This window comes from Bos javanicus, chromosome 9 (assembly GCF_032452875.1).
Source record: "Bos javanicus breed banteng chromosome 9, ARS-OSU_banteng_1.0, whole genome shotgun sequence".
Classification (NCBI taxonomy): domain Eukaryota; kingdom Metazoa; phylum Chordata; class Mammalia; order Artiodactyla; family Bovidae; genus Bos; species Bos javanicus.
The window spans coordinates 29348431-29492609 of NC_083876.1; positions in this window are offsets into that span (position 1 = coordinate 29348431).

Sequence of the window (144179 nt, forward strand, 5' to 3'; positions counted from 1 at the left end):
AGCAGAAAGGGCAGCCTGTAAATACTAAAAGCTACAAGAAGCACGCTAGTTTCTTTTCCCTCTGTTTCTATTCTTACTCTTTCCAATCAAATCTGCACTATAATCTGAGTTAGTTATTTAAAACACAAATCTAAATAACTAGTTCACCAATTAAAACCTTTTAATAATGTTTTCCTTTTGGCCTTGGAATAAAGTCCAAAATCATTGAAAAGACTTAACAAGAACCTGCATGATTTGACATCCTAAATGGCCTCACCACATTCATTCCATTGCATTCAAGCAAACTTAAATTATGTCACCACTCTGCTAAAAAAAAAAAAAAAAAAAAAAAAGCTATGGTGGTTTCCTGTTACCTGTAGAATTTAAAGTTCAGCTTTACTGTTTTTCAGTTCAGTTCAGTTGCTGTTTTAACCTTAACTCAATTTTTCCCACATTATTTCCTTTTATATACTTTTCCTTGGTAATCCACACTGCCCTTGCCTACTTTGTCTCTTTTTTCCTCACATTCTTTCACCCCTCAAACTCTGCAAGTCTAAATTCTTTCTAGTAGACCTTAAATCCCACCTTATTCTTGTGTCTTCCTCCTGTCAAGAAATAATCTCTTCTCTGTCTGCATTGTTGTAATATTTACCTCTTTGGATTGTAGATAGCTGTGTTCCAGTCTCATCTTCCCTTCTTGCTTGAGCATTCCTTGCCTGAACATGTAAACAAGAAGCAACGTTTGATTCATCAGATGTTTCAAAACATCCAGCAGTGTCAGGAACCTTAGTTGGTTCTCACTTAATAAATATTTGTGCAGTGCATGACTGTCTTCAACAATCAGAAGTCAATCTTGCTGAGAATCTACACAAACCAAACTACTACTGACTTCTTTTGTTTGCTGTTGCCTGAGTAGAGAGTGCCAAACAGTCCTAGAATAAACGAATTAAGTTCCAAAAGATGAAAAAGCACAAAGCAAAGAGAATAAGAGGGAGATGATCACACCATGTGCTGATTGTTTTACCCAGAAGGCTTCTAGGCCTTTAATTAAACAGTTTAACCATGGGAGGCAAAAGATGGAATGTGTTCCTAATTAATGCTTTAAACTCATTATGCTCCCAGGCCAGGAAATAGAATAACTGCATAAGAATTTGAAGATTATTTCTGCAGAGATCATGGTAGGTTTCTTTGATAAATCTCAGTCACTGAGCTTCAAAGAAGTCTGTACTATTAGCTTAGCTGATATCATGAACCAAAATAATTCAGGATTTGAAGATGTAAGCTTGATTTATAAATATTTAGATGAAAAACACCACCACACTCACGTCTCTTTTTTTTCCTTTCTGTCTTACAATTTCATAAAATTAGTGCGTGGTGTTGCTGCCGCATTATTCAGTGATTAGATTCTAAAGATTCTTATAGGGAAAGAATTGTATATGTCAAAGTTAACTTTGAAAATCCTTTAAATTGTACATGAGGTAGAGTAAACATGTTTTGGGTATCATTCCATCTCTCAAGAAGTTCCCTGCAGTAAATCATGTTTCCTAGAGTGGGGATAGGTTACTGTTTCTTTGTGCATCAGAGGAAGTGATTTGTTTACAGCTAGTGGCCTTGTTTTATGAAAGCCACTTTTCCCCTCCTTAACTTACAAAGTTGAATTTACAAATTTAAATGTACCCCAAATGGAATATGATTGCATGTCTCTAACTTAATCCAAATTTATTTGCTCTTAGGGATTTTAGTACATGTCCATAAAAATACAGTTGAATTCTATAATTACAACTGGAAGCAATCTAAGGATTAATCCAAATTATTTTCCCCAGTTAAATGATTAATTCTGTAATTTTTAAAATGATTTTAAATTAAAAAATGATTTAAAGGAAAGTCTTTAATTTTCTGATTATTCTCCAACTTAAGTTACTCAAATGAATTAGAGTGCTTTTGTCCTTTTTGTCCATTCTCCTTATTTCACTCTTGAAAAATTTGTATGGGTGGAGTGTTTGAGCTTCGGCCACACATTCTACAAATCTTATTTTCTTGATGTTATTCTATAACATTCAGAAGATTTTGATGCAGCAGAAAATATTAGGCAATCAAATTAGCCAGTTATATCTCTTATCTTGGATCTTTACAAGGCTAGTTAGTAAACCATTTCTGATTCAGTGCTGAGATTTCTTCTGTTTAATAGATAATAAAAGGTACACTGATAAATATTTTATATTTTTTATGGACTTACTCATCATATTTCATATGGAAATTTTGTTCCCTATACCATATGTAATATATTTAGAGAAGCTGCAATTCAATAAACAGTATTTTGAGTAGATATATGTGAAAGACACTAGTTTGAGTTCTGCAGGAAACACAAAGATAATCAATTCATTATTTCTGAGCTCAAGTTTTTGCAATCTTTATAATGTTTAGAAGAGCTGTGATAACCATATGTCAGAATAACTCTTAATGGTTCTCACTTCCTGGTATTTCCCACCTTTGTCTAGTCCCTTCTCACACAGAATCAAGGCTGGCCAGTAGAACCCTATGGAAATAATGAGATGTGGCTTTCTCAGCTATTTCAAAAATCACCTCAGCTTCTGTCTTTGTCTGTTGGATCATTCACTCTGGGGTTAGCCAGCTCCCTGTCAAGAACTGTGAAAGAACTCAGATTTTATCCAACTTGCAAACTAACAACTTGACCAGCCAGTTTCATGGATGGCAGTACCAACAGAAGACATGAGACACTGGGTCATACTCAAAGGACAGTTTATTATTGAAAACAGTGGAAGTAATTGAAGTATCTGCATTGTGCCAGTTCCTTGAGCCCCACTTCCATAGGTCATTGCAAGGTGGGCCAAAGTGTTAGCTATCCATGCAATGGGTTACTTTAAAGGAGATAAATCCCAAGTTTAGGGAAACTGCTTTTTTAATAATGGACAATAAACCTCTCCAATCTTTACCTTAAGGAGATGTTACCTTTATTATATGGGAGAAGAAAAATAATCTGCCCTGTGCTCTAGAGGAAGATTATCAATCTGCCAAGGCTGTTTGCTATGCAAATACTTTGGGAAGATAGTTCTAAACATGGCAAGTCATTTCTTCTGCTCACAAGATGTGAGACACCCATAGAAAATTGTCCCCCAATATGGCCTCTATATGGCCTCTCACTATGTCTCTCTATATGAGACTCTCACACCACCCTAGCAAGAGACACATGTGGTTTTGATCTGAAGTCTCTTCCAAAAATAAATACAGTATATGTATAACTGAATCATTTTGCTGCACACTTGAAATGAACACAACATTGTAAATCAACTATTATCCCAATATAAAATAAAAATTAAATTAAAAAAACATAATGTAAGAAAAAATAAAGTAACCAATAAAAAAAATAGAGTCAAACTTAAAAAACCATGATGAGAAATAAACCTTTCAGTGTTAGTGTCTTCAAGGGTTAAATTACCCTGTTCTGTAGTACTGGAAGTCAACTATTATGAACCAAAGTAAGATGAGGGAAGTTTCCAGGAACACAAGTGTTAAGGCATAGCTGCATATTCACTGGCATACAAGAGAAATATGATGTTTCCATATAGAATACAATTCTTACAGGAACAGTGTTAAAACTTATTTTCATGGGCAAGTGCTTTTCCATCTTTGATAATTATTCTTTCTTTGCAAAATTTTAAACAACTGCAAAGCACTTGGTCAAAAAGATTCAATAAGCTTTCAAGATGCCAGCTTTAATTTGGCAGTGATACTAAGCTGGTTTGTGAAAACTGAACACGTTGGACTGATTCAAATGATGAATAATTTGGAGGGCCATGCAAAACAGTTTCTGAACCCTTTCTTAATCACCTGCTGCTACAGTAAACAATTATGAACCTTTCAAAGTCTGCTGAATATGCTCTGCTTTAAATCTTGTAACTTTATTTTAAACAAATAAAATCAAACCATCATAGAATGAATCTATTTTAGAACATAAAAGTTACCTTTGGAATATTTAATTTTTCTTTTTTAAATTTGTGATCCAAATACTTAAAAATGCTTTCCCTTAGTTTGTATGCACACACACATACACAATGACTAAACTGAAAAACAGGTCACTGAAAAAAATATAACAGCAGTTCTCTTTTTTATTTTGCTTTTGCAGGAATATTGTCTTCAGAAAGATATTGCCACCTTCTAACAGAAATTTCACCAATGCAGGAGACCTAAGAGATGCAAGTTCTATTCCTGGGACAGGAAGATGCCCCAGAGGAGGGCTTGGTAACCCACTCAAGCATTCTTGCCTGGAAAATCCCATGGACAGAGGAGGCTGGTGGGCTACAGTCCATAGAGTCACAAAGAGTCAGACATGACGAGGTGACATAGCATGCACACACAGCAGAAATTCATCAAAATGATAAAATCATTGGGGAAAATATTTGTTTCTTGGGAACTGAGCTTCTGGTTCTGTTCAAAAGACAATAAAATATTCCTTTCACTCTACTCTATTTAGAGTGAGCAGTTGTATGATTTTGAGCTCAGGAGAGACACTGCCACTATTTCCAAAGGACAGTTAGTGTGCCATCCATTCTCATATCCTCACCTCCAACCCAGGTACTTCTCTCTTAATGCCAGAGGCCAGAGACATTGGTATGAAATGAAGACAAGTAAATCACCCCAGAAACTACCTAAAATGCTGTAAATGTAATGAACATAGGGCTAGGAGTCGGGAGTCTTGATCAAGCTTTGCTCATAACTTGCTGGGTAGTCATTTGCTATAATTAAGTGTCTTCATTCATTAAGTAACATAGTTATGCTGAGTGACCTAAGTTCCCATACAACTCAGCCAGTCTCTGATTCTAAAATTCTTGCCTTTCAGATGGCTCTAACCTGATATCAGATTATGAAGTCTGGCCTTACTGAGCAGTATCATTTATAGGGGACTTATTCCCCTCATGATATATTTTCCTTGAAGTTAATGTCCAATTATTTTGAAAGTTAAACACTGTTTGAAATGCACCATTAGTCATTATAATTTAGTGATATGGAGAGTAATGAAAACCCCATGACTTTGGTATTGTTGAAAAGGTCTTGGTTGTGAGTTATTTTACATATCCGATGAGTTGTTTGACATCCTTGTCACCAAAATATAAGCTTGTGCGACTTTGCCTGAAGCTCTTCTTCAGGAAAGTTGATCTCTGTCACTGAACATATGTTCTTTCCCTCGATACCTGCTTTGATTAATTGATTCCACCACAAGTCATGATGGAGTTGCCATGGCAAATGGTGTCTGTTTTGTATTCAGAGGATAATTTCTTCAAATGAAATAAGTTGTGTCGGATGGTTTTATGCTTCCAAGGAAGAGAGCAAGGAACAAGACAGCCATGAGTCTCGCTTCCAGCTTTTTATGGGGACCGGACACATTTGGTCAGTGGATAACCTCACAGCACAAGAGATCAATAAACAGTTCTAAGTTCCCTAGAATAAAATGGGGCCTTGATTTCAAATAGCTTAAGTCCATGCAGCATATTTGGGGGGTACTATTGTGAATGAAAAAAAGTGTTTTGATATTGAAAAAAGGTTTATGTGTTTTCTTAAAAAGACATGCTTTCATTTGAAAATACCAGATTAGCCATCTTCTCCCAAGACCAGAACTCTACAGATACTTTTATTGGTTTTCTGGCTTTTTAACTAATTTTTTAAAATGTTTTCCCCAAAGAAAACAAAAGTTAGGAAGCTTTTTGAAGTGGAATATTTGAACAGTTGTTCACCCATACTACTTTTATGGTCCTCTCCTTTTTTATTCTTAACTTACAGAAAAAAAAATTTACTTAAAAAAATTTTAAAAACCCTCCCAAGTAAGCAAGATTGACTCAGAAACCTAAGACATCTGAACAGGAGCCAGATGTGTAGGTAAAATTCATCTTAAACCATTTGATTCACACGTGTCCTTTCTCTGACAAGACAAGACAAGGCAAACAGCATCCAACAGCATTCCTCCGTTTTTCCTTTTGTTGTTTGCCAGTTAATTTTTATTCATGGGAAATGCCAATTTTCTACATGCTATTCAGTGTGGTGTATTTGTTTGAAAAGAAGCAAAGCAAAAGAACTAAAGATGCTTAGGACTTAACTCATTCCTTCCTTCTTTGCCCTCCTCCTCCCCAACAAGCCCTCTTTCTTCCCAACTGAGTGAGAAACAAAAGCAAACTCATTCAGCTTCAGAACTTGAATCCCTGCCAGGTGAAATATTTGAGTGAGGCTTATCCTGTACCGGGTCACACTGTATAGGTGGGCCTCGTTAAGTGGTTTTTGTTGGCTACTCTGTTTATTATGACTTCGGAGTCACACCCTTGGTGCCAAAGTACAGCTCTGCAAAGTGTGTGTGTGGGTGGGGAATGTGTGTGCTTTGTTTCAGAATGTAGAGCTAAAGAAAATCTGTAGTTTTAGGAATTTGGGAAATGTATTATTGCCGAATACATTTAATCTAAAATGAACCCTTACTCACATTGGGTCTTCACCTTGTATGCCTAAGAGTCAGCAGCTTTTGCACTCCTTTCATTTTTTACTAAGAGATAAGCTGGGGATGGGGGGCAGTGTGCAGGGGAGCTTGACCCCTTGACTCAGTACAGGTTACAAAGTCAAGATAACAAGCAAGAGTACAAAACAAAACTTTCATCTTGAATTCTTTTGCCTGAGCCACCAGACAAGTTTCTGCCTGGGGAAACATGGCAAGGTAATGTGAATACTGCAATCCAAAAATTCTTACAGGAGGTAAAACATCTCTCTAGAGTGACTTAATCTACCAGGAAGGATTCCTTTACCCAGTCTTGGCACAGAGTAGGAGCAGTGATCAGAACACATTAAACCAATACAATTCAGCACATTTAAAACTAATGAAAAGAGCCTAAATAAAACTGTGGAATCCAAACCATTTTGTAGGTTTTAGATGATTTTAGCACATGAAATCCAAATATATTGGGATGTAAACATGCTCATTAGATTTCTAGCAGTTATGTTAATAGGGAAGACCAATGCTTTGTTATTGAGATCATATACTCTGCAGCATTTTAGAACTGGAATATGTGACTTCAGAATTACCTGGTTCAACTCCTTCATTTTACTGATAAAGAAACTGAGGCACAACCAGCTTAAAAGTGATTTACTAAATATCAGTCACATGGCTAGCTAATAATAAGAGTGGGTTTTATGTGGTTCTCCTGACAGTCAACTCAACTCGTCAAATTTTGGGGTCTGCCTTTTAGATGAAAATAACTTTTCTTAACAATGTAAGAAATGAGAAAATTGCACCAAATTATGTTGGTGTGAAAGTGATCGCCATTTTGCATTGTTGAACTTTGCTGTTTGATATAGAAATACATTCTTAAACAAATGTGGTCATGTTATATATCATTTTATGGGTGTTTCTCACTTTATTTTTTTGCTAATGACTTATCACTTCCTGCATATTTTATATTTATTTTAGACTAGAGAAATGATGTTAGACAAAAAGCAAATTTGAGCAATTTTTTTTATTCAAGTTCAAAATGGGTCATAAAGTAGCACAGACAACCTGCAACATCAAGAATGCATTTGGCCCAGGAACTGCTAATGAACATATAGTGCATTGGTGGTTCAAGAAGTTTTGCAAAGGAGACGAGAGTCTTGAAGATGAGGAATGCAGTGGCTGGCCATTGGAAGTTGACAAAGACCAACTTAGAACCGTCATTGAAGCTGATCCTCTAACAACTACCAGAGATGTTGTCAAAGAACTCAATGTCGACCATTCTATGGTCATTCAGCATTTGAAGCAAATTGGAAAGGTGAAAAAGCTCAGTAAGTGGGTGTCTCATGAGCTGACCAAAAAAAAAAAAAAAGACCCCACATCTTTTTGAAGTATCCTCTTCTCTTATTCTATGCAACAACAATGAACCATATCTAGATTGGATTGTGACATGCAATGGAAAGTGGATTTCATACAACAGCCAGTGATGACCACCTCAGTGGTTGGACCAAGAAAAAGCTCCAAAGCACTTCCTAAAGCCAAACTTGCACCCAAAAAATTTCACAGTCACTGTTTGGTAGTCTGCTGCCCATTGGATCCACTACAGCTTTCTGAATCCTGGTGAAACCATTACATCTGAGAATCACTGGAAACTGCAAGGTCTGCAGCCATCATTGGTCAACAGAAGGGCCCAAATCTTCTCCATGACAATGCAAGTCATACAACCAACACTTCAAAAGTTGAATGCACTGGGGTACAAAGTTTTGCCTCATCTGTCGTTTTCATCTGACCTCTTGCCAACAGACTACCACTTCTTCAAGCATCTTGACAATTTCTTACAGGAATCATGCCTCCACAACCAGCAGCAGGCAGAAAATGCTCTCCAAGTGTTTGTTGAACCCTGAAGCACAGATTTTTATTCTATAGGAGTAAACAAACATCTCTTATAGGCAAAAATGTGTTGATTGTAATGGTTCATATATTGATTAATAAAGATGTGTTTTCAGTTCAGTTCAGTTCAGTCACTCAATCGTGTCTGACTCTTTCCGACCCTGACAGCACGCCAGGTCTCCCTGTCCATCACCAATTCCCGGAGTTCACTCAGACTCACATCCATCGAGTCAGTGATGCCATCCAGCCATCCCATCCTCTGTCGTCCCCTTCTCCTCCTGCCCCCAATCCCTCCCAGCATCAGAGTCTTTTCCAATGAGTCAACTCTTCACATGAGGTGGCCAAAGTACTGGAGTTTCAGCTTTAGCATCAGTCCTTCCAAAAAAATCCCAGGGCTGATCTCCTTTAGAATGGACTGGCTGGATCTCCTTGCAGTCCAAGGGACTCTCAAGAGTCTTCTCCAACACCACAGTTCAAAAGCATCAATTCTTTGGCACTCAGCTTTCTTCACAGTCCAGCTCTCACATCCATACATGATCACTGGAAAAACCATAGCCTTGACTAGACAGACCTTAGTTGGCAAAGTAATGTCTGTGCTTTTGAATATGCTGTCTAGGTTGGTCATAACTTTTCTTCCAAGGAGTAAGCGTCTTTTGAGTTCATGGCTGCAGTCACCATCTAGAGTGATTCTGGAGCCCAAAAAATAACACATTTTAATGATTTAAAATTCATGGTCCAAAATTGCAATTATGTTTGCAACAAACTAATACATAAGTCACAATCCTTACCTTTAAAAACAGAATAATGAAGGAGTTAGACAAGTATAAATAAAGCTATCTGTAATGCAAAATAAATGAAGCATAAACTTCAATAGGGTTCAAAGGATGAGGAGGAGAAATTATCAAGAGTTTCTTGCTATTCTATACTATAATCATTCTTCCCTCACAATTACAATAGGACAATGACCTCAAAAGGATCTCAGAAAATCCATTGAGCTCATCAGTTAGCTATCCAAATAAAGGGTGACCAATTTATATCTTAGGATGTACAACTCTTCTGAGTATGGATATACTCCTTGAAGCAAGAGGGATAAAACTGATATTACAATAAAAGAGCACTCTATTTTAAAGTGTTCTGTTGAAAATCTGAAATGAGAACAATATGAATAAATATCACCACTTTCAAAGCACCAAATAATTTTTTTTTCTCTTAGCAATAAAAATACTCCATGATACATTTCTTTGAAAATTTTACACTCTGTTATTATTTATTACATTGGCTACATTTGGACAAAGTCTAATGACTTATGACCTTAATAATATCTTACATATTCTAACATAATATAATTCATTAGACTTTTATAGGGTCGTTTTTGCAAAGTATTATGACCAGTTTATATCTACCTGATTTTGTTACCCCTGTAAATTCAGAATTTTCTGCAGGTTTCATAAGCAAAGTCCAAACTCTGTAATGGAAGACATCAACAGATGGTGAATGCAAGCCATCTTTATACAAAAGTATCCTTTCCTAAGAAGAACATCATTAGAGAATCCAATTTAATTTAAACAAAAAATAACCCATTGTGATCACACGGACCACAGCCTTGTCTAACTCAATGAAACTACGAGTCATGCTGTATCAGTTCAGTTCAGTCGCCCAGTCATGTCCGACTCTTTGCGATTCCATGAATTGCAGCATGCCAGGCCCCCCTGTCCATCACCAATTACTGGACTTCGCCCAAACTCATGTGCATTGAGTTGGTGATGCCATCCAGCCATCTCATCCTCTGTCGTCCCCTTCTCCTCCTGCCCCCAATCCCTCCCAGCATCAGAGTCTTTTCCAATGAGTCTACTCTTCACATGACGTGGCCAAAGTATTGGAGTTTCAGCCTCAGCATCAGTCCTTCCAGTGAACACCCAGGACTGGTCTCCTTTAGGATGGACTGATTGGATCTCCTTGCAGTCCAAGGGACTCTCAAGAGTCTTCTCCAACACCACAGTTCAAAAGCATCAATTCTTTGGCACTCAGCTTTCTTCATAGCCCAACTCTCAAATCCATACATGACTACTGGAAAAACCATAGCCTTGACTAGATGGACCTTTGTTGGCAAAGTAATGTCTCTGCTTTTTAATATGCTATCTAGTTAGGTCATAACTTTCCTTCCAGGGAGTAAGCATCTTTTAATTTCATGGCTGCAGTCACCATCTGCAGTGATTTTGGAGCCCCCCAAAAATAAAGTCTGACACTGTTTCCACTGTTTCTCCATCTATTTCCCATGAAGTGATGGGACCAGATGCCATGATCTTTGTTTTCTGAATGTTGAGCTTTAAGCCAACTTTTTTACTCTCCTCTTTCACTTTCATCAAGAGGTTTTTGAGATCCTCTTCACTTTCTGCCATAAGGGTGGTGTCATCTGCATATCTGAGGTTATTGATATTTCTCCTGGCAGTCTTATGTCATGCTGTATAGTGCCACCCAAGATGGACAGGTCCTGGTGGAGAGTTCTGGCAAAATGTGGGCCACTGGAGAAGGGAATGGCAAACCACTTAGTATTCTTGCCTTGAGAACCCCATGAACAGTATGGAAAGGACAGTGAAAGATGAATTCTTCAGGTCAGTAGGTGCCCAATATGCTACTGAAGATGAGTGGAGAAATAAATCCAGAAAGAATGAAGAAAAGGAGCCAAAGCAAAAACAACACCCAGTTGTGGATGTGACTGTGATAGAAATAAAGTCTGATGGTGTAAAGAGCAATATTACATAAGAACCTGGAATGTTAGGTCCATGAATCAAGGCAAATTAGAAGTGGTCAAATAAGAGATGGCAAGAGTGAACATTGACATTTTAGGAATCAGTGAACTAAAATGGACTGGAATGGGTGAATTGAACTCAGATGACCATTCTATCTTCTACTGTGGGCAAGAATCCTTTAGAAGAAATGGAGTAGCCATCATAGTCAATAAAAGAGTCCAAACTGCAGTACTTGGATGCAGTCTCAAAAACGACAGAATGATCTGTTTGTTTCCAAGGCAAACCATTCAGTATCACAGTAATCCAAGTCCATGCCCCAACCAGTAATGCTGAAGAAGCTGAAGTTGAACAGTTCAATGAAGACCTACATGGACTTCTCTGGTGGCTCAGACGATAAAGTGTCCGTCTGCCTAAAGTGCAGGAGACCTGGGTTTGATCCCTGGGTCAGGAAGATCCTCTGGGGAAGGAAATGGCAACCCACTCCAGTATTCTTGCCTGGAAAATCCCGTGGACAGAGGAGCATAGTAGGCTACAGTCCATGGGGTCTCAAAGAGTCAGACACAACTGAGCGACTTGAAGACCTACAAGACCTTCTAGAACTAATATCCAAAAAATATGTCCTTTTCATTATTGGGGACTGAAATGCAGAAGTAGCAAGTGAAAAAATACCTGTAGCAACAGGTATATTTGGCCTTGGACTACAGAATGAAGCAGGGCAAAGGCTAATAGAGTTTTGCCAAGAGAATGCACTGGTCATAGCAAACATCCTCTTCCAACAACTCAAAGGAAGACTCTACGTATGGACATCACCAGATGGTCAATACCAAAATCAGATTGATTATGTTCTTTGCAGCCAAAGATGGAGAAGCTGTATACAGTCAGCAAGAACAAGACTGGGAGCTGACTGTGGTTCAGATCATGAACTCCTTATTGCCAATTTCAGACTTAAATTGAAGAAAGTAGGGAAAACCACTAGACCATTCAGGTATGACCTAAATCAAATCCCTTATGATTATACAATGGAAGTGAGAAATAGATTCAAGGGATGAGATCTGATAGACAGAGTGCCTGAAGAACTATGGACAGAGGTTCATGACATTTTACAGGAGGCAGTGATCAAGACCATCCCCAAGAAAAAGAAATTCAAAAAAGCAAAATGGCTGCCTGATGAGGCCTTACAAATAGCTGTGAAAAGAAGAGAAGCCAAAAGCAAGGGAGAAAAGGAAAGATATAAGCATCTGAATACAGAGTTCCAAAGAATAGCAAGGAGAGATAAGAAAGCCTTCCTCAGTGATCAGTGCAAAGAAAAAGAGGAAAACAATAGATTGGGAAAGACTAGAGATCTCTTCAAGAAAATCAGAGATACCAAGGGACCATTTCATGCAAAGTTGGCTCAATAAAGGACTGAAATGGTATGGACCTAACAGAAGCAGAATATATTAAGAAGAGGTAGCAAGAATACACAGAAGAACTATGCAAAAATGACTTTCACAACTCAGATAATCACGATGGTGTGATCACTCACCTAGAGCCAGACATCCTGGAATGTGAAGCCAAGTGGGCCTTAGGAAGCATCACTACAAACAAAGCTAGTAGAGGTGATGGAATTCCAGTTGAGCTATTTCAAATCCTAAAAATGATGCAGTGAAAGTCCTGCTCTCAATATGCAGGCAAGTTTGGAAAACTCAGCAGTGGCCATAGGACTGGAAAAGGTCAGTTTTCATTCCAATCCCAAAGAAAGGCAATGCCAAAGAATGCTTAAACTACCGCACAATTGCACTCATCTCACATGCTAGTAAAGTAATGCTCAAAATTCTCCAAGCCAGGCTTCAGCAGTACAGAAACCATGAACTTCCAGATATTCAAGCTGGACTTAGAAAAGGCAGAGGAAACAGAAATCAACTTGCCAACATCCATTGGATCATTGAAAAAGCACAAGAGTTCCAGAAAAACATCTACTTCTGCCTTATTGACTACATCAAAGCCTTTGACTATGTGAATCACAACAAATTGTGGAAAATTCTTAGATGGAAATACCAGACCACCTGACCTGCTTCTTGAGAAATCTATATGCATGTCAAGAAGCAACAGTTAGAACTGGACATGGAATAAGAGACTGGTGTCAAATCGGAAAAGGAGTATGTCAAGGCTATATATTGTCACTCTGCTTATTTAACTTATTACAGAGTACATCATGAGAAACGCTGGGCTGGATGGACCAGCTGGAATTGAGATTGCCAGGGGAAATATCAATAACCTCAGATATGCAGATGACACCACCCTTATGGCAGAAAGTGGAGACGAACTAAAGAGCCTCTTGATGAAAGTGAAAGAGGAGAGTGAAAAAGTTAGCTTAAAACTCCACATTCAGAAAGCTAATATTATGTCATGTGGTCCCATTACTTCATGGCAAATAGATGGGGAAACAGTGGAGACAGTTGCTGACTTTATTTTCTTGGGCTCCAAAATCACTGCAGATGGTGTCTTCAGCCAGGAAATTAAAAGATGCTTGCTCCTTGAAAGAAAAGCTATAAACAATCTAGCTGCTGCACCCCACAGATGGCAGCCCACCAGGCTTCCCCGTCCTTGGGATTCTCCAGGCAAGAACACTGGAGTGGTTTGCCATTTCCTTCTCCAATGCATGAAAGTGAAAAATGAAAGTGAACTCGCTCAGTCATGTCTGACTCTAGCGACCCCATGGACTGCAGCCTACCAGGCTCCTCCATCCATGGGATTTTCCAGGCAAAAGTACTGGAGTGGATTGCCATTGCCTTCTCCGATAAACAACCTAGACAGCAAATTAAAAAAGCATAGACGTTACTTTGCCAACAAAGGTCCATCTAGTCCATCAAAGCTATGGTTTTCCAGTAGTCATGTGTCAATGTGAGAATTGGAGTATAAAAAAAACTGAATGCAGAAGAATTGATGCTTTTGAACTGTGGTGTTGGAGAAGACTCTTAAGAGTCCCTTGGACTGCAAGGAGATCCAACCAGTCCATTGTAAAGGAAATCAGTCCTGAATATTCATTGGAAGAACAGATGCTGAAGCTGAAACTCCAATACTTTGGCCACCTGATGTGAAGAACTGATCATTTGAAAAGACCCTGATGCTGGGAAATGTTGAAGGTGGGAAGAGAAGGGGATGACAGAGGATGAGATGGTTGGATGACATCACCGACTTGATGCACTAGAGTTTGAGGATACTCCAGGAGTTGGTGATGGACAGGGAGGCCTGATGTGCTGCAGTCCATGGGGTCACAAAGAGTAAGACATGACTGAGCAACTGAACTGAACTGAACTGAGTTCATCTTTAGATAAAATACTTGATTTCAACATTTATCAAAAAAAAAAAAAAAAAGGACTATGGTTATAGCACTTTTCCCAACTTGGTTTTCAAGTTATGTCTGATCAATTATTTATTGAATACTCACTGACAATCTGGCCCTCTAAGCACTAGAAAGTATATAGAATAGTTCAGAAGAAAAATACTAAAGTCACCTTAAGAAATTTATTTCCTGAAGAAGATATTGCAATGAATGTATAATCAGTATCAAACACATTTAAGAGTTAACCCAAACATTGTTAGAAGTTGAACAATACCTGGGAAGAGGTTAATCAGTCCTATCCAATACAGATCAACATTAAGAAACAATGAAAACCAAAGTAGTCAGTTTTTAAAAGGAAGAAAATAATCTCTTATTAATACAAATGTGAAATGAACTTCAACAAGCATTAATTTAGACATTCACAAAGTTAGTAGAGATATATTCTATACAATCTTATACAATAAGTGATGGTCAAGAGTAACTCATCTTTTTTGTGTTTAGCTTTCTTTTTCCTCACACATCAAAGTACTGTAAACAATGCAAACAAAAAATAAGTTCTCAAAAAACGGGCTTAAAATGAGTCTACCATTTCACACCAGGAGGAATGCAACCACCAAAGCGAATGTGTGGAAAGGGCACTGGCCCCATTGCACAAAGCAGGTTAGAGGGAAGCAAGCTCTTCAAGAAATCAGATGGCAAAGATGACATCCTCAAAGACTATAGGTTGAAGAAAACCTAGGAAAAAATAGGAAATCAGTAATAAATGCCAGAAGTAAAATTTGGACATCTCATCATGAACTAGCCAATACAGAATAATGCACAACCCACACTCAAAGGATGCATAATAGATTCTGTGACAATGTTTCTGGTCACATTGATTCTGGGTAAAAGTTCTCAACCAATTTCTTAGAAAAGAACAGGGATTGGAATTTTGGTGCCCACTGTGCCTAATTAACATAAATAACATGATGAAATTCTGGTTGGTTTATAATGTGCCACTCTCTTCTCCAGGATTTAGGATCATTTGACTATCTGACTTACTATAGTGGAAAAATGTAAAGTCTCTCTAAGACAGCGCTAGTTGAGCTTTTTAGTAAAATGTAGTGTTAAAAAGAAGGTAATCACGTTACTCGTGAAATAATTATGTTTGGAGAAATTGACATACATGCCTCACTGGAAATTTTCCCACTCCCAGGGTTGAACCCTGTTTGGTTTAAGGTGGGTTGTGACCTGAAAAGTTTCAATCTGGATGAATCTCAGAACTGTTGCTTCAAATGCTAGGATAGAAACCTCTCATCTTCCTCAGTACCTTGTGGTGTACAAAGGAGTCTAAGGGCAGTGACATTTATTGTGCCCCCATGGGGCATTTTTTAACTTTTTATTTTGTATTAGGGTATAGTTGGTGATGCACAGGGAGGCCTGGCGTGCTGCGATTCATGGGGTCGCAAAGAGTCGGACACGACTGAGCGACTGATCTGATGTGATCTGATAGCTGCTTAACACTATTGTGGTAGTTTCAGGTGAACAGGGAAGGCACTCAGCCTCACAAACACATGTATCTAGTGTCTCACATGGGGCACTTTTATGGTCCATGGTTGGACCCAACACAGGAAAGAAAACCTCAGGAAACCTTGGGAGTTCTGGATTTACTAACCTTGAAGCCAACCCTATCATAAATTTACAGTTAAACAAGCCATCCATTTCCTTCTTTGTAAGCCATTTACTACACTCACAACCACTGGTATTCTAAGTAATACAGCCCTACAACTTTCTGTATGAACGGCAAAGTTTGTAGCCTTGTTCCAGATTTTGTGACCTTATTCCTTTCTGTTTCTCTTGTTTCATGACTAGTCACCTTCCCATACTCATCCTTTTCTCCAACTTTAAAGTAGGGCTGGCAGTTCCCTGAACGCATCATGCTATTTCAGGTCTTTGCCCCTTTGTCTGTGTTTGTCCTGGGAATATCCTTTTCCCCTTTCTTAGTCTATCTAAATCTATTTCTTCTCCAAAACATTTCTCTTATGTAATGCCTCTAAGAAGACTCTCTGGACCATCTCCCACCTGACTTATAAGGTTGCCCCTCCTATGTGTGCATATGGCTTACCCTTACTATGTTACTTATAATTGCTTCCTCCCAACTGGACTAGAAAGAAGAAGGCAATGGCACCCGACTCAAGTACTCTTGCCTGGAGAATCCCATGGACAGAGGAGCCTGGCGGGCTACGGTCCCGTGGGGTTGCCAAGAGTCAGACACCACTGAGCAACTAAGCACTAAGCACAACTGAACTAGAAACTCCCCCCAAAAGAAGATTCATGAATAATTTTTTCTTTTATTTCTTCATCACCTTGTTGATATTCAAATGTTAGCTGAATTAATGAATCTGTCAGACAACAAATGAAAAACAACAAACCTGATTCCAGCTTAGGACAATGTTATCGTCCTTTATTTTTGCCTGCTGTTTTGTTTTAGACTTTTAGGTAAGAGCAAGCAAACCTAATGGATTTTAATTACTTGGAATGTGTTTCTAGTCTTTGCTATGGTTGGTTAGCCCACTAGTAGATAGGTAATGAGATAAGAAACCTAATTGCAGGTGAGTTACCTTCTCAGATTACTCACCATTAGTCAACAGAGAGAAATAAACAAGAGGGATCATGGATCAGTAAAAATCCACCATCACTACTTGAAAATTCTCATGAGTTACATGATGATGTCATGCTTATTTAGACTCAGTACTCCAGAGTAAAATGAGAATAGAAATTTTAAGGGTAATTATGGTAAATATTTTGTATGAATTGGTACAGTACATGGTTCTGTATTAGTAGATTTTTAAGGTTTCTAGAAGAGATTACCTTCACTAAAACCTTCCAAAGCATTATTCTAAATTCCAGGCATTCCATGACCTGGGCATTTGGCAGCCCTCGTAGAGAACATTGGTATTTCAGAAATGATTAGACCTCAAAACCTATATACTCTTAGATGACTCAGTGATATCTTTTCAAAAAAAAAGATACAAAGTAGAGGAAAATTCTTAGTGAACTTTTTTTTTGACAGGGAAGTTTGCCAAATTCGCCTCTGCATATTCTAAAGTTGGTTTTGGCATGTTTGTTATCAGACATCTGAGTGTCAGTCAGGGTCCTTCCTCACAGGAAACAGATGGCCTACTCACATAGAGTAACTTAAGAAAGGTTTATTTACAAAGGGACTAATGACCAAGGTGTGAATGGAGTTTAGGAAACAACTGGGGGTTCTGGGACCACCCACAATGGAACTCTCACTTCCCTCTCCTACCCCATGCAGGTGCTGAGAGCTAAGAGGAAGACTCAGCAGGAAAAGTGATGAGAAGAGAAGACCACCTGGGGAGGAGCAGGGTTGTTTTTTTTTTCCCCATTGAGAGTATAGCCAGCCCTACCTAACTCCACCAGAAAGGAGCCAACAGAGGAAGTTCCCTTCCATCACTCTCTTTCCTACCTACTTCCTACCGCATGCTACGCTCCCCATTGACCGAAAGTCAGAGGGTATGGGAAACTTTGTATTGGAATACCAAAGAAGTCAGTCCTTTTTGCCCCTCAGCACCCAATGTTGTCTTTGTCTAGTTGGAAAGCCTTTGTCCGCAACAAGTAAGAACAAAGTCTCACCAGCTATTGTATCATTATGGGATAATGTCAATCATCATATTCCTTCTCAAAGTCTGAAAATGTTAACCACTTCTGCTATTTTTCATATAAGGAACTAATGGGGAAAAGAGTTTAAAAAAATACCATGAAATGCTGCATCTGAATTTTCCTTTTGTAGCCAGCCACTGCATAAACTGATTATCACAAAGGTCTATTTCCACCATCCAATTCCATGTTCCCTTGGCTTCTGCAAGCACTTCTGCTGGATGAGGATTTTTCTACCTGGCAGGATGACTTGAAACTTCATTCTTCCTTTTTATAAATAGGCTCTTGTGTTCCTCAGAACAGGCTATGCTGGGCTGTAACTTATTATAAACCCAGTGGAAGGGGTGAATGTGAGGAAAGTCAATATTTGCTTCTGAATCAAGGGTTCAAGAAAATCTAGAGATTTACTTCATACAGATGAAATTCTTAACTTCATCTATATTTTCCAAAATGTCCCATCCAATGGGGCATAGTTCTGTTGTTTTTCCAAAACTGCGTTTCATGGTTCTGTTGTTCGATGATTGACTTTCTCCTAGCATAGAGACTCTGGCCAGTCTGATTCATAATTAGTACTAAGACTCTACAACCTTTATAGTCATGCTATGAGCTTAATTATCTATATCTTCTGAGTGACTATAGGAGAGAACAGTTCCTTCAAAGTGACTCAGGAAAACTTCTGACTTCTCGTGGGCATTTGTAATTACTTGTTCATAGTTTTCATTCTCTTTTCCCCTGTTGATATTGGCAATGAAAAATTTTTGCCTGCCATCTCCATAAACAAAGGATATTGCAGCCATCAAGCCATCACACTGCAGCCATCCCTAACGATTCACCCTGAGGAAACTCAGGATGAGAAAGCACAGGATACTGGCCCTAGATAGCTGAGGTGCATATCAAAGAAATGATTTCAGTGAGTCCAGACTCTTTCATCTTCCCATCCATAGAAAAGTGCCAGATTCCTTTACTTGAGATTTCTGGTTTTCTTTAATTAACAGTAAGCTTTTGATGTTCTGCCTACCTGATCTTTGTTGTAAAAACTCTGATATATCCTGACTCCTCCTTTACTTCTTTGGAGCAGTCCCTCAGAGCTATCTGAAAGGCTTTAGTCCTCAGTTCTGTCTGCCTAATAAAACATAACTCTCAACTTTTAGGTTGTGTTTTCTTTTTTTTTCAGTTGACAATATTCTCTAGGACTGTAGAAAGAAGCTAAATGACTTTAAAATCTTAATTGTCACTTGGTCTCTGCTAGCTCTTCATCTCATGCAACCACAGTGGTAACCTGAAAATTTACAAGGCTACAATATGCCAACCATTATCCTTACCTCACCTGGTAGCTCAGTTGGCAAAGAATACGCCTGCAATGCAGGAGACCACGGTTTGATTGCTGGGTTGGGAAGATCCGCTGGAGAAGGGATAGACTACCCACTCCAGTATTCTTGGGCTTCTCTTGTGGCTCACCTGGTAAAAAATCTTCCTGCAATGTGGGAGACCTGGGTTCGATCCCTGGGTTGGGAAGATCCCCTGGAGAAGGGAACAGCTATCCACCCCAGTATTCTGGTCTGGAGAATTCCATGGACTGTATAGCTCCATGGAGTCACAAAGAGTTGGACACGACTGAGCAACTTTCACTTCACTTCATCCCTACCTTATACCCCCAGCAAAGAGTTTTATCCTAGTACTCCTCCAATATATGATGTGTTAATCCCAGAGTTTCAGTTCAAGGAGTGTATTTCCTGGAGCCACTTCTGGTACCAACTAATGTATCAGTCAAGTTCCCAGCAGAGAAAAGATCTTTGGATGAGCATTTATTTACAAAGTGACAAATAATAAAAGTTTGTCTGGAGTAAAAGTGGATCACCACAAATAGGGCAGGAATGGGGACCAGCAACAGTGAGATGTTACCACTCTTAATGCCAAAGTGCTGAGGAATGGAGACCAGAAGAAATAAACTCAAACTTATCCAGAAGCCAGAATACACCAAGGCCCTCTGATGGAGTCAAAGCAGCCCCTTTTTTGAGGCAGATAGAAATAAAAAGAGAATGCCCTGATGGGTCACACAGAGATATGTAACACATGGTATTTCTTTACTTCCTTTCTGCTAAGTCACTTTCCTACTCTCAAGAACCATGAAATATCACTTTTTCTGTGAACTATCTGGTTTGAAAAATGTTTGTCTCCAGTTTCCCATATGATTACATATCTGGACAGTATATTAAAACTCTCTCTTACTCTTGTGTTTCCTAAAATGTATTCTGATATTTACATGCCCATCCTCATACTATTGCACATATACAGGCAAATACACACATTCACTTATTTCTCCCATTTGGCTATAAGCAGTGACAATATCTTGTGTCATTGGATAGCACCATAGACATATGCAGAACTGATATTATATACGTATTAATGACATGTATAAAGGATTAGGATTAACTGTAGTTGTAATTAAGAATAGTTCTGAGGACTAATATGCTTCCCCTCCTTCTCCCTCTCTACCACAAGCATTTTTTCTTTGATTTAAAACATTCAGTTTTCATTTTGCTTCATCATCTGGGAGAAGTGCTGGCTTTGAAAATGTAATTTATAAAACTATAACTTTCAAAAAGTGGCAAGAGATAGTTTTAGGTTTTTAATCATCTCATTTCAGTAATGAATTCTGATTTTCTTAGTAGGAATGTGTTGTTTTATATATTAAAAAATCCCTTTTAATTACCTCAAATCTTTGTTTGAGAAGGAATGGGCTTGTGTAAATAATTCTCCAAAGAGAGAGAGCTCATGACAGACCACAATCAAACTATAGAAAAATCAGGGACATATATTGAACACCTTGATGTCTAGTTCCATATGATTTTTACCTCTGGATGTTTTAAGTGTTACAATAATAAACTAGAAAGTAAACATCCTAGAATATCTTGAAACATCACTTTATATTTGTAAAATGTTACTGATGAACAGGCATAGGAAACAATTTCATAGTAATGATGTTCTAAGTCTGTTCTTATTTTATAACAATTGTAAAACTCAGATGGTAATCATATTATCAAGGTTTCCAGACTCATAAATCACCATCATGCATTTCTACCATTGTTTAGTGTTTATTTCCCGAGGACTTCAAACTGATCCCTAGATAGACCATTCTCATTTGGGACATAGAGTGTTTATATCATTTTATAATGTGAAAAGTAAAATACAAACACATTCTTGAAGGTGAGACAACTTACTTCAAGTTACATCCATTTCTATGAGAAAGAATAAATAGAAACTTAGAAACTGTGATCCTCATTTCTTTACGGTGGCCATTTTAGGCTCCTCATATTTCTACTTCAGTGGGATGGATACCTTGTTAATAACTTTATTGACTCTCCTCAGACTTCTTTACTGGCTTAGTAGTTATTGCAGACTTGCCTTTTGTCTACCAGATAGGTTTTATGCAGCATGGTTTAAATAATGCTCATTCCAAATCTATACTTGTCAGGTTTCTGCCATTCTCAGGAAACTGAGATAAAAATTAAAGTATATGTGAAAACTCAAGTTCACTCCTATTCCCAGTTTTGAGAAAATGAGGGCAAATGTGTAGAATGATTTTATTTTTCCTAATAAAAAAGAAAGAAAAGGAAAGAAAAATCTTACTGCTAGCATGTCAGCACCTAAATAATCAATATGGGACCCACAAATAGCTTTAGAACCAAATATTTTTCTTTCTGGCCAAGTGCAATGGACATAAGCCACAGTAGATACAAAAATAATTTTCCAACTCTCTACACAAAGTGAAGGACAGGGAGGTCTGGCGTGCTGCAGTCCATGGGGTTGCAAAGAATCGGACACAACTGAGCGACTGAACTGAGATGAACTGAACACAAAGTCGACTGAGGATAATTTTAAGTATTAAGACTATATCTGATGTTAAAACAGCTTTAATATGAGTTGGAATTTGTTAGCAACAAAGGGCATTTTAATGATGAACCTGGACAGGAAACGGTCATTTAAATGCCATCATATGTTTCTAATTGTGATGTAGAAACACACTCCATGCTGAGAGGCAACATGACGAACTAAAGACGATTGGGCAATAAAGGAATGGAAAAAGAATTAATAGCAGACAGGACAGTTTGGAACCTTTTTGAAGACTTTCAGGAGAAAATATCTTTTAACCTGTTTCTGTGCTCTTAACCTAGAGGAATGCTGATAGAAATTCAATGAAATAAAGATGTGGCCAATCTGTTCCAGAAGCAATGGGAAAGAGCCAGGCTATAAGATGGCTTTGCTGGCCCTGCTGGCCGAAGGTAGGTCCAGAAAAGAGGCCTCATCCCTCAGGCCCGCCTTGACTCCCAGAATCATACTTTTTCCATTTCACTATGCATGTCCAGTAAGTGTTGCCTAAGGAAATATTGGCTAATAGGTCAGTTTGGACTAGAAACTGGTGAGTCTGAAGCTAGAGTTCACAGTTTTTACCACATGGTTCTCCTGCTCAGAACCCTTTCAGTGGCTTTGCCTTTAAATGTGCTGGGTTAACAAAGTGCATCATTCCTCTGGCATTCCATTTAGACCAGCTCAGTCTTGCCAGTTTCATCTCCCACTGCTTCCTACAGGAAACCTCCTCTGCACTGCTGCCAGTCCATCGTTCAGCCTTTGTGCTCTTCTACTTCTATATATGTTCACTCAAGTTGTTCCTCCATCTGGAACCCCAACTTCGGTTCTTTGTTTATTTCAACCTACCAACATCCCATGCTGGAGTCAAAAACCCACCTCTCTATATATGTTCCCTGAAAAGCCCAGTCAGTCTCTGGTTCTCATCTCCTTCTCTGGACACCTCCAGTACATAACTTCCAAGACTGCATACCGGGCCTTTATCAGATTCTACTTGGTGTTATAGACTGTCTTTCATGGAAAGCCTGTACAATGTTGTAAAGTGCCAAATCACACCACAGTGCCTCCATCTTGAAGGATTAAATAAAAAGCTCTCATACAGAGTCATGTGTAACATATGTGCTACACCGCTTATAGAGAACTTTCACTTAATCTCTCTTTGTGAAGTTTTAAATAAACAAGCTTCCAAACCCTCAGATTATAGAATTTACAAGGGACTTCCACATATAATATTTTATTTCACAATACCTTGGAGGGAGGCCTGACAGATGTTATGATCTTTATTTTACAGATGGAGAAGCTAGATGAGGGAATCACAAGTGATTCACACAGTGTCTCACTGACTAATTGGGCAGCTCTGGGATTTAGAACCATCTTTTCTAATTTGCTAATGCTCATTTGGCTTAATAGCTTTCTTTTTTCCATACTTGATTATTTCAGCTTTATAGTTTTAAACTTGTGATTTGGAGTTTGGATAAATTATTAAAATGATAGAGGAAAAAAATGACTTCATACTGAGAGATCATAGAGACACAAGGCTGATAAACATAATAAAAGCATAGGATTAGTACTTCAAGTGACTTGGCAATTGATGTAAAACAAGAAAAAACATGAGAGACCCCTTAATGTGGAATGAAATCATGAAGACTAAGCAAGTGTGCCATAAAGGACAGCAAGATCAAAGTCTAGGAGCAATGGTTTTGAATTAAGTATGTTTTAAGTTTTTCTTGAATTTTCAATCATGTACTGCAAGATGAAAAAGAAACACTGTACAAAATCCATTAAAATTAGAAAAGAATATATTCACAAGTTATGGATTCTGTTGACTCTTCCAGTGTTGAATTGCTAATGTTTCTTAAATGCAAACTCTGAGCAGGCATAGTTCCAGACATTTCATGGTTCATTTACTCCTGTTCACAACAGAGCTCTGAAGTATCATTAGGGAAACTTTTTGGAGAAACTGAGGCAAAGAACAACTGTTGGTACAGATGAGATTTTCAACATCTGCTGCCTAAAGCCTAAGCCCAAGCTAAACTATGTATCAATACGCCTGTGATCAGGAAAATCTGAACTCAGTGACACTAGTCCACCTTTAATTAAACATATCTGGACTGCCTTCTGTTTCTCGATAATCGTCCATTAGTTTAAAAACTATTAAAGTGTTCTTGTGTTCTTAGAACTGTGTATAACTTCAATGACTTAATATTTCCCCAGAGAATGTAAATGTCAAGTGTGGGACAAACAATCTCCAGCACAAGCTTCTCTGCGCTCTGCAATGTCTGCACATCTGTTTGCTGCTACATATGTTACAAATGAGCACATGTGGCTTGGGGAGGATTGCCAAACGTCTCTGATTCTGAAAGGCGACATTTACTTTAGGAGGACATCTTGGTCTCAGTGGTCTCCAGCCTTGTTAAATTTAACCATAAATGCATAGATTAACAAATTTCAGAGAATGTAAGTTTTTTTCCCCTTCTTAAAAAAAGTGGTGGTTACCCTCGTGGATCATCCATCCTCAAGTATGTCTGTGTTTGTGACCTCCCTTGCAGTATTGGCAGTAAACAGTAAAGGTTAACAAGTGATGGTTGGAATCAGATCTGGGTTTGAATCTCAATCTTTTCTTTACTGTGTGGTATGAAGTTTTTCCTGAACTTTTCTGAACTTCAGTTTCCTCATTTGTAAAATAGAGTATCTAATTTGTAGGATTGGGGTGAGGATAAAATAAAGTTATATGTAGACAATGTAGAGGTATCATGTCTAACACATGCTCCATAAATATTAACAGATAACTGCTGAGAAAACACAAAGTACAAACACAGAAAATAGATTTTTCCAGACAAATACATCAATATAGTTATTGGAAACTCTAAAATCATGGATGCTTTTTTCCTTTTTAATTCTAATTTTCTGTATCTTCCAGAATTTTCATTAAAAAACAAAACAGGAGACTTCCCTGGTGGTTCAGTGGTTAATACTCCACCTTGTAATGCAGAGTACATGGGTCTGATCCTTGGTCCAGGAACTAAGATCCACACACTCCAGAGCAACTAAGCCCAGAGTGCTGTGTGCTGCAATCGGAGATCCTCGTAACACAATAAATATTCCTTTCATAACACAATAAATATTCCTGATGCTGCAACTATAATCCAACTCAGTCAAAGGATTGAGAAGATGCAAGAAAGTTTTAACAAGGACCTAGAAGAAATAAAAAAGTCAATATATAATGAATAATGCAATAAATGAAATTAAAAACACTCTGGAGGGAACAAATAGTAGAATAACAGAGGCAGAAGATAGGATTAGTGAATTAGAAGATAGAATGGTAGAAATAAATGAATCAGAGAGGATAAAAGAAAAACGAATTAAAAGAAATGAGGACAATCTCAGAGACCTCCAAGACAATATTAAACGCTACAACATTCGAATCATAGGGGTCCCAGAAGAAGAAGACAAAAAGAAAGACCATGAGAAAATACTTGAGGAGATAATAGTTGAAAACTTCCCTAAAATGGGGAAGGAAATAACCACCCAAGTCCAAGAAACCCAGAGAGTCCCAAACAGGATAAACCCAAGGTGAAACACCCCAAGACACATATTAATCAAATTAACAAAGATCAAACACAAAGAACAAATATTAAAAGCAGCAAGGGAAAAACAACAAATAACACACAAGCGAATTCCCATAAGGATAACAGCTGATCTTTCAATAGAAACTCTTCAAGCCAGGAGGGAATGGCAAGACATACTTAAAATGATGAAAGAAAATAACCTACAGCCCAGATTATTGTACCCAGCAAGGATCTCATTCAAGTATGAAGGAGAAATCAAAAGCTTTTCAGACAAGCAAAAGCTGAGAGAATTCTGCACCACCAAACCAGCTCTCCAACAAATACTAAAGGATATTCTCTAGACAGGAAACACAAAAACGGGGTATAAATTCGAACCCAAAACAATAAAATAAATGGCAACGGGATCATACTTATCAGTAATTACCTTAAACGTAAATGGGTTGAATGCCCCAACCAAAAGACAAAGACTGGCTGAATGGATACAAAAACAAGACCCCTACATATGTTGTCTACAAGAGACCCACCTCAAAACAGGGGACACATACAGACTGAAAGTGAAGGGCTGGAAAAAGATTTTCCATGCAAATAAGGACCAAAAGAAAGCAGGAGTAGCGATACTCATATCAGATAAAATAGACTTTAAAACAAAGGCTGTGAAAAGAGACAAAGAAGGTCACTACATAATGATCAAAGGATCAATCCAAGAAGAAGATATAACAATTATAAATATATATGCACCCAACACGGGAGCACTGCAGTATGTAAGACAAATGCTAACAAGTATGAAAGGAGAAATTAACAATAACACAATAATAGTGGGAGACTTTAATACCCCACTCACACCTATGGATAGATCAACTAAACAGAAAATTAACAAGGAAACACAAACTTTAAATGATACAATAGACCAGTTAGACCTAATTGATATCTATAGGACATTTCATCCCAAAACAATGAATTTCACCTTTTTCTCAAGCGCACATGGAACCTTCTCCAGGATAGATCACATCCTGGGCCATAAAGCTAGCCTTGGTAAATTCAAAAAAATAGAAATCATTCCAAGCATCTTTTCTGACCACAATGCAGTAAGATTAGATCTCAATTACAGGAGAAAAACTATTAAAAATTCCAACATATGGAGGCTGAACAACACGCTGCTGAATAACCAACAAATCACAGAAGAAATCAAAAAAGAAATCAAAATTTGCATAGAAACGAATGAAAATGAAAACACAACAACCCCAAACCTGTGGGACACAGTAAAAGCAGTCCTAAGGGGAAAGTTCATAGCAATACAGGCACACCTCAAGAAACAAGAAAAAAGTCAAATAAATAACCTAACTCTACACCTAAAGCAACTAGAAAAGGAAGAAATGAAGAACCCCAGGGTTAGTAGAAGGAAAGAAATCTTAAAAATTAGAGCAGAAATAAATGCAAAAGAAACAAAAGAGACCATAGCAAAAATCAACAAAACCAAAATCTGGTTCTTTGAAAGGATAAATAAAATTGACAAACCATTAGCCAGACTCATCAAGAAACAAAGGGAGAAAAATCAAATCAATAAAATTAGAAACAAAAATGGAGAGATCACAACAGACAACACAGAAATACAAAGGATCATAAGAGACTACTATCAACAATTACATGCCAATAAAGTGGAAAACATGGAAGAAATGGACAAATTCTTAGAAAAGTACAACTTTCCAAAACTCGGCCAGGAAGAAATAGAAAATCTTAACAGACCCATCACAAGCACGGAAATTGAAACTGTAATCAAAAATCTTCCAGCAAACAAAAGCCCAGGTCCAGACGGCTTCACAGCTGAATTCTACCAAAAATTTAGAGAAGAGCTAACACCTATCCTGCTCAAACTCTTCCAGAAAATTGCAGAGGAAGGTAAACTTCCAAACTCATTCTATGAGGCCACCATCACCCTAATACCAAAACCTGACAAAGATCCCACAAAAAAAGAAAACTACAGGCCAATATCACTGATGAACATAAATGCAAAAATCCTTAACAAAATTCTAGCAATCAGAATCCAACAACACATTAAAAAGATCATACACCATGACCAAGTGGGCTTTATCCCAGGGATGCAAGGATTCTTCAATATCCACAAATCAATCAATGTAATACACCACATTAACAAACTGAAAAATAAAAACCATATGATTATCTCAATAGATGCAGAGAAAACCTTTGACAAAATTCAACATCCATTTATGATAAGAACTCTCCAGAAAGCAGGAATAGAAGGAACATACCTCAACATAATAAAAGCTATATATGACAAACACACAGCAAACATTATCCTCAATGGTGAAAAATTGAAAGCATTTTCTCTAAAGACAGGAACAAGACAAGGGTGCCCACTTTCACCATTACTATTCAACATAGTTTTGGAAGTTTTGGCCACAGCAATCAGAGCAGAAAAAGAAATAAAAGGAATCCAAATTGGAAAAGAACTAAAACTCTCACTATTTACAGATGACATGATCCTCTACATAGAAAACCCTAAATACTCCACCAGAAAATTACTAGAACTAATCAATGACTATAGTAAAGTTGCAGGATATAAAATCAACACACAGAAATCCCTTGCATTCCTATACACTAATAATGAGAAAACAGAAAGAGAAATTAAGGAAACAATTCCATTCACCATTGCAACGGAAAGAATAAAATACTTAGGAATATATCTACCTAAAGAAACTAAAGACCTATACATAGAAAATTATAAAACACTAGTGAAAGAAATCAAAGAGGACACTAATAGATGGAGAAATATACCATGTTCATAGATTGGAAGAATCAATATAGTGAAAATGAGTATACTACCCAAAGCAATTTATAGATTCAATGCACTCCCTATCAAGCTACCAACTGTATTCTTCACAGAGCTTGAACAAATAATTTCACAATTTGTATGGAAATACAAAAAACCTCAAATAGCCAAAGCGATCTTGAGAAAGAAGAATGGAACTGGAGGAATCAACCTACCTGACTTCAGGCTCTACTACAAAGCCACAGTTATCAAGACAGTATGGTACTGGCACAAAGACAGAAATATAGATCAATGGAACAAAATAGAAAGCCCAGAGATAAATCCACGCACCTATGGACACCTTATCTTTGACAAAGGAGGCAAGAATATACAATGGATTAAAGACAATCTCTTTAACAAGTGGTGCTGGGAAATCTGGTCAACCACTTGTAAAACAATGAAACTAGAACACTTTCTAACACCATATACAAAAATAAACTCAAAATGGATTAAAGATCTAAACGTAAGACCAGAAACTATAAAACTCCTAGAGGAGAACATAGGCAAAAACTCTCTGACATACATCACAGCAGGATCCTCTATGACCCACCTCCCAGAATATTGGAAATAAAAGCAAAAATAAACAAATGGGACCTAATTAACCTTAAAAGCTTCTGCACATCAAAGAAAACTATTAGCAAGGTGAAAAGACAGCCTTCAGAATGGGAGAAAATAATAGCAAATGAAGCAACTGACAAACAACTAATCTCAAAAATATACAAGCAACTCCTACAGCTCAACTCCAGAAAAATAAATGACCCAATCAAAAAATGGGCCAAAGAACTAAATAGACATTTCTCCAAAGAAGACATACAGAGGGCTAACAAACACATGAAAAGATGCTCAACATCACTCATTATCAGAGAAATGCAAATCAAAACCACTTTGAGGTACCATTTCACACCAGTCAGAATGGCTGCGATCCAAAAGTTTACAAATAATAAATGCTGGAGAGGGTGTGGAGAAAAGGGAACCCTCTTACACTGTTGGTGGGAATGCAAACTAGTACAGCCACTATGGAGAACAGTGTGGAGATTCCTTAAAAAACTGGAAATAGAACTGCCTTATGATCCAGCAATCCCACTGCTGGGCATACACACTGAGGAAACCAGAAGGGAAAGAGACACGTGTACCCCAATGTTCATTGCAGCACTGTTTATAATAGCCAGGACATGGAAGCAACCTAGATGCCCATCAGCAGATGAATGGATAAAGAAAGCAGTGGTACATATACACAATGGAGTATTACTCAGCCCTTAAAAAGAATACATTTGAATCTGTTCTAATGAGGTGGATGAAACTGGAGCCTATTATACAGAGTGAAGTAAGCCAGAAGGACAAACACCAATACAGTATACTAACGCATATATATGGAATTTAGAAAGATGGTAACAATAACCCTGTGTACGAGACAGCAAAAGAGACACTGATGTATAGATCAGTCTTATGGACTCTGTGGGAGAGGGAGAGGGTGGGAAGATTTGGGAGAATGGTATTGATACATATAAAATATCATGTATGAAACGAGTTGCCAGTCCAGGTTCGATGCAGGATACTGGATGCTTGGGGCTAGTGCACTGGGATGACTCAGAGGGATGGTATGGGGAGGGAGGAGGGAGGAGGGTTCAGGATGGGGAACACATGTATACCGGTGGCAGATTCATTTTGATATTTGGCAAAACTAATACAATTATGTAAAGTTTAAAAATAAAATTTAAAAAAAAGAAATATTAAAAAAAAAAAAACAGGATCATGTCACCGTCAGTGGCTGAAAAAAAGATAACATGTTACTGTTAGTAGCAAGAAATTTCAGCACACAGAGTTTGACATTGGTATCCAGCTCTTTTGGAAGAAATCAGACATTGTTGTGTAAGATTTGATAATAAATTTATTTTATAAATTATTTTCTTCAATTGATTCTGTGAATGTATTTCCAGTGGTCCAGCCACTCACAATCTCCTAGATGCATTTTTATGTATAAACATGTTGTATTTCAGTGAAAAAGAGTAACTACTGCAAGGAGATCCAACCAGTCCATTCTGAAGGAGATCAGCCCTGGGATTTCTTTGGAAGGAATGATGCTAAAGCTGAAACTCCAGTACTTTGGCCACCTCATGGGAAGAGTTGACTCATTGGAAAAGACTCTGATGCTGGGAGGGATTGGGGGCAGGAGGAAAATGGGACGACAGAAGATGAGATGGCTGGATGGCATCACTGACTCGATGGACGTGAGTCTGGGTGAACTCTGGGAGTTGGTGATGCACAGGGAGGCCTGGCGTGCTGCGATTCATGGGGTCGCAAAGAGTCGGACACGACTGAGTGAACTGAACTGAACTGAAGGATAAAGGACAGAAAAGGTTTAAACTGGTGCACTGAAAACACTGATCTTGGGAAAGATGCTTCTGGCACAGTCCAAGGAAACTCTGAGGCTGTAATTTTCAGTAGGCAGTCCAAGCCCTTTGGTTAACAATGGTCTTGGATAAACATGACTTTGCCTGGCAACACCTGTGTGCAAGCATTGTCATTCTATTAATAGCTGGCAACACTTCCTTTTCTTGTACTTGGTAACCTTCTTTCAGGGGAATCTGGCTCTTCAGCAGGAAATCCACTCAGCACCTGCTGTAGGAGCCCATGAATCCTGGCTATTCCTGGCATGAATTTCACTGTAATACAATTAAAACAACCCTTAAATAGATGGGTCTTTTCTCAACAGAGGTACCCAGCCTGAGGTAGCGAGCTGGGAAAAAATGAAGACAAGTACATTTCCCTGCCAGGTGAGCCTTCCCAGGGAAAACAAAATTATAAAATGGGACACTCTGAACCATAGTTAGACATTCCCTTCTATAATTAGTTCAATGCAATCTACTGAACACTCAGTTCAGTTGCTCAGTCATGTCTGAGTCTCTGCGACTCCATGAACTGCAGCATGCCAGGCCTCACTGTCTATCACCAACTCCTGGAGTTTACACAAACTCATGCCTATTGAGTTGGTGATGCCATTCAACCATCTCATCCTCTGTTGTCCCCTTCTCCTCCTGCCTTCAATCTTTCCCATCATCAGAGTCTTTTCAAATGAGTCAGCTCTTCACATCAGGTGGCCAAAGTATTGGAGTTTCAGCTTCAGCATCAGTCCTTCCAATGAACACCCAGGACTGATCTCCTTTATGATGGACTGGTTGGATCTCCTTGTTGTCCACGGGACTCTCAAGAGTCTTCTCCAACACCACAGTTCAAAAGCATCAATTCTTTGGCATTCAGCTTTCTTTATAGTCCAACTCTCACATCCATACATGACTACTGGAAAAACCATAGCTTTGACTAGACGGACCTTTGTTGGTAAAGTAATGTCTCTGATTTTGAATATGCTGTCTAGGTTGGTCATAACTTTCCTTCCAAGGAGTAAACATTTTAAAATTTCGTGGCTGCAGTCACCATCTGAAGTGATTTTGGAGCCCCTCAAAATAAAGTCAGCTACTGTTTCCACTGTTTCCCCATCTATTGCCATGAAGTAAGGGAACCGGATGCCATGATCTTCATTTTCTGAATGTTGAGCTTTAAGCCAACTTTTTCACTCTCTTCTTTCACTTTCATCAAGAGGCTCTTTAGTTCTTCTCGCAATCTGCCAGGAGGGTGGTGTCATCTGCATATCTGAGGTGACTGATATTTCTTTCGGCAATCTTGATTCTAGCTTGTGCTTCCTCCAGCCCAGCGTTTCTCATGATGTACTCTGCATATAAGTTAAATAAGCAGGGTGACAATATACAGCCTTGACGTACTCCTTTTCCTATTTGGAACCAGTCTGTTGTTCCATGTCCAGTTCTAACTGTTGCTTCTTGACCTGCATACAAATTTCTCAAGAGGCAGGTCAGGTGGTCTGGTATGCCCATCTCTTTCAGAATTTTCCACAGTTTATTGTGATCCACACAGTCAAAGATTTTGCCATAGTCAATAAAGCAGAAATAGATGTTTTTCTGGAAGTCTCTTGCTTTTTCCATGATCCAGTGGAGGTTGGCAATTTGATCTCTGGTTCCTCTGCCTTTTCTAAAACCAGCTTGAACATCTGGAAGTTCACCGTTCACGTATTGCTGAAACCTGACTTGGAGAATTTTGAGCATTACTTTACTAGCGTGTGAGATGAGTGCAATTGTGCGGTAGTTTGAGCATTCTTTGGCATTGCCTTTCTTTGGGATTGGAATGAAAACTGACCTTTTCCAGTCCTGTGGCCACTGCTGAGTTTTCAAAACTTGCTGGCGTATTGAGTGAAGCACGTTCATAGCATCATCTTTCAGGATTTGAAATAGATCAACTGGAATTCCATCACCTCCACTAGCTTTGTTCATAGTGATGCTTCCTAAGGCCTACTTGACTTCACATTCCAGGATGTCTGGCTCTAGGTGAGTAATGACAGCATTGTGATTATCTTTGTTGTGAAGCTCTTTTTTGTACAGTTCTTATGTGTATTCTTGCCCCCTCTTCTTAATATATTTTGCTTCTGTTAGGTTCATACCATTTCTGTCCTTTATTGTGCCCATCTTTGCATGAAATGTTCCTTTGATATCTCTAATTTTCTTGAAGAGATCATTAGTCTTTCCCGTTCTATTGTTTTCCTCTATTTCTTTGCACTGATTGCTAAGGAAGGCTTTCTTATCTGTCCTTGCTATTCTTTGGAACTGAGCACTCAAATGGGTATATCTTTCCTTTTCTCCTTTGCTTTTGCTTCACTTCTTTTCACAGTTATTTGTATTGAACATTAGTAGATACTTAAAAGGGCTTCCTAGGTGGCACTAGTGGTAAAGGATCTGCTTGCCAGTGCAGGAGATATAAGAGATGTGAGTCCAGTTCCTGGGTCAGGACGATCCCCTAGAGGAGGGCATGGCAACCCACTCCAGTATTCTTGTCTGGAGAATCCCATGGACAGAAGAGCCTAGCAGGCTATAGGGTCACAAAGAATCTGGCACAACTGAAGCAACTTAGCATGAAACCACTTAAAAAATCTTCAGTGGTGGAATCATTGATTTTGGTATAACCCAGGCTTATATAGGTTGAACTCATGTGAGTTGGTTCTTCCCCTAAAACCCTAAAGAGCTGACAATGAAGTTATAGATGTTTAAAACTAAGGCTCAGAGGGGTAAGAGGCTTAGCAAATGTGTTAAGCCTAAAGTGAATCCACAAAAATGCACGTGCCAGATAACACTAAATTAAATGACAAATCATGAGCCACCCCTACTTTCTTAACCTTTGACTCTTGTTCCTTCAATTCTAAATCTTCCAATTAGAGTTTTTGTTACCTAGAAGAGACCTGGGTGCGGCATTTTTTGGACTGGTGCTTTCCATGGCAATTCTAGTTAGCAAAAGGTGCACCTCGACATGGTCTTCTCCTGCTTCTCGTCCTTCCCTCTGCTCTCCACGATTGTTCTGTTACTGGTAGTTTCTCTCCAGGCAGCCGCTCCTGTGACAGCTGTTTCCTGGGACAAACCTCTATACATCTAATGCTACATCTTACGCCCTCTAAAATCTTTAGTTTGGTACTGAGTCCCTTAGAGGCTAGATGCTAGTGTGATCATCCCTATAGGGCGATTTAGTACATGTATTTCCTTCTTTAACATTCATCAAGCACCTGAAATGTTGTAAACATTGCAGATTCAGTAGTGAATATTCCAGATGGGATTTCTATGACAGGAACATACAGCGGGGTAAGGAGAGGCACTTGCTCTGCAAAGTTCTATAGACAATCGTGTTCAGCACTCCCCCGAGTAGCATCAGGAAGTTGACCTGTGCATCATATTCTTTTCAGATTACACTGCCCTGGACTCTACATTCTCTTAGAGTGGCTCCTCCCACTAGTAACAATGCCAGGATGCTCAGTCCTCAGGAGTTTCAGTGTAAAGTCACTCACTCTCTCCTTGCAGTTGTTTAGTCACTAAATCTCGTCAGACTCCTTGCAGCCCCATGGACTTTAGCCTGCCAGTCCCCTCTGTCCTTGGAATTTCCCAGGCAAGAATACTGGAGTGCTTTGCCATTTCTTTCTCCAGGGGATCTTACCAAGCCAGGGAACACATCTCCGGCATTGGTAGGTGGGTTCTTTACTACTGAGCCACCAGAGAAGCCCTGAACAAAGAGAAGGTAGGTCTTCACAAATGAGATGCAGCCATAAATCTGCCGCATCGCTGAACCACTGGGCACAAGTAGCCACAGTAACTGCACCTGGTTTCTGTTCATCCTTATATTAATCATCCAATAAAGAAGCAGATTTCTCAGGGTTTCTTTCTTGCAACTTTATTATAAAAGTGATAATTGCATGTAGTAAAATGCAATTTAAAAATATTAACATGAAAGTTTTAAAGGATATATAAATTGAAAAGTAAAATTTTCCCTTCTCACTAGTATCTCATCCTCCACTCTTCCTCTTGGTAAGCTCAGTGGAAATTCTGGCCTTTTTCTTCTTGAATTTGTTTTTTTCTTTAAAACTTTAAATGTCAGCCTAAGAGAGAAATTACTGTAATAGGGGATGTCAGGATTTTACAAGATAATGGAGGCAACAATAATATTTCAAAAAGATAAGCCAGGTCCAAACTCAGGTCACCAGAGGGTGCATGGCATATGCAGAAAAGAAATGCTGATGTATCTTTGACTTTCCTGTAGTTTCCAAGATATGCAAAATGAACTAATGGCTTTTCAAAAATGATGAGCACTTAACCTGTGTTTCAATCTTCTTCATGAGACTCTTCTTCATGATCTGTACCCAACGTAACCAAAAATAAAAAACTATAAAAGAGGTAACTCAATAATGTTTCTCTTTGTTACTTGACAATTTACATTTTGAGTAGAGAGAGGCAAGACGGAAAAGGAATATATGAAATCCATTTGACTCAATTACATCTCAATGGGTTTCATGTAGATTCTAGGGTTTAACCCTGAGTTACTTAGGTCAAAGTAGTGCTATTGTCAACTCCATATAAACAAAATCAGCACATTAATTGTGTTGTCATATTCCTTGTCTTCTTCTAAAATTTTAATAGTTTATAAAAACATAATGTGTGCATTCAAGAGCAAGCACATAAATTCAAATAAATTATATATTAGAACAATTCTTCATGGGATACCAAAAGGATTTCCTTTGTGTTACATTACACATCACTGCTTATCATTCTAGATTTGTTTGCAATACATAGCTCTATTGTTTCATATGCATTGCTTATTTCACAGAAGATGATAGATAGGTAGAACTGTGGGCACACACATCAGGCTACATTCTGCAGAACATTTTATATGTATCATTTTCTAAAGAATAATTCCAACTAAGACATCCAGACTAAGTACGAAAGCCTACATTATGCTAACACAAAAAAGCAATAAAATAAAAATTGCCAAAGCTTTTAGTTTTGGAACTCTTAATGTGGTCAACTAAAAATGATTTCCTGTTTCCAAAAAGTTTTTTTTCCCCCCTACAAGAAAATCCTCTCTCTGGAAATATCAGATGTCTTCATAGTTATTTGATATTTCTGCCCAGAAGAATCTGGGGAGAGAAAGAAAAGAAAGAAAGTGGGAAAGGCCAAGAGAGCACAGGAAACCCCTCTTGGAATTTCAAAGGCAAAGAAATGTGGAATAAGTTAGCTATGCCAAGGCAGTTAATATAGAAAGCCTGAAGAACTGAGTAAAGAAAAGAAATATTCATATGAAGAACCATGTATCCATTATACATGCAGGTTCATATAAAATAAATGAAGCTGAAAGAAAACAATTAAAAACCGCTTATAAGAGACATTTAGGAAATATTTAGTACATATAATTAGAAGACATAAAAATTAGAAGGCTGGGATCAATGAAGTAGCCACTCAAATACACTCCTGAAATGTAAATAGGCTCTTGCTATTGCTGCTTTCTTAGTTTTTTATAGGTTAGTGTAAACTAATTGCAATTTTGCATTGTTGAAACTTGAAATTTGATATTGGAATACATTCTTAAATAAATGTGGTTATGTTATTTTGTTGTTGTTGTTGTTCAGTCACTAAGTCGTGTCTGACTCTGCAACTCTGTGGGCTACAGCATACCAGCCTTCCCGGTCCTTCATTATCTCCTGGAGTTTGCTCAGACTCATGTCCCCTGAGTTGGTGATGATATCCAACCATCTCATCCTCTGCCACCCCCTTCTCCTTTTGCCTTCAATCTTTCCCAGCATCAGGGTCTTTTCCATTGAGTCAGCACTTCACATCAGGTGGCCAAAGTATTGGAGCTTCAGCTTCAGCATCAGTCCTTCAAATAAATATTCAGGGTTGATTTCCTTTAGAATTGACTGGTTTGATCTTGCCACACAAGGGACTCTCTAGTTCCTCTCTAGCACCACAATTCAAAAGAATTAATTCTCTGGTGCTCAAACTTCTTTATGGCTCAACTCTCACATCCATACAGGACTACTGGAAAAATCATAGCTTTGACTATATGGATTTCTGTTGGCACAGTGACGTCTCTGCTTTTTAATATGCTGTCTAGGTTTTTCCTTCCAAGAAGCAAGCGTCTTTTAATTTCCTGGCTGCAGTCACCATCTGCAGTGATTTTAGGGCCCCCAAAAGAAAATCTGTCACTGCTTCTACTTTTATCCCTTCTATTTGCCATGAAGTGATGAGATCAGATGTCATTATCTTCACTTTTTGAATGTTGAGTTTTAAAAGCCAGTTTGTTTTTTTTTTCACTATCTTCTTTCACCCTCATCAAGAGGCTTTTTAGTTCCTCATCACTTTCTGCCATTAGAGTGGTAATATCAGCATATCTGAAGTTGCTGATATTTCTCCCAGCAATCTTTATTCCAGCTTGTGATTCATCCAGTCTGGCATTTTGCATGATTTATTCTGCATATAAGTTGAATAAGCAGGGTGACAATATACAGATTTATAGTACTCTTTCCCCAATTTTGAACCAGTCCATTGTTCCATGTTCAGTTCTAACTGTTGCTTCTTGTCCTGCATATAGTTTTCTCAGGAGACAGGAAAGGTGGTCTGGCATTCCCATCTCTTCAAGAATTTTCCAGTTTGTTATGATTTATACAGTCAAAAGCTTTACATAGTCAATGAAGCAGAAGTAGATGTTTTCTGAAATTCCCTCACTTTCTCTATTATCCCGTGAATGTTGGCAATTTGATTGCTGGTTCCTCTGCTATTTCTCAACCCAGCTTGTCTGTCTAGAAATTCTCAGTTCACATACTGCTGAAGTGTAGCTTGAAGGATTTTGAGCATAACCTTACTAGCATGTGAAATGAGCTCAATTGTGTGGTAATTTGAACTTTCTTTGGCATTGCCTTCTTTGGGATTGGAATAAAAACTGACCTTTTCCAGATCTGTGGTTATGTTTCACATCATTTTAATGCACATTTCTCTTTTTATGTTATTTTGCTAATAACTTATCACTTGCGGTTTATTTTATATTTATTTTAGACTAAGGAATTGATGTTAGACAAAAAGCACATTCAAGCGATTCTCTTATTCAAATTCAAAATGGGCAGTAAAGCAGTGAAGACAACTCACAACATTAACAGCACATTTAGCCCAGGAACTGCTAATGAACATACAGTGCGGTGGTGGTTCAAGAAGTTTTGCAAAGGAGATAAGAACCTTGAAGATGAGGAGAACAGTGGCTGGCCATCAGAAGTTGACAACGGCCAGTTGAGAGGATCATCAAAGCTGATCCTCTTACAACTACCAGAGAAGTTGCAGAATAACTCAATGTTGACCATTCTATGGTTATCTTGCATTTGAAGCAAATTGGAACGGTGAAAAAGCTCGATAAGTGGGTGCCTTGTGAGCTGACAGCAAATGAAAAAAGACATCATTTTGAAGTGTCATCTTCTCTTATTCTACACAAGGAACCATTTATCAATTGAATTGTTACGTGTGATGGAAAGTGGCATTTCTACAAGCAAACAGTGATGACCAGCTGAGTGGTTGGGCTGAGAAGAAGCTCAAAGCACTTCCTAAAGTCAAACTTGCACCAAAAAAAATCATTGTCACTATTTGGTGGTCTGTTGCCTGTCAGATCTACTACAGCTTTATGAATCCCAGCAAAACCATTACATCTGAGAAATGTGCTCAGCAAATCAATGAGATGCACCAAAAACTACAATTCCTGAAGCCAGCATTGGTCAACAGAAAGAGCCCAATTCTTCTCCATGACAATTCCTGACTCCACATCTCACTACTAATGCTTCAAAAGTTGAATGAAATGGTCTACAAAGTTTTGCCTCATCCACCATATTCACCTGACATCTTGCCAAATGATTGCCACTGCTTCAAGCATCCTGACAACTTTATGCAGGAAAAATGCTTCCACAACCAGCAGGAGGGAGAAAATGTTTTCCAAGAATTCACTGAATCCTAAAGCACAGATTTTTACTCTACAGAAACAAATTAACATTTCTCATTGGCAAAAATGTGTTGATTGTAATGGTCCTTATTTTGATTAATAAAGATGTATTTGAGCCTAATTAAAATGATTTAAAATTCAAGGTCAGAAACCACAATTACTTTTTCACCAACCTAATATTTAATGTAGTTGTAGTAGAGTTCTCTTGCGGCCATCAAATTAAAAGACGCTTACTCCTTGGAAGAAAAGGTATGAGCAATCTAGATAGCATATTGAAAAGCAGAGACATTACTTTGGCAACAAAGGTCTGTCTAGTCAAGGCTATGGTTTTTCCTGTGGTCATGTATGGATGTGAGAGTTGGACTGTGAAGAAAGCTGAGCACCGAAGAATTGATGCTTTTGAACTGTGGTGTGGGAGAAAACTCTTCAGAGTCCCTTGGACTGTGAGGAGATCCAACCAGTCCATTTTAAAGGAGACCAGCCCTGGGTGTTCTTTGGAAGGAATGATGCTAGAGCTGAAACTCCAGTACTTTGGCCACCTCATGTGAAGAGTTGACTCATTGGAAAAGACTCTGATGCTGGGAGGGATTGGGGGCAGGAGGAAAAGGGGACGACAGAGGATGAGATGGCTCGATGGCATCAGCGACTCGATGGACATGAGTTTGAGTGAACTCCAGGAGTTGGTGATGGACAGGGAGGCCTGGCGTGCTGCAATTCATGGGGTTGCAAAGAGTCAGACATGACTGAAGAACTTAACTGAACTGAACTGAACTGAGAGGAGACCTGGGTTGGATTCCTAGGTTGGGAAGATCCCGTGGAAAAGGAAATGGCAACCCACTCCAGTGTTCTTACCTGGGAAATATCCTGGACAAAGAAGCCTGGAAGGTTACAGTCCATGGCATCACAGCTGAGTGACTAAGCCACCAACATCAGAGAAACAGAACCAATATTGTAAAGTTTAAAAATAAAATAAAATTAAAAAAATAATAATAATAAAGAAAATATATGTTTATATATATAACACATTTTAATAATTTAAAATTAGCATATTATATTTAAATTTTAATAATTTAAAAATTCTATAACATACTAGAAAGAAAGAAATAATATAATAATCAGAAGATCAAGAAACAATCATGTATATATTAAAATTTAATATATGACAGAGGTACCATATCAAATGATTAATAAAGAAATTTTTATTTAATAAAAAAGCTAGACAACTACTTGAGGAAAAAATCCCTAACTCATACCACACAGCAAAATAAATTACAAATTTACTAAAATTAAATATTAAAAGCTGAAATTTTGAGATGCAAGAAGAAATGTGACAGCTATTCAATTTTGAGGTGAGAGATAGTATTTTAAATCATAAGTAATATATTTATAAAAATTTGTCATGCTTTCCAAAACACACTCAAATTAGTGAGAAAAGTAGCGTTGTTTCACATTTTTGCAAATCCCTTTAACTTCTGGCTTAACAGAAGACATCTGGATTCTCATATCTGCTTCTGCATTCATCTGTAGTGATATCATATGTCATGTAGCTTCTGGAAATCTCCACTGTAAACTTGTGAAAGAGTAAAAGTGGAAAAGGCAGATATATTTTAGTATTATAATGAAAATAGCTTTGACCTTTTAGGACTCCAGAAAAGGTCTCGGAGACTCTGAGGGGACTCTGAATCATACTTTGGAAACTCCTGTTATAGATTGATGTGAATCTTTAAATTAATAACACATCTCTGAGGGACAATTTCATCTGCATCGCTCTGGAAAAGATTTATCTGCATTACCTGTAGTTTCCTATAAATTATCAGTTTCCTTCCCCTCTGGAGTTGCAAAATAGCCCTAAGTGATCAAAGATCAAAGATGTACACTCTTAAGGAATTGGATAATCTCTTAAAAAGTACAGAAGGGCAACCGTAGACCTATAATCCCTTCTGCCCATTTCTCAATCTATCCTTCCCCTGCCACCTTGCATCACTAGCTTCTACCACATTAAACACACTGATACGTTAAAATTAGTTGAGGACCTTGTTGGATGGTAATAAAATCAGAAGAAAGGAAAATTGGAATTCCTCCCAATGTAGTTAATGCAGTCGCTTCTTTATACTTCTACACATAGATTCTCATAGAATTCCTTCCTTTCCAATTCTCTTCAAAAAAAAATTAATTTTCCTAAAGCAATACTTCTTTACCTTCCTATTTCAGTCCTTTGTTCATGTTTGGGGAATCTTACCACTTTCTTCCGTGGTAGAAATTTCTCTTTTTGATCTCTTTTATATTTGGCAACTTGAATGGCACCTCAAACTTTGGTCAAATGTTTATAGGAATTTCTGGTTCAAGAAGTTGGGATGTATTCCTGTTACATGATTAAATACAACTGTTTCAATTCTAGTTCAGCAAGTACGCAAGAGGAAAATGTGTTTTCTTTTCTCACTAGATCATCTAGTAGATAATGCTTATCATGGTGGGCACCAAGATTATAAAACCAAATCTCAAATCCAAAATATATTCATGCACATCTGCATACATGCATGTATGTATGTCTGTGTCTGTGTGAAGAATAAAAGGCTATTGTTAAAACTTTTATCTTTACCTTTACTTCCTCAGAAAAATGGGCTCCGCCATTATTATTCTAAGAAGTATTTGACCCTTTCATGCCCCAGCTTACTGTTATATTATTACAGAAGACATAACACTAAGTATTAAAAAGTGGCTTAGCCTTTGTTCCCTTTCCTGAGAAGTGCTTGCCTGGGTATGTGCTCAGTTGCTCAGTCATGTCTGACTCTTTTTGACCCCACAGACTGTAGTCTTCCAGGCTCCTCTGTCCATTGAGTTTTCCAGCTTCAATTAAAATTTTTATGATTTACCCTTCTAAAAAAGTGTGTGTTTGAAAAGGGAGTAATTTCAGGTAGGGAGTACTCCATTTTGTATATAAGGTCTGTTGGTGTTTAGTTGCTAAGTTGTGTCCGACTCTTGTGACCCCGTGGACTATAGCCCTCCAGGCTCCTCTGTCCTTGGAGTTTTCCAGGCAAGAATACTGGAGTGGGTTGCCATTTCCTTCTCCAGGGGATCTTCCTAAACCAGGGATTGAACTCGCATCATGTATTGGCAGGTGGATTGTTTACTGTTGAGCCACCAGGGAAGCCCCTTGTATATAATACATGAACAAAACAATACATGTGAACATGAGTAAGATGGAGAGGACATTTGGAAATGCACCAACATTGCACTGTCTTACCTTGTGATTTACACTAAGACAGGGAGGACAAATCAATGCTTACTCTCATTATCAACAATCTTAAAAGCTCATTAATAATAAATCTGACCTTAGGACGATGGGAGCTACTTCTTCCTTTCCATTGTCAGTATGAAACAAGAGTAACGAGAAGGTCTAGTGTCATTCTAGAGATTGAAAATTGGCTAACTTTGACCACAAAGAGCAGACTTCAGTGAATTATGCTATAAAAATCCCTTCTCCTTTCCCCCCTCTCTCTCCTTCTCCTTCTTCTTCAGGAACAGAGGCAGAAATTGCAGCAATATGAAGCTTTTAGTTTGAATGAGGATTGGCAAAGTCTGATCCATGGATCAAATCTGACCCTCTGCCTATTTTGGTATAGTCTGTGACCTAAGAATGTTTTTGATGTTTTTAAATAGTTGTGATTAATCCAAAAGAATAATGACATTTCATGATACATAAAATTCAAATTTCAATATTTATGAATATAATATTGGAACAGCACACTCGTTTGTTTATATATCATTGCTTTCATGCTATATTGGCAAAGTTAAATAGCCGCAACAGAGACCTTATGTGATACTCTCATCACTTCACATTTTTATTTTTGTACATTACAAATCACAGTGATGTAATTATAACTCAACAGCACTTCAAATGGCATGCATATTGCTGTACCATGACATGATTTTTAAAAATTGCCAGTGTGTATCTATCATGTCAACACAAGAAAAATGGAGAAAACTGGACTTTGAAAGTTATACTTTTAAGGCACAGTGTAGTATGGATTATTTTATCATTGAATTAGATGCTGAAAGATGGTATTTACTGTTATGTGACACTATAGCTGTACTAAAATAATACAACATGCATCAACATTACCAAGCCAAGCATTCTATATAGAAAGAGTGTGTAGCTGGACAAATTTACCAAGCCTTTTAAAGTTTCTTGAACAAGAAGAATTGCCTCGATCAGTATTATTGAATACTGAATAGCTTTGCAAGGTTGTTTTTGCTGTAGCCCTGATAATGTCTCTTAATGAATTAAATCTAAAGCCATGAGACAATACAGACTTTATATGTGAAACTTACACAGCAGCGATGACATTTGGACAACTGTTTTTGTGAGTGACAAATAATTTTAAGCTGCTTTATACACATCACATGCTGGCAAAAGTTAAAACAAGAATCAAGGTTTTTATCCCCATCCAAACTTACAGTGAGTATATTTTTGGAGCTTCAACTCTAGTTCCAGCAGCATTTTTCAGACCTTGAGGCAAGTGGAAAAGAAGTTTCATTATTTCAAATCCATTTAATTATACAATTGAGAAACTTTCACCTAACCTTAATTGGAAGTGATTAATCTGAAGTATAAGGACATGCTAAAAGGCAAATATCAAAAGAGGAATCTAACAGAATCTTGTTAATGTATTTCAGTCTTTAAATATGATTAAAATCATATGCTGATGGATTGATAACAGTAGTTGGCAATATTGTATCTATGAAAAGACATTTTGGAAGATGAAATACTCTATAAAATCTCATTAGAGATAACATTAACAGATTATTATTTATAATTGATTTTGATGTTAGGGGACACAACTTTGAACTCCAGTGAAGCAAAATGTTACACCCCTTTCTCAAAAAAAGCTAACTCCATTTTTTCTATTTGCAATCCTGTATTATAAAACATTATTTTGTAATTCTCAAAATAATTTGACTGCTGGAGTACTCAATGATCATTATTAGATTTAAAAGCAAATAGAAATGTGTTTTCTCTGTTATTATATAGGTACCTACATACTTAAATCCTTAATGTTTTCACTTAGTTCACATACTTTAAAATATTTATTATCTGGGCCCTTACAGAAAAAAATTTTCTGATCTCTGATCTAAATGAAGTAAATTTGAGTTCTGGTTTCATCATCATAACACAGAAGAAACTGATGGCAGGAAGAAGATGCTGAAGGCCACAGACCACTGGGCTTGGGATGGGTTCTGTCTTGAGGACTGCAGGGAAAGAGATTGGCTGCAAGGGTCATATCTGAGGCTTTTTTCTCTTAAAGAGAGCAGAGGTTAGCATGGGATTAATTCTTCTATTGTCATAATTAACCAGGAGTCTTTGGAAATATTTGATCTCAAGACCTTTAAGAAAGACTAGACCGAAGGGTTTTTTTTTTTTTTTAATTTGCACAAATTAATAAAGCATTATTATTTCCCAATATTGTTAAAACCAGAAATTACTTATACATACACTAAAATAAATTCTGAAAGGTGCCCACCAACTTGTTAATATGGATTCTCTTTGGGTCACAGACTTATACATTATTTTACTATATTCTTTTCTTTAACCTAAGAAAGCCTTCCTCAGCAATCAATGCAAAAAAATAGAGGAAAATAACATAATGGAAAGACTAGAGATCTCTTCAAAAAAATTGGGAACAGAAGGAAAAACATAAATACAGTATACTAACGCATATATATGGAATTTAGAAAGATGGTAACAATAACCCGGTGTACGAGACAGCAAAAGAGACACTGATGTATAGAACAGGCTTATGGACTCTGTGGGAGAGGGAGAGGGTGGGAAGATGTGGGAGAATGGCAATGAAACATGTAAAATATCATGTAAGAAACGAGTTGCCAGTCCAGGTTCGATGCATGATGCTGGATGCTTGGGGCTGGTGCACTGGGACGGCCCAGACGGATGGTATGGGAGGAGGAGGGAGGAGGGTTCGGGATGGGGAACACATGTATACCTGTGATTCATTTTGATATTTGGCAAAACTAATACAATTATGTAAAGTTTAAAAATAAAATAAAATTGGAAGAATAAAAAAATAAATAAATAAATAAATCAAAAAAAAAAAAATTGGGAACATTTCATGCAAAGATGGGCTCGAAAAAGGAGAGAGATGGTATGGACCTAACAGAAGAAGAAGATATTAAGAAGAGGTGGCATGAATACACAGAAGAATTGTACAAAAAAGAGCTTCACAACCCAGATAATCACAGTGTGATCACTCACCTAGAGCCAGACATCCTGGAATGTGAAGTTAAGTGGGCCTTAGAAAGCATCACTATGAACAAAGCTAGGGGAGGTGATGGAATTCCAGTTGAGCTATTTCAAATCCTGAAAGATGATGCTGTGAAAGTGCTGCACTCAATATGCCAGCAAGTTTGGAAAACTCAGCAGTGGCCACAGGACTGGAAAAGGTCAGTTTTCATTCCAATCCCAAAGAAAGGCAATGCCAAAGAATGCTCAAACTACCACACAATTGCACTCATCTCACACACTAGTAAAGTAATGCTCAAAATTCTCCAAGCCAGGCTTCAGCAATACGTCAACTGTGAACTTCCAGATGTTCAAGCTGGTTTTAGAAAAGGCAGAGGAATCAGAGATCAAATTGCCAACATCCGCTGGATCATCAAAAGAGCAAGAGAGTGCCAAAAAAACATCTATTTCTGCTTTATTGACTATGCCAAAGCCTTTGACTGTGTGGATCACAATAAACTGTGGAACATTCTGAAAGAGATGGGAATACCAGACCACCTGACCTGCCTCTTGAGAAACCTGTATGCAGGTCAGGAAGCAACAGTTAAAACTGGACATGGAACAACAGACTGGTTCCAAATAGGAAAAGGAGTACATCAAGGCTGTAGATTGTCACCCTGCTTATTGAACTTATATACAGAGTACATCATGAGAAACGCTGGGCTGGAAGAAGCTGGAATCAAGATTGCTGGGAGAAATATCAATAACCTCAGATATGCAGATGACACCACCCTTATGGCAGAAAGTGAAAAGGAACTAAAAACCCTCTTGATGAAAGTAAAAGAGGAGAGTGAAAAAGTTGGCTTAAAGCTCAACATTCAGAAAACTAAGATCATGGCATCTGGTCCCATCACTTCATGGAAAGTAGATGGGGAAACAGTGGAAACAGTGTCAGACTTTATTTTTTTGGGGGGCTCCAAAACCACTGCAGATGCTGATTGCAGCCATGAAATTAAAAGACGCTTACTCCTTGGGAGAAAAGTCATGACCAACCTAGATAGCATATTCAAAAATAGAGACGTTACTTTGCCAAAAAAGGTCCATCTAGTCAAGGCTATGGTTTCTCCAGTGGTCATGTATGGATGTGACAGTTGGACTGTGAAGAAAGCTGAGCACCGAAGAATTGATGCTTTTGAACTGTGGTGTTGGAGAAGACTCTTGAGAGTCCCTTGGACTACCAGGAAGCCCAGCCAGTCCATCCTAAAGGAGATCAGTCCTGGGTGTTCATTGGAAGGACTGATGCTGAAGCTGAAACTCCAATACTTTGGCCACCTCATGCGAAGAGTTGACTCCTTGGAAAAGACCCCAATGCTGGGAGGGATTGGGGGCAGGAGGAGAAGGGGACGACAGAGGATGAGATGGCTGGATGGCATCATCGACTCAATGGACATGAGTCTGAGTGAAGTCCGGGAGTTAGTGATGGACAGGGAGGCATGGCGTGCTGCGATTCATGGGGTCGCAAAGAGGACACGACTGAGCGAATGAACTGAACCTTTTTCCCTCTGATCTTTCTACAGCGGGTATTTGTTATTTTACTCTTTCTCTTGTCTTGAATCTTTTTTCCTTGATGTTTCCACAGTGATTATATTTCATTTTAAAATTTAAACTAAAAAAAATTATCCTGACAAATTTTTACAATTTCTTTTCAGAAACCTTATAAGGATCTTTCTTTCTTATAATTGAAAGAAAGATCAGTAAGCTAGCTATCTTGTGTCCCCTGTAAACTCTTTCAATTTATTTAAGAAAACCAAATTTTAAAAAAATTAAAGGAATGCCCACACACAGAGTAGGAAATAATGTTCTTAAGTAACTGAATATACTCATATCATTAACAAACACAGAAGGCACCATTGTTGCTAAAGGAAATATGAGCATTTTTTCCCTTAAAAAATAAAAGATATGTAAAAGAGTCTAAAGAAAAGGAATTAATAGGTTTCTTGTCATGACATTTTTAATAAAAAACAAACAAACAAACTTTATTTTCTTCTTTTTTCTTTTTTAGTTTATTTGGCCACATGGGGGTCTTGGTTGTGTCAGGCTGCATCTAGGTCCCTAACCAGGGATCAAACCTGGGCTCCTTACGTTGGGTGCACAGAGTCTTAGCCACTGGACTACCAGGCAAGTTCCCCCAAGAACAACTTTTTTAGTAGAATGAAAAATTACTTTTATGTGCATCAGTAAGCATTGTCTATTTTAAAAATATTTTCATTATCTTTTTAAATATCTTCAAATTATATTTTAAAAAATCGAATCCATTTATATTATTTAAAGTTATACACAGTCCTGACCATGATACATTCTTCTCATATTATGACTTATAATATGTCATTATTATGACATAATATGTGCTAAATGTCTATCACATGCTAACACAGTCATGTGTACATAACTGTGAATCTGAGAAAGCATCAGGTTTTATAAGTTATTTGTCTGAGATGCACAGCAGCAGGGCCAGGTTAATTACATCGTCACATCCCAGAATACTGAGATACTATCACTGTTCCTGCCGATGATGTTTTCTTGGTTTCCATAGAGTTATATATTTACAGCAAAACTGTATATTTTTCTAAACAGATGTTTGTGTTTGTTTACTCCATTGATGTAGAGAACACTTAATATTTTTTGATAATTTTAATGCTAAGAGATGGCATTGACTAATGTGAGTATCTTCAAAGCTCACCACAGCTGTCTAATAAATTGCATGTATAAAATCACAAGTTTACTTTTTCTGAAACTAAGGTCAATTCTTCATATCTTCTTACTAACCTTCAATATTTTCAGGAACAAATATGGAAGATCTAGAAAAAATCAGAACAGGGACTATTAAAATAGTTTTTCACTTCATTTCCCAACATCTTAGGGAAAAAATAAAAATCAGACTTTGTACAGACCAGCATGAAAAGATTATGTCTTGTCTGAACATAATCAGGCCAGGAAAATAACCACTTTTCATGTAGCTCTTGTTTGCAAGTTTATAATCAAAAAGATGATATTTACCATTCCTAAGTTCTTCAAAGACTTAGAGGATAAAGGAGGACTTTTTATAATAATGTCTTTAGAACAGATTTTCATGTGAAGGCAGAATAGAATCGCCAGTATTCTTTTTGTCAACATACCTCTGGGAGGTACATTAGGATTAAGTCTACTCTAATTACCATCTGTTAGCTGACAAAGGTGGGTTTTAAACTAATGAGTTCGAACATGAAGTTTGCATGTGTATGAAAAAAAGAAAGAAACAAGATCAAGTCAAGCTAGTCTTTATCACTTGTCTGGCAATCAATCACATGCCTTCCATAGAAAGCTGTTAGTTTTCTATCTGAAGTATTCGCTTTGATATACTTAGAGAAAAACAAGATGTGCATTGAAAATAATCTGTCTTCCTTCATCTTCTTGGCTTTGTAACTTTTAAAAGTAGCTCACTTTTTTAAAGATAGTAATTTCTTTATTACATTTATGTCATTATTCTACAAGTTAAGTCTTACTTTTCTAAGATTCAATAACAAAATAGTAATAGTCATAAGAAAGGAGGTTCCCTTGAGGATAAGATATATATACCATATTCGATTTGCTTATTAAATATTTTACTATGCTTATCCAATTATTACTTCTTTTAAAGGGTACCTTTTGGAATATGGAGTTTAAATAGTCATTTACTCCAAGTAGTAAAAAGAAGGCAGCACATCTTAAGTGGGTTTAGCTGATAATTTAAAACAATCACTCTTTAAAGAACTGGCCAAATTTTCCATCATGGAAGCAGCATCCCCAGGCAACATGAAAAGCAAGGCTGTAAAAGAATTGAGAGGGAAGGACAGAGGACAGTAGGCCCAAGACAGAGGATTCCCTTACTTGGGGCACGTTTTGTTCAGTGGCGTCAAAGGGGAGAGGGCTACAAAGTTAATGATCTGGCTCTCTGGTAGTAAAGATTTGCTTGGCAAAATTTTTACTAAAATCAGAACTGGTAAAGAGTTCCACTTTACTTTTCCCAATGTCCAATCAGTTACTAAACCCTGGAGTTCTTATCTAAAAATTTATGTTGGACACATTAACAGAATGTATAAATGTATTATTTAATACCTGGATAAATGAATAAGCAAACAGATGAATGAATGAGGCACAGTGATGAAGGCTCTTTTCACTTACTATCTCTCAGGTAAGACGCTGCATCCTGATTCTAAGAACACCTTTCCAAACACAACAAAGTTAGTGGATGAGCCCAAAAATCAGCTTGCAGTTCTATGAACGGGAGATGAAATCAAGTTCAGTATCAAGACCTTCATTAAAGGACAGAAAAGCATTTTGAAAAATCAGAATAGAAGAGAATGTTGAAACTAAAAACCTAGTTAGTAAATACAGCTTATCTCTGGTACACAAGACATCATGTCTTGCTGGTGACGTGACTCCGTTGTAAGGGCCACCCCCTGGGGGTGCTGAGATTCCTAAAAAACTTCCTAGTCATCCAAGAAAAACTTCCTAGGCAACCAGGATTATGTCTTTGGATCACATGCGGCCAACAGGTGGGTAGAGTGGCAGGAGGCTGGAGGAAAAAAGGCAGGAGATACAAGGCAGAAACCAACCAAATTCATTTAACTTCAACTACTCTTCTCATTTTTTAGTGTAGCTCAGGCTATATTTTAAAATTATTATACCTAGGCTTCTGTGGCAGCTCAGTGGTAAAGAATCTGCCTGCCAATGCAGGAGACACGGGTTTGATCCCTGATCCTGGAGGATCCCTCATGCCTCAGAGTAACTAAGCCCAGGTGCACACCTACTGAGCCCCTGTGCCGCAGCTACTAAAGCCCTCAAGCTCTAGAGCCCAAGGTCTGCAACAGGAGACACCTCTGCAATGAGAAGCCCTTGCAATGCAACCGGAGTAGCCTCCACTTGTTGCAACTAGAGCAAAGCCCACACAGCAATGGAGATCCAGCACAAACAAAAGTAAATAAATAATTATTTTAAAAATTACTATGCCATTATTTTACTATATTTTATCATTTAAATGCCTACAGAATTTATGTTGGCGTGTAAGTTTTGTTTTTCCTTTGAAACACAACTGATTTGTTGACCATTTGACCACACACAAACTGTAAAGTCGCAATCTGTTTTCAAAGATCTTGAGCTATCTTCTACTAAGCTGAAAGCAAGAAATAAGAGAATCTTGCAAAAACTTCACAATACTTTGACATGAGTGGAGACCTAAGGGGTTTAGATAATTCAGATAAATGCACAAACATGTAAGTGCTTGTCAAATTCAAGCCTTTTCCATTTTTCTCTTTAGTTTTTATGGTATCAGTTGCAGAAGACTGTTTAGCCTCTAGGCAAGACTTGGATATTTCATATTTCTCTTAGCTGGAAATTAGAAAAAGGAACACATTCCATATGAAAGACATTTTTGAAAGACAAGTATGCAGAAATATTTGCTCTAATAGTATCTATCTTACATAGAAAATAACCCTAAGAAAAGAAAAACAAGTTTTGTTGGGATGCCTCGTATGACATGCATGATAATGTTCTTTCTGGTTTATGTCACAATGAGTACTTTGCTAAAACAATGTTTACCTTGATTTGGGGTTCCTCATCTTGTCTTCCTCTTCCTGGCTTGGCTTTAGCTTTTAAACTAAACATAAAAATAAATGAAGGCAGATAAAAATTTTTACAAGCAAGTGTCTTATAAGAAATAACAGCAGACTCATTAAGTTTTATCTTTTTTGATTTATTCCAACTTGAGATGTACTAAAAACTGTAAGGCAAGTTTTAACATCATGTCCTTTAATCTAAATGCAGTACTTTCTTACCTACTTTCATTAGTGAAATTTACAAATTTTAAAGTTTAAGTACATGAAAAATATTTAAATCTTAGTACTGCCAGTCTTTGCTAGGATTCCCCTTATAAATTTTTCAGGGAGACAGAGACGACTTGTAGGAAACTTGGCATCACTTCTAATGTTACCAAGTTAGATTGTGTGTGACAGAATGTCCGATTTTCAATAAATACCATTTCAACAAGTAGTAAACTTGAAGATAATCTCACTGAGATCTGAAGTACAATATTCCATATCAGATTGGAAGTTGTAGACAGAGTTTTGATATTCAGAAAAAGGTAACATTTCAGTTGCAGATATATTTTACAGGCTAAGACTTAAGCATACTCCGAATACTTAATATCAAGTTATGGAAAACAGCATGCAAAGTTTTCATTTTTCCTAGCAAACAGGCACTCTGGAAACTCTAAACAAGAATAAGATTCTTTGAAATGTATTATGCTTTTAAATCAAAGACTTGTTTGAAAAAAAAAATGATGCTCTTCTTTTCACAGTAGAGTTGGAGAATGTTTACTAGTCACTCTTGTGGGCAATATTAGACAAAAATATTAGAAATCTTTTAACATGCCAAGCTAACATTGAATAGTCTTCTGAAAGGTCTGTAAAGCATCTACAAACATTTCTGTAAACAGACTAATTTTTAAATTGAAAAAAAAATTCTTGCTTCTATATTAGTGAAAAGTTAAATGGTCTATGAAACTTGTTATGTCTTTGGAAATAAGCTGTTTCTTGGCAAAAAAAAAAAAAAAAAGACACTAGGCCACTCGAGGTCATTCCTTCTGAGTCACTAACTCAAGGGCAAAGCATGGTGTTTTAAATGCCAGTAAAGACATAGCCCTCTTGACTGTGCTCCTCGTTTTCATGATACAGTCTCATGTTTTGGATATTTCTGGTTTAACGAAATTCAAATCATGTTGACAGGACATTCTGGGAGCTTGTGTGCAAGCAGCTAAGTCTCATTTCATCCTGGTATCTCCTTAAGAATGGCCATATAGCAGAGGCTAATCCAATCTTTATCGAGCTGAATTCATCTCAGATGGGCTTTCTTCTTTCCTAATAATTTCACACTGTGACTTCTACCTGTTTTCTTTGTTGTGTGTCTACATTAGAGCACATCTTACTGATTTCTGCACCATGTAACAGGAACAAGATGTACATGATCGCCTACTCAATTCTGAGCCTGAAGTGAATAAACAGTAAAATTTTGGGAGTTCCAGGAAGGAGTAGTAGGCAGAAGGAATGTGCTGCCAGGCATTTTCCTGTCTACTGGGGAATTTGGTGCGGTAGAAGTAAACACAGGTTTAGAAGTAAAATGGGCACATTTTCAAACCGCCACCCTTCCCTCAAAGTGTAACTGTTCACTGAACTTTGGTTTTTCATCAGTAAAATGGGAAGAGCAAGAGTTACCTGTTGGGATGTTAGGAAGATAAAATGTTACACGTAAGGCATTCAAAATAATGCCAAACACACAAACAGTAGCTATTACAATTTGAACTATAAAGATTGCATGCATGAGTGCTCAGTCATCTCAGTTGTGTCTGACTCTTTGAGGCCCCGTGGACTATAGTCCGCCAGGCTTCTCTGTCCATGGAATTTTCCAGGCAAGAATACTGGAGTGGGTTGCCATGCCCTCCTCCAGGGGATCTTCCCAACCTAAGGGAGAACCTGTGTCTCCTGCATTGCAGGTGGGTTCTTTACTGTTGAGCCCCTGGGGAAAGATTATGGTGTTACAAGATAAGAAATTTTCTTTTATTAGGTCACATTTTTAACGAGAAATGCCTCAGCCTGTCAAAAGAGGTCTCAAATTGCTCCCTCTCATTTCATCAATATGTTCTTAAGGCTGACCTCATCCGAGAATTCAGTTGCCATTGAGAAGACAGCTGAGAGCTCAGTCACTACATATAGCATCTTCCCTCCCAGGGTTGGTGAGCCATTCAGAGGCTACATTTATGCTTAAAATGTGAGAAACAAGCAACATCCCCTAGAATCAATCAATAAAGTCCTTGGGCATCTCTCTGACAAAAGACAAAGAGTCACACATTGGCTTATAAGATAAAGTCCAATAATAAAAGCTAGTGTACTTCCTTGGGTACAACTCCTTGAATATAGTTCCTTTCAATTGAAGATCTAGAAAGTAAGGACACAAATTATATCCCCTCTGCATTAGTCAGGGTTTTCCTGAGAAACAGAACCAATAGGATCTTATGTATATATAGGTAATAGGCTGGTACAAATGTAATTGCAGTTTCAGATCATGGATTTTAAATCATTATAACTAGGCTCAAACAAATCAAAATAGGAGCCATTACAATCAACACATTTTTCCAACCAGAGATAAGTTTGTTTATTCCTGTAGCATACATATCCATGCTTTGGATTTCAATGAACTCTTGGAAAGCATTTTCTGCCTCCTGCTGGTTATGGAGGCATTTTCTCTGCTAAAAGTTGTCAAGATGCTTGAAGAAGTGGTAGTTGAATGGTAAGAGATCAGGTGAATACGGTGGATGAGGCAAAACTTCGTAGACCAATTCATTCAACTTTTGAAGTGTTGGTTGTGCGACTTGCAGTCAGGTGTTGTCATGGAGAAGAACTGGGCCCACTCTGTTGAACAATGCTGGCTGCAGGTGTTGCAGTTTTTGGTGTATCACATTGATTTGCTGAGCACGCTTCTCAGATTTAATGGTTTTGCCTGGATTCAGAAAGCTGCAGTGGATCAGACTGGCAGCAGACCACCAAACAGTGGCCATGAACTTTTCTGGTGCAGGTTTGGGTTTGGAAAACAGTTTGGAGCTTCTCAGTCCAACCACTGAGCTAGTCATCACCAGTAGTCGTATGTATAAATTCCACTTTCAATTGCATGTAACAATCAGATTGAGAAATGGTTTACTGTTGTTGTATACAATGAGAAGATGACACCTCAAAAATGATTTTGATTTTAGGTCAGCTCATGAGGCACCCACTTATAGAGCTTTATCACCTTTCCAATTTTCTTCAGATGCCAAATGACCATAGAACAGTTGCATTGCCCAATTCTTGTGCAGTTGTAACAGGATCAGTTTCGATGATGGCTCCCATTGGTTGTTGTCAACTTCCAATGGATGGCCACTGTTTTGTACATCTTCAAGTCTCTCGTTTCAGTTGCAAAACTTCTTGAATCACCACTGCACTGTATGTTTGTTAGCAGTTCCTGGGCCAAATGTGTGGTTGAATTGTCTCTGCTTATTTAAGACTCATTTTGAACTCAAATAAGAAAATCGCTTGAATTTGCTTTTTGTCTAACACTATTTCCATGGTCTAAAATACACATAAATTATGCAGTAAGATACTGGAGTGGGTAGCCTATCCCTTCTCCAGGCGATCTTCCTGACCCAGGAATCAAACTGGGGTCTTCTGCATTGAAGGCAGATTCTTCACCAGCTGAGCTATCAGGGAAGACAATAAGTTATTAGCAAAGAAACATAAAGTGAGAAAAGCACATCAAAATGATGTTTAACATAACTGCATTTAAGAATGTATTCCAGTGTCAAATGGCAAATTTCAACAATGCAATAGCCCTAATTACTCTTGCACCAACCTAATATATGCTCTGGAGTTCCAGAGGCCTGTCTTAATTTTGTGCTGTCTTTATCTTTCAGTTCAAGCTGATATAATGACTTCTAAAACCTATGGGCTTCCTTCTGATTAATTTACTTTCCACTCTGTTAGCTAAAAGTCAAACCAATAGATTTCTCTGAGCCAGTCCCTCTCAATTTTGGGCTCCCTGGGCTGGAGATGTAAGCTTGTGAATCATTAATGTAATATATAATAATTGAAGCTATGGATGTGGATGAAACTTCTTGGAGTGACAGAATAAGCAGAGACTAGAAGAATTCTTATGATCAAACTTAGGCTGTTTAAAAAAAAAAGAAAAGTTTAGCAAAAGTAAAAGAGAAAGAGAAACTAGGTTTTTATTTTTTTCCTGGTAGCACAGCCTATGGGATCTTTATTCCCTGACCAGGGATCGAACCCAGCTCTCAACAGTGAAAGCACAGAGACTTAACCACTAGACCAATAGGATATTCCTGAGATCATTTGTTTTTGCAAAGACTATGATAGGCTAAGATCTGATAATTTTAATACATAAAATGTTTTTATAAATAAAATTAAGGTTATTTGAACTTTGCCAGGGGAAGGAGATAGTTAGGGACTTTGGGAAGGTCATAGACACACTGTTTTATTTAAAATGGATAACCAACAAAGACTTATTGTATAGCACATGGAACTCTACTCAGTGTTATGTGCCAGGCTGGATGGGAGGGAGGTTTAGGGGACAATATTTTCATCTGAACCTACTACAGCATTGTTAATCAGCTATACCTCAATACAAAATGTTTTTGGTGTTAAAAAAAGTAAAAATTTAAAAATAAATAAATAAAACTAAAGTTATTAACATATCAGAAGAAAAATGGTCAAAAGGAAACATAGATTAGACAATGAAGTACAAGTCCCTTAACAAGCTGTCAATGACCTGCAAATAATTTTTTAAAACCTTTAAAAATATCAAATTGAAAAGATTCTTTTGAAGTATTGAACTCAAACTCAGGAAGGGTGAGAATAGATTAGCACTTACATATACTACTGGTGGGGCTTCCCTGATAGCTCAGTTGGTAAAGAATCTGCCTGCAATACAGGATTCTCCAGTTTGATTACTGGGTTGGGAAGATCTGCTGGAGAAGGGATAGGCTACCCATTACAGAATTCTTGGGCTTCCCTTGTGGCTCAACTGGTAAAGAATCCACCTGCGGGAGACCTGGGTTCTACCCCTGAAGATCCCTTGGAGAAGGGAAAGGCTACCCACTTCGGTATTCTGGCCTGGAGAATTCCATGGACTGTATGGTCAGTGGGGTGGCAGAGTTGGACACGAATGGGTGACTTCCACTTTCATACTGGTGGGGCTGTAGCTTGATACAAGAGGGCAATATTTGAGCAACATGAAAGAAGACATTTAGAAAGTTTATTTAGTAATTTCTAGAAAATGAATTTTAAAAAGTAGTTAAATATTTATGTGTGAGAATGTTCATTGAAAACACCATTTTTTACAAGAATGATAATTGAAGCATCAATTTTAACAAAAAAAAATCTGGAACTATCAATATTTTCAATAGAAGAATGATGAACTATATTATGAGGCACACATAGAATTAAGAATTTCAAAACTAATAACAATTATGCTTTAATGAAATAGAAGCATGATCATAATATGATGTTAACTGAGGAAAGCAAGACATAAAACTGTGTAAAATATGATTCCAATTTAGTTTAAAATATATATGTATTATAATCCAGAAAAAATATATCAAAATGTTAATACCATTTACCTTTGTGTGATGCAATTATGAGAGATTTATATTTTCTTCTTTGTTCTATCTAGCTTTCTCTTTCATTTTCCCACACTAAGCATGAATTACTTAAAAAAAAAAAATGAGCCTAAAATATGTGGTACTTAAAGGCTTTTCTTTGCACAATTGCACCAGTGAAAACTAAGTGCTCAGTCGTAAAGACCCTGTGGGAAAAGTGGCCATCCCAGGGCAGATGGCAGGATAAAAATGCTGTATGGGGAGCGCAGAGAAATTCAGACTGAATCAAAACAGAGACAATTCCCTTAGGTGGGGTGTTTTCTGAAAATCTGGCACAGAAACCACTTATCCGTACTAGATCTTGCCCAGAAACCTTAAAAGAAAAACAAACAGAGCTGCTCTGGCTGAAGGCTGTACCCCTGATCCCTACTCTCTGCCTTCCTCACTCAAGGGACACTGCAGCAGGCTCTGCTGACACATGAGGTCTAAGAAACACTTTGAAAATCAAGAAAATCATCTTATGCTAAAGTTTCTCATCAACCACTCCCTAATCAAGATGACCTGGAAACTATCAGACTCTTTTGTGTAATTGTCATGTTCGACTATGTATTACAGCCTAAGAACACTTAAACAATTCTCATGTCAGGATAGATTGGTTCCCTAATTCTTCATCAATTCATTAGCCCTCTCTATTTAAGTCTTCCTTAAAAAATATTATACTAGGCATTATAGGGCTTCCTATGTAGTGCAGTGGTAAAGAATCTGCCTGCCAATGCAGGAGACACGAGAGATGTGAGCTCAATCCCTTCATCGGCAAGATCCCCTGGAGGAGGAAATGGCAAACCACTTCAGTATTGTTGCCTGGAAAATTCCATGGACAGAGGACCCTGGAGGGCCACAGTCCACGGGGTCACAAAGCATCTGAGGCGACTGAGGGACTGAGCACACACACACATAAATTGCATAAGTACTTGGCCCAGAAGGATTCTACATGATCTTCAGAGTTAAAAATGTGAGCGCATCTGCAAATGCCTGTGGCACTGAGACACTGGGTCAGTTTTGGCTTGATCATCCTTGGCTGTGCTTAACACCAAAGGAGAAAGAATCCTCCCTGTTCCCAGGCAGGGCTGCAGCCTGGACAGGGACAGAATGCTGGCTTGCACAAGAATGGCTTCAATTGGGCGATGCTGGAACAAAGCTGCACTTAAACTATCAACTCCAATTGTGGTGAGCAGGACCTGCTGACCCCTGAAGCATTATGACAGGTCTTATTTACTGAATCTACTTAAAACTTTTCAGAGGTTTCAACAGGTAACTTTTCCTCACTTGGATGCCAGTGGCTGCAGTGAAAATGAATGGGATGTCTCTTCCGGCTGTGTGGAAAACTATGGCACAAAAGCACATTCTAGATCTATATCAACCAGCATGTCACCATCAGCCACACATGGCTTTAAGCTCTTAAAATATGGCTAGTCTGAACTGACACATACGGTAATTGTAAAGGACACACCAGATTTCAAAGTAGGAAAAAGAATGTAAAATATCTCACTAATAAATTTTCCTATTGATTACATGTTAAAATGATATATTTTTGGTATGTTAAGTAAAATAAAATACATTACTAAAATTATTTGCACCTTACTTTTAAATTTAAATACTAGAAAATTTTAAATTACTTCTGTGGCTCACATTTATGATGGGTATTAAATTTCCGCTGGACAGCACTGTTGCAAAACAAACAGAATTGGGGCTGAAGTTGTTAGTCCCCCTGGTCTTATTTGGGATTTTTTTGTGTGGAGAGGAGAAGATTCTTTGTTCTACAGATGAAGAGAGAGAAAACAGCCGTGTCCTTTTGAGTCACTGATGCATCAATTGGGGTTTGAGTTTCTTTGTGGAAGCAGGAAATACCAGTGACATTCCATAATAAATGAAGGAGATGTGGACTAACCCAAAAATGCACTCAGAATGAGCCTTCTGTTGGCCTGGACCATGGTTAAGAACTGTGTTGAGTCCTTTGGTGACTCTGATTCTGCTTTGTTGCCAACATGAAAAGGAGAATATTATCTAAACATATTTTTTAAAAGGAATGTGGGTACTAACCATCAAAATGAGCTCAGAAGTGCCATACACGATGAGGACTTGTCTTAACTTTTACTCAGGGATATATCTTCTTATACGGGCTTCCCAAGTGGCACAGTGGTAAAGAATTAATCTATCAATCCAGGAGACAGAGGGGAATTGGGTTCCATTCCTGAGTTGGGAAGATCCTCTGGAGGAGGCAAGGGCAATCCACTCCAGTATTCTTGCTTAGAAAATTCCATGGACAGAGTCTGATTGGCTGCAGTCCATGTGGTCACAGAGAGTCAGACATGACTGAAGATGCACACACAAGGTTTCTTATATTTAGATCTAAACCTTTATGCAGAGTACTTTCCTCTAAAACTGAACACGAATCTTAGGGCTGAAGTCCATGAATTCGGACATGACATAGAGTTATTTATCCCTCCAAGCATCTTCATTCATCATTCAATATATTTTGAGAGTCTGAGTAACATAATGAAAGCGAAAGTGAAAGTCACTCAGTTGTGTTATGAGTAATATTGTGGTAGATTCTAAGATGGAGTTTACATTACACAGTCTCATACTTTCAATGGCCTTAGTTTCTTCATTTGTTTACTTAATATTTATTGAGCACTTACTATGTGCCAGACAGTCAGCCAGGCATCGGATGCAATGGGTATAAAAAATAGAATAAGATCACTGATCTCCTAGAAATCACAATCCAGTGTGGGAAGTAGACACTTATTAAATAATTATGTGTGAGAGTTCTGAGGAGCAGAAAGCAGAAAGAATTCAAAGCCCGAGTGGAAGGATAGATAGAAAGGGTACAGCTCCTCCAAATATAATGCAGTGGGTGGGTGGGGGGAGAGATGCCCTAAATCCAAATAGCTACCCAAAAAAAGCCAGTGTATTTGATATAAACTCTATGAGGAGAACAAATGTAGCTGGGATGCCTAACACATCTCCATCTATATTGTCTAGACATAAAAACCATTCTTTGGCCACCTGATACGAACAGTCAACTCATTGGAAAAGACTGATGCTAGGAGAGGTTGAAGGCAAAAGGAAAAGAGAGCAGCAGAGGATGAGATGGCTAGATGGCATCACTGACTCAATGGACGTGAATTTGATCAAACTGGGCATGTAGCATGGAGGGGAAGGGTTGGGAATGGGGTGTTGAAGGGGAGAGAGATGATGAGACCTGAAAACCCAGCCACAGGAGCTTTGCTACCGGAAATATTCAGTAACAGTTTTGACTTGGAGAAGATTGTAGAAGCCCAGTGGCAAGTACCAGCAGTGACCTTGATTGTATTAGTGAATGTTAGCAATGCTAGAACACCATGACCAAGGTCAGTCTGTCAAGGAATATTGCTCAGTGCCAAGGTCCCCAGTTTAGAAGAGGGGGTAAGGACAGGCAGTTCCTAGTTTTTTTCTGCTTTAGGTCAGTGTTGCCCCAAGTGATTCTGATACACTTCCAGAAAAATTTCTCATTAGATTCAGATATCTGCTAGACAGAGATATTTTTTGTGTGTGCAGCTGGGTGAGGGTCTGGATTAGGAACAAACACTTCAGAGGAGACTTTGCAGTGATTCTGATATGGACCCATCCCTAGAAAAGTACGACTGCTTTAGGAACGGAGGGGGAGAATTTTAGTGATCTTACCACCACAAAATTAGAAAGACAACAACAGGGGGCAGGCAATGACAGACAGAAGAGATACATGTCATGATCATGACCAAGTTTGCAAAAAGAAGACAATGCTTTAAACAGACCTTGAAAGAAAATCACATTTTAGAAAGTTGGAGGTAACAAGAATACAATATGTAAAAACTGCTTAGTCATTTAAATTTATAAACAATTTTAATATCTGATATATGAATATATGTGTATTATAAAATATACAATACAGAAGTTTATATTTTAATATATAGATCAAGGCTGTAAGGTCTCCAAATAAACACAGTTTACCTTTGAAACACCACAGGAGTTAGGGGTGCCAACTTCAAAAGTCCACATATAACTTATAGTAGGCCTTCTGTATCCTTGGTTCCTCTGCATTCGTGCTTCCTCATTATTCCATGTTCCCAGATTCAATCAACCATGGATCTTGTAGTACTATGGAATATACCATTGAAAAAATGTACATTTAAGTGGACCCACATAATCCAAAACTGTACTGTTCAAGAGCCAATTGTATTCTCTATACTTTGTATATCTTGCTTACCAAATATTCAAATACATAATAAAATTCATTCGTCAAGTCATTCTAATGATTTTAAAATCATTGGTGTGATTTTTGGTGATAGAGCTAAATGATTCCCCTTTCTTAGCCGAGATTTTCATATAAAGTTCTTACAAAGACTTCTCCATTAAAGTGAATCTCTTTCCAACAACCATCCAATAGCAAAAGACAGTGGCCCTTTGTCATAACCTTATTGATAGAGGTTGGAAAGCCAGAGGAAGAGAAAAAAAAAAGATAAGAGAAAGAGAGAATGTATCTATCACATTTCTAGTTTCTGTAAACTTGATGGTTTAAAATCTGCCCTACGTGCTTGTACTAGAGACACCTGATCCAAACAACCTGATAATTTTGCTGAGTCACCTTACTTTGGCCTCCTTTGCTTTCCTCCCCGTCAGGAGGAATCATCCTCCCAGGGCCACTCTTTTCAAAACAAACCAACCAATTCAGCGTCCACACCTCTCTCCACCTCCCACATCAGACTTTCACACTCCTGGCCATCATCCAGTAGCCCTAGTCACTGCAGGGCCAGATGTGAGACAGCTGGGGACAGCCCCAGTGCTCCAAAGTCCCGGAATGATTCAGCTTAGTCAATCCCAAACCTGTCTTCCCTGCCTCACCTATTTCTTCTCACGGAAAACATGAGAAAGGCCCTTGCCCACAGGTTTTTCCCCTCTGACTCCTGACTTCCCGCAGCTCCCCTGTGGCCCTCAGTGGCATGCTGTATATTCTCCCACTTGGAACCTGCCTGTATAATAAATTATTTTTCCAGCATCCATTGTCTCCTTACCTGTAGGCCTTATCATCCTGCTGCTGCTGCTGCTGCTGCTAAGTCGCTTCAGTCATGTCCGACTCTGTGCGACCCCATAGACGGCAGCCCACCAGGCTCCGCCGTCCCTGGGATTCTCCAGGCAAGAACACTGGAGTGGGTTGCCATTTCCTTCTCCAATGCATGAAAGTGAAAAGTGAAAGTGAAGTTGTTCAGTCGTGTCCGACTCCTAGCGACCCCATGGACTGCAGCCCACCAGGCCCCTCCATCCATGGGATTTTCCAGGGAAGAGTACTGGAGTGGGTTGCCATTGCCTTCTCCTTATCATCCTAAATAATAATAAATCTTATTAAAACAAAAGTGAGGTAGGAAGAGGGGTCAAGGGAAGTGGTTATCAGCCAATTCTAGTTACCTGAGCTAAGCATGTGCACGGTTTGTCTGCTTTGTTCCATGAAAAAAGAGCAAGATGGTTGCCTCTTTGATGTCCAGTCAGGGAATAACTGGTGCTGGGATGGAAACGACTGGTTGAAGCCTAGCTAATAAGCAGAACAAATGAAGAAAGGGAAAGAAGAGGGAAAGAGAAACAAGGGTAATTGCTACCAGGCTCAACCAGTGCCAGTGCCTGGAAGAGGTGCAGGACCAGACAGCGGCAGAGATGGGAGGGCCCGGGAATCTTGAGGTTCCTCCATGGGGAGAACTGGCCAGAGGCCGTGGGAAGGAGACAGAGAGGAGGTTCCCACAGTCCCTTCTTGCATCTCACTTTCTTTGATCTTTGAAAAGAATCCCAAGAAGATCTCCTCCTCATAAACCTTTACACATGGTTCAGGAGTGGTCAGTCAGGTCAGTCCCTCCAGGGAAAAGCTTTCCAGTAAAGCAATTGTCCTGATGCTACCTGAGTGGTTTAAGCCTCATTTGTGCTCTCTGTGCCCCAGGATTCTCCCAGATTCTTTAGCTGTCACCAAGTTCCTCCATAATGTGATGTGTGATCTCCCTTCTCCCGGCCAAGGACATTTGAACCCCAAAGAAATCCCTCAACACCTGAAACAAATAATAGGATCTCTTCAGCAGGCCTTCCAGTTCTGGGCCTTAGCGCCCACACCTAAACAGTTTTTCAAAAATCTTGGAATCAAAGCAGTGTGTGGTTTCTGAGGAAAAACCACATGTGCTGAAATTCATTAACTAATTTTAGTACTTATCACATGTATTATTATACTATTTCCCAACTCGTGGAAAAATATTTCAATGCTTAATAAGTAGTGTGCCTGTATTGACATGTGCCTCCTGAGTATAAGCCCTGGTTTATTCTATTTAAGAGCAATAAATTCAGCACTCTAAAGAAAGAAAACTTTCATAAACCTAACTGAAGAGATTTTAAGCAAAAGATTTGTATATATAGAGACAAATTGTGTGTCTATACACACATACACATGTACACGTATGTACACACACACACACACACACACACTAAACTGACACCACTTTAAAAGTATCCGGTTTTCCTGAATATAGAAATCCCTTTCTTTTCACAGATTCTCAGTTTCACAGTCCCAGTGGTAGAGGTTCTCCATGCCAACAGAAGTACTCTTCCTTGCGGCATGAAAGGCTCTTTGTTGTTATGTTCTTGCGCTGGTTTCCCATTCAGTATTTTGCAGAATCCCACAGTTATTCTCCACTCTATCATAAACAAAAGGAAAGCAAATGGTACTTCAGAAAACTGGTACAATTGGTAGAAAAGGAGAGGGGAATCTGTAATAATTTTACATTATAACATTATAAATTCTCTTATTTAAAGAGAATTCAAGGTCGTGTCTTTTAAAATAATGAAAGTTTCTATGAAAGTTAACAGTGCTCTCTGAGATCCTCTACCTATAACTGAATGTGTCCCGTGATTCCTTGGGGACCTCCAGATCACTCTAGAAAGGCTCAGAATGCATGAGTATCCGGGCCTGCAGAAGGGTAGAAGGCATCATTTTCCCACTCCCTCTCACCGTTAGTTTGGTAACAGTACCACCATGTACCTTTAGGGAATCTCCTCACTCTTGCTCTCCTGTCTGTTGGTATAGTTGTGGCTCACAGCCCCTGGGGCTGGAAGTGAGTTCCTGACCCCAAGCCAAACTCATAACATTCAATCTCAGGATATTAACTAGAACTTTTGCAAAAGAAATTCTTTCTCTAAAGCTGCCCAGCTGGTAAAATGTAAGTCTGAAGCTTTGGTGAACACTTTCACCATACTTCTGAGAAAGCTTCTGAGTGAAGCCAGTATATAGGAAAGAAAGCAGAGCCAAAGATGGTAAGGTAGATACGGAGATGTACCTCTTAGGTTTCTCATCAGGGAATGACAAAATACCCAGTTACAGGGAGCGTGGTCAGCAGATGGTCCAAAGTTGTCAGCTTCTTCAGAGTCTGCCTCGGCTCTGGCGACCTGCCTCACCTGGGGCCATGCCCTTATGGCTCTCAGTCCACGTTAGTGACAGAGCAAGGTCGCATACAAAGCCTGACTATTGTGACTAATCTTCAGAAAGACTTCATAGTCAACTCTGGGTTCTTCAAGGTTTTGCAGAACCTGTCTCATGGTTTCACTTCTCCCCCTGCCTTTCCCTCATGGGTAACAGCTTTCACTCTGAGCTCCATCTCAGGATCTGCTTCTAGAATACTCTATCTGGGGTAGGTAGAAGAAAGCAAATGATTGATTAATTACTTGGAAAATCAGTTATGGCTGAAATAAATTTTCCCTCCATATAGATTGAATCAATAAAGTAGCAACTGAAAGGTTCTTAACAAAACGAGCTCTATAGATCATAGCACAGAATTTTCATGGGAAATTCTGATAGCTGGTTGTACCTGAATGTATCCTGTTTTTAGAATTTCTAGCCACCAGCTCTCTCACTTTCCTCAAACTAATCTGATAATCCATCTTAATCTTCTCAGGTTTCTGAGGAATGAAATCTTGACACCCAAATTACTGACGACTACATAAATCATTAATGAAAGAAGGAGGACTTGAGTCCAGAAATGTCTTATTTCAAAGCCTGTTGCAGGTATCAAGGGAAAGAAGGCCTGTGAGTTTGTTTCTAAGGTAAGGAACCACTGAGTCCAGGTATAGGGAGCTTAGAAAGGCAGAGACAGAGAAATGAGATTATGACCTCATATTCAGCCCAAATTTATATTTACTTCCATCCATAGCTTTTGTCTATCTCTTTCGACTCTGTTCTATAAAGCTGACTATAATTTGACTGTACCCTTGCTACTAACTGGAACACTTATAGCACTCCTGTCTCCTAATGGAGCTCAACAGAATGACTGTTGAGTACCACCTACATTACTGACATAAAGAATTCAAATGATTAGGATGTAGTTTCTGCTCCTGAGGGGTTCTATCTAGCGTGTGTAACATGGGTTTATAATGTAGTGTTTGTATATGTGTGACAGTGTCTGCAAAACAATGGTTATAATAAAATGTAACTATGAATGACTGATGATTAATTAACCATAATTTATAATAATTTGGGAATGGTAGGTAGGGAGGCAGAATGGGCCTTGGATGGTTTCAGAGCAAAGGTAGCAGTGTTTAAAGCAACATGCTATGCTCAAAGAATACCAAATAGCTCTATTTCACTAGGTTGTCAAATTCAAGGGGTTGAGAAAGGCATGACAAGAACTATCCAGAAAAGGCAGGAGTCAAGTCATGGAGGATCTTGGATGCCCTTGTCTAATAAGACATTAAATGTTTACCCTTTAGATACAGTCTATATCTAAAGATATAGACTTGAAGAAGTTTATACAAAGAGGGACATGATCATAGTTAAACTTTAGAAAGATTATTTTAGGGCAGAGGTGGATTCAGGGCAAGACTGATTCACAATCCTGAGTGAATCACAAGTGACCACATCATGGTTGCCAAACGGGCACACTTTGAAACTGAAAAAGGAGCACTGTAATCCTTCCACTCAGAAAATCAGCATAAACTGGGATCCTTTCTGGAAAACTAGATGTATGTTTATACCATCTGAAGGGATTTAAGGACACTGGGATCATTTACAAAGTTTCTGAAATGATCTAATTTGGAGACAAACACCATGGAAGCAGTAGCAGTGGGGATAAAAAGGAAAGATGGATTTAGAGATAGAAGATAAAATTGGGGATCTTTGATTAATGATTGTAAAGGATGAAGAAGAAGAGAGACCCTCTGCTTTTGGCTGTGACATGTTTCAGGTTTGGAAGATGTCCCATCTGTCCATACAAGAAAAAAGTAAACAAACCGAAAATCCGTGACTTTCCTTGGACCTGTCAGAGAACTAAAGTCACAAGGCAAACCTACACTCCCCAATTCTAGCAAGACAGAAGAATCCGGAGTCATAGCTGAGATATATTTACTGGGGAGGAAGCCTCTAGAACTATAAACTAGTAGGAACACAAACTGTAATTTTGTGAATTACTGGAGACTGTGTGGGCTAGCATGTGAGTGAGAAATTCCTTAAGGGCACTGGCTTAGGGGGACCACCCACTCATTCATGGGTTCTGCTTCCAAAAATCCTACCAGGTTCTTTTTGTGAAAAACCAAGAAAATCCCCTTATGGCTTTGGCAGGGGGAGGGAAAAGCTTCAATTTGCACAAGGTGCAGAAATCCACTGTGTTTTCTATAATAAAGCTCTATGTTCAGAGGAGGAAAAAAAAAACCAAAAAACTGCCCATGAAGGTCACAGCCCAAGAACTCAAACCTACTATAAGACAGATTTGTTCATAGGATTAGAGAATGTTTTCCCTTCCCATATCTTACCACCAAACCAACAAGGATCTAGAGTAATAACAATGGATTATTGGTTAAAAGACTGAAAGGTGCTTCTACTCAAGGAAGAGTTCTTATGGAAGCCCAAAATGAATGAAAGACAAAATCAAGGGCGCTAGAGGAAGTTGAAGCCTACAGCCAAAACAAACAACACAGCCCAATCCAGCTCCTAGCAGATGAACGTAAAACTTCACATAAAAGCCTATTTACTTCAATTCTTAATATACACTATATCATAGCTTTCAAAACTAAACTATAAAAATGCATGCGAAAAGGCAAGAAAAAAATAGTTTGAAGAGACAAGACTCAGAATGACACTCAGATATGGCATAAACTTGGAATTATCAGTCAAGAAATTTAAAATAACTGTGGTTAATACATTAAAAAGCTCTAATGGAAAAAGTAGAGAGTGCCCAAGAACAGCTTGATGATGTGAACAGAGGAGAAAAAAAAAAAAAAAGGAAAGTATATTGTACCCATGTATATACTGGATATGATCAAGGAAAGAATCAATGAACTTAAAGGTAAAACAGGAAAAACAATCAGTGTGATTACTCAGGAACAGATAAGCCTCCCCATGTTCCTTCTAAATAGCAACATTGCATAAGACAAAAAGAAGGAAAAAAAATTATTTTATTTTGAAGTAAGCATCAAAAGAACTTGCTTTCATGGGATTACAAAAAGTCCAATTTGGGCTGAGAGTTACTTACGCTGAAAGCACCACTGCAAGGGAGGGAACAGAAAAGAAGGCAGTCCTTTTATGCCTTTCTCAAGATTTGGAGGGCAGTGCTGTGAGCGTCAGAGGCTACAGTCAGCTCCTTGGCTGGGACACAGGCGGGGTCAGATCCACAATCTCAAGTGGCTCCAGAAGGAATAAAGAAAATGCCTGGTATTCAAGAGCCAACTCTCAACTGGACTTCAGCATTGCCTTTTCTGTTTTTCAGGGGTAGAGAAATCCAACTATGTTTGAGAAAATATGTATATTTCTGTTGTGAGGGGAATGTGGCTTGATTCATCTTTGTTTATAAGGTCTCCATTTTCCATTTTTCCAAGTGGAAAGGAGGAAAAGCAGATAGAGAAAGATTACTGTGAGGCAAGTTTTTTTTTTTCCTCTCTCTCTCTCTTTTTTAAAAAACTGAATTGTAGTAGAGGCCAAAGCTGACCTTGGACATTAAAAAAGTATTGGGATGACAGAAAAAGTCTCTGTTGAAGAAGTCGTGATAGATATGCTTCTGATTTCATTCACTCTGTTGCCCACAGACAATCTCTGGTTCAAAGTCCTCCCCAAATTTAGCTCTGCTATAAGTCTTCTCCATACAATCTCAGCCCAAAGTCACCTTCTAGATTCATAGTGCTTATCACTGACAATGCTTATTTCTCATTAAATACTTATGACCTTGAGTTATCAACTTGGGTATGTTGGTTTGAAGTGACTTTGAAACTTTCTTATGGAGAATTTCAGCAGAAAAGTTAAAGAAAGTATGAACCTGTCACTCAAAGAGAAGTTCCGAGCAGAGATATAAAGATGAAAATCTTGAGGAAACAGGTGGTTATTAGAACCAAAATAATGAATGGGAGTATATAAATAAAGGAATGTAAAGAAAAGAAGAGAATTTGAAGAGAGTTCTGAAGAACACCATTACTTAAGAAGTTACTAGGAGAAAAATTAGTGAAAAATGTCAGGAAAGGAGAAAGAATGTTGCCTTTTTTTTTTTTTTTTTTTTTTTGGTTTCCAGCAGTTTTATACCTTGTCAGAATGTCGCTTTTTTATACGCGTTTAGTTTTCCGAGAGGAAGGAAATATGTTATTGGTGATTTCACTATTTTCCAGAACATCTATGACAATTCTTTGCGTATAGTATATGCTCTAAATATTTATTTGGTGCAGAGGGAATTAGGAATAAATTCACATAAACATTTCTCTTATTTTCCGTTTGATTGTTACGTTCTTAGCAATCATCCCAGTGTCAATCCTCTTCCAGTGTGTTTATCCCATCTTTTCTCAGAAGACAGTTTGAGTGGCCACAGTGGTTGTTAGTGGCAGACTCTCACCTCTAGGGGGAGCTCAAGGAGAAGAGCACTGAGTAAGGGTCACATGTAAGTCCATATAACAGTGAGAGACTTTATTTTCTTGGGCTCTAAAATCACTGCAGATGGTAACTGCAGCCATGAAATTAAAAGACACTTACTCCTTGGAAGAAAAGCTATGACCAACCTAGACAGCATATTAAAAAAAAGAGACATTACTTGGCTGACAAAGGTCCCTCTAGTCAAGGCTATGATTTTTCCAGTAGTCATGTATGGATGTGAGAGCTGGACTATAAAGAAGACTAAGCGCCGAAGAATTGATGCTTTTGAACTGTGGTGTTGGAGAAGACTCTGGAGATGCCCTCGGACTGCAAGGAGATCCAACTAGTCAATCCGAACGAAATCAGTCCTGAACGTTCATTGGAAGGATTGTGCTGAATCTGAAACTCCAATCCTTTGGCCACCTGATGCGAAGAACTGACTCCTTGGAAAAGACCCTGATGCTGGGAAAGATTGAAGGCAGGAGGAGAAGGGGACGACAGAGGATGAGATGGTTCGATGGCATCACTGATGCAATGGACATGCGTTTGAGGAAGCTCTGGGAGTTGGTGATGGACAGGGAAGCCTGGAGTGCTGCAGTCTGTGGGGTCACAAACAGTTGGACAGGACTGAGCAACTAAACTGAACTAAGTCCATATTGGGTCAAGGTAGTAGGTAGTAGTGGACGGAGTTTTTGGTAAATTAGAAAGGGATTAGATGGAATTAACCTCCACGGGGCTGAATCTTTAGAACTTTTGAAATCACACCTTCTAAAAAATTTCACATGACAGGGAGCAGATCCACGCTTGACTCTCACTTGGAAAAATCCCTCTAACCTAGAAAAACTAAACAAAACATCAGGGTAGAATTCAGAGGTTAAAAATAATGGCCCAAAGGAGACATATGTTGACTGATACATTTCACTCGAGGCATGTGACTCTGAGTGTGTGTGTCTTCAAGAATTTGAACAACTTTGAAACACACACAAACTTAACCACTTCCCCCACATTCTCTACTACCCCATTCATCTGATATCTAGCCCATGTCACAGTCACAGATTTTTATCTTTTTGAAGGCTATAGGCAATTAAGTTTTCAAATATTGTTTAAATTTGTAAAAGTACATTTTTACAGTTTACCTTCTCAAAGCCTTCATAGTTGAGATTTAAGTGTTCAATATCTCATGAATTCTTGCATTTATGAGATGAAAAAAAAACAGCCTTCTTTTTTTTTTTTTAATCAGGAAAAAAACAGTTCATTTCTTTGGAGATGTTTTGCTCCATGGAGTGAAGCTTAGCAGGATAGGCAGATAATCCTGTGCGCAGGCCACAGAATGTGCTACAGTCTGTTCTTACTCTTTTGCTTTGAGTTCAGTGTCTCCACTTACCATGTCCACCTAATCTTAGTTGAAATCATGGGAGCATCGCTCTTAAAGGGAATATGTGTGGATCCTTCTCATGGGTTGTGAGTCATTGTTTTATTATCACAGCTGATTCCCAGGTGGCTCAGTGGTAAAGAACCCACCTGCCCATGCAGAAGATGTGAGTTTGATCCCTGGGTTGGGAAGATTCCCCTGGAGAAGGAAATGGTGACCCACGCCAACATTTTTGCCTGGAAAGTCACCAAAAAATGTATTAGAAAAGGCAAGTAAAATCTGAAAACAAAGTATTCAGTGCAACATGTCAGTCAAACCTTGTTACTTTTTTTTTAATACTTGAAAAGAAAGGGTGCTGAAGTGAAAGCCTTCTCTGTAGTTCTGAGATCCCTGCCAAGGCAGGAGACTTCACATCCCAACACAAATGAGCATTCCAAAGCAGGAGGGATTAGGCAACCTCCACAAAGTAGGCACCCTGCCATTGGTTTGGATTTCCCAGTGTAAAAAGCTCTTCTTCTCTTCTAAAAGGACAAATATTTCAGGTCTCACCATGGGTAACTGGGAAAACAGAGTAGAGAAGGGTCTTCCAAATGGGAAACCGCCTATTTGTTTGATGATTGTTTTGCTAGCTCAGTAAACAAATCTGTTTTGTTCACCGATCCAGGCAGAAAAACATTCACAAGGTGTCTGCCACCTGTGGGGCTCTGCACCTGCAAAGAGGTGTAAGACAAGGCCTCCACCCTAAAAAGCTGATATGCTAGCACTGCTGGCAAATGCGAATGGATTTCCTCTTGTCATCATGGCCCACAGCAGTGTTTTGTTTTGAATCCATCTACTTGAGAGCTTCCTGAACTCATCAGTAATAATCTCTATGATAAGTATATGTACCTAATACTAGTTCCCAGGTATGAGGCATTCCAGACATATTTTTAAATGGTGATTTTCAGAGTCCCATGGCAAAGATTTTAAATGGATTTGATCAAAAGTCAAAAGGAGCCCTTTCACATGCTCTTGCTGAGAAACTTGGCATGGAGACTGTACCTAATTGAGAGACTGTTGGCTGCAGTGTGCTGGCTTCAAGCCCAATCACAGGACCCCTTGGAACAATGAGTAAGGCCATTAGTTTGCATGCCTAATCCCAAGTGACCTTGCAAGAGTTTCCCTCTTTCTTGGGATTTGCAGGTCCCATGGTTCCGTAGCATGGGAGAGTGACATGTTAATCCTGCTTTTTTCTCTCTCATCCTTATAGATTGCTACAAGCCACGGACTGTCCTATAAATGGAGACTGAATCATTTCTTTTTTTTTTTTAACAACCTGACAGTGAAGCTTACATCAGAGTATGTTAAAGTTACTTGTGCTATTAACTGAACATCAATCTGACTGTAATATTTTCTTTTGGCCTTGGCAATAACTCCCCTCCTTTTTTAAACATAGCTTTATTAAAAATGTACCCCAACTATAACTGATTTAAACGCTATCAATTAATTAAAAATTTTCCTTTATTATTACTTATTATCCTTATAGTCTTATTACATATTGGATGTGTACTTTTTATTTTTCAGTATCTGAGTGACTAACCAAATGTAGTAACTAGCTGTCTTAAATACACCCAGAATATTTCTAACCCTTCAGAAATTTCCTCTATAGTTTTGTCTTTAAAACAACAAAACAAAACAAAGAAACAAATAAATTCCATACAATAAAACCTTTAAAAGCAATAACATATATATTTTTTTCTTTAGGTAGAAGTAAAACCTAGGCAAGTATAAATTAACAGAACTCCATTCTCCATTACCATGGATTGACTTTGACAATGCATTCTTGCCAAATTCTTCCTGGTTGTATGGAAGATATTTCTACAAAATAACTTGGAAGAAGCATGGGAAATAGTTCTCTAAATAAAATAAATATATATGGTTGTCTAAGATCATTAGCAGCTGGGTTACAATAGGTTTATAGGTTCAAAGTGGTGGAAGCAGACTTTAAAGGGGGGTTATCTCAAGGGTTTTGTTTTATTTTGTTTTATGAGAAAGTCCTCTCCCTGAAGCCTGGAGAAGTTTGACTAACTCTTCCTACTGAAGACTGATTCCCAGTGAGCTGAATGCCATTGGAGGGTGAACACTGGCACAGAGATCCATCAGAAACTTAAAGATCTTGCCTTGAACTGTTATGAATTATACCTGCAGTCCATGAGGTCACAAAGAGTCAGACACAGCTTAGCGACTGAACAACAGCAACAACAAAACACTTGTTTAAAACTTAAGGAAGAAGCCCCAATCTAGGATTGAGAATCATGGGTTTGTCTAAGAAGAAAACAAAGTGAACATTATCTTGAGGGTCTTTTTTTTTTCCAACTAGAATTAACATTACTGGTTTCAATGAACAATTATGTCTTTTAAAATACATATTTTAAAATTATTTAACCTGAAACAAATGTAGACATGGCAAGTGTTTTCTCATTCTGCAGCAAATAACCAGTTTTGCCTGTAACATCAAAAGCCAATATTTCTGCAAAAGCTATAGACTTACTTTATCCACATGCCCAGTAGTCCTCCCCCAAACAAATCACATCCTGATTTGTTCCTCCAGCCACTGCCACACCTTCCTCCAGCAGTAGAGGGTTAATCTTGAACCAAAAATAAGTCTCAACACAAGTACAGCCTTAGAAAGATTTCATATAACTAGATTCAAAAGTCCAGTTCTATAGTCAAATTTCTATGGTCTATATAAATCAGCCTTCTGCTGTTTGTGATAAAAAATGAAATTCTCCTCCTTTTTCAGGGCCAAATTTTTAAAAAATGTACAAGTTTTATTAAAATTGAATAAAAAAATCAGTAAAGAAAACTGAGTTTCTTCATTGAAAGGTACATCAAAGAAATTCATTAGATGCTGTTGAAGTTTAAAACCAAAAAGTTAAATAACAATATAAATGTTTTATCTTTTGAGGTACTTAGGTAAATAACCAGGAAGAACTGAGTAAGGAAATACTATTTAAAAGTGAAATATTTACTGATGGCTCTTGTATGTTAATTCATCAAATGCTGACAGATATGGTAAAAACTAGGCATTGTTCAAGATCCAATTGATTTAATATTTGAAAGAACTGGGTGCTTTCAGTGTAATCTCCATTTGTTTTTTTCTTTTCTAAGAATTTTTGTAAACTACCCTTCCAGGAGTTAAAATAGTCCGCCAGAAAAAACAGCAAAAGAAAGGACTATTACTTATTTATAAATAGAGAATCTAACTACAAGAAATTCCTTTACAAAGATTGTGTATCAAGTCTCTTCACATCGTTAGTGACAGATGTGTACTCTCTGTGGACAAAAACCAGGCAGCCTGTTTCTGCGCACCTTTTATCAGTCCGGACACGTCGCTGTTCTTGTTTCTTCAGAAATATGTAAATGAGTAACGCTCCACCTCACTATAATTAGTGTCCTTATCTAATAAAGGTGCCAGGGTTCAGCTCTGTGCCCCAGCTGAACTCACAGCTATTTATTGGAGGGGAAGTCTGGGTACTGTCATCAAGTCCTGCTTAGCGATTGCTGCCACCCTGTACTAATTCAGAGATTTTTGACTGTCTCATAATTCAAGGTGGCAAAAATGGAATCCATTACTTTGGATTTTGACTTATGACAAATGAAAAGTGCTGTTAAATAGATATTAAATTATGAGAATTTCTAAAATGGTCACTTTTTCTTTTTTTTTTTCCAACTGAGGCCAAGAAAATTAAACCAGAAGACAGCCTTTGGCAAAATCTAAATACCTAAGCCTTATGATCACCCACTCAGTGGGCATGAGTTGGAGCAAGTTCTGGAAGTTGGTGATGGACAGGGAAGCCTGACGTGCTGCAGTCCATGGGGTTGCACAGACTTAGAGGTGACTGAGCAACTGAACTGAACTGAAGCTTTTTGATCACCTATCTGAAGTAGCTAGGTCTCGTTTTCCTGCACCATAGTAACACAGCTTTTAGTTTTGAACTTTCTGTTTCTGCATCATAGTTATTACTATTCCTCTTAGATTTAAATTTTCTTCCTAACTTTTTACTCTCAATTTCTAACTCCTCTTACTCATTTTCAGTTCCACCTATAGGCACTGAAACGTAACATTCCTAAATCCTTCAAGCTGAACTTCTGGATGCACCTTGCCTTCTCCCAGTGATAACAACACAGTGTTACAGCAGATTTTCCCCTCCTCCTCCATAGATGTTAGACCACTGCTATCCACTACAATAGTTGCCAACCGCATGTGACTACTGAGCCCCGGAGATATGACTGCTCAATGTTAAATGTGCTCTAAGCATAAAATGCACACTGGATTCCAAGTAGTTGGTATGAAAAAAAAATAATGTACAGTATCTTAATCATTTTAATATCGATTAGGGCTTCCCAGGTGGTGCAGTGGTAAAGAATCTGCCTGCAATGCAGGAAACACAGGTTCAGTCTCTGGGTCGGGAAGATCCCTTGAAGGAGGACGTGGCAATCCACTGCAGTCTTCTTGCCTGGAGAATCCCACGGTCAGCTGAGCCTGGTGAGCTACAGTGCACAAGGTCGCAGAGATTTGGACACGACTGAGCAAGCGCGCATGCCACATGCATTGAAATGGAAATTTGGTGACTATATTGGCTTAAATGGATCTTAGTAAAATTATTTTTACCTGATTCTTTTTATTATTTTTAATATGGCTACCAGAAAGCTTTAAATGATCTACCATTGGACAGCGTGGCTTAGAATATGAATGCCTGGATACTGTCTCCCTATGATCTCATATATTCCTTCCTTATTCTGAACCCTTTTGATACAGCTCCTTTTCCACTTGAATTTCTCATCTCTACAGTCTGCTGTTTCACATCTATACTGTAGGCTCTTGGAACTCTCTTACATTCTTGTATTAAATAAGCATGCATTGAAGGCCTATTTGGTATCAGGCATTCTATCAGGAACTGTAGGCAAACTTGAAACTGCAGCATATTTTGGAAACCACAGGTGCATTCCTGTGACTTGAGATGAGGATGCAAGGAGTCAAATACGGAAATACAGGGCACTCAAAGTGGAGCAGCCCCATCTTGGTACTCCTTGTGTACCACACAATGGAGTTCAGCTTTTACACAGCTGGCGGTGGGTATCTACTGTGGAGTCTGAAATGATGGAGTCATAATAATCAGACATATTTTTTTGAGAAAGTTTGGTTTAGAGCAGGATAAGAAAAGAATTGGCTGTCATAACAGTAAAAAAAACAATATTCTTGAACTAAAGCCTAGAACTGAAGTGGTGGTAATGAGGATAGTTGAATTCAGTTTGAGAGTCACACAAAATACAGAATTTGTAGAACATACTGACAATTTAGATATGGATAGCAACGGATGAGACAGGTCAAGGATGAGAAATTACCTAAAAATTTTGGTTTGGAATATAACAGTGCCCTTTACCAATATTTGAAATGTGGAGATTGTAGCACCTGACAAATTTCAAGTTTAATTCTTTGATTCTGGACTTCTTAGGGTATCCCCAAGTGAAATGATGTGATAGCAAGGGATGGAGGAGGGTGGTTGTTGTGGTTTAGTCATTCAGTCGTGCCTGACTTTTGTGACACCAAGGACTGTAGCCCACCAGTCTCCTCTGTCCATGGGATTTCCCAGGCAAGAATACTGGAGTAGGTTGCCATTTCCTTCTCGAGGGGAACTTCCCAACTCAGGGATCAACTCACATCTTCTGTTGGCAGTCAGATTCTTTACCAGAGAGCCACCTGGGAAGCCAGGAGGAGGATGGTACACAGAATTTAAATCTAGATTAGCAATATTTGTGGTATCAAAACATGGGAGTTGAAGAAAATAATCATTGGATAGAATGGAAATTAATAGCACAGACTCTATGAATCATTTTGTGCATGTGTGTGTGTGTGTGTGTTTGTGAAAAGCTAAAAGGAAAATATATAAGATCCTATATAAATATATTTACACACAAAAAAGTCCATATCCTGAATTGTAAAATGATCACTTCTGAGATATGGAGTATGAATGATTTTTCTTTTATTATTTTGGCTTGGTATAGTTTTCTAAATTGTCTATATTGGACAAGTATTACTTTTTATGCTCTTAAAGCATTTTGTTTTGATTACAAAAGAAATAACATTAGTAAATATGTTCAAGTCAGGCATCTTTGGACAATACTGAAATGATTGCAGTTTAAAGAAAGCATTTTACTTCAACTACTTCCAATATCATCAGTTCAGTTCAGTTCAGTTGCTCAGTCATGTATGACTCTTTGCAACCCCATGGACTGCAGCACACCATCCTTCCCTGTCCATCACCAACTCCCAGAGCTTACTCAAACTCATGTCCGTTGAGTCAATGATGCCATCTAACCATCTCATCCTCTGTTGTCCCCTTCTTCTCCCACCTTCAATCTTTCCCAATATCAGGGTCCTTTCAAATGAGTCAGTTCTTCACATCAGGTGGCCAAAGTATTGGAGTTTCAGCTTCAACATCAGTCCTTCCAATGAATATTCAAGACTGATTTCCTTTAGGATGGACTAGTTGGATTTTGTTGTAGTCCAAGGGACTCTCAAGAGTCTTCTCCAACACCACAGTTCAAAAGCATCAATTCTTCGGCGCTCAGCCTTCTTTATAGTCCAGCTCTCACAACCGTACATGACCACAGGAAAAACCATAGCCTTGACTAGACAGACCTTTGTTGGCAAAATAATGACTCTGCTTGTTAATATGCTGTCTAGGTTGGTCATAGCTTTTCTTCCATCCTTGCAAGCGTCTTTTAATTTCCTGGTTGCAGTCACCATCTACAGTGATTTTGGAGCCCAAGAAGATAAAGCCTCTCACTGTTTCCATTGTTTCCCCATCTATTTGCCATGAAGTGATGGGACTGGATGCCATGATCTTAGTTTTCTGAAAGTTGAGTTTTAAGCCAACTCTTTCACTTTCCTCTTTCACTTTCATCAAGAGGTTCTTTAGTTCTTCACTTTCTGCCATAAGGGTGTTGTCATCTGCATATCTGAGGTTATTGATATTTCTCCCGGCAATCTTGATTCCAGCTTGTGCTTTACCTAGCCTGGCATTTCCCGTGATGTACTCTGCATATAAGTTAAATTAGCAGGGTGACAATATACAGCCTTGATGTATTCCTTTCCTGATTTGAAACCAGTCTGTTGTTCTATGTCCAATTCTAACTGTTGCTTCTTGACCTGCATACAGATTTCTCAGGAGGCAGGTCAGATGGTCTGGTATTTCCATCTTTTTTTAAGAATTTTCCATAGTTTGTTGTGATCCACACAGTCAAAAGCTTTGACATAGTCAATAAATCAGAAGTAGATATTTTTCTGGAATTCTCTTGCTTTTTTAATGATCCAATGAATTTTGGCAATTAGATCTCTGGTTCCTCTGCCTTTTCTAAATCCGGCTTGAACATCTGGAAGTTCACAGTTCACGTACTGTTGAACACTGGGTTGGAGAATTTTGAGCATTACTTTGGCCACCTGATGCAAAGAACTGACTCATTTGAAAAGACCCAGATGCTGGGAATGACTGAAGGAGGGAGGAGAAGGGGATGACAGAGGATGAGATGGTTGGATGGCATCACTGACTCAATGGACATGAGTTTGAGTAAGCTCTGGGAGTTCATGATGGACAGGCAAACCTGGCATACTGCAGTCCCTGGGGTCACAAAGAGTCAGACATGGCTGAGTGACTGAACTGAACTGAACTGACTTTGCTAGTGCATGAGATGAGTGCAATTATGCCGTAGTTTGAGCATTCTTTGGCATTGCCTTTCTTTGGGATTGAAATGAAAACTGACCTTTTTCAGTCTTGTGGCCACTGCTGAGTTTTCCAAATTTGTTGACGTATTGAGTACAGCACTTTCACAGCATCATCTTAATTCCATCACCTCCACTAGCTTTGTTCGTAGTGATGCTTCCTAAGGCCCACTTGACTTCACACTCCGGGATGTCTGACTCTAGGTAGTGATCACACCATCGTGATTATCTGGGTTGTGAAGATCTTTTTTGTGTATTTCTTCTGTGTATTCTTGTCACCTCTTCTTGATATCTTCTGTTTCTGTTAGGTCCATGCCATTTCTTTCATATATTATGCCCATCTTTGCATGAAATGTTCCTTTGGTATCTCTAATTTTCCAATATCATACACATCACCAAATTGGTGTTACAAGTTTAGCTTGTATTCTTCAGGTACTTTTCCAGTTCATTTATACATTTACAAGAGAAAGCTAGAGAAATGTTTTTTGTTCACTTGCTATGTTTTGGTTTTGATATTGATTCATCATAAATAGATCCTAAGCCTGCTCCTCTCTTTTATAAGTATTCTTTACTTAGATGATTGCTCCTTGTCCACTGGTTTTAAATGCTGGTCTGTATGGCCAGTGACACCTAACTGTATATGCCCAAGCCATGACCTTTACTCAGAGCTCCAGACTCTCTCATAGTACTTGCTCATTTGATATTGACACTTGGCTATGTACCAAGTACTTTGAACTGAATATGTCCATAATAGAATTCTTGGTGTCTGTTTTTTCCTGTACCCACAACCTCAAACTGCTCTTCTTGACCTCAGTAAAGAGTATTTGCTTTCATTCATCCAGACTAGAGCCAAAAACTCAAGAAATTGTCCTCAATTTCTCAACTTCACATTTAACGCATCAGCAGAACCTGTTGGCTCTACTTCTAAAATATATTCCATATCCATTGACTTTTTTCCATATCCACCACCATCAGCCTTGTCTAAACTATCAGTCTACTTCTCTTCCAGCCATGTCTTAGAAAGAAAATGATTTCCATGCAAAGAAGTGATTTGTAAAAATGTGCATCCGATCATCTTACTCCTTAACTTAAAACATCCAGTGGTTTATCATTTCTTTTCAAATAAACCTCAGACTCCTTACCATGACCTATGTATCCCTCCATGGCACATGCCTTGGTCTCCATCATTCTGGCCACACTGGCTTTCCCTTCATTCCTAAAACAATAGCAATTCATCTGGGCATAGAATCTCTGCATTTCTGTTCCTTCCCTCTGAAAACTCTTCTTTCAAATATAAGTGAGCCTGATTCCTTCTCAACTTCAAGTCTAAACCGTAGTGTCACTTTCTCAGGGAGTTCTTTTCTTACTCTGTGCTCCCTTATTATATATAATTTTATACATGTAAAATATAAATTTTAAGTTAAGGAATACATATAATTAAGTAAGAAGAATGCTGGGACTATCATTATACAATCATTACACATGACTTTACCCACTTGGGGTTTTGTCAACAAATCATTACTACCAGAGAATGCTCATTTATTTGCTTAGGGGTCAGGACCAGATATGTACCCACACTAAAATTTATGAAGGAAAAAAAAGAGGATCTTTTCTTAGCCTATTAGCTAATCTGATCTTGCTCATGAGCCTGCCCCCAATTTTTTCAGCTAGTAGCAAGAAAAAATAAAAAAGAAATTATATGAATTATATTTCCACTTTGAAACTTAATTCAATCGAACTGCTTAAATAGTCTCTTTCGATGTGGCTTGTTATAATTATTCTCTATTTTACTTGTATCTCCTCAGCTCTCTTTAATTTCCTCAAGTAGGAGAAGGATTTATATCTCTTCAAAACGGTGTGGAAAAGGGACTCTCTGGCTTCATGCTAGTTTTTGGGTAACTCAACCATGTTTAGTGAATGACTATTATAATCTCAGCATTGCTTTTAATTGATTACATGCACTGTTTAATATAATCCTTGCAATAACACTATACATGTTATAAGGTAAATACTTTCATTATCTTGGTTTTATAGTTGAAGGAACTGAGACAGAGAGAGACAATGTTGTTTGTGTAATTTTACTGCACAGTAGGGTTTCCCAGATGGCACTAGCAGGAAAGAACCCTCTGCCAATGCAGGAAACAAAATGAGACCTAGGTTTAATCCCTGGGTCGGGAAGATGCCCTGGAGGAGGGTATGGCAACCCACTCCAGTGTTCTTGCCTGGAGAATCCCATGGACAGAGGGGCCTGGCGGGCTGCAGTCCATAGGGAATTAAAGAGTTGGACATGATTGAAGACTTAGCACACACTACACTGTAAATGGCAGAGCCAGGACTTATAGCCAGTCTATAACCCATGCCTCTTGCCACCGTCCTGTGCTGCTTTGGTAATGTACTGGCTGGATCCCGGTGAGCTACGTTGGCTCTGTCCCATCCTTGTGCTTTCTGCTCGTGTCTGTTACTGACATGTATACCTAATGAACCTGGGGTTGAGTCTGCTTGGCTTGGCCAGGCACTGGGCTGCCAACTCAGCATTCACATCGCACAGGACCTGAGGGAGGTTTCCAAGGAAAAACAAAACCCTGTTCCAGCCTGTCTGTGCCTTTCTACCCACTCACCCAGTGTGGGCCAGTCTACACTTTCATGTGGCCAATTCTAGTCAGTGGGTTCCTCTTCGACTCCTAATGGGGAATGAGGTCAGAGCCCTTATGTTCTCCTCCATTAAATGCTCATGTCTGACTGTCTCACTCCCCTATTTCAGTCCCATCTTTTCTTTCTCTTTTACTACCCCTAAGCCAAGGGGGATGGGCTAGCTACCTACTTTGTAACATTGACTTTCTCTGGCTGTCTTCTGTCTTCCTAAAGTAGCACTTGTCATCACCTCTTTTCCATAGGCTAGACCAACAGAATCACTGTGATAGAACATGGTTCATGGGGTAGAGGGGTAAAAATGCCTTGCTTTAATACTTGTCCGATATTTTCCACACCTCTCTTGTGTGTCTCCCCCAGTGAAACACAGGCTAATGGCAGCAGAAGCTTCAGCTCCTTGTCTGTGTAGACCAGCTGGCTGATTTCTAAATCTCAGTTGTTTACTCCCTTAAAACACATGGTCTGTTTGTCAGGGATATGACCCTAATAAAGACCTGTGCAATACTTAGAAGAATAAAATACATTGTAAAACCTTTCATCCATCAAATGTCTGTCATGCTGCCAGGCCAGGTGGAGTAATAATTGTGCTTGCATGTATCAGCAAATAACAGTGTAATAGATGAAACTACTTCAAGTAATTAACTTACTCATAGCTTTTTTTTTTTTGGACAGAAAGGAGCCAGAGAGGCTGAAGTCATGAAGCGTAGGAAAGAATGAGGCAAGTAGAGAAGGTCATCATAGCATCATGCTGTCTGTTTAAACACTGAAAAGACAAAGTCAGCATGATTACACACACACACACACACACACACGCATGCAATCACCAGAAAAGAACGATAGTTACTAGGTGAATATAGGAATGCATGAATGAATAAGTAATCTTGATATATATACTTATATTATAAAAAAGACAAACCAATGTATATTAAACAGTTTTAATTTACCCATTGTGTAAATTTCTTGTGGCTACTACTAAAAATTATTAAAATCTTGGTGACTTAAAATAACACAAATTTACTCTTTCACAGTTCTAGAGTCTAGAGGTCCAAAATCAAGGTGTGGGAAGGATTATTTCTTTCCAGAGGTTTGGGGAGAATCCATTTTTTGTGTCTTCTGGCTTCTGGTGGCTGTCAGCATTCGTTAGCATTTTTTGGCTTATGGCTACATCCTTCCAATCTCTGCTTCTCTCTTCACACCACCTTCTCTGTGTGTCAAATCTCCCTCTCTCCTATAAGGATACATGTGATGGCATTTAGAGATTATCCAGAAAATCTAAAATAATTTCCTAGGCCAGGGAAGGAGAGGACACAGATAAAGAGAAGAGAAACATCTGATTTTCTGGCATATCAAGCAGGCTCAAATGAAATGGCCTTTAGAAATTTTTAGATGTCTATGACCAAGGAAATCCTGGCCTTCAATGTTCTAGCTCTATCATAAAGGTGCTTACCACTATTCTTGACCTTGATTTCTCAAGTTCACCTTTCATCATTTTGTGCCCACTTGAAATTAATCTCTTGGGGATTTTGACCATTGTAAATATTTACCAAAATATGTAATGATATAAGTACCTATCACAATGCAAATGAGGAATAATTAATATATAATCAAGAAGGATGGAAAAGGAAATGGCAACCCACTCCAGTATTCTTGCCTGGAGAATCCCATGAACAGAGGAGCCTGGCTAGCTGCAGTCCATGGGGTCACAAGAGTTGGACATGACTTAGTGACTAAACCACCACCACCACCAATCAAGAAGGAGCATGGAAACTGATCATTTATTTTCATGTATCCTCCAATTGTGTCCCACCACCACCCCACATTCCACCCAAACCCCAAATAAAATGTAGATGGGTAAAGGAAAAAAAATTGACTATGCATGTGTGACTTCAGTATTGCAGATTCCAGGAAATGTTTAGAACTCCTTCAGAAAAAATGAAAAACAACAAAGTTTTCCTAATATAGACATGGTTTAATAATAAAATTTAATTAGTTGTGTTAACTCCCTGGGTACTTTTTGTAAAATTTCTTTTATATAATTTTTATTAGTTATCATATCAAAACAAAGGCTCCTTCTATTTCAGTGTTAGAACCTTCAGGACACATGGCTTTCATCTTGTGTTCAATGGACGGCCCACCCCTACCTTCCCATCACTGGAAAAGGCAAAGGGAGTAAGGGGAGGACATCTCTTCAAGGAAAAACCCAGGAAGCACATTGTCTTTCTGCTCTAAAAGCCAGAATCAAATCACATAACCACAACTAGTCTCAAAGAAAGCTAGAAAAATGTACTCTTCATTTTGAATGGCCGTGTAAGAGTTAAGATTCCATTGCCATGGATGAGGAGAATGTGTACTGGGGATCAACCCACTCTCTCACAGTCCACCCTTTTGCCGAGGCATACATCTGTGGTACTCTTCTCACACAGAGGGCACATTCACACCCTCTCCAGATCTCATTCAAGCATCTGACAACCTGCTAAAATAAGAGACAAGTTATGTGCCCCTCTATACTAAATTTACAGTGGTGGAATAGGACTAGGATGACGGTCTTAAAATCTCTAATTTTAAGTGAGGAAAAATAGGAAATCCTGAACAGTTATCTATCCATAGAGATTACCAAGGACTGTTGGTAAGAATCATGAAAATTATATGCCTTAGATTAAGCTCCTTACATAGACAGTCTCCTGCCCTAATTTGTCTCTCTGTGAGGAGCCCGTGACTTTGCCCACTGGGAAGTTAATTTCTAGTCTAGTGTCTTCTGTGGTCATTTCTGAAGTATGTTTGAGGGCTCCCCTCCTTTTTTCAGTTTGATTTCTTCTGGTTCAGAATGATCTGATTTTAGTTTGACTCATAATATCTTTGTAAACTTAATTTGTACATTCTTTGAAAATATAAAGTCCTCAAAAGGTTAGTAGGTTTCCAATGTTTTTGATCCTCCTCAATTTCATTTGGGAGTAACCACAACCAAAGTTCTGGACGTAATTTTAAAATCTGAAATCACTGCTGTTTTTTTGACTTACTGGTGTCTGTATTCTACTATCTTACCCCACTTTCTCAACACAATGGATACTCCTAGAGGATTTTGGAACATTTACCTTGGCTAAAAAAGCAAAGCACTTAATCTGACCTTTACTACTTGTCTGTTCTCAATATCTAGCTGATACTGTGAGGCCCCAAATCACCAGCAGACATATTTCCCACCCATGAGGTTGACAGTCTTGAGGACATATTGAGGAAGGCATTGTATAGAAACTGATACTTTGAAAGGTAAACAGAATTTAGATGAAGATACAAACGAAAAGTGATTCAGTCAGAGGAAACTACAGGAAAGGCTGTGAAGGCAAGATAAATGTGGTGAAAGAAAAGAAACATTGGCAAACAGACTAAGATTGGGACTTTCTGCTACTGAAAATGTAGCAGAAGCCAGATGATGGAAAATTTATATACTACATTAATAAGGGCCATTTCATACTTTGAATAGTGAATGGTGTGGCAGTTTAGTTGCTAAGTCATGTCCGAATCTTGCAACCCTAGGGGCTGAAGCCCTCCAGGCTCTTCCATCCATGGGATTTCCCAGGCAAGAATACTGGAGTGGGTTGCCATTTCCTTCTCCAGGAGACCTTCCCGACCCAGGGATTGAACCTGTGTCTCCTGCATTGCAGGAGAGTTCTTTACCACTAAGCCACCAGGGAAGCACATGCTTTGAAAAGGGTGGTAGCTAAATAGATTTTTGACAGTCCCTTCTAATCACAGTGTGCAGGATGGATTTAAAAAAAAAAAAAAAAGCTTGAGACAGCACCACCATTTAAAGGTTATTATAGTAATCCAGAGAAGAGGTGCTGAGAGAATGATAAAAGGCCAAGAAATTTTTAATAAATAAAGTCTGTAAGACTTGGTGGTTGTTTGGTTGTAACAATATGAGAGAAAGGGAGAAGGCAAAGTCCAGGAATAGCAAAGGGAGACTGATTCTATTCAGAGGCATTAAGATGGAAGAGTCATGAATTCCAGGTGTAAATATTCAGAGGAGGTAAATATTCAGAGGAGGTAAATACAAGATACTTTTTTCTCAGGAGATAATCATATTAGAGAAATTTATTGAGGAGGTTTCAGTAAACAGACAACAGTTAAAATTTTGAAGTCAGAAAGATATCTCTAGGATAGAGTATATGCTGTAAGAAGGAAATCTGAAGATCATCAAAATCTTAGAGGAAAGCAGAAAAAGAGAAGCCTTTCAAGAAACCAGGAAGGAAAGTCAGAGAAGTAATAAGAAGAGAATCAAAGGAGTGGTGTAAAGGAATTGCTCCTGGGAGTGGGGAAAAAGGCCAGATTGCAGTAGGTTGAAGAGTAAATGGGGAAAAAGATGAAAGAGTAGGAAAATGCTGCTATGACATTTACAGTGGGAGAATAGAATGGGAAACAGGCTCAAGCTAGAACTTCTTTTAAGGATAGGAGAGGTTTATCTCTAATATAAACCAAAGACAATGAGGGTGGGGGAGAAGTGGGGGAAATGGATGCATGAGGTCCCATTCCAAGAAGGGAGGAAATCATGAGCATGGTGGAGAGATTAGCCTTGATCCTGAGGGAGGGCTCGTCCTGGATTGGAAGATGTGCATGTACATCAGTGTATCAGAATTGGGGAAGAGAAAGTTGACAGATGCTACACTTAGGGGTTCCAGCCAGTCCATCCTAAAGGAAATCAGTTCTGAATATTCACTGGAAGGACTGATGTTGAAGCTGAAACTCCAATACTTTGGCCACCTGATGTAAAGCACTGACTCATTTGAAAAGACCCTGATGCTGGGAAAGATTGAAGGCAGGAGGAGAAGGGGACGGCAGACAATGAGATGGTTGGATGGCATCACCGACTAAATGGACATGAGTTTGAGTAAACTCTGGGAGTTGGTGATAGACAGGGAAGCCTGGCATGCTGCAGTCCATGGGGTCGCAAAGAGTCAGACATGACTGAGCGACTGAACTGAACTGATACTTAGTTAACTTGATTTTGCAGATAAGTGTAAAGGAGTTGTGAGTGAGCGCGCTTTGGAATCTACTACTCTCTTCACATTCTCTGCACTTAATACAAGATTTAGATCAAGCCCAGAGAAATGGGGATTAGATGTCCTGGGAGAAGGCAGGAATACAAAAGAGTAAACAAAACAAAAACTTAGAAGTTGATCTCAGCAGTCCCTGCTGTGGGGGTTAGAGTGTGGTCATATCCTTAGGAGGTGCTGCCTATTCCCTTGGCGTCTGCCTTTACCTCCTTCTCTTACAGAGTGGAGGTTTTGGAATTCCCATTCAACCCACTATCGGTCCAAAATATTCAGCTGGAGCAACCTGGACATAATTATTTTTGAAAATTGGGCTTTAAGGATCAATAGGATTTGACTAAATTTGTGCTAATTTTTAAATGTATAACACTTCTTTGATAGTTGATCAAACATCCTGCACGTTTGAACTGTTACTCCTAACCATTCTGTGATGTCTATTTTTTCATACTACATTTATCTGAGCTTAGTCAAATATAAGGTACCATTTGAAAACCAAAAAGAAAAAAAAAGAGAGAGAGAATGAGAAAGAAAGAGAAGAGACCGAAAATTACCATATGAGCTGAATTTACAGAATCAAAAATAACGTCATCTGGTAAAGAAACGCTTTCTGAGTAACTCTCCACAATTGCTGGTGTGGGTTAGAGTTTCAGAGTTTATGCCAAGGCTTTTTGGAACCCATACCTAAATAGTCTCTTCTTCCTCATTCTTCTTTTAAAGCTACTTCATAACCTGAGTCTTCTGAGATCTATAATGAGAGGGAGAAAATATCAAATTTTAGGAGATTCTGCCACACAGGCACTTTGTGAAAATAAATGCTGCAGAATTGCACTTCTTGTTAGAATCACCTACAGCTATTTCTGTGGCCTGGATTTTGACTAAGGCTACAGTGCTGTGTGACTGTCATACAGACACCTAAAGAAAGTACAGCTATTACACCTTAAATATAGTGGCTTGCTTGCTTATCTGTTGCCCATTTAAATGATATTCATTCTTGATTTTATTCCTCCCTTCAGGAAAATTACACAAAATACTATCAACAAATGCAGTCTTTAGAAAATTTATAAAGTATGTTACTGTTCTCTTTTATCAGTGTCTTCATTTTAATCTTTTCTAACTCTGATCAGAATATAATATCAACTCAAACTTCAGATCAACACCAATCTAGTTTCTTCATTCTCACATTTAATCTTTGTTCTCTTCGCTGAGGGATAATTTCTGCTCTACATAAGGCAGGTTGAGTACATTGCCACATATATAAGTACTCTCCCTCCTCACACATGCATACTCCCCTGCACACACACACACACACACACACACACACAGGATTTCTACAGGAGGAAGAGAAAAACTGAAACAAACAAACTGTGACAAATTTCCCAAACTGGGCCAAAAATAGCCCTTCTGCGCGAAAACCATCAATTCAATGCAAAAAAAAAAAAAACCAAAAAACCTTACCATCTGGTTACTGTCAGGTCAACAAGGGCATGAAAGAAGACTCTGTTTTTATACTTGGATTTATTTTTCTTTCACCAAACATGCTGGGTTTCTTCCACTGCATGTATTGTGTCTAGAAAGGGCATATTTGGTCTTCCACATTGAGATAGTCTTAGCAGAACTCTGTCGAAGCGCTAGCATTATTTTGTACTTGTCTCTCTCAAATGCAATAAGCTACACTCACTCTTTTAATGACAGAGTCTCAGATTCTGATGAAATAGCCTTTCTTACTGTTTTATGCAGACTTAGGCCATAATAACTCTACCTCACTTTAGCACAGGTTCCTGCACAGAACTCTGGTACCAGGAAAACAGCGAAACCAGAAAGGAGCAAGGCCCTGAATAGCACCCAGGAATTGTCCCCAGTGGCCTTGTTTGAAGATGCTCATGATGTGAGCCCTGGTCTGCACTGCCGGGTTTCCCAGCGTCCAGAGTGTGAAGGCTGCACTGAGAGCTTTCCTCGCACACAAGCCCAGCACAGCTGCTTTTATTTCTCTAATAATGAAAAGAGCAGAAACACATCTGTTTTCATGCTCTGCTGTTGACAGTTCACCAAAAAATGTGCATTCAACAGTTTTTATCCAAATACAGACATGTTGGGTCCAAAACACAGAGAGGTTATACGACGTTTTGGTTTTAAGTTTGTGCAAGAAATTCAAGTTTTACATTTTTATGTCACGCCTAGAACAAATTTCTCTCCAAATTCTGACAATATTCTTAGTGAGGCTCCAGGCCGTTTGCTGGAGTGTCACTGCAGTCTGTTGAAGCTTGTTTCTACTTTTTATAAAGTATATTTTGAGATAGTTATTTGACTAAATTGAATTGTGCAATTCAAAGCAAGGAATGGTCAAGAGTACAAACGCATGTATAATGGGCTTATGATGTAATAGAAATATGTGAGCATAGACCATTGCTTCTTTTTGTGATCTGATCATTCTTTAGATTCTCTTCCCCTAAAAAACCCAGCCTGAAAATTAAAAAAAAAAAGTCATTTCTCTTTGATAAAAACTTGTGTATAAAAAATGTTCAGTTTAACAGATTAATATTTTTCACAGTTTGGGTTGACAAAACATGTAGAGTGATTTTACCACTCATGAAGCAGAGAAGGGGGAGGGGGGATAAGATATATAGCATGTGAAATTGCATATCCCTCAAAGGGAAGACGTTTTCCAACATGTCTTTTCAGGATGCCCTGTGTAAATGAGTGGCGAGTGAGTAGCTGTGATCAATGGAGAAGGATTTGGGAGGAGAACAAAGAAAGGGAAGATTGTTGGCTTTCATCTTAGAGTTCATTTCAACCACATCAAATAGATATTTAAAATATATTACTATATGCTATTAAATAATAATAATTATGTCATTATTTTTAATATTTTAGATTATTAGAAACCAAAATATTTTAAACACACACCTAGGTTTTCTACCTATGCTATTAAAATTCAGTTTCAGAACCAAGTCTTCTGAGTAACCTCTTTTTGTTATTAATTTGAGAGTGTTCCAATAGCAACAGTTAATTGACTATCAGGATGAAGAAGAAATACAGCCTTTTGTTTCAGAAGGAAAAACTGAAGAACTTAAGAGGAATCTCACAATTATCCATACTTGTCTCAAAAGTTTATACTGAGGAAGAACCTGTGTGTACCTAAATGAATAATTGAAAAGAGTCAAGTTGCTTTTCTAACACATGAACAAATAACATATTTTCAAGGCATTACTTTGAAGTAAAGGTCTCGAACCTTAGCTGCCAGAAGAGCCAATTAGTACAGGAACACCTAGTACTCTTATAGCTGAAGTATGCAGAATTATTCAACCAAGTTTCAGGTTAGTAATTTTTAGAAGATTTGTTTCACAAGAAGTAGAAAAAGTTTCACCTGTTGGCAGAGGCTTTAGTCTATGTCTATACTCCTTTTATCAACTCAGCCACAACCTGTGATCATCGTGAATTTCCAAACCCACATGTACTGTCTTGAACACATTGAGACTCAGCTTCAGATCTGGTGCCTATTCTTTGGATGGGCATTTATTAGCTAATGAACCAACACTGAGTAGTCATGGTCCCTTTATAATTGCTTGTTTGAAAAAAAAAAATTAAAAAAGCTAAATCATTGTGAAAATGTTTGCTGCATATTTACATAATGTGCTCTACACTGTATAGAATGCACCCTGTTCTCCAAGTGTTTGCAATCTAAATTAAAAAGAAAAAAGTCAATCCATAAAGTTAAAATGTAAAAAGTAGAGAAAGAAGTAATAAGGACCAAATTCTCCAGCTCTAAAGTAGGTGTGAGTGAGAGACCAACAGTTAAAATTTTTTTGTTCTTGATCTTAGAAAAATAGGCATTTTCCAGGAAAGGGAAAAACTAGAAATGGGGGAAGAAAATGGTAAGTAATAGTCCCTTTCGGTTTTTAAATTTCCTGGCTTGCTTCTTCCTGACCTATTTATTTTTAAGTATTCTTCATTGGACAGAATGCTGTTCTCTGTTGCTTCTTTCTGTAGTTTTGCTCAGACCAAGGCTCCAAAACTGTGTTTTGCTAAACATTGTTATCTGTGATGATTCATCATTTTCAGAGAGAAAAGGTTCTGTTAGAAAGGATTCTGCACTAAGAAACAAGGGACCTGATTGCTAATCCTAACTCCTGCTTCAGTGGGGAATTCATTTAGCCAAGTTCACTAAACTGCTCCATGACTCAACTCAACTCATTGATAAAATGAGCAAAACAAGATTTGTGTCATCTTACAGAAATGCTGAAAATTGAGAGCATTTTGTACATTACATGTGTTCTATATTATTATTGTTAGTAAACCTGCCAAAAAGTTAATTCTAAATTTAAAACCAAAAAGCACAAATGAATTTTTCATTTACTCAGTCATAGGGAATCTTGAAACACAATTAAAAGATCTCAAAGTGGCCCTAGGGACTAAGTGGTAAAACAAACCAGCTTTGCCAAATACTGGGAGTTACAAAAACTTTACCCTGCCCCCAGGCATACTGGTCTTCTTCCAGTTCTCACGCAGAGCTTTTTGTCTAATCAATGAATTGGCTGATTTATGTACAGGTCTAGGGGAAAGAGTTGTGAGTAGCTATTTTATGGTTCTTACTTCTGTGTCCAGCCATATCTCATGGTGTTTCCCCTCCCTCACTGTGCTCCAGCCATCATAGGTTCCTGTTGATATCAAGCCTTTGCTGTGGTGTCAGTAGCCCTTTGGACTAATCACTCTGGCCCTGGATCTTCATCTGGCCAATCATTCTTATGCCTCAGATCTCTGCTCAAACATTACCTTAACAAGAAGCCTTTCACAACCATGCTATCTACATATAAATATGCTCACCCTTTATTCCCTATCACATCACTCTCATGGCATGACCACCTTTATCTCATCATTTGTCTAGTATATAATCAAAGGAAAAAAGAATGATCCTTTGGTCCTCTTTCCCTCACTCCTGTGCCTAATCATCAACTAGTCACTAGTAAACTAGTCTCCAAAATCCACTTAGTAAATATTCATTCATCTCCATCTCTAAGGTTTTTTCTCTTTATTTACTAACATCATTGCTTTAGACTACACCAATACCCTCTATTTGGAGGACCTGCTTCCACATCGATCCCCACATATTCAATTTTTTATAGTAATCAGAATTACTATATATACTATTACTATATTATATATATATATATATAATATATTATATATATTACTATATATACTATTATATATAAGATTACTATCAGTAATCTTTTTTTAAAAAAAAGACTTAAATCAGGAACCTCCCTGGTGGTCCAGTGGCTATGACTCGGTGCTCCCATTGCAGGGGCCCTGAGTTTGACCCCTGGTCAGGGAACCAGGTCTCACATGCCATGATTAAGAACGCACACGTGTAGCTAAACATCTCTTGTACCAAATGAAAATCAAAGATCCCATGTTCCGCAACAAAGACCAGGCACAGTCAAATAAATCAATATTCATAAATATTAAAACACAAAAAACTGAAGTCAGACTCTTCATGCACCTGTTTGAAAGCCTCTGATACTTTCTCTATCACTTGGAGATCCTAACTCCTTACCATGGCCTGCACGTCCTGCCCGCTTCTCTAACCTCACCATCTACCGTCCCTCCTCAGCCATACTTCTGGCCTCCTTCCTGTTTCATCAGGGCATGCACTTGTTGCCTGTGCTTTAGCACATGTCTCTCTGACCTTCACATGACTGGTTTGTTCTCACTACTCAAGTTTTATCTCAAATACCACCTTCTAGATAGACCCCTCCTTGACTGTCCTCCACTCTTCATCACATTTCATCACATTACTGTGTGTTATTTTCTCCATAGCATCTGTCACTATCTGAAATAATACCACTCTTTCATTTGCTCATTTACAAGTTTTCCATCTCTCCTACTCACATGTTAGATCTTTGACAGCAGGAACATTTTTTTGTTTTACCGTGATTTCCTTAGTATTTGAAATAAGATATATCCAAATAGTAGATGCCTAATTCAAATATTAATTCAATAAATTAATAAGTGGTTTATTGCTTGTCTTACATATAAATGTAACTTCCTTGACAGAAGGAACTTGCCTATCACATATATTGCTATAGGCTTATTATCCAACTCAGTGCTTGATGAGTACTCATTAGTATTTTGGAGGGCTATTTGTTGAATGAAAGATAAATAAATGACTGAATCTGAAGAAGATAATAAATGTAAGCATTTCTAGTCTATAGTTCACAATCTATTTGTAATGGACATGTGGCAGCAGAAGTTAGAAATGCTAATATCTTTTAGTAGCCTATACAAAGGGCAGGTAGCCAAGGATTTCCTTTGAAAGATGTGATTGGGTCAATAAGTATAAATTCTCATTTAAGACCAAAGCACCCAATCTCTTAACTGCTATGACCATTGCCTATTGATGACTCACAAATAAGTCCCTCCCTAGGAATTGCCTCCCCCAACCTCAAAGAGCTATCTCACCCAGAGTGATGGTGTTCATATCCAGTGATGCTAGATACTGGAGTGTGTGCATGCATGTGCTTAGTCATGTCCGACCCTTTGAGGACCCACCAGGCTCCTCAGTCCATGGAATTTTCCAGACAAGAATACTGGAGTGGGTTGCCATTTCCTTCTCCAGGGGATCTTCTGGACTCAGGGATCGAACCCGTGTCTCTTGCGTCTCCTGTGCATAAGGGCACAAATACCTTTCCTTTGTCTGAGAACCTCTGTAGAAACTGCCTCACATATTAAGTATCCCTCTTCCTAGTCTTTCTCCCCTCTTTCCTTTAGAGGTATTGTTTCTGCCCTTAAATTTTACCAGAGCCTATTCCCTAGGATACTCATCTAAGAGAGCTAGCTTTAGGAATTAGTTCTAAAATAGGATTTTGGAGTTGAATCAACCTTTATCCTGCAGCCATGAGGACCTATTACTGATACTAGGTGGAGTTCAGAGAGCCTCTGGCACACTGCCACTGTGCAGTTGGAATGGGATACAAGTGGAAGGAAATATGCTGATAATAGAAATATCCCCAGGTGTTTGAGAGGGTCAGGAGGAGTCGCAATTATAAAAATATAGAATCAGAGAGTTATAGCCAGAAGCTACTGAGACATTAGAGAAAAAAAATAAAATGTCTTGGGCAATTAATTACCAAGTCAAATGAAATATGAAAGCCAGAGACCTTGGCAGCATACACAGCATACATATTTCTGTAGCCAAAAGCACAAAAAGCTGAGGACCAGACCCAGGTTTGCCCTACACTAGGGTGTTGCAGTGAAGGATGAGTTTTCAATCCTTTCCTGCAGGCAGGGACCTGGCTGGGAAGAAGTGGGACTCTGAAAGCTTACAATGGAAATATCAGGCTCAATGTACCTGAAGGAGAACACTGCAGTGAATGCATTGGTGCACTGCCCATGCCCCATTAAGGGCCCATGCTCTCATTACCACAGTTGCTGGTGGTGTAGCCCATTGCCAGCTCTCAACAGAGTCCTCTCAGAGACCTCTCCTTGTTGGAAGAAGCAGCCTCTGCAAGGTTATGCCTGTTTCCAAGAAAAACCTGTGTCTAATGACTAGTTGACATAGGGTTACAAAGACCTAGCCCTCTTGTCTCAATTTGGAACATCTCTGAAGTGCAATGCCACTTTCAAGACTCTTTGAGGGGATTTACTGAGGCCACTGCTGCTATTGCACTGCTGTTCTTCAGCTTTTCTCTGCCCAGTCCTACCTCTCTTACCTTTCAAAGTGCTGTTACAAAGAGGACTCATCAATTAGACTGCCCTAGTGGCCCAGTGGCTAAGATTTTGCACTCCCAATGGAGGGGGGCTCAGTTCAATCCCTGGTCAAGGAATTACATCCCACATGCCACAACTAAAGATCCCACATGCCACAATGAAGATTGAAGATCTTAAGTGCCACAGCTAAGACCTACCACAGCCAAATAGGTAATTAATAAAAATAAATATTAAAAAAAAGAAGACTCAACCAATAGGCCACCTCAGATCAATTTTCATCTTAGATTCTGTTTTTTTAAATAACTTGCCCTCTGCAGTTATTAAACTAGGATTAATTTCTGACAGAAGGCTTCCTTGGTGGCTCAGTGGTAAAGAATCCACCTGCTAATGCTCTGGGAGTTGGTGATGGACAGGGAAGCCTGGTGTGTTTCAGTCCATGGGGTTGCAAAGAGTCTAATATGACTGAGTGTCTGAACTGAACTGCTAATGCAAGAGACACGAGTTTGACCCCTGGGTTGGGAACATCTCCTGGAGAAGGAAATGGCAGCTCATTCTAGTATTCTTGCCTGGAAAATCCCATGGACAGAGATGCCTTGTGGGCTACAGTCCTTGAGATCATAAAGTGTTGGAAATGACTTAGCAACTAAACAACAATAATATGCATTGTCACAGTTTGTTAAGAGTAATAGAAGAATGGATGAGACAAAATTATTTGGGGAAAAGACAGAACCATAAAGGTTTTGGGCAAATGAGTGTTCAGTAAGATGGGCTCTGAATAGGAAAATATGGGTTCAAACTGTGGCTCTTCTACTTTTGTGTGTGTGTGTGCAAATCATTTCACTTGGTCTCCTTTTATTTAAAAAAAAATCTGAATAATTTTGTTGGCAGAATAATTCTAAACAGATAGGTGAGGAGTTCTCTACAGAAAGAGAACCAGGAATGACTTTCTTGACTTAAGTTATTTTGGCCTAAGCCATTTTGTAACCTAAGCCTGGTCACAATGGTTGCCTTTGAACAGGTCCCGGTAATAATGATCTTGTGGGGAACAAAAGAGCAAACTGTTATCAGCAAGTAAAGTAACAACAGTAGAGATAATAAACCAACTGTAAAGACTCCCAGTTCTGTTTCAATGGTAAGTGAAAGTCTCTCAGTCGTGCCCAACTCTTTAAGAGTCCATGGACTACACAGTCCTTGGAATTCTCTAGGTCAGAATACTGGAGTGGGTAGCCTTTCCCTCCTCCAGGGGATCTTCCCAACCCAGGGATCGAACCCAGGTCTCCCACATTGTGGGCAGATTCTTTAACAGCTAAGCCGCAAGGGAAGCCCAAGAATACTGGAGTGGGTAGCCGATCCCTTCTCCAGCAGATCTTCCCAACCCAGGAATCAAACTGGGGTCTCCTGCATCGCAGGTGGATTCTTCACCAACTGAGCTATCAGGGAAGCCCTTGTTTCAGTGGTAAAGATAATCCCAAATCATTTTCTTGAGCTGTTTTGCAGAATGAAAGCCCTCTTGGGCACTCAACCACTCAATCAACTGGAACCTAGGGAATGATGATGTTGCCCTTTTCGAACTATCAGTGATTTCAATCAACTAAAGCTTAGACTCTGTCGACCTTTGCCCCAATCCCATGCTGAATTCTCCTCTACTCAAGCCGCTTCATGAATTGCATGTACCCTTAACTTAAAACTTCCCCAGTTTTGCAGTTCCAGGAGACATTACTTTGGCAAAGACCTTCAGTGTTCCCTTTACTTGAAGCAAATAATAAATCCTTTCTTTTCCCAATCTTTGACTTGACTGTGTCTTTTGACTCCACATCTACAAAGAGGTGAACCAGTTTTCAGGTAACATTTTCACTAGTGATTCCAAAACTACTGGAGGGCATATGCTGAGCTTTTGTGATTCTCTCTCTCTTTTTTTTTTTTTTACAGATCTATGGATAAATGAGTAAATGAAAATAGTGTAGTCATTTTTTTTCTTTAATTGAAGTTTATTCCATTTTAAAAAGTGGATACTATTCTAAGATGATGTTGTTTCTATTTCTTAGTATTCTGATACTTCTGAATAAAATGATGAAGATGGTAGATTGTAGAAGCTGGTATTTTAAAAATGCTCTTATTTAGCAAAAAAAAAAAAAAAAAGTCAGCAGTCCAACATCAAATTCTTAGAACATTAAAAAAAAAAAATAGAGTATTAAATAAGTTCCAATGTTTTTTTGGCTTATCAAAACTGAATAGTGCATATCTAAATTTATTCACATTTGAGCAGAGAATCTAATAGAAAAATATTGCCTTTCCATTTGTGTTTACTTTAGAATTGATTCATCCTTTTGGAAATATCTAGCCCATCAGGCAATTCTGTTTTAATAAATGATAGAAGCAGGTGACAACACATCAGCCCAGCAGGGGACAAACATTCCTATCCCAGGAGAGTAAGTACTTCAAATTCTCAGCTGAATTTAAGTGGCTTTGGAAATGTTTGCAAAAGTTAGAGACTCTTTCTAGTATCTTTTGGCAGCCTATTGGAAGGGCAGGTAGCCAAGAATTTTACTTTGAAAGATGTCATTGGGTCAGTAATTATGGGTGATTTTTGTTGTTAATGTTGCTTACAGTAAATATAAGCAACATTTGTTTGGAAGCAGTGAAAAACACCTCTGCCCTGTGATAAGCAATTTGCATATCTGGAGATATGACAAAGGCAGCCTCTCCAGGGACCTGACACTGGCTTTTCTAGGTTTTGAGAAGTGACAGAACTGTTTTCTTAGCTGCTAGGAAGCATTATACTAGGTAGATTCTTAAATAAAACACAAGGATGTAATTTGAATCCCTAGGCATGCTACACTTAGATTGGTTTACTGTTGTTGTCTGAAAATGAAAGTTTTTATAATTGTGTACATAATGTCTTTGAACTCTGAGCATCTGCTTGAAACAGCTGTTTCTGATTAAAATTAAACTGAAAAATTTCACCAGTGGAGAATCTGCTGCAGATAAAAAGGAAAAATTGTGGGTGTAATGGGAGCCGTGCAAGCTCCAACTACTCACTCCAGATTAAGTTCCAGAAGTCCTTGCTCATTTTATTTGGAGAAAGAGAAGGAGTTTAATGTTAAAAGTTGGAAATCTTTGAAGATTAAGGACCTTTTAGCAGGTACAGTACTAAGACTTCAACCAGTTCAATAACAGAAAAACATTTTTTAATCTTCCCCAGCAACAAAGATCAATATGTAGTTGACTTTAAATGTTCTTAGAAGCATTTTTTAATAGTGACAATTGTGTCTACGGAATTTATATTTCCTACTATAAATGGGAACTGTATGGTTAATTTCAAACTCATATTTTCTAGAATGGCTGGTTTTATCAATATGTGTCAACTAGGCTAGGCAACAGTACCCAGCTATTCAATCAAGGACTAATCAAGGTATTGCTGTGAAGGTATTTTGTAGATGTGGTTAGCATTGTACAGTCAACTGCCTTCAAGTGAAGGAAATTGTTTTCCGTAATGTAGATGAGCCTGTCCAATTAGACGAAAGACTTTAAAAGCAAATACTGAGATTTCTGTGAAGAAGAAATTGAAGCTAAAGACTCCAGACTCAACTCCTGGTGTTTACAGTCTGCAGGCCTATCTTACAAATTTGAATTTGCTAGCCTCTACAATAGGATTCCCAGGTGACTCAGCAATAAAGTACCTGCCTACAATGCCGGAGACCTGGGGTTCAATTCCTGGGTCAGGAAGATTCTCTGGAGAAGGAAATGGCAACCCACTCTAATATTCTTGCCTGGGAAATCCCGCAGACTGCGGAGCCTGGCAGGCTCTATAGTCCATGGAGTTGCCAAGAGTCAGACAGGACTTAGAGACTAAACAACAAACCTCCATAACAAAAGACAATACCTTGGAGCTTCTCTTGGTGACTCAGTGGTAAAGAATCTGCCTGGCAATGCAAGAGACACAGGTTTGATCCTGATTCAAGAAGATCCCACTTGCCACTAAGCAACTAAGCCTGTGTACCACAACTACCGAGCCAGCACTCTAGAGCCTGTGAGCTGCAACCACTGAGCCCAGGTCCACAACCACTGAAGCCCATGCACCCTAGAACCCGTGCTCTGCAGCAAGAGAAGCCGCCACGATGAGAAGCCCACACTGCAACTAGAGAGCAGCCCCTGCTCGCCACAACCAGAGAAAAGCCTGAGCAGCAGTGAAGACCCAGCACAGTCAAAACAAATAAATAAAGTTATATTTTAACAAGGCAATACCTTGAAATAAATATCTTTATATGCATACATGTATATGTTGTCTACTTGTTCTGATGTTTTGGAGAACATTGATTGTTACATCTTCTGAATAGTAACAACCTTTTTATATGGATGAAAGCACCCTTAATATTTGCAAATTGATTTTCACTGCTCATCATAAACCAACAGTTACTATAAATCAAAACCCTCTCACTTATTTTCCCATCAACATGATTTTTATTTCTACATCTCAATTCCTCATTGGCAGTCACACCTTCAGAAATATTATTGCATGATTAGCTATAATGAGATGTCAAATATCAAAAACAGAGGCAATTCTCTTAAATTTTCTTTCCAAAAAAAAAATGATTATGCCTACCTGAAGTAGGGGGAAAGGGGGTCATCTATTAACCTCTTAGAACTATTACTTATCAATAATAAAGATATTTTTAAAACCTTCCTTCACTATCATCCTCAGCCAGTTATTTGATAATAGAAAAAAGAGGATAGAAAGGAAAGAGGGAGAGAGAGCTAGAGAGATTGAAAAAACACTTTTACACTGTTTACTAGAACAGCAATAGACTATCATCTAATTTGGGGACCTCAAACAAAGAGAAAAGTGGACATTTTACTAGCTGCCAGGGAGTAATTCTACCATCAAGAACTTACAGAAAAAAAGTAAAAGATTAAATTACAGTACCTGCTCATCTAGTTCATATCCCTGAAGTTAACGATGAGTTAACTGTGATTCCTATCATCAACTTTTTTTTTCTTTTGGCTTCATGGTGTGGCTTGAGGGATCTTAGTTCCCTGACCAGGGATTGAACTCATGCCATTGGCAGTGAAAACACAGAGTCCTAACCACTGAACCACCAGGGAATGCCCTATCGTCATTTTATTTACAGAGCAAAATGCTATGGCACCAAACCACAAGGTCACAAGGTCACCATTTCTCTACCATATTTATCTTTAGCCTTGTATATCAATTCTGGTATTTCTCTTATACCTAAAGGAGGAGAAAGGGGCGACAGAGGATGAGTTGGTGGATGGCATCATTGACTGAATGGGCATGAGTTTAAGCAAACTCTGGGAGATGGTGAAGGATGGGGAAGCTTGGCATGCTGCAGTCCATGGGGTTGCAAAGAGTCAGACATGACTGAGCAACTGAACAACAAAAGGATTGTGCAAAAAAAAAAAACAAAGAAATGGAAAGAAAAATGTTATGACTAAATAGCTTAAATGTTAGAAGACAAGTGATCATTATGCTAGGGTTATTATTATGCATGGCTCAATACTGGAAAACTTAGTAGCTTAAAATAATATAAATTGTATTATCTTAACAGTTGCTGCAGGAAAATGAGACCAGCTTAACTGGCTTGGTTACAGCTCAAGGTCTCTCATGGGTTGTGGTCAAGGTATCATCCTGGGCTACAGTTAACTGAAAGTTTGACTGGACTGGAAGATCCTTTTCCAGAATGGTTTTCTCACATGAATATTGGCAGAAAGCCTTAATTCCTCATCGCAGGAACCTCTCTGTTGGGCTTCTTGAGTGTCTTTACAATGTCTGAGCTGTTTTCTCCCACAGTGCATGATTCAGAAGAGCAAGGAGAAAGTTTCTCTCTCTTTTTTTCTTTTTTCGGCCAGGCAGGAGAGGGGCATGCAGGATCTTGCTTCCCAAATTAGTGATGGAACCTGTGCCTCCTACAGTGGAAGCTTGGAGTATTAACGACTAGACCATGGGGAAGTCTCAAGGGGAAAATTTGAATGTCTTTTGTGACCTTGCCTCAAAAGTCGAGATCTGCTACTTCCACAACATCCAGTTAGTTATCTGATCTGATTGGGCCCTATTCACTACGGAAGGGTACAGCTAAGATCATGAATATCAAAACAGGAAAATACGTGGGTCTATCCTTGACACTGGCTACTACAATCATTCTTGGTGGCTTCCCTGGTGGCTCAGAGGCTAAAGCGTCTGCCTGCAATGCGGGAGACCTGGATTTGACCCCTGGGTCGGGAAGATTCCCCTTGAGTAGGAAATGGCAACCCACTCCAGTATTCTTGCCTGGAGAATCCCATGGATGGAGGAACCTGGTGGGCTACAGTCCACGGGGACACGACTGAGCACTTTCACCACAATCATTAAATAAGAGGTACAGAAAGCACATTTTAGATCAATAAATGCATATTCATAGAGTTAAAATCTACTTATCAATTCTGAAATGATAGCATAACCAGGATCGGGCAGAATTTGTCACGGAGGGTTTTCTGAAAGTGGCAAGGAGTTTTTAGGTGGATTTTGAACTGATTTTTGGTGGGCAGAGAACATAAAGTGAGGGCAGAATCCAGTTAAATATACATGCCTATTTTAGTAGACTACTAATGGGGTTGCAAAGAGTCGGACAAGACTGAGCGACTGAACTGAACTGAAAGGGTAAGAGTTACTCCCTAAGAGTTTACAGCAACTTTCTAACTGTGGATAAAAAACATCTCAGGAATTACTGCCTCACATCTGAGGTATTACTACCACAAATATCTAAATGTTTCTTTAAAATACATGTTTTCTTTACATAGATACAAAAAATAAAAAGCCACTGTAATGAGTAACAAATTTAAGGAAATGTGCTTAGCTAAATGCATGTTTTCTTTTTGTGCATGTAAATGTATATTAACTACTAATATCACAAACATGCAAAATACATTTTTAAATGTTCCACTGTGCCTTTGTTTCATGTCAACTAAAATTGGTGAATAAGCTTGAGTTTAAAATCAGGTTAGCAATAGACTGCTGATGTTATCAATCTAAATTATCTACTTTGCCAGATGCTCATTAAATCGTTCTGAGAAAATCATCCTGGATTGTAATTTGGCATCTCTTCTATTTGCTGTTTGTTATTGTTATTGTTCTGTCACTTAGTCCTACTCTTCATAACCCCATGAACTGGAGCACGCCAAGCTCCCCACCCTTTGCTATCTCCTGGAGTTTGCTCAAGTTCATTGCCATTGAGTTGGTGATGAACCCCTTGGATTCAGAGCATGAATATGAGCTCAGACATTTAGTAACTCTATGATCTTGGTCAAGTAACTTTTCAAAGCCTCAGTTTCTTCATTTGTTAAAAAAAAGAAAGAAAGAAAAAAGTTCCTTTTCCTGTGTAATTGCACCTATCCTATATGGTTTAGTTACAAGTAAGTGGACTGTTGTGTGTGAATCACTAAGAATGGTTGTTGGCATTCAATAAATGGCAGATATAATGCACATTAAGTTATTTGGACAGGCAGCATTTGTCACTTTCTTGCTTTGCATTATGTGGGAAAAATAAGACGCGTACAGTGCCTCCCCTCTGGCCTGCTCAAAAACTACCCCAGGCTATTGCCACACAAAGGTGCCTGCTTTGTGACATCATAGAAACATCCCACGGTTACTGTTAACAATCCCATTGGAGGTTTCAAGCTGGAAGCCTCTGCCCACAGCCTTCTTGTGAGAGCTGGCCACAGGAGAAGCCTCTGCCGACAGCTCCTTCTTGTGAGAGCTGCCACAGCAGTCTCCTTGGAGGTGTGGATGCACTGCCTCCCCAAATAACGTCCTCTCACGATCCGAAATTTCAGGGTGTGCAAACCATAAAATCCGACCAGAAGGTCCTTTAGTCAGACAACTTTGTAACCTTTTATTCCCTTTGAGCCAGCAGGTGGAATGAAAATTATTCATAAGTAAATGAGGTGTTGTTGTTCAGTCACTAAGTCGTGTCCAACTCTTTGCGACATCATGGACTGCAGCAGGCCAGACCTCCATGTTCTTCACTTTCTTCCAGAGTTTGCTCAAACTCATGTCCATTGATTTGGTGATGTTGTCCAATCATTTCATCCTCTGTTGCCCTCTTCTCTCCTGCCCTCAATCTTTCCCAGCATCAAGGTCTTTTCCAATGAATCATCTCTTTGCATCAGGTGGCCAAAGTATTGGAGTTTCAGCTTCAGCATCAGTCTTTCCAATGAATATTTAGGACTGATTTCCTTTAGAATTGACTGGTTGGATCTCCTTGCATTCCAAGAGACTGTCAAGAGTCTCCTTCAGCACCACAGTTCAAAAGCATTAATTCTTCAGCTCTCAGCCTTCTTTATGGTCAAACTCTCACATCCACACATGACTACTGGAAAAACCATAGCTTTGACTATACAGACGTTTGTTGGCAAAGTGATGTCTCTGTTTTTCAATATGCTGTCTAGATTTGTCATAACTTTCTTCCAAGAAGCAATTGTTCAGTAAACTATTTGCAAGTCAGCAAACATAAATATTCTGTTTGTTAGTTTTAGCTTTCATTACAAATTAGTCACTGGAGTTTCTTTATAAATCAGTTTCCAGTAAGTTTGTTATATGTCAATTCACAAGATTTAATTCATTGTCTCAAAGTATACTGGCAAAAATTTCCTAGGATTTGGAAAGTTGAACAACCAATCTCTGGAATGTAATCCTCACTTTGAAGCTTCTTTGGCTAAAGCACTGTCTGAGAGACCAGTGGACCTCTCAAGATAAATGATAACAAACTGGGACAAAATTTTCCCAACTAATTTTCCCTTATACTTTGAATAAATCAAAACTATATCTAGTAAAAATCAAAATTTTAGGAGGAAGAAAACAGAAACTTCTATTTGAGAATGGAAAGAATATAAAATCCTTTACTCTTCCCACAGAAAAGGCATGATGTCATATTTTCTTTTAAATATAATTAACATATCTGAATGTTTCTATTTTTCATGGCCCATCAGGAAGAATACCACGAAAGATGATCACACAGGGTGATCAAAAAGGGCCAAAACAACAATAAGGTATTATTTCCAAAAGAAAAAAAACACAAAACAAACTTCTCCCATTATTGCAGAATTTAATTAGTGTGCTTAAAAACATTCCATAATTATTATTAACTCCCCTAATTTATTCCATCCACATAGAGATTACAGAAGAACAGAACAGAGCTGAATCCAGAATTCCAGTAGCTGAGATACTATAGATCAAGAGACTAAAATGTTGCTAGATTGTGAGAGACACATTGAGGGAAATAGGCCAGATAGCCTTAGTTTTTAAGGTACATTTTGCTCATCTCTATTAACAGATTTGAAACTCCAGAGTGGGTCCTAGATATTTGTACAGGAAAAAAAAAAAAAAAAGAAAAGCTTCTACAAAACCAGGGTCACCCTAACCCTAAAAAAAAAAAAAAAAAAAGCATTATGTGCTTCTTCCTTATCTGAAAAATCTTAACTATGCTTTTAAAATCACTTTCTGGTAGGTTTTATGAGAAACTGCCTCCCTTATCCCACTGCTTATTGCATGAGCCTATGTACGTGATAAACATCAAGCATTTTGAAGTGCCCTGACGTCTTTATAAACAAACTTGCCTGACCTCAGCCGCAGATAACAGCATGTATTTTTCATTTGGGAACCATCACGAAATGACTGTTAGAAATTCGGAGATTTGCAGAGAGATCTACAGGAATAATTCCTTCGGTTTTTTTAATATTCCTCTTTTAGGAAAAATCATCCTTCTGCTGTGTAATTCTTTTGATTTTTGTAATTACATTTTTCTTTCACAAATATTTCTGCCCTCTTGGAATAGAACTTAAACTGCTGTGTTTTATGGAAAACACATGATGCCTGATTTTTTCCCCTGAAAAAGAAGTATTTCTCAAGTTATCCCAAAATATACTTCATTTCCTTAAAAGGCAGTTTGGGGGACAAATGGGAAGGATAATGCTCTTTATAATCACTTAAAATATTGACTTCTTATAATATTTTTTAATAAATAACATTTTTCCTGTCGTGTTCCTATCAGAAATTTTATCAAAGACCTGAGCTTCTAGGCTCTGATGGAGACCTTCCCAAATACATTGTTTTGCATGGTATGGTAACAGAAGTAGGTAAAATAATGTGTAGAGTAAAAGCCAAAATGAGAAATTTTCTACAAGAGGCAATATAATGACATAATGTAAAGTTACTATTTTAATTATTGCCAGTGGAGAGAAAATAGGAAAACAAAATATATTGTAAATTTTAGTAGAAAGAGCATTGGGCTCAGATTTGGGCTGCCATGGTTTCACTTCCTGGCTTACCTTGGAAAGACCTTTGTTTCCTCAGCTATAAAATGAGAAAGTGGACTCTGATTTCCCTTCAGGCTTAAAAAGCTAAGACTATATTTTTAACTCATCCTGTATGTTATGAACTCAATTATATACCCCTGCAAATTCAAATATTGAAGCCCCAACCTCCAGGGCCTCAAAATGTAACTGTATTTTGAGATGGGGCCTTTAAACAGGTGATTAAGTTAAAAAGAGATCATTAGGATAGGCCTATCCAATCTGACTTCCTACTTTTACACTCCAGTCCCCTATAATGAAAAGGACATCTTTTTTGGGTGTTAGTTCTAAAAGGTCTTGTAGGTCTTCATAGAATCGTTTAACTTCAGCTTCTTCAGCGTTACTGGTTGGGGCATAGACTTGGATTACTGTGATATTGAATGGTTTGCCTTGGAAATGAACAGAGATCATTCTGCCGTTTTTGAGATTGCATCCAAGTACTGCATTTTAGACTCTATACAGTCAGCAGAAACAAGACCAGGAGCTGACTGTGGCTCAGACCATGAATTCCTTATTGCCAAATTCAGACTTATATTGAAGAAAGTAGGGAAAACCACTAGACCATTCAGGTATGACCTAAATCAAATCCCTTATGATTATACAGTGGAAGTGAGAAATAGATTTAAGGGCCTAGATCTGATAGATAGATTGCCTGATGAACTATGGAATGAGGTTAGTGACATTGTACAGGAGACAGGGATCAAGACCATTCCCATAGAAAAGAAATGCAAAAAAGCAAAATGGCTGTCTGGGGAGGCCTTACAAGTAGCTGTGAAAAGAAGAGAAGCTAAAAGCAAAGGAGAAAAGGAAAGATATAAACATCTAAATGCAGAGTTCCAAAGAATAGCAAGAAGAGATAAGAAAGCCTTCCTTAGCAATCAATGCAAAGAAATAGAGGAAAACAACAGAATGGGAAAGACTAGGGATCTCTTCAAGAAAATCAGAGATACCAAAGGAACATTTCATGCAAAGATGAGCTCGATAAAGGACAGAAATGGTATGGATCTAACAGAAGCAGAAGATATTAAGAAGAGATGGCAAGAATACACAGAAGAACTATACAAAAAAGATCTTCACGACCCAGATAATCACAATGGTGTGATCACTGACCTAGAGCCAGACATCCTGGAATGTGAAGTCAAGTGGGCCTTAGAAAGCATCACTACGAACAAAGCTAGTGGAGGTGATGAAATTCCAGTTGAGCTATTCCAAATCCTGAAAGATGATGCTGTGAAAGTGCTGCACTCAATGTGCCAGCAAATTTGGAACTCAGAAGTGGCACAGGACTGGAAAAGGTCAGTTTTCTTTCCAAACCCAAAGAAAGGCAATGCCAAATAATGCTCAAACTACTGCACAATTGCACTCATCTCACACGCTAGTAAAGTAATGCTCAAAATTCTCCAAGCCAGGCTTCAGCAATATGTAAACCGTGAGCTTCCTGATGTTCAAGCTGGTTTTAGAAAAGGCAGAGGAACCAGAGATCAAATTGCCAACATCCACTGGATCATGGAAAAAGCAATAGAGTTCCAGAAAAACATCTATTTCTGCTTTATTGACTGTGCCAAAGCCTTTGACTGTGTGGATCACAATAAACTGTGGAAAATTCTGAAAGTGATGGGAACACCAGACCACCTGACCTGCCTGCTGAGAAACCTGTATGCAGTCAGGAAGCAACAGTTAGAACTGGACATGGAACAACAGACTGGTTCCAAATAGGAAAAGGAGTACGTCAAGGCTGTATATTGTCACCCTGTTTATTTAACTTATATGCAGGGTACGTCATGAGAAACGCTGGACTGGAAGAAACACCAGCTGGAATCAAGATTGCTGGGAGAAATATCAATCACCTCAGATATGCAGATGACACCACCCTTATGGCAGAAAGTGAAGAGGAACTCAAAAGCCTCTTGATGACAGTGAAAGAGGAGAGTGAAAAAGTTGGCTTAAAGCTCAACATTCAGAAAACTAAGATCATGGCATCTGGTCCCACCACTTCATGGGAAATAGATGGGGAAACAGTGGAAACAGTGTCAGACTTTATTTTTCTGGGCTCCAAAATCACTACAGATGGTGACTGCAGCCATGAAATTAAAAGACACTTACTCCTTGGAAGGAAAGTTATGACCAACCTAGATAGCATATTCAAAAGCAGAGACATTTCTTTGCCAACAAAGATCCGTCTAGTCAAGGCTATGGTTTTTCCTGTGGTCATGTATGGATGTGAGAGTTGGACTGTGAAGAAGGCTGAGCACCGAAGAATTGATGCTTTTGAACTGTGGTGTTGGAGAAGACTCTTGAGAGTCCCTTGGACTGCAAGGAGATCCAACCAGTCCATTCTGAAGGAGATCAGCCCTGGGATTTCTTTGGAAGGAATGATGCTAAAGCTGAAACTCCAATACTTTGGCCACCTGATGTGAAGAGTTGACTCATTGGAAAAGACTCTGATGCTGGGAGGGATTGGGGGCAGGAGGAGAAGGGGACGACAGAGGATGAGATGGCTGGATGGCATCACTGACTCGATGGACATGAGTCTGAGTGAACTCTGGGAGTTGGTGATGGACAGGGAGGCCTGGCGTGCTGTGACTCATGGGGTCGCAAAGAGCTGGACACAACTGAGCGACTGATCTGATCTCTGATCCATTCTGACTCTGGTCCTTATAGGAAGAAGAGATTTGAACATGCAGGGAGTCACCAGGGTTTCATGTGCACAGAAGGAATAATATAATAAAGTAAACCAGCTTTTATTTCTTCTTCTTTACATTTCTGTGATCACTGTTTATTTTAAATATATGTCTAGATGAAAAAATATGTGGTACCATAGGGGTTTGAAATGAACTAGGCAGAAGCAAGCTCAAATGATTCCTTATTGTTAAGAATTTACTCTAGAAATAAGTGATGTGGCTGAGTCTGCATGTGTCAGCCCCTCTGTATAACTGGAAGTTCTTTGAATTAACTTACATATAGAATCCAATGTTTACCAAAAGATAAGTAATAAAAATATGCTTCTTTAAAGCTTACGTGTATTATTACAAATCATCAGTCAGAACAACAATTATTTAGAATTTAGACCACAATCTGTAGCCCCTGCCAATTCTTGCTTGCTGCCTATTTTTATAAATAAAGTTTTATTGGAACACAGACACTTCCAGCCATTTGTGTTTTGTCTATGGATTCTTTCTTTCTACAGCAGCAAGACTGAGTAATTGAGACAGGTTTCTTTTATCCCCCAAAGTCCCAAACAGTTACTATTTGGCCCTTTACAGAAAAAGTTGCTTGCTGATGCTCAACTTAGACCAGCAAAATACTTTTTCTGGGGAAGAGTATTTTAACACTGATACCGTTTTAGAATTGCTGGTGTTTGGTGATGATACAGGACAAAACACACTAGACAATGTCCATACTGACTGCCTGAACCCAGATAGACCATTCCCACTGCTCTGATCTTGGTGCCACTGGTATACAGTAAGCTTTTGACTAAGTAGCCTCCCAGGGCTCAGATTCAGTAAATATTTGGGGTCCTGCAAATTCTCACACAACATGTTGATTAGGCCTTAGATTCCACCTGGCTGATCCCAGAGAACTATTTGAAAACATAAATATAGATGAGGTAGAAAAACCTAGAAGAAAAGAGTTTGAAAGGCACCATACTTTCTCTTTGATGTTTAAATGATTAAAACAAATGGTTAGACTATTTCTATTGCTTGAACTGTGCCTTGGATGTAGGAAACACTCATACATATATACAGTGAGACAAAGAAAGAACTAGCCAAGAAGAAATGGTCAAGAAAGGATGATGGAGATGAAAATGTGAAATGGATAATGTTGGTTCTGGCCAACTTGGAGATGGGTAGTAATTCCCCAACCACATCAGCCTACCTGAAATCTCAAGTGTTCTCAGGGAGTGGGGGAACTAGGCTGGGTGGGTGAATTTGAGGACTCACACCATTAGATCTGTAAACCTTGGGGTCCAAGTTGAGTGTGTGTGTGTGTGTGTGTGCTTTCCTGACTGAAGAAAGTAGTGTCATTCATTTTGTCTTTTTTAAGCGACCTCAGTTAATGGATGCTGGTGACTGAGTCATGGCTTTATTTTAGCAGATTGAAAGGGCAAGATTTGATGGCAGTGAGCCTGATGATAGACATGGAGATGACAGGAGCTAAGCCTATGAGGTTGTTAGGACTTCGCTGTTAGACTGTCACCCCAGGGACACAATAGCCATGGAGGTTCAGGAGCCATTGATGGCTCCAGAAGACACTGGAGTAAGGACCTCTCGAAGACAGTGATGAGCAGTTGGCTCTGGGAAGAATTGACAGAGTAGGTTCTATGAATTCCTGCTCAGCAGGAAAAAGAGATAGAGAAGAATTGATTCATCAGCACTGAGGAATATTAAGATAATTTGGGCAAGGGAGTGCTGAAGAAGATTGTAAATTCTATAATGGAGCAGGTAGATGCTCCAAAGTATGGCAGTTGAGATTCTAATGTAACATGAGATGAATTTTTAGTCTCTGAATATTAAAATCAAAATGTTTAGATGATAGATTTAGGATATATTCAGCCAAAACACTTAAGTAATTATTAGCTGTTGTTTAATAACATCTAAATCCATCCCTCCTCTCTTCAGATATTTTGAAACTTGATTTAAAAGAAAAGCTATAGTCTGGTATATTTTGTTCTTGGAGGTTAATGTGAATCTTTACTGGTAGCAAATGACAAAGACAAATAATATAAGCTCAATGCTGTAAGTAAAGAGAGTCTTACTAATATGTACCTGAAATGACTATGTGTGGCTTTCTTTTGTATTTTTTGCCACAACACATGACATACAGGATATTATTTCTCTTATCAGGGGTCAAGCCCATGCTCCCTGCAATGGAAGCACAGAATCTTAACCACTGATCACCAAGGAAGCCCATGTTTTTTGTTTTGATGTTATTGATAAAATACATATATTATCCATCCAGCATAATTTTACTTTTGGTTATATTCTTGTCTGGTAATGGGGTTGCTCTGTAAATTTACCACAATAGGACTAAAGAGTCAAAGCTTTTATTTTCATTTATTTATTTTTTTGCTTTGCTTACTTTGCAGTTTTCATTCCTAACATTGTTTTGGTGGGACTGAAATGGCAATAATCACTGAGCTCTGTTAACATCCTTTGGCAGAGATGGTTATTTTTTATTTTAAATTTAGTGTATTCATTTCATAAATTTTCTTTCTGGGTAGGATTTCCAATCATCACTAAATCCTGCCAGGGAGGGAAGGCCAAAGAAGAGAGAGGGAGACAGGAAGGGAAGGAGGGAGGAACAAAGAAAAGAAAAGAGGAAAATCAGGCCAATTGAGGTACAAATTCTGTTGCCCACATTTCCAAAGCTCTCCTGGGCTTTGATTTCCACACTTATAAGAAGATGATGCAGTATGGTGGTTAAAGTATCAGATTAAAATGCTCAGTATCTGGTGAGAGTCCACTTTTTGGTTCTGATACAGCTCTCTTTTTTTCTGGAACCTCACATAGTGAAAGGCACAAAGGAGTCTCTTTTCTGGGGTCTCTTTTATAAGGACACTAATCTCATTCCTGGAGAATCTGCCCTCATGAATTAATAGCCTCCTGAAGTCCCCATCTCCAAATACCCTCACTTGAGGGGATTAGGTTTCAACATACGAATTTGGGGGACACAAATATTCAATCTGTAGCCATTTGTTTGTTAGAAATTAATTTTCTGAATCTGAAAAAAAAAAAAGAGAGAGAGAAGAAAGAAGAGAAGAGGTATTGGAAAAATTTAAGAAATCTTTTAGAACCGAAAGGAAATACAAGCCACCTCAAAAGTCACCGGAATTAGAACAAGTCAGCCACCTAGAAACAGAGCAACCTATCATTTTGACTTTTCTCTCCAGGGCTCTTGACTTTCACTTGCCTAGCTGAGTCCAGCTCATTTCCCCCTTGGTCTGCAGCCTGGCTGCTTTTCCAGCTTCCCGTTGCACACTGCCCACCCTCACGTGCCCCTCAGGGTCTACCATTTAAATTGCCCATGGGCACCTTCCGGGCTGTGTCACAACATCAAATGCCTGCGGAAGAAAACAGAGGTAGGAGGAAGAGGAAGGCCAGGGGAAAAGATTAGAGAAGGAAGGGCAGATTTGAGCAATTAGCAAAATAAAAGAAAAGATTTGAGCAATTAGCAAAAAGCAGATTGGGGAATAAAATGGAAAACAAAGATTTTCAACAGTGAAGATGTTACAAGAGCATCTCTCATTAAATATCAGAGAAAAAAGTTACTGAATTTTAAAATTAAAGCATAATTGAATTTAGAGCTGTCTGCTATTTGCTTTTAATTTCTATAAAAATAGCTCAAATTCTGCTTACATATATTGATACAGGACGATATTTTTACAATCTCTCTCCTCCTTCTTTTCTTCCTTCTTTTTGACTTCTCTTGCCTGATTGAGTTGGAAAATTCTAAACAGGTATTTCTTCTAACAAGAATAAACATTTCCAAGCTAACTTGTAAACTAGAGTGTAAAATTATGTAGAGTTTTATGGGCTATCATTTTTATTGGCTTTACCTTTTCATTTCTGAGGTAAAAATAACAAGCAAGACAACTCCTAATTTTTGTAATAAAAATGTGATACATCCATGCCATATAATTATTAAACTTCACAGTAAACTAAGAAAGAGTTTCTACCATGTAGGAGCTTGAAATGTGCTGCTATATTTTAGTTCTTCTCTGTCTCAGGAACTATTAAGTTTGTTTTTGCTGTTGTTTTGATGTTACTTGCTTTGTTTTTCAGGACAAACCTATGTTAAGTAAAAAACAAAACTGTGTGTTTGTGATATTCATCCTCTTTTCTCACCTAATGTTTCAACTACTTAAGAAAATCAGTGTTCCGTGAGCACAAATGAAGTGGGTGGTACAATGAAAATAAGCCTTGGGTTATGCTGTAAGAAACTGATTTTTAAAAAACAAGGATGAACTCAAGCCCTCAATAGCTTGGATTTAATTTCCTGTAGAGTAAAGCCATTCTCAGGCACCCGTGGATAAGTTTGTTATTTAGCACTTCACTGAGTCTCTTTTTGAACTTTACAAAGAAACAGACTTAGGGTCATGGGGTCCAAGAGCTTTGCCGTGTTCTCAGTGGGAGTGTGGACCATCCCCTGACACATAGCTCTGACCCTTTAATACATGGTCATTGCTTTTCACCCTTGATCACTGGATAGGAATTATCCATGCACGGAGAACTGCTTTTGTTAACTTTGGTCATGCCGTACATTCTTGGTTAAAAACTAAAAAAGGGTTACTGGAGAGAAAAGATGGAAGAAAAGCTGAATTAGCAGTTTCTTTCTTTCTTTCTTTCTTTCTTTTTTTTAATGCATTTTCTAAGGGGGGCATAAATTTTGTTTCAGGAATCACACAAAATCATTTTTTTTCAGGTTTTGAATTTTTCAACCAGAGATGGTGATTGCAGCCATGAAATTAAAAGACGCTTACTCCTTGGAAGGAAAGTTATGACCAACGTAGATAGCATATTCAAAAGCAGAGAAAATACTTTGCCAACAAAGGGCCGTCTAGTCAAGGCTATGGTTTTTCCAGTAGTCATGTATGGATGTGAGAGTTGGGCTATGAAGAAAGCTGAGCGCCGAAGAATTGATGCTTTTAAACTGTGGTGTTGGAGAAGACTCTTGAGAGTCCCTTGGACTGCAAGGAGATCCAACCAGTCCATTCTAAAGGGGATCAGTCCTGGGTGTTCTTTGGAAGGAATGATGCTAAAGCTGAAAGTCCAGTACTTTGGCCACCTCATGCGAAGAGTTGACTCATTGGAAAAGACTCTGATGCTGGGAGGGATTGGGGGCAGGAGGAGAAGCGTACGACAGAAGATGAGATGGCTGGATGATATCACCAACTCGATGGACGTGAGTCTGAGTGAACTCCGTGAGTTGGTGATGGACAGGGAGGCCTGGCGTGCTGCAATTCATGGGGTCGCAAAGAGTTGGACACGACTGAACGACTGAACTGAACTGAATGGTTAGTTTTTATTTATTTGCTTTTATATACACAATAGAAAAAAAAAAGACCTTTTCTTAAATAATTACAACTGGAATGTAATAAGTTTAACTGGAGAAATTTCCTGAGTCATCTGATCCAGTCTCTTTATCTCCTGGATGATAAGTGGGAGGAAACCCAAGGAGGCTGGAGCCTCCCCCAGAGTCATGCAGTAAGTAAGTTAACAGCATTGCTGGGACTTGAAGTCCTTGGACTCAAGGCAAACCTTCTCACAGGATAACCTCTTGCCTCTAGGTAGAATGAATGATTGGTCCTTTTCTGTAGGGATTTTTCTGATGTTTTACATATCTCAAGCTTTTACAGTTAAGGATGATTTCATAGTCAGTGCATCCTTTCTGGTATATTCTAAACTGCTGAGAACTGATTCACAACAGAACTCTGGAAAGCTCTTCTCAGGTTGTCATGGCAAGTTTGCTGAGTGGCCTCCAAGAGCTGCACAACAGGATTAACACACTGGCTAAATATACGTTTCTAAATTCAGAAGCTTTTGAATTTTTTTCTTATGAAGTGAATCCTCACTTCAGAACTAGTCTTTTTTGCAGAAAAATTTGCTAGAGAATAGTAGTAAGGAATGGGCTTCCCAAGTGGTTGTCATTGTTGTCGTGTCCAACTCTTTGGGCCCGTGTGGACTGCAGCACGCCAGGCCTCCCTGTCCCTCACCATCTCCCAAAGTTTGCCCAAGTTCATGTCCATTGCTTTGGTGATGCTATCTAGCCATCTCATCCTCTAACACCCTCTTCTCCTTCTGCCCTCAATATTTCCCAGGATCAGGGACTTTTCCAACGAGTCAGCTTTTCACATCAGGTGACCAAAATACTGGAGCTTCAGCTACAGCACCAGTCCTTCCAATGAGTATTCAGGGTTGATTTCTGTTAAGATTGACTGGTTTGAACTCCTTGGCATCCAAGGGACTTTCAGGAGTCTTCTCCAGCACCACAATTTGAAGGCAACAATTCGAGTAGGAAATTGCAACCCACTTCCGTATACTTGCCTGGAAATTTCCATGAACAGAGGACCCTTGCGGGCTACAGTCCATGGGATTGCAAAGACTCTGACATAACTGAGCATGCAGCCATAGAAGTGAGATTTCACTCTTTAGAGACTCTTTCATTTTTATATGGTATCAGTTCAGTTCAGTTCAGTTGCTCAGTCATGACCGACTTTTTGTGACCCCATGAACCACAGCACACCAGGCCTCCCTGTCCATCACCAATTCCTGGAGTCCACCCAAACCCATGTCCATTGAGTTGGTGATGCCATCCAACCATTTCATCCACTGTCATCCCCCTCTCCTCCTGCCCTCAATTTTTCCCAGCATCAGGGTCTTTTCAAAAGAGTCAGCTCTTCGCATCAGGTGGCCAAAGTACTGGAGTTTCAGCTTCAACATCAGTCCTTCCAATGAACACCCAGGACTGATCTCCTTTAGGATGGACTGGTTGGATCTCCTTGTAGTCCAAGGGACTCTCAAGAGTCTTCTCCAACACCACAGTTCAAAAGTATCAATTCTCTGGTGCTCAGCTTTCTTCACAGTCCAACTCTCACATCCATACATGACCACTGGAAAAACCATAGCTTTGACTAGATGGACCTTTGTTGACAAAGTAGTGTCTCTGCTTTTCCATATGCTATCTAGGTTGGTCATATCTTTCCTTCTAAGGAGTAAGCATCTTTATATTTTTTATTTTTTTTAATTTCATGGCTGCAATCACCATCTGCAGTGATTTTGGAGCCCCCTAAAATAAAGTCAGTCACTGTTTCCACTGTTTCCCCATCTATTGCCATAAAGTGACGGGACCAGATGCCACGATCTTAGTTTTCTGAATGTTGAGCTTCAGGCAAACTTCTTCACTCTCTTCTTTCACTTTCAGCAAGAGGCACTTCAGTTTTTCTTCACTTTCTGCCATAAGGGTGGTGTCATCTGCATATCTGAGGTTATTGATATTTCTCCCAGCAATCTTGATCCCAGTTTGTTCATTTAGTCCAGCATTTCTCATGATGTACTCTGCATAGAAGTTAAATAAGCAGAGTGACAATATACAGCCTTGATGTACTCCTTTTCCTATTTGGAACCAGTCTGTTGTTCCATATCCAGTTCTAACTGTTGCTTCCTGACCTGCATACAGGTTTCTCAAGAGACAGGTCAGGTCGTCCAGTATTTCCATCTCTTTCAGAATTTTCCACAGTTTATTGTGATCCACACAAAGGCTTTGGCATAGTCAATAAAGCAGAAATAGATGTTTTTCTGGAACTCTCTTTCTTTTCCAAAGATCCAGCAGATGTTCACAATTTTATCTCTGGTTCCTCTGCCTGAGAGTGTCTAAAACAATTAAATGTTTTCATTCTGACTTGCTAAAAATAAAAGCACATAATAGATATGCCCTCCAACAATAAACTAATATCCCAGAATTGTGTCTAAAAATTCTGGAAAATTTAGTAGATCTTAAAATTTGCAGAATATTGATTACTTTTTCCTAAATGTTCTATATCTTTGAAATTATGGAAAAAATGTTTAATCTAAAATTTTATTTTTTGTATTCAGTTATATTCAGAGAAGAGACTTTCTATAAATTTAGATACAATATGATTTTATTTCACTTTAGTTCTCAAATTAAGTTTAGTAATATCTAAGAGAAGGAACCAACCAATCTAAAATGTCTGATTGTGTTTAATTGCCTCTTGGGAAAGTTATGAGAATAATTAAATTCCCAAAAGATAAAATTGTTTAAAATTTTATAATTCCAAAAGTATTATTATCAAAATATCTTTTATTTCTATCAACATTACAAAAGAACAATATTTCAATATGCTGCTGCGGCTGCTAAGTCATTTCAGTCGTGTCCGACTCTGTGCGACCCCATAGACGGTAGCCCATCAGGCTCCCCCATCCCGTGGATTCTCCAGGCAAGAACACTGGAGTGGGTTGCCATTTCCTTCTCCAATGCATGAAAGTGAAAAGTGAAAGTGAAGTCGCTCAGTTGTGTCCGACTCTTAGTGACCCCATGGACTGCAGCCTACCAGGCTCCTCCATCCATGGGATTTTCCAGGCAATAGTACTGGAGTGGGGTGCCATTGTCTTCTCCGATATTTCAATATAAGAAAACTTAAATGAAGATATACTTTGATTTTATATGTCCGTCAATTATAGCCAATTTACAGTGAGTTATTGCAAATTGGCTGCATTATATAAACCAATCAAAAATATTTCAAAGTTAGTAGTTAAAGCTAAATACTTTGATCTTTTAAATATTCTCAATGGTGTTTTTTCCTCAATCCTGAGTTCTCTGTAACAATACAAGATGTAGTTAGTAAAATTCTCTTTAGTAATCTTTAGACTACATTACACTGCCAAAGTGTAACAAATACACCTGCTTCCAAAAGTCTATATTTGTAGCATTTTTCATTTGATGGTAATAATAATTATACATGTATATATAATCTCTCCATAGGAATTTAGGATTGTGTTAGGAAAAGGAGACTCGTGAGAAAATTTTTATCCACTGAACTTTCCCTTTATTCTTATACTTATTACTATTAAAAATGCATTGTTCCAGTAACAGGTATTATAGGTTCAAGTAATAGGAGAGATTCTGTCATTCCTTAGTAAGTTTCAGCACTGCCCTTGGCTGCGTCTTGGCCAGAACACCTATACCAGCACATACACATCCTGAAAGAGCCTGTTTCCAGCAGCACGGAAGGGACTAATAGGCCATAAAACACACTGACTCCTGGCCTCTATGGAGCTTTCTGATTTCCTGAGTCAGTGAGTGAAGACAAAGACCAAAATGTTCGAACCAAGGATAGGCCAATAGACCATAGGCAGAGGTACGTAGGAAGAACAATTGGACTCTTTCAATGTCACAATCAGCTTCCACATACTTCCTTCCCTTCTTCCTGCACAACACCCTCTTTGTGATAACCATCCTGTTACCTTCCCCTTTAGCAGCTAACTAATTCCTCTAAAAATCAGCTGATGTCAATGTACAGTGTTAAATCAATGCCTCATGGTATTTGTTTCTTGAAGCATAATTCAATTAAATGTCTCTTTCTGGATTTCCTCCATCCAATGCACACACTCTTATATATACAAGTGCCCAAACATATAAGAGAGATATTTTAAGATTGGAGGACTACTGTCTGCTCTACAGATTGAACTATATGCGTGGCTTTTATCCAATCGTGTGGCCTGCATAGGAAGTCCTTTCTCTTCTATTGCCAGAAATTCATGCCTGATTCATCTGGTTCCTTCCTTCTCCTGAATGAAATCATAGAAAAAATGTACGTACAAATGGAAATATAACTTCATTTTCCTAAGGTTGAAGTTTTCATAGATGAATTTTGCATTATAAACCATGCTTTATGATTTTAAAAATAAAGGTCAAGCCAGTGTTTCTTATTTTTGTAGGCCCTAACATATTTTGGAAGCTGGAAGATTTAACAAAAATATGAATTTATTTTTAATGTCAAAGGCAAAAGAACAACAACAAAAATCTATGAACAAATGAGGAATAATTTGGCTTTATTTAGCCATAATTACAATAGGGAAAATATTGTAGGTCTGAAGATCAGAGTATCTTTGCAGGTGGTTTTGCCTAAGCTTTTATGGAAAGGAATAGACTTTTATAGACAAGTTATAGTGGTTGGTGGTTTAACCATTTAAGTTGTGTCTGATTCTTTGTTATCCCATAAACAGTAGCCCACCAGGCCTTTGTCCATGGAGTTTCCCAAGCAAGAATACTGCAGTGGGTTGCCATTTTCTCTTCCAAGGGATCTTCCTGACCTGGGGATTGAACCCTGGTCTCCTGCATGGCAGGCCATCTCTTGTATTGCAGGTAGATTCTTTATTTACTGAACCACCTGGAAGCCCAGAGACAAGTTATATATAGGAATGGGATTGATTTTGTCATCAGATGGATCTCAGTCAGTCAATTAATAAGAAATGTTTATCTCCCTATCTAACTAGTTTCGTCTCTCTCTCTTTTTTTTTAATCATGAAAAGGAACCTCAGTTAATTAGGTAGAAGACAAAAAAATGGAAATTTAAAGGGTCTGTTTCTGGGATGGCCACAGGGAAACAAGGGAATCATCTCAAGTGTTAGGGAAATTGTTAGAAAATGTTGCAGTGAGTCTTACCCAGGTCATATAAGAAAGATGGGTCATTTTAGTAAAAACTGAGATGTTTTGAAAATATTTTCTCATTGGACTTCCCTGGTAGTCCAGTGGTTAAGAATCTGCCTGCCAATGCAGGGGACACGGGTTTGATCACTGGTCTGGGAAAATCCCACATTCCACCAGCCAACTAAGCCTGAGAGCCACAAATATGAAAGGCCTCAAGTCCTAGGGCCCATGCTTCTCAACAAGAGAAGCCACTGAAATGAAAAGCCCATGCACCACAATGAAAGGTAGCTCTGCTCTCACCACAACTAGAGAAAGCCCATATGCAGCAATGAAGATCCAGCACAGACAATAAATAAATAAATAATTTAAAGTGTTTACTCATTAATACATTGAAAATAACAATAACTCTATTACCTGGGTGACTTTACACCTAATATATAATTTGTAGTTAATATAAATAACATTTTAATGAAAAATAACTATTTTCAAAGAAAAATTACTAGAAAGATTGCCTTTGACATTATTTTAAATTTTAAAACAACTTGTAAACTTTGGCTTACTATAAGGGAGCTGGATTATGATATTGGTTTCTGCATTCTTTCTATTGGAATATACTGTTTTGGTTACAGTAAATGCAGAATATCCAGCTTCACACAGATGTAGTTGGAAACAGGAGAAGAGATAATTGTAAATATTCTTCTTTGATACTACATCAAAACTCAATAAGCTATAATTTCTCCAGATTATTACAATAGGGATCCTGAAACCATATCATGAACTTTCCACATTCTGTTACTTTATTTTATACTGATCCATCTTGCATCATTTAAAAACTCTTAACTTTCACATACAACATACAGTAGTGTCAATTACATTTATCATGTTGTGCATTCAGTTCAGTTCAGTCCAGTCGCTCAGTCAAGTCCAACTCTTTGCCACCCCATGAATCGCAGCACGCCAGGGCTCCCTGTCTATCACCAACTCCTGGAGTTTACCCAAACTCATGTCCATTGAGTCGGTGATGCCATCCAACCACCTCATCTTCTGTTGTCCCATTCTCCTCCTGCCTTCAATCTTTCCTAACATCAGGGTCTTTTTTTTTTTTTAATTTTAATATTTTATTTAATCAATATTTCCAAAATATCATTGTGTTGACATGTAATCAAAATATAAAAAATTATTGGTAAGATATACTCCTTTTTAAACGTTTTGTTTCATTGAAGTATAGTTAATTTACAATGTTGTGTTAGGTTTCTGATATGAAACAAATCAACTCTTCGCATCAGGTGGCCAAAATATTGGAGTTTCAGCTTCAACATCAGTCTTTCTAATGAACACCCAGGACTTATCTCCTTTAGGATGGACTAGTTGGATCTCCTTGCAGTCCAAGGGACTCTCAAGAGTCTTCTCCAACACCACAGTTCAAAAGCATCAATTCTTCGGCACTCAGCTTTCTTTATAGTTCAACTCTCACATCCTTGACTAGACAGACATTTGTTGACAAAGTAATGTTTCTGTTTTTTAATATGCTGTCTAGGTTGGTCATATCTTTCCTTCCAAGGAGTAAGCATTTTTTAATTTCATGGCTGCAGTCACCATCTGCAGTGATTTTGGAGCCCCAAAAAACAAAGTTAGTCACTGTTTCCATTGTGTCCCCATCTATTTGCCACGAAGTGACAGGACCGGATGCCATGATCTTAGTTTTTTGAATGTTGAGCTTTAAGCCAACTTTTTCACTCTCCTCTTTCACTTTCACCAAGAGGCTCTTCAGTTCTTCACTTTCTGCCTTAAGGGTGGTATCATCTGCGTATCTGAGGTTATTGATATTTCTCCCAGAAATCTTGATTTCAGCTTGTTCTTGCTCCAGCCCAGTGTTTCTGATGATTTTAATATTTAATTTATCCCACAACTGGAGTTTGTACCTTTTTACCACATCCATCCAATTCTCTTTTCCCCCATCCTCTATCTTTGGTAACAAAAAATCTGATATCTTCTATGAATTTGTTTTTTTGTTTGAAGTATAATTGGCCTATAACTCTATGTTAATTTCTCTTACATGACTTAATAATTTGATATTTTTATACATTTCAATATAATCATGATGATAAATGTAGTTTCAATACATCACCAAAGATATTACATAATTGTACACTATATTTCCCATGTTGTACAAAGGAATGTATATGTATGTGTGTTTAAGTTTCTCTTAAGTTAAAATGCATTTTAATAATCCTGCATTTTTACTCCCCCTGAAAAGACCCTGAAGCTGGAAAGACTGAAGGTGGGAGGAGAAGGGCACAATAGAGGATGAGATGGTTGAATGGCATCAATGGGCCAATGGCATCAATTGGCTCATTGACGCCCATTGAGCCCACTGACTCAATGGGCATGAGTATGAGTAAACTCCGGGAGTTGATAATGGACAGGGAGGCCTGGCGTGCTGCAGTCCATGTGGGGCAGCAAAGAGCTGGACACGACTGAGTGGCTGAACTGAATTGAACTGAACCAGATTCAGTTTTTGACAACACATTTTATACCTTTTTTGTGTGTGTATCCCTTAACTACTTATTACAGATGTAGATGATTTTACTGCTTTTGTCTTTTAACTTTCCTACTAGCTTTATACATGGCTGACTTACTATCTTTACTATATATTTGCCTTTATCAATGAGATTTTTTCTTTTGCAATTTAAAAAAAAATTTACTGAAGTATAGTTGATTTACAATATTACATTATTTTCAGGTATATAACAAAATGATTCAATATTTTTATAGATTATACTCCATTTAAAGTTATGATAAAAATTGACTATGTTCCTTGGGTGGTACAATGTATCTTTGCAGCTTATTTATTTTATATACAGTAATTTGTGCCTCCTAATTCCCTACTCCTTTCCTACCCCTCTCCTCTTTCTTCTTCACACTAGTAATTCCTAGTTTGTTCTCTACATCAGTGAGTTTGTTTCTGTTTTGTTATACTCATTCATTTGTGTAGATTCCATATAGAAGTGATATAATACTATATTTGTCTTTTCTCTGTTTGACTTATTCAGTAAGCATAACACCCAAAGAGATGACTCATTGGAAAAGACCCTGATACTGGGAAAGATTGAGAGCAAAAGGAGAAGAGGGCAGCAGAGGATGAGATGGTTAGATAGCATCACCGACTCAATGGACATGAATTTGAGAAAACTCTGGGAGATAGTGAAGGACAGGAAAGTCTGGCATGCTGCAATCCATGGGGTCGCAAAAAGCTGGGCATGACTTAGCAACTGGACAACAAAAGCAACAGTGCACTCTAAGTCTATCCATGTTGTTGCAAATTGCAGAAAATCATTGTTTTTATGGCTAATATTCCTTTACATACATACATATATATAGACGCTTTATCCTTATATAGGATATATCCTTTATCCTATATATAAAGATGTTTATATATAAACATTTTTATCCTTTCATCTGTTGATGGATACTTAATTTGGCTGTTCTAAATGATGCTGCTGTGAACATTTGGGTGCATCCTTTCTTAATTTTCACGTTTCTAGTTGTGGGCTTTTTTGTTTAGAAAAGTCCCTTCAACATTTCACGTAAAGCCAGTTTGGTGATGCTGAACCTGATTGGCTTTTCCTTCTTTGTAAAACTTTTGTTCTCTCCATCAAATCTGAATGAAAGCCTTGACTAGTATCCTTGGTTGCAGGTTTTCCTTTCTAATCACTTTGAACATATTGCACCACTCCCTTCTGGCCTACAGTTTCTGTTGAAAAGTCAACTGATAGCTTTTTGGGAGTCTATTTTGCATTTTGAATTAACCTTTAATCCGCACATGGTTTTATAACATGGTGCATCACTCTTATGGAAAATATTGGGTCACTGAGTAATACAGATCTTTTCTAAATGTTGACATATTTTATAACACAATATGAAAAAGCAACATTAATTAATATCACTGCTGCTCACATCAGAAAAGGGTTTTAGTACTGGGAAGCTTCCAGCATTGGTAAGGTGTTTTCCAAAATTTCAAATTTTGTTTGGAAGCCTGGATTTTATCATTGACAGCAAATACTGTCAGTTGTTTCCCCTGAAAATTTTTAAGAACATTTTCCCAAATATCCAAGTCCCCAGATCAGTCAATTAATTAGCTGTTATTTCAAGTAAAGTGATATTCCATGAAAAAATGAGCTAGTTTATTCAGCTCAGAAATCAATTTGCATAAGTGCTTTTCTTCAAAACAACCATTGGTCTTCTTTAGTAGGTAACAGAAATGCTCTGTGCATATTTCTGTTCCTCACACAAAATACTAAGAGGTGTACTCAAGAGTTTAGATCTAGTAAAGTCTATTTATTTATTTATTTTTGGCTGTTTTGGGTTTTCCTTGCCGCACAGGTATTTTTCTAGTTGCGGTGAGCAGAGACTACTCTTTAGTTACACCGCACTGGCTTCTCATTGAGTGGCTTCTCTTGCTGCGGAGCACATGGGCTCTAGGGCATGAAGGCTCGGTAGTTCCAGCTCCTGGGCTCTAGAGCACAGGTTCAATAGCTGTAGCACACAAGCTTAGCTGCTCTGAGGCATGTGGGATCCTCCCGGATCGGGGATCAAACCAATGTCTCCTGCATTGACAGTCGGATTCTCCACTACTGAGCCACCAGGGAAGTCCTTAATAAAATCTAGAAATCATCAAGAATATTTTTAAGAAGGTTCTTAAGTAAAACTCGCTTCCTCCCTGCCCCCCACTGTGAGCACATAGCAATGAAAAATGCAATGACTCCTAGGACAGTTTCAAGCCACTGTCTTGATTTGTACCAAGGAGCCAACAGTTTTCCTCACCAGTGCTTTTGCACTGCCAATGTAAATGTCAGCACAGCAAAACAATAAATAGTGTCTCAGTATTATTATAAATATACTTTGACCTTGAAAGAGTGTTGAGAATATCCAGGAGCCACCAGAACACCCTTTGAGAACTGCTAATATAGTGTGATCACCAGGTAAATAAGGAGCCAAAAAAATGGCATTCTTGGACCAAACATATTGGTTCCTTCAGTATATTTTTAATGCCTTTAGACAAGGAATGCATTCCCCAGTTTACTGCACTTCTGATATTTTAAAATAAAACTTGACAAGAAAATTCTAAACTTTACATTGAAAAGAAAAATCTCTAATAGCAAAAAACATTTTTAATGAATTGAAGAGAACTCGCCTTACTATATTCCAAAAGAATCTATAACATTAACTGTCATTTTATTTGGTGCAAATCTAGAGAAAGAGATGAATAGAATGGAATAGAGTACAGAAATTTGCTTATATATGCACATGTTTACAACAATGATAGAAAAACGTGGTCTATTTGATTGCTTATAAAAATGCTTTTTTTTTCCTTTAGAAAACCATTAAGTTAGACCTCTACATATCATACAGTATGCAAAAATAAACTCCAAATGAATAAAAAAACTAAACATAAAAAGTAAGCCATAAAATAAATACAGAAGAATGTTTTTATAATTTGAGGTATTAAAAGCCTTCCTAATAAGAGTTTAAACACGCCAGAAAACATATGGAATAAGCTAACAGATGTTGCCACATTAAAAAAAATATATTTTAAACAAAATACTTCTAGAGATGAAAAACACCATACAAAGGATAAAACTCAAGTAATAGTTTGGAAAAATGCATATGACTTATTTAAAAGCTAAACATTAATGTCAAACTATTTGAGATTTTATAAATAGATATGAAATCAGCAAGCAATCTAAGTTTTAAAAAATGAGCCCAAAAGATGAAAGATAATTCCAAAAGTAATACAACTACTCAATTGACTTGATTACATTCACTCTCAGTAGTTATCAGGAAAATAAGTTTTTAATGACATGATATTTTCTATCAGAAAAGCAGGCACATTTCAAGTATTGAAAACATGAATTATTGCTTAGAATTTGTTGAAAAAAAACATTCTCAAACTGTTGAAAACAGTCTAAGTTGGGTGAAACCTCTTTGGAAAGCAAATTGTCAGTATCTACTTGTATTTTAAGTGTATGTCTCCTTTACTGAAGAAATTCCGTTTCTGGTAATCTGTTTTCAAAAGAAACAGGCACATGTGTTCAAAGATGTAGATACAAAGATAATCATGTGTCTTTAGCTGTGATAGCAAAATCAACCAAGCAAATAAATAAACAAAAAATACGTAAGAACTTAAATGACTATGAATGAGTGCTTGGTTATTTAAATTAGGCAAATTCAAGTTATGGCATGGACTTCCCTGGTGACTTTAGATGGTAAAGAATCTGCCTGCAATGTGGGAGACCTGGGTTCAATCCCTGGGTCAGGAAGATCCCCTGGAGAAGGAACTGGAAACCTACTCCAGTATTCTTGCCTGGAGAATCCCATAGACAGAGGAGCCTGGTGGGGTATAGTCCACCTGGTCACAAAGAGTCAGACATGACTGAGTGACTAATACACACACGCACACACACACACACACAAGTGATGGAATACTGTGTGTAGCTATTTCCAGTAAACATGAGTTACTGACATGAAAATATCTTCTCATAAACTCTTAAGTGAGAAAAGAACATTATAGCTTCAGTAGGTTTACTGACCAATGACCCCCCACACTATTTGCTCACTATTGTTCTGCATTATTTGAATTTTTCCAGTAAGAATATATTGGCGCTTATGTAACAAATGTACATATTTGTTACATTTGAAATCTAAATTCTTTTTCCAAACTTCTGTTGAGTGTCTATAGTATGGCAGACATAGAGGAAGCCGCTGAGTCCTCACCTTCCCAGTGTCTCTGATCTGCAATACAGTCATGACACACCATATATGCTCAGTCGCTTAGATGTGTCTGACTCTTTGAGACCCCACAGACTGTAGCCCACCAGGCTCCGCTGTTGGATTCTCCAGGCAAGAATACTGGGGTGGGCTTCCATTTCTTCTAACAGGGTATCTTCCTGACGCAGGGATCAAACACACATCTCCTGCACTGGCAGGCAGGTGGTTTAACTGCTGAGTCATTGGGGAAGCCCCTGCATGACATATTATGCTAAGGAGCATAATCAAAGTGTGTGCAGTGTTGTGTTAACACACTGCAGTGTTAACACTGCAGTTCCTTCTCCAGGGGATCTTCCTGACCCAGGGATTGAACTCAGGTCTCCCACATTGCAGGCAGATTCTTTACCATCAAAAGTCACCAGGGAAGTCCATGCCATAACTTGAGTTTGCCTAATTTAAATAACCAAGCACTCATTCATAGTCATTTAAGTTCTTACGTATTTTTTGTTTATTTATTTGCTTGGTTGATTTTGCTATCACAGCTAAAGACACAATGATTAAAAAGACGGAGGATAAGGTTTGGAGAATGACCAATCCATTCGGAGACTTATAAAACAGTGTAACAGTGATCTGGCTCTTGAAATGAGAAATTTTCTAGGAAGTAAAGAACAGGACATTCCTGGTATGTAGAAGAAACAGCATGTGCAAATGGAGACCAAATGACGAGGCAGTTGGAACTGATGGGGAGGAGGACTATCTTTGTCTTCTGTAAATTATAGTTATAGCAAATCTTCTCTGGTGGTCCAATGGTTAAGATTCCACTTCCACTGCAGGGGGTTGAGGGTTGATCTCTGTTCAGACCTCATGGCCCCCCAGTAAACAGTAACAATAAAATAAAGTATAGTTATAGCCAGAGTACATATTATTGCTGCTGCTAAGTCACTTCAGTTGTGTCCGACTCTGTGCGACCCTATAGATGGCAGCCCACAAGGCTCCCCCATCCCTGGGATTCTCCAGGCAAGAACACGAGTGGGTTGCCATTTCCTTCTCCAACGTATTATTAGGCTTGCCAAATATTAGACAAGAAATGAGTAATTAAGAGTTTCTACAATACCTTCAATGTCTTCTTTAGTAACCTATTGTGTGCGTGTTTTCCTGCAGCTACTCTAGAGACTTTTCCACTGGCCGCTGCCTTTCCACATTCTAAATAAACAATCTTAGCTTTCACAATTTAAGTTGTTCGGTGCCTCTTCTACCTGCACCCATCACTAGTTTGTTTGTTCCATCAAGGGTCATTGTTTTCACATTGTGGCTGCCTGGTTTTGTATTGCATCCTGAGAAAGCTTGTGTTTAGGGACTTTTATGAAAACATCCAATTTTTTGTAAATATATAATGCTCTGAAAATTTCTAATGTGAGTAGAAGTTAGAGTACATTTTTTCTTAAAAGCGAATAAACTTTTTCAACGAAGACTTAATATAAGGTCATAGAGCTGCAGGAGACTCCATGCACTGCCATTTGTTCATCAGTAATAATATTTATCCATTTTTCCTGAGTAAGACAGTCTATGCTTGGTTTCACTTGTGTATTTTCTAAACCACTGGCATACGCAAAAATGGAGCACACAAAGATTCACTTTAACAATACGATCTTCTGGGCAAAAGAAAAGCAAGACTTGGAGTTCTTGTGTGAAGTTTAAACAGTGAATGCCTGGAACTCTATGCCCTGGATATGACACTGGCGGCAAAGCTGAATCAGCCACAGGGACTGCCTGGAAAGCTGGCACCTTGCCTCCTGTCTAAAGGGATGCCATATAAGCACCTGGTACGTAGAGAAATCCCTTGTGATAGTTTCCTAGGGTTTCTATAACAAATATTACACGCTGGATGGCTTGAAGAACAGAAATGTATTTTCTCACGGTTCTGGAGGCTAGAAGTCTAAAATCTAAGTTCAGATGCAATGGTGGCTTCCAATTGGTCACCTCCTCTCTGCGTCCTCACAAGGTCTTTATTCTATGGGCATGCACTCCTCTGGTGCCCCTATTTGTGTGTCCACATTTCCTCTTCTTATAAAGACACCAGCCGGAGTGAGTTAGGGATCACTCTTGGGCTTTTCCAGTGGCTCAGAGGTAAAGAATCTGCCTGCAATGCAGAAGATGCAGGACACGTGGGTTTGATCCCTGGGAAAGAACGATCCTCTGGAGGAGGGCATGGCAACCCAATCTAGTGTTTTTGCCTGGAAAATTCCATGGTCAGGGGAGCCTGGAGGGCTACAGTTCATAGCGTCGCAAAAAGTCAGACCCAACTAAAGCGACTGAGCATGTACACATGCCCAAACATGTGACCTCGTTTAATTTAATTATCTCCTCCAAATACAGCCTTCTGAAGCACTGCAGGTTAGGATTTCAATGTATGAATTTGGGGGGCAGGGCACAATTCAGCCCATAACACCCCTGTCTTTTTTATTTTGCAAGAGCAAGTGATTCTCTTCACACATAAATAAAACAGTCAACATGAAGCTTAATGAGTTCCCTTCATTGAGGCAGAACTGCTTACATGTGTTCAAGTGTCTTATCAAGGAGGAAGAAAGAATCCCAACATACTGTAGGCACTGAGGAGGGTAGGTCATATACATTTGTTTTTACTTGATGCTCACAATAATTTAAGAGAGTAAGGTATGATTATTAGTCCCATTTTATGGGTGAAAACTTGGGAGTCAGAGACATAAAGTAACTTGTGCAAGGGCTAATCGCCTCACTATTCACTGAGTCATTTCTCAGACCTTGCTCCCTCCAGCATCCTCAAAGCTCATATTCTTTCCACTGCCCCAGACTCCGCACAGCATGCCAACCACCTACACAGTTGCTTTTAACCCTAGTCTAACACAGGACAAGCATGATATAAATGTTAGGTATCCTCACCACCATCAACAATTGTCATCTCATCACCAGCAGCATCGTTTTCAACAGCAGCTATCATCATAATCTCTCCTCTAAGGCTCAGCATTACTATTCCTACCTTCATGGTGAGAAACTAAAACCTAAAGAGAAAAAACATGTGGGCTTGGGATTTTTAACACTTTTTTATAACTGCCAAACTCTTCCCATGTGCCCTCTCACAGAATTGTTTTCTTGCGATTTGAAGACTTCATCCCTCCCGGTTTTTATTCCTGGGTTATTTCCTCACAATAGGAGTCAGGGAAAGGTGAAGTAAGGTCATGATTAAAAGCTAGGAACTGTGAGTCAGGGTTTCTGACTTCTGTTTTTCCCACGTATGTGTATTTCCACATGCAATATCTTTATACAATATCTATTAGTCACAGAAATTTTGCTTGCCATGGAATCCTAAGTAGGGCATTTCAGTATATTGTATTTTGTTTGGGAATATTTAGTCTTTTTTTTTTTAATTCATTAGCATATTCGAGATTTGCTTTCAAAATCAATTTCAAATATTGAATTGTACTTTTGTCATGAAAATTTACACATATCATACTTTTATCATGAAGATATACACATATTTTCTCAACTATAGCAGAATTACAATTCCCAAATTGGAAGTTATGAATCCTTTTTAATTGTACTTAAAGTCACTTGTATAGGAGCGTGAGTAAATTGGATTCTGAATATCTGTTGTTGTTCAGTCGCTCATTCATGTCTGACTCTTTGTGACCCCATGGACTACAGCATTCCGGGCTTCCCCGTCCTTTACCATCTACAAGCACTTGCTCAAACTCATGTCCATTGAACCAATGATGCCATCCAACCATCTCATCCTCTGTCACCCCCTTCTCCTTCCGGCCTTAATCTTTCCCAGCATCAGGGCCTTATCCAATGAGTCAGCTCTTTGCATTAAGTGGTCAAAGTATTGGAGCTTCAGCATCAGTCTTCCAATGAATATTCAGGGTTGATTTCCTTTAGGATTGACTGGTTTGATCTCCTTGCTATTTAAGGGACTCTCAAGAGTTTTCTCCATTTATTACAGTATTTAATGGTATACTAGAGCCATCGTGAAAATAATTACCTGAATATTTCAGCCCAGATCAGTTGTGTTGTGGCAGTATACACAGTCTGATTTTCAAAACATGCATAATATCCACATCCTTATGAATATATCATAACTTACCACTTCTGACCAATAACAAACCACATATTTTATTATCCACAATCATAGCTCTTCAGTATATATAACAAGCAGTTCATATGTTTTTAAATAATTTTTGCTACTTTTGAAATTCAGCACTAATAAATATCTGCACATATTGTATATTTTATAGAAAAAGTTTTAGTAATATTAGTATTATTTTTCATTAGATGGGAGTGAAAGTGAAAGTCGCTCATTTGTGTCCAACTCTTTGTGGGCCCATGAAGTATCCATCGGAGAAGGCAATGGCACCCCACTCCAGTACTCTTGCCTGGAAAATCCCATGGATGGAGGAGCCTGGTAGGCTGCAGTCCATGGGGTCGCTAAGAGTCAGACACGACTGAGCGACTTCACTTTCACTTTTCACTTTCATGTATTGGAGAAGGAAATGGCAACCCACTCCAGTGTTCTTGCCTGGAGAATCCCAGGGACGGGGGAGCCTGGTGGGCAGCCTTCTATGGGGTTGCACAGAGTCGGACACGACTGAAGTGACTTAGCAGCAGCAGAAGTATCCATACAGTCCATGGAATTCTCCAGACCAGAATACAGGAGTGGTTCTGCAGGGGATCTTCCCAACCCAGGGATCGAACCCAAGTCTCCCGCATTGCAGGCGGATTCTTTACCAGCTGAGCCAACAAGGAAGCCCAAGAATACTGGAGTGAGTAGCCTATCCCTTTTCCAGTGGATCTTCCTCACACAGGGATCGAACTGGGGTCTCCTGCATTGCAGGGAGATTCTTTACCAGCTGAGATCGTTTAATAGGAAAAAAAAAAAAAAAGATCTAAAGTTTCATACTTATCTCAGGGGCAAGCATGGTTTAATCTGTTTATGAAAATAGAAGATAAGCTCTGAGAGCAAGGATTGTGTCTGCCACCTAACATGTTGCCTAATACACTAAATAAATGTATATTGAATGAATAACTGGTCAAATGAATAAAAACAACTGACTTTGCTTTACAAAAACATAAGCCATTTCAATAACTAACTCACTTTATTTGTAATTTGTAAGTAGAAAAATGTTGATGTTTCTTGTTAGCAGGAAAGAACTGAGAATTTTGTTTTTGGTAAAATATGGCTCATGCATTTTAGAGGGCTTTGAGGTTTTTTATACAGTCTGTATAATGTAAATGAAAACTTTTAAGATAATTTCTCTTTCCAATGTTTTAGTACACTTCAAGTGGTTTATTTATAATCTTTTCTTCCAAGAAAAATAGAAACACCACAGAACACTTGTCAATATCTATAGAATTCCATTATCCATGATTGAAGACCCTTGTGCTTCCTTTGCACCAGGAGCTGACCTCAGACTGACTGAGCCAGCGCAGCAGTTGAGGACTGTGGCTGAGCACTCACCACCTGGAATGCTGTTGAGTCAGCTATCTGGGTTTTCATTCCAAGCAAAGTCACTGACTCATGGTGTGACTTCAAACAGTCCTTTTGTGACTCAGTTTCTCCAAGAAAAATAGTTCTCACATAATATAACAAAGCCTCAGATGTTAATAGGTATTTAAAAATTTTTAAAGGCAAAACATAATTTATTCAAAATTTTTTATTTCTCTTTCTCTTCCAGATGAATCATTTAAAGTCATATCATATTTATATTCATTTTTACTTTTTTCTTAAAGATCGTATATCTATATTATATATATATGAGTATGTGTGAGTATATATATAATATATATATACATATGCTGCTGCTGCTAAGTCGCTTCAGTCGTGTCCGACTCTGTGCGACCCCATAGACGGCAGCCCACCAGGCTCCCCCGTCTCTGGGATTCTCCAGGCAAGAACACTGCAGTGGGTTGCCATTTCCTTCTCCAATGCATGAAAGTGAAAAGTGAAAGTGAAGTCGCTCAGTCATGTCCGACTCTTAGCGGCCCCAGGGACTGCAGCCCACCAGGCTCCTCGGTCCATGGGATTTTCCAGGCAAGAGTACTGGAGTGGGGTGCCATTGCCTTCTCCGATATACACATATATGTGTATGTATATCTATGTATGTGTGTGTGTGTGTGTGTGTATATATATATATATATATATATATATATATATATGAACTTCCCTGGTGGCTCAGGAGTAAAGAATCCATCTGACAGTGCAGGAGATGCCAATTCAATCCCTGAGTCAGGAAGAATCCCCTGAAGAAGGAAATGGCAACACACTCCAGTATTCTTGCCTGGGAAATCCCACGGACAGAGGAACCTGGTGGGCTACAGTCCACTGGGTCGCAAAAGGGTTGAACATAACTTAGCAACTAAACAACAAACAACTACAAATATATATATACATATATATACATATATATATATGTATATATATATTCTCTTTAGGTAAAAATTTAAAAAAAGAGTGGCTTGTATGGGATGTACCAAGAACTGAAAATACTAGGTCTGCAACCCTTACATAGCTGCAATTATATAATAGAAAGACTACTGATATTCCGGATATAGTACAGATATTGAACAACAATCCACATATTTTTAATAATTGAATAAATATTGTACTCTATGTAAACTATTCCTAAGCCTTGTGGATGAAATGTGTTTTGAAATATAGCAAGGCAGAAAACAATTTTGCAAAAATTCCCTCATATCTGTTTATCCCTTTTAAAAACACCCTTTAATTTTGATTCTAAGAGAATAGTTTCCTAAAGCCAAGGGCCTTGTGAACTTTTGTGCCTAAAGTTTCTTCATTCCTTTATTCACCCTACAAATGTTGTGCTGGAGGCTGCAGACATAACAATGAAAAAATAGAAACACCACTTTCCTTAATGGAGTTCACCTGCTAGCAGGGACTAAATGGTGTGTGAACAAGCAAATGAGACAAGTGCAAATAGTTATAAGCGTGAACAAAAGTCAGAGTTGAGGCTGTGATAGAGAATAAGAAAGGAGGACATTTTTGAAAGCATGGACAGGGATCACAAGAGTGTGAGGTATGAAAGCGTGTTGTGTGTCCCAGGCACTAAGGTAGGGTCAATACGGTTAGAATATAATGAAATAGTGAAATCAGGTCACACAGGGACCATGCAGACCTAGGGAAGCTACTGGGAAATTCATTTTAAACAAAATAAAAGTTTTCATAAAATCTTACAATAATTTTTTTCATTTATTAATTATATTTTCCTTCTTTTGGTGGAATTCAAAGGTCATTCTCTTCATTTCACAGCAAATCAGTCTGGGCAGAGCCCCTTCTCATTTTATTTTTTCCTTTAATTTTTCCTTTCCTTCCCTTTTTCACTCCCCACTCCCACTCATCACTTGTTGCTCACCTTGCAAGCAGCTCTTCTCATGTACCTGCTTAACATACTTGAATATATAGCATTAGTTCTTGTGCTTATGTGGTTTTGCATAAATTGAGCTAAAACCTCATTTTTTCTTCTCCTGTCATTCAACACCATACTTATTCATGTTGTTGATTTTATACCTGGTCCACTATTGTTCAGTTCAGTTCAGTCACTCAGTTGTGTCTGATTCTTTGTGACCCCATGGACTGCAGGATGTCAGGGTTCCCCATCCATCACCAACTCTCAGAGCTTCCTCAAATGCATGTCCATCCAGTCAGTGATGCCATCCAACCATCTCATCCTCTGTCAGCCCTTTCTCCTCCCGCCTTCAATCTTTCCCAGCATCAGAGCCTTTTCCAAGGAGTCAGTTCTTGGCATCAGGTGGCCAAAAGATTAGAGTTTCAGATTCAGCATCCATCCTTCCAATGAACGTTCAGGACTGATTTTGTTAGGATTGACTGGTTGGATCTGCTTGCAGTCCAAGGGATTCTCAAGAGTCTTCTCCAACACCACAGTTCAAAAGCATCAACTCTTCGGCATTCAGCTTTTTTTATAGTCCAACTCTCACCTCCATACATGACTACTGGAAAAACCATAGCTTTGACTAGATGGACCTTTGTTGGCAAAGTAATGCCTTTGCTTTTTAGTATGCTGTCTAGGTTTGTCATAGCTTTTCTTCCACGGAGCAAGCGTCTTTTAATTTCATGGCTGCAATCACCATCTGCAGTGATTTTGGAGCCCAGAAAAATTAAGTCTGACACTGTTTCCACTGTTTCCCCATCTATTTGCCATGAAGTGATGGGACCAGATGCCATGGTCTTCATTTTTTGAATGTTGCGTTTTAAGCCAGCTTTTTCACTCTCCTCTTTCACTTTCATCAAGAGGCTCCTTCTTCGTTTTCTACCATAAGGCTATCATCTACATATGTGAAATTGTTGATATTTCTCCCAGAAATCTTGATTTCAGCTTGTGCTTCATCCAGCCCCGCATTTTGCATGATGTACTCTGCATAGAAGTTAAATAAGCAGGGTGACAATATATAGCCTTGACATACTCCTGTCTCAATTTGGAACCAGTCTGTTGTTCCATGTCCAGTTCTAACTGTTGCTTCTTGACCTGAATACAGATTTCTCAGGAGGCAGGGTAGGTGGTCTTGGTTAGCCCTGCACAGAATTCCACACCGGGCATCCACATTTCATGCATATATTACCTGAGCAAGTGAAGGATTCCAATTCCCTAATAACACACAAAAAACTGCTGTGCTGAACCTTCCTCTGAATGGCTGTTTGTGCTTCTGAGTTAGAAATGACTTGGAAAGTATACTCAGGGGTGGCATTGCCCTTAGGCACACATATACCTAGCTCTCTATGCTTTCATGTTTTTCATGCTTTTTAGATTGGCTGTCTTACTTGGAACTCTCATCAATAGCACATCAAAAAGTTCTTTTCTCCCTTTTCCTGGTGGCTCAGATGGTAAAGAATCTGCCTGAAATGCAGAAGACCAGGGTTCAGTCCCTGGGTCCAGAAGATCCCCTGAAGAAGGGAATGGCATCCCACTCCAGTTTGCCATGGACAAAGGAGACTGGCAGGATTCGTTCCATGGGGTTGCAAAGAGTTGGACACGACTGAGCAACTAACACACTGTTTAGTCTGAGACGAGACTAAGAGAAGACTCAGAAAAATTTCAATAGCTATCAAACAGAAAAGGGAAATTGTAATTTGCTTAACTGTTGATTAGTTACTGGGTGCACACATCTTCACCAGCACTTTGTTTTCTGAAATTTATAACTGTAATATTCTGATAAATAGTGGTGTCTGATATTTTAAGTCTTTTTTTTTCTTTCTGCTTATGAGTGAGTTTGATCATCTCTTTATATATTTATTTAGGCTTTCCCTTTGGGGGGTTGTTTGTTCATCATCTTGTTCCTATTTTTCCATCAGCTTTTTTTTTTTTTCCCTTCTTATTTAAAAAAAAAAAAACTACTCTATTTTCTAGGTAATAATCCTTTATTATTATTTAATAATCTAGTTATCTTTGTTCTGTTTGTTTATTGGCTTTTTTCTTGTTTGAGGACATAAATCTTTACTTTCAATATAGGAACCTCTTAACGTCTTACTTTTGAGTTTGAACTTTTAGAGACTCTGTGAAGAAATCTTTTTTCAATCCTACTTTATAAAAAGATCCTCTTAAATTTCTTTTTTTTTTTCTTTTTTTAAATTCAATTTTATTTTATTATTTTTTTAATTGGCCATACCATGTACTGCATGTGGGATTTTATTTTTTATTTTTTTTTAATTTTATTTTATTTTTAACTTTACAATATTGTATTAGTTTTGCCAAATATCCAAATGAATCCGCTACAGGTATACCTGTGTTCCCCATCCTGAACCCTCCTCCCTCCTCCCTCCCCATACCCTCCCTCTGAGTCGTCCCAGTGCACCAGCCCCAAGCATCCAGTATCATGCATGGAACCTGGACTGGCGACTCGTTTCGTACATGATATTATACATGTTTCAATGCTATTCTCCCAAATCTCCCCACCCTCTCCCTCTCCCACAGAGTCCATAAGACTGATCTATACATCAGTGTCTCTTTTGCTGTCTCATACACAGGGTTATTGTTACCATCTTTCTTAATTCCATATATATTCGTTAGCATACTGTATTGGTGTTTTTCTTCCTGGCTTACTTCACTCTGTATAATAGGTTCCAGTTTCATCCATCTCATTCAATCCATCCATTAGAACTGATTCAAATGTATTCTTTTTAATGGCTGAGTAATACTCCATTGTGTATATGTACCACTGCTTTCTTATCCACTCATCTGCTGATGGGCATCTAGGTTGCTTCCATGTCCTGGCTATTATAAACAGTGCTGCGATGAACATTGGGGTACACGTGTCTCTTTCCCTTCTGGTTTCCTCAGTGTGTATGCCCAGCAGTGGGATTGCTGGATCATAAGGCAGTTCTATTTCCAGTTTTTAAAGGAATCTCCACACTGTTCTCCATAGTGGCTGTATTAGTTTGCATTCCCACCAACAATGTAAGAGAGTTCCCTTTTCTCCACACCCTCTCCAGCATTTATTGCTTGTAGACTTATGGATCGCAGCCATTCTGACTGGCGTGAAATGGTACCTCATAGTGGTTTTGATTTGCATTTCTCTGATAATGAGTGATGTTGAGCATCTTTTCATGTGTTTGTTAGCCATCTGCATGTCTTCTTTGGAGAAATGTCTATTTAGTTCTTTGGCCCATTTTTTGATTGGGTCATTTATTTTTCTGGAGTTGAGCTGGAGGAGTTGCTTGTATATTTTTGAGATTAGTTGTTTGTCCGTTGCTTCATTTGCTATTATTTTCTCCCATTCTGAAGGCTGCCACCATCACCCTAATACCAAAACCTGACAAAGATCCCACAAAAAAAGAAAACTACAGGCCATTATCACTGATGAACATAGATGCAAAAATCCTTAACAAAATTCTAGCAATCAGAATCCAACAACACATTAAAAAGATCATACACCATGACCAAGTGGGCTTTATCCCAGGGATGCAAGGATTCTTCAATATCTGCAAATCAATCAATGTTATACACCACATTAACAAATTGAAAAATAAAAACCATAAGATTATCTCAATAGATGCAGAGAAAGCCTTTGACAAAATTCAACATCCATTTATGATAAGAACTCTCCAGAAAGCAGGAATAGAAGGAACATACCTCAACATAATAAAAGCTATATATGACAAACCCACAGCAAACATTATCCTCAATGGTGAAAAATTGAAAGCATTTCCTCTAAAGTCAGGAACAAGACAAGGGTGCCCACTTTCACCATTACTATTCAACATAGTTTTGGAAGTTTTGGCCACAGCAATCAGAGCAGAAAAAGAAATAAAAGGAATCCAAATTGGAAAAGAAGAAGTAAAACTCTCACTATTTGCAGATGACATGATCCTCTACATAGAAAACCCTAAAGACTCCATCAGAAAATTACTAGAACTAATCAATGACTATAGTAAAGTTGCAGGATATAAAATCAACACACAGAAATCCCTTGCATTCCTATACACTAATAATGAGAAAACTGAAAGAGAAATTAAGGAAACAATTCCATTCACCATTGCAACGGAAAGAATAAAATACTTAGGAATATATCTACCTAAAGAAACTAAAGACCTATATATAGAAAACTATAAAACACTGGTGAAAGAAATCAAAGAGGACACTAATAGATGGAGAAATATACCATGTTCATGGATTGCAAGAATCAATATAGTGAAAATGAGTATACCACCCAAAGCAATTTATAGATTCAATGCCATCCCTATCAAGCTACCAACGGTATTTTTCACAGAGCTAGAACAAATAATTTCACAATTTGTATGGAAATACAAAAAACCTCGAATAGCCAAAGCGATCTTGAGAAAGAAGAATGGAACTGGAGGAATCAACCTGCCTGACTTCAGGCTCTATTACAAAGCCACAGTTATCAAGACGGTATGGTACTGGCACAAAGACAGAAATATTGATCAGTGGAATAAAATAGAAAGCCCAGAGATAAATCCACGCACATATGGACACCTTATCTTTGACAAAGGAGGCAAGAATATACAATGGATTAAAGACAATCTCTTTAACAAGTGGTGCTGGGAAAAGTGGTCAACCACTTGTAAAAGAATGAAACTAGAACACTTTCTAACACCATACACAAAAATAAACTCAAAATGGATTAAAGATCTCAACATAAGACCAGAAACTATAAAACTCCTAGAGGAGAACATAGGCAAAAACTCTCTGACATACATCACAGCAGGATCCTCTATGACCCACCTCCCAGAATATTGGAAATAAAAGCAAAAATAAACAAATGGGACCTAATTAAACTTAAAAGCTTCTGCACAACAAAGGAAACTATTAAATTTCTATCAGAGTTTTACCTTTCACATTTAGGCATATAATCCTGGACTCTTTTTATATGTGGTATAGGGTAGGGACAGTTTAGTTTTTCCAAGGAGTCAAAATTTTCAGTGTCATCCACCAGAAGTAAGTTTCCCTTTTCATGTTACCTTTTATTGCAGTTATATCACAAGTTATGTCCTCTATGTATCCTTCTGAGCTTTATTACAATGCATTAGTTAATTTCTCTCTTGCTACCAAAACCATACCTTGTTTTTTTTAATTATTATGTCTTTGTACTACCTCCTTATACATGGAAAAGCAAAATTTTCCTCTTGGTTCTTCTTTAACAACATTAAGAGAATATTTAAACCCATTAGACCTACTCATCTCTCCTAGGGAGAGAAAAAAAGATAGGAAGCCTCAGGAAATCTTCAATAACTGTCAAACAGAAAGGAAAATTGTAGTTGGCTTAACCATTGATTACTTACTGGGCAATCTTTGTAATAACTCAAATGAGGTGCATATGTATAGAATGTGGATACCTATACTTATATATTCATATTCATGTACATATGGATTCATATACATATATGTATATAATCAAATCTGCAAGATGTTAAGGAATTTGAGTTAAAAACTCAAGAGTGTCTTACCACCATTCTTTTCATGATTCTTAAAATTCAGTTTTTAAACATTTATTCTTCTAGGTAAAGCTGTTAAGACAAATGCCCTATGGAAGACGCAATATCAATAACAAAGGTGGTATCCAAATTAATCCATTATTTTCAATTGGTTAGTTGCACACATTTAACTTGACTACTATTTAACAGTATTTTTAATAGTATAGAGAAGATAATAAGGCCCATCAAAACCTAATACTCAATTTATCTGTACTCTAAATAGGAAAAGGAGTATGTCAAGGCTGTATATTGTCACCCTGCTTATTTAACTTATATGCAGAGTACATCATGAGAAATGCTGGGCTGGAAGAAGCACAAGCTGGAATCAAGATTGACGGGAGAAATATCAGTAACCTCAGATATGCAGATGACACCACCCTTATGGCAGAAAGTGAAGAAGAACTGAAGAGCCTCTTGATGAAAGTGAAAGAGGAGAGTGAAAAAGTTGGCTTAAAGCTCAACATTCAGAAAACTAAGATCATGGCATCCAGTCCCATCACTTCATGGCAAATAAATGGGAAAACAGCAGAAACAGTGGTTGACTTTATTTTGAGGGGGGCTTGAAAATCACTGCAGATGGTGCTTGCAGCCATGAAATTAAAAGACGCTTACTACTTGGAAGGAAAGTTATGACCAATCTGGACAGCATATTAAAGAGCAGAGACATTACTTTGCCAACAAAGGTCCATCCAGTCAAGGCTATGGTTTTTTCAGTAGTCATGTATGGATGTGAGAGTTGGATTATAAAGAAAGCTGAGTGCCGAAGAATTGATGCTTTTGAACTGTGGTGCTGGAGAAGAATCTTGAGAGTCCCTTGGACTGCAGGGAGATCCAACCAGTCCATCCTAAAGGAGATCAGTCCTGGGTGTTCATTGGAAGGACTGATGATGAAGCTGAAACCAATACTTTGGCCACCTCATGCGAAGAGTTGACTCATTGGAAAAGACCCTGATGCTGGGAAAGATTTAGGGCAGGAGGAGAAAGGGACAACAGGATGAGATGGTTGGATGGCATCACTGACCCAATGGACATGAGTTTGAGTGGACTCCGGGAGTTGGTAATGGACAGGGAGGCCTGGTGTGCTGCAGTTTATGGGGTCGCAAAGAGTCGGACACAACTGAGCGACTGAACTGAACTGATTTTTTAAAAATGGAAAATTTTGCTAGTAGTGAGAGTAATAAAAATGAAACCTTGATCTAGAGAATGTATTTTCCTCATAGAGTATAAAGTATTTTCCTAGTTAATTTTTGTGTTTATTCTCCAAATGCTCCTTCCTTCAGGTCTGTTGCCCACAGTTATATTGTGATGCTCAACCCAGTGTCTGTTGGCATACATATTCATAAACTAATTGCTGAGTAATTTAGGACAGAGACACTTGCTGTAAATTATGATTCAACATATTCCTCAAAGAACAGAATGGAATATCACCAGACCCCTACCTCTGAGCCCTGAGACTTACTACTCACGTTGGTTACTTCTCTCTGGTGCCAGTTTCTTAGCTGAAACTTAAAATATAGGTGCCACTGTCCAGTTTTCCTCCTGTGTAAATGACAAGGGCTAATTTATCCTTCTCCCGACACTTGAGATTGGGAAATAACCTTCTGTACACTAAGAGGACTGGCTTCCTAGGTCCACTTGGTATTGGCCCCCCTGAACACCCAGTTTATTCTGCTCTCCCACTACACTGTCCTGTAACCGTAATTAGTCTTGTGGATTCAGTACTCAGGTTTTGGTTTAACCACAGTGCAGCTTGGTGATAATGCATTTCAGTTTCATTGATCTGAAAACTGGTTTCCAGAGACTCCACGTAAGTGAAATCTCTGCTTTTGGTTTCTTAATATGAGATATCAGCAAACTAAAGTGTTTATGAATATCTGTTAATAAGTATATTAAATGCACATGCATAACTATGCAAAAACATAATCTACTGACGGACTTTAAAGAGACTGAATGCCTTTTAAGTAAGTATTTTCTCTAAGTTTTAATGATGGTACTGATGGTGCCATTCAGTTTTTCCATATTCTTGCTGATTTTTCTATAAATTAATTCTGTTAAAGTTTTTAATAAAAGAGTATAGTGAAGAGGAAAGAGAGTAGAGGATGAAAGAGGGGCTTTCCCCTCCATTCCTCTGACCCCTACTCTTCCAGACTGTCTCTAAATAGTCACTACTGCAACGTTAGTGTCCTCAAGCCTGGTGCTATACTCCTTTAGAAGGAAATAGCAACTTTTGCTGTTTAGGATGCTGGAAGCATTGCTTTCTTATTTGAGGTCAAAATTGAATTATTGCTATTTGATAACATCTTTTTTACTACATTGCTTGCCCAATATCTTTGTTAAAACAAAACTAAACTAATTCCCGGTTTTCCTGACATGATGGTTGCCCAAGAATCTCCCAACTGGGATTCAATCTAGATATTCTATGGTCCTTATGGAAAAGTCTGATGTAATTAAATGTTTAAGATGTCAACCCTGTGGTATATATGCAACTACTGTCATTCCTTTTGCACCACTGCTCTTCTCATCTTGCAGGGTCATATGGTTCCATGAAGGATTGATTATTTTCTTTATGTAAAAATAACAAGTAGGAAGAGAGGAAAAAATGGCACATAGAGAGGGAGAAGGAAGGAAGTATGCAAAGAATATAGAAGAGAATTGGGACACGCTGCTTCTATTATTCTTTAGGAGAAGTATGTTTCATAAAGCTGTGTGTCCTGCATCTATTTCATATGGTTAAGGAAAGTTGGCTGAAGATAACTTTACCTTCGTTATTCTTGTTTTGTCTCCTAATTTCCTCATTTGAAAAACAAATAGAATCTATTATCCATACCCACATGGAAGGCATTTGGAGAATAAACACAACAATTAACTAGGAGAATACTTTATGAGGAAAATATATTCTCTAGATCAAGGTTTCATTTTTATTACTCTCACTACTCGGAAAAATTTCCATTTTTTAAAAAATAGAGCACAAATAAATCAAGTATTAGGTTTTGGGGGGCCTTATTAACCACTTTTTTTTTTTCCTTTCTAAACTGCAGATTACTGTATCCTGAAGAAACTACTTATTTGAAGTTGCTGTTATATTTTGAGACGATTCAGTTCTAAGCTATTTGGAATACTCATGTGCTAAATTTTCTTCTATTTTCTTTTTGCTTTAGTTTGGTTTTCTTAACTATAACATTTTGCAGACTTAGGAAGACTAGAAAATAAACCACCTTTTTGTTTTTGGAGAAAAATTTTACTATACAGAATGTCCATACCTAGAGTGCCCATTCTCTCTAGGGTCACGCTTCAAATAAAATCCATGAATCAGCAATGGCTTTTAATTTAAAGTTGCTGGATTAGTGGACTTCCCTGGTGGTCTAATGGCTAAGATTCCATGCTCTCAATACAGGAGGCCTGGGTTTGATCCTTGGTCAGGGACCTAGATCTCACATGCCACAGTTAAAATCCTGGATGCTGAAACGTAGATCAAAGATCCTGTGTGCCTCAACTAAAACCCTGCACAGCCAAATTAAACATTTTAATGAATAAATAAAAGTTGTTGTATTAGTCTCCATACAAATCAACCAGGCAATGAGTGTTTTGTTCTTTCTACCACTTTCAAAAGTTTAAAATGTTCCAATACATACAGACGTATCTTTGGGTATTGGAGAAGGAAAGAAATGGTGACCCACTCCAGTATTCTTGCCTGGGAAATCCTATGGACAGAGGAGCCTGGCAGGCTACAGTCCATGGGGTTGTAGAGTCGGACGCAACTGAGCCACTAACATACACACACATCTTTGGGTATATTCATTAGGTTTAAAGTCTTTTAATGCCTCATCTCATCATCTAGATATTAGCTTTGCAGACTGAGCGATTCCCAGTGAAAAACTGGAGAAAACTACTGGCATTTTGTGAAGATTATAGATTCTTTACAACCACTATTTTCTTCTTACCTTATTCCTGAGAGGACCTAGATGACCATATTATTGGATGAGGTTAGTCTTGTTCTGGCTTCACTGACCATGAATGGTATCCCTATATTTGCTGAGGGGTGGTGAATGATGTGATAATCACAAAAACTAATGTCTCTTTGAGGCTTTAGTATTCCCATGTGATACAGTGCTGATGTAAGAGATGAAAACTCCATAGGATTAAGGACCACAGAATTTTACACTCTGATGAGACTTTTGGCTTCCTTGGTATTCCATCTATCAAAAATCTTTCCCAAACAATTGTTGACTGAATGATCTATTTAAAATTTCCTAAAGTAGCAATATCAATAAGAATGGTAATATCTGTCCTTGTGACAGGATTTTAATAGATTTATTTTCAGTAAATGCCTTCTCCAAACTATGTCATAGAAGCAACTACATATTCTGCCCAATTCTAAAGTCAGGTCTAATGTGTTTTGCAATTTCTTTAAAAGAAAGCAGTGCCTTTACAATATTATCTTAATTATTTAATGGTGTAATTAATTATTGGTATATAAACATACTGGTAAAAGAATTGCTTGGTGCGATTCATTCTGATGATCTTATTTTGGATCCATCCATCATTTTTAGTGTTTTTAATTTATGGCTCAAATGCATGACTCCCTTTTTCTTTTAGCAAATTGTTATTGTATCTGTTCATTTCTTATACCTATCTCTCTATGAATTTTCACAATCTGACTCATTACCAAGAGTGTTAAAAAATTCAGTCTGTGATTTATTTCATTATCTTGGAATGAAACTCAGCTGGAGACTCAATTCATATAAAATAATTACAAGTTTTCTTTCTCTGAAGCACAGAAACATGATGGTTAATTCATTAGGCACTAAAGCCAGATTGCCTGGGATTAAATATTTGATCTTAAGTGAGCTATTTAACTTGTCTAAGCACCTGATTCCATCTGGAAATTTTAAGGGTAAAGTAAATATAAAACAAAAGCATCACTACCTTGTATAATGTGACGATTCTGTAAAACACTTAAAGCAGCCCATATTCAGTGATTAAGCAAGTCAGGGACTGACCTGGCACACACAGGCTGACAATACCTATCCCAGAGACCCCGCAGGGTGGCCAAGATCTCGGTGGGTTTTTATCACACAGTTCGATTTCTTCCTCTGTCTAATTCTTTTCCTCCTTCCTTTTACAATTGTTGATACCTAATAAACAGTTTGAACCCAAACAACCTCAGCATCAGAATAGGATCAAATGTTTCCAGAGAACCCAGGATACAATATCAGTTCATCAGAAAATTCCCAGAAGTTTCCTGTAGAAGTTTCCCTTCATATTTCTTCAATTCCCTTCATATTTCCCTTCATATTTCGTACCCCCTTCCTAAACTGGCCCACCCAGCACTTCAGTGCTCACATTTATCATGTTTTCATATACTTACATGATATAGAATGAAAGCATTAAAGGAAATATTATCTAATCAATAATACCTAGGAATTTTCAACCCTTAAACTGGATGCTGGGACTTCCCTGGCACAATGATTAAGACTCTGTACTTCCACTGTTGCAGGCACAGTTTCAATCCCTGGTCGTGGTACCAAGAGCCCGCAGGCTGCAGTGGCACAGCCAAATCCCCTTCTCTCAAAAACAACCCTGATGTTCACGACTGAAATGAGAGTTTAATTTTCATACTCTCCCAACATAATTTTAAGTCAAATTTATACTTTAGGTCTAAATTCATCTCCTACTTCAAATTTGTACTTCTACACATCCTAAATTTCTTAAGAACCATATCTAATGTCCCATTATAAACTAATATATGTAGGGAACTATGAAAAAATTTTTTAAAGTACAAGAAAAATTAAAGAATCAGTAATCATTGTTACAACATTGGAATCAAGCTATAGCTCTTATTTGCAAGTCATTGTCCTTCAGTTTCACATAAAGGGAACACAGTCCTGTGCTGTGCATTCATGTAAGTAGTATATCAATATATTTTTATGACTAATGATAATTGTGAACATACACCAAAAGTTTATGTGCCAGGTGCCATTCTAAGCTTTTATGGGTATGTCTCATTTGTATACCAAATAAGTTTATGAGGTAGTAAGTATTATTACTTCATTTTGATGATGAGGAAAGTGATGCTCTCAGAACTTAAACCATATACTTACTAGAAGTCACAGAGGGAGTAAGTGGCAGAGCTGGGATGGAAATCAAGCCACATAACTCAGTCCATATTCTTCCAAAGGTTGAAAGCTACAGCCTTTTTTCCTGCTCAGAGTACTTGACATTTGACACTGTCAGGTGAGAGAGAAGTCTAAAATCTTGGGCCTCTTGAATATTTTTTCTTTCATATTTTCTGTCATACTCTAAAGCTCTGCGTTCCAGCACCAAAGCTTACAGAGTCATAAAACAGAGCCTCCATCTTACAAGTGATCTGATGGGAAAGGAAGATGAGGAAAACCGACCTGAATGGACAAGAGTGAAACAAGTACCGCTGTGTGGTAGAGCAAGCGTGCTTATTACAAAACGGGGTAAAAATATCCAAATGGAGCTTCTGGGAAGAGGGTTAAATTTCAGAGACTGTTATACTGTGAAGGCAGAGCTTTCTAGACTGAGGTAATCACGACAAAAGATGTGTGAATGTAAAAGAGGGAGCGTAAAAGACAGCGAAGGAAACTACTAAGATACTATAGATGTATTTTATTTTACTGAAATTGATTTTTTTCTTGAAAAGGCACATGAAATTTGAATTTTTATAACCAAAACCCCCTTTGAAACTTCTGGGGCACTATCTAAATGAAATCCTCAACCTTAAGTAAAGCTTAGGAATCCTTTGTAGAGTCTAAAATCACACCTTTTCTTTTAAGAAAATCTACTTAGTGACTTTATCTTTTCTTATGTTTGGATTTTAACTCAATAGAATCTGTCCTTTATGGCTTTGTGGAATATTCTTTGTAATTCATGGTTCTGCTTTTCTTTGGGCAGTGCTTTTTGTTTTTATTTTTTTTTGAAAAAAAAATACACAACAGTATTTTTTCATATTTCCTTTTTCTAAGTCCTGTAAATACAGCATACCAACAAAATACACAAAAAAGGAAACAGTCCCAAAACGATTTCAAAATCAAATTTATTTTTCTGTAATTTGATTTATAGGTAACACTGAAGAAAGAATCAGGGAACATTTTAAAATAACTTCCTAATTACTAACAGATGAAAATATATTAGCTAAGTTTAGGCATGGAATTCAGGCAGCTGATTATACTGGAAGTGCAATTGCCTGCTTACATAGGTGGAAACGCCCCCTTTTTAAACTGGGCCACCCAGCAATTCGGTGCTCACATTTGATATTGGCTGAAGGTATCAAAAGAAATAATATTATCCAGTCAAAAGTACCTAAGAATTGTCAACCCTTAAAACTGGATGCTGGGAATTCCCTGGCAGTCCAGTGGTTAAGATTTTGTACTTTCACTGCTACAGGCACAATTTCGATCCCTGGTCAGGAAATTAAGAAGATCCTGCAAACTGCATCGGAGCAGCCAAATCCCCTGCTGCTCCTAAGCCGCTTCAGTCGTGTCCGACTCTGTGCGACCCCATAGACAGCCCCCCAACAGGCTCCCCGTCCCTGGGATTCTCCAGGCAAGAACACTGGAGTGGGTTGCCATTTCCTTCTCCAATGCATGAAAGTGAAAAGTGAAAGGGAAGTCGCTCAGTCGTGTCTGACTCTAGCGACCCCATGGACTGCAGCCTACCAGGCTCCTCCGTCCATGGGATTTTCTAGGCAAGAGTACTGGAGTGGGGTGCCATTGCCTTCTCTGGCCAAATCCCCTTCTCTCCCCACAAAAAACCCTGATGTTTTAAAAGATATAATTGACAGAGTATCTTTGACAAGTATTACTCTGCCTGGATGTGTGCTCAGTCATCTCCAACTCCTATGGCTCCATGGATTGTAGCCTGCCAGGTTCCTCTGGCCATGGAATTTTCCAGGCAAGAATACTGGAGCAGGTTGCCTTTTCCTTCTCCAGGGGATCTTCCTGACCAGGGATCAAACCTGTGTCTTTTACATCTCCTGCATTAACAGGGAGTTTCTTTATCAGTTGAGTTGCTAAATCTTTGAGAAGTATTAATCCACTTTGTAAAAATCTTTTCTTTCTTCAAAGGTAAGAAACCTTTATCAGTTTCAAAGGTAAAAGGTGATTCTGATCCTGAAGAGCAGTGTCCAAAGAAGATAGGTCTTCTCACTCTCTACAATGTATTAATCTTTAACTTTGAGTTTGCTTCACCCTTGATTGTCTGTGGATAGGCCTGGGACTATCAGTGGTAGGAAATTAGACATAATCTGAAGCTACAAAACTAAAATA